This window comes from Aedes albopictus, chromosome 1 (assembly GCF_035046485.1).
Source record: "Aedes albopictus strain Foshan chromosome 1, AalbF5, whole genome shotgun sequence".
In the NCBI taxonomy this organism is placed as follows: domain Eukaryota; kingdom Metazoa; phylum Arthropoda; class Insecta; order Diptera; family Culicidae; genus Aedes; species Aedes albopictus.
Window position 1 is genome coordinate 284,605,981 of NC_085136.1, and position 126,191 is coordinate 284,732,171.

At 40.8% G+C, this 126,191-nt stretch overlaps 3 protein-coding genes and 1 long non-coding RNA gene across 14 annotated transcripts; 1 reads left to right on the forward strand and 3 right to left on the reverse strand.

Moving 5' to 3' along the window:
- Positions 1–2,651: 2,651 nt before the first annotated feature.
- LOC134287549 (uncharacterized) lies at positions 2,652–3,200 on the reverse strand. The gene is made up of 3 exons (XR_009997372.1): positions 2,950–3,200; positions 2,833–2,894; positions 2,652–2,779 (listed from the first exon to the last, which is right to left on the reverse strand). It is a non-coding gene; the product is annotated as an uncharacterized LOC134287549 (long non-coding RNA).
- A 13,833-nt stretch (positions 3,201–17,033) lies between these two features.
- LOC109403741 (uncharacterized) lies at positions 17,034–17,846 on the reverse strand. Of its 2 annotated transcripts, none has more exons than XM_019676611.3 (2): positions 17,695–17,846; positions 17,034–17,615 (listed from the first exon to the last, which is right to left on the reverse strand). In XM_019676611.3, the coding sequence occupies exon 2, from the start codon at positions 17,580–17,582 to the stop codon at positions 17,199–17,201; it is 384 nt and encodes a 127-aa protein (XP_019532156.2). In that variant the 5' UTR covers positions 17,583–17,615; positions 17,695–17,846; the 3' UTR covers positions 17,034–17,198. The 2 variants fall into 2 exon arrangements, with proteins under 2 accessions (XP_019532156.2, XP_019554960.3); XM_019699415.3 differs by having other exon boundaries at positions 17,698–17,840.
- Positions 17,847–27,705: 9,859 nt separating this feature from the next.
- LOC109417118 (Y+L amino acid transporter 2) lies at positions 27,706–91,331 on the forward strand. Of its 9 annotated transcripts, none has more exons than XM_029860160.2 (7): positions 27,706–27,915; positions 38,210–38,809; positions 47,163–47,358; positions 85,585–85,955; positions 89,982–90,306; positions 90,365–90,489; positions 90,563–91,331. In XM_029860160.2, the coding sequence occupies exons 2-7, from the start codon at positions 38,622–38,624 to the stop codon at positions 90,897–90,899; spliced, it is 1,542 nt and encodes a 513-aa protein (XP_029716020.1). In that variant the 5' UTR covers positions 27,706–27,915; positions 38,210–38,621; the 3' UTR covers positions 90,900–91,331. The 9 variants fall into 9 exon arrangements, with proteins under 9 accessions (XP_029716020.1, XP_029716026.1, XP_029716021.1 ...); XM_029860166.2 differs by having other exon boundaries at positions 38,228–38,809; XM_029860161.2 differs by having other exon boundaries at positions 27,706–27,908.
- A 20,302-nt stretch (positions 91,332–111,633) lies between these two features.
- Positions 111,634–114,923, reverse strand: LOC109417121 (nuclear pore complex protein Nup107). Of its 2 annotated transcripts, none has more exons than XM_019691245.3 (4): positions 114,767–114,923; positions 113,413–114,706; positions 112,599–113,199; positions 111,634–112,537 (listed from the first exon to the last, which is right to left on the reverse strand). In XM_019691245.3, exons 2-4 carry the CDS (start codon positions 114,640–114,642, stop codon positions 111,723–111,725), a joined length of 2,646 nt encoding a protein of 881 aa, XP_019546790.3. In that variant the 5' UTR covers positions 114,643–114,706; positions 114,767–114,923; the 3' UTR covers positions 111,634–111,722. The 2 variants fall into 2 exon arrangements, with proteins under 2 accessions (XP_019546790.3, XP_062702910.1); XM_062846926.1 differs by having other exon boundaries at positions 113,413–114,718; positions 114,767–114,920.
- Positions 114,924–126,191: the final 11,268 nt, after the last annotated feature.

Here is a 126,191-nt window from a genome sequence, read left to right on the forward strand (position 1 = left end):
CAGTAAATTTATCTGTTAGTTTAAAATCATCCTTCAGATATTTACTCAACAACAACTGCAAAGTTCGTCACTTCAAGTGCTGGCCAAATTTTTCAATTAAATTTGTGTTTAAAAAAAATCTCCTGCATTTTTGTACAGTTCGACACCTTACGGTGCTGGCCACACTGATTTGATCCTTAACTATGCGTCAGTATTTTGCCTAAGTTTGTGCGGTCCGTCACTGTTAGTGTCGGCACAATATTTTGTTTCAATATATCGATTTCATGGCAGGTATCAGGTATCAGAAGGCCGGCTCCAGAGGCACGTTATCCTCCATTTGGGACATTTGTGCCATCGCCATACATATGAGCCTATTTCATCATTTACCTGAGGGAGAATGGGACAAGGGATGGGAATTGGGAAAGGGAAAGGCGATGAAATAGGAAGGGGTGCCCTAGAAGAGGGAATGAACGCATAAGCGCAACGAGAGCTCATAGCTCATACCACAACGGGGTTAATCAGTGCCCTGAAAAGGACACTGTAAAACGCATAAGCGTAAAAAGAGCCTATAGCTCATTGGAGGTAGCTTGCGACGTCATGCGACTTTCAATATGACATAGAAAGGCACATCATCAAAAGCATCCTCAATATTCAAGAAATCACCCAAGCAAAAACTACGTTTGAGCGAGTGCTTCCTTGAAAACGTATACAACTTTGTGTAAAAGAGTCACTGTGGACATCCCAAATTGGGAGACATGTGAGTTCACATGAACAGGCATGTTAGCCATACGAACATCACAGATGTGATAATCGACAATGCGTTTCGAGCATTTCAGAAAGAACGACGTAACCAGATAAATCTGGAACTTATTCCTTCTTTTTACAACGCACGCACCCTTTCGGGATAAAACTACAGAGTAATTTCACGCCATGAAAATACCCAATAGAAAACTACAAGAGTTCAAAACATGTTTGAAAAACTCAAATCTTTCTGGAGAAAAATAGGACAAAGCCCCATTTGCTCCAGGAGATTTGAAGTAAGCAGAGCTTTTTATAGTGCCCACTAGATCGATTCTATAGCTACAATCCTCGGGGTAGAAGCCAAAGATTCGTAGCTATACAAAAGACTGGTTTATCCGAAGATATTTAGAACTTGAACAGGTCCGAGTTTCTTTCAGGAATACCTCTCAGGAAGCGAGTTATCCATAAAATGTGATCGCAACCAATTATTACAGGTTCCCTAGCTTGTTGAGCAGGAACACCTGAATACGCAAAGTTTGCGAAGGAACACTCCAAAGTGCAAAAAGGTCAAATGGAAAGTCCTCATCTGACACATGCCAATCAGTCAACTCATGACAAATTCTGCTCATGCAGAGTTGGGTTAGGTGCAATTCTATGTTAAGTTAACCATGAACTGTACTACCTAAGTATTCCATCAAAGGGAAGCATCTCAAATCAATGTTTGAGCTACTTCTGATGCCAAATATCAGCGAAAAGATGCTGAAAACAAGAGCTTGCTTGAAGGCATCCATAAGGAAAGGTTGAAACATACTGTTAACGTTATTCTAAAATATAGCAGAAAAAAAAATATTTTTTTGACCCCATACAATTTTTCAGAACTTTAGGTCCTTTGAGGAACCACTAGCTTTGAGATACAGGCTTTAAGTTTTGACACATCATTTTTTAGTTAAAACGATCATTTTCCAATAACGAACTTAAAACATTTTTAATTTTTGTAAAATGAAGGATGGCATATTAAATACACAACGGAGTAGAATGTGCAAAGTCAGTAATCACTAGGGTGCATACAAGTGTAAACTTGGTGTTCAAAAGGTGATGATGGCCATATAGAGCATTTTCAGAACAAATGGCGAAAAATATGACGCGATATTTATCCATTTAAATGAGATTTTGTGCTTGCGCTGAGTTTCGTGAATTATCCATTTTTGCATCAACCGAGGAGCAATGCAAGTTTTCCTAAGCCGAAATATCCTAAAAAACGAAAAAAAAGAAACCTCGCTTAAGTTTTGCCGTGTTTGTGTTTTCCACTATCATCAACACATAGCCATTTTCCCTCACCTAAAATAGAAGAATACAATATAATGGTGGCCAGGGGCCGTTTGGGACAGCAAAGGAATGTTGCAGGGATGTTTCAGGGTTTCCCAAGGGGCTTCAGTGATCTCAAAGGCGTTTCAAAGAGGTCCCAGGAGGTATCAAGGAGGTACCAGGAGATATCAGGAGATCTCAGGGACGTTTATGAGGGCTCAGGATCGACTTGGGGATTTCACAGGGTTTTAGGACCCTAGTAACACATTTGTTCTATATTAGTATATGTGACTATTATATGACCAAATTTGGTTATATAGGAGTAACATAAGCTTTTGTAGAACATGTAGAACATGTCTCACGGACGTGATAATTGAATTTTATTGGCTTTTCTCGGTGAACGTAATACTACTCAAAGAAGGAGGGAGTAACGAAAGTAATGAAAGAAACGGTGGATAGAATCGCAAGTGTGCGACGAGAGAAAATTAACAGAGGGCCATAATTGAACAACACAATCACAACGACGACCCCTTTGCCTAACGTCCTGGGTTTGAACGCCGTTGTGGTTATTCCCTGATGAAAATAAAACGAATTGAAAAGAATTTTTCGTTACTCGTGCAGATAGTATATTACATGAGTGTCTATCAAAATGTATACCTATAAAACACAGATGACTGTTGCGGGAACAAGTAGCTCTGTCCGACTTTTCTGAGCAGTTCACAAACTCAATTTTGTGGTGTGAGAAAGCTATAAACTGTAATTTATTATTGTTTAGATTTAGGTTTACATATGATTGAATTCACTTACAATTTTCGGTGTTGAGCTACTTTTTAGGTTGTTCCATATTCGTTTTGTGTTCGTTTTTGCTCCTGTGATAATAATTTAGGTTAGAACTAAGAATATCGATAATAATTAATTACTTACGATCTGTGATAGAAATCTGTGATAATAGTTATGTTTAGATTAAGCTAGTTTAAGTTCAAACATCATTTAAGCTCTAAGTTAAACTGTTAAATATCAATTATTTCGATTCTATTACATTCTTGAACTAGAAAAAACTGCATGTAATGTCACTAATGGATAACAGTGATGATTCTTTCTTCGTATCATCTTTCTCTTCTCACTAAACATTACTCTTTATCGCATTTGACGATACCTCGCAACTGAAGTGTCAAAATCGGTCGGTTAAGTGGCAGTGCTGGCAGCAACAGATGACCTTCAAGTAAAGTTAACCGTTCAAAAATCAAGTGCGTTTAAACGAATTTGTACCACTGTACCAGGGGGTTCCAGAAGATCTCATGAGCGCTTCATGGGATCTCAAGGGCGTCCCAGAGATTCTCAGAAGTGTTTTAGGGAGACTCTGAGGCAAACTCTGGGTTGCTTCATACTATTGAAACGCTCCCAAAATCTCCGTAATCTCTTTGAAACACATCTGAACGACCTTAAACTTCTGAGATCTCTCAAAAAGTACCCTAGAAACTCCTTGACATGCTTTTTAACACTACTGAACGCTCAATAGTCCCGATGAAATGCCTCTAAAACCCCTTGGATTACCTTGAAAGGTTCATGATACCCCCTGAACGAGCCTGAATACCCTTGAAGCGCTCTTGAAATACCTCGGAACGTCCCTGAAACCTCCATAATCCCATTGAAACGCCCTTGAAATCCACGTAGTCATTTTGAAATGCCTCTGAAAACTTTATAATGCTTTTAAAAATATACAGAAACCCCCTGAAATGCATCCGATTATCTTTTGAACCGACCCTGAAATGCTACCATGCCCCTAAAATCTCTCGGAAAGCCTTGAAAACGTTCCCAAATCCCCTGAAACGCTTAACAATGTCTCTGCTATGTTTTGGAACACCCCGGAAACCCCTTGTAATGCTCTTTAAAGGCACGTGGAACCTGAGACTCCCCCTGAATCACCCTTGAAGCTCTTTGAAACGTTCCCGAAATCCCCGTAATCCAATTGAAACGCCAACGAGATCTGTTCGAACGCCCTTAATTTCCCTGAAATGCCCCTGAAGCCTGTTCGAACTCACTTCAGAAGCAATACCTGATCTCGCGAACTTTAAACCCTTACTAAAGTTAATGCACAAAATTCCCGTTTAACCCTAACCCTTGTTAATTTATGCCCATGGCATAAAAAAGAGGTTCCAGTGTGTATATAAAAATTAATTTCTATATGTCTGAAAAATTTGCATGCGGGTGTTTTGGGGAGGGAGAAATTTGTCATGTGGAGGGTTTCGATGGCAAGGAATGGCTCTATCGAAGTGTGAGGCCCCTCCTCCTAAAAAGGGGTTCCCATTCAAATGAAACAAAATATTCTTCATAACTTAAGAACCAAACAAGCAAATGAAACTAAATTTGTCATGTGGTTTGAGGATTATTTCTAACGCAAGACCTCTCCTTCTGAAAAGGTAAGCTCCAATACAAATGAGAAGGAAAATTCTACATAACTTGTGAACCAATCGAGCAAATGGAACCAACATTGCCATGTGGAAGTTTTAAATGGCAAGGAATGTTTCAACGGTGGTGTTAGACCCCTTCGGCTTACGAAAAGAGGATTTTTGCAACTTTTGCCTAACTTGAGAACCAATCTAGCAGATGGAACTAAATTTGGGATGTGGAGGAAACATATCTAAAAAGGTTTGAAACCCCTTTCCCTTTTGGCGGCTTCCATCAAAATGTTCAAATTCAGTTCTGAATAACTTGAAAACAAATCAAGCCGTACGAACCAGGAGGCAAAAATGTGTGTACGATACCTTGCGGCCCGAGGGACAGATCCCAAATAATCAAAAGCTCAATTAAGAGGGTAGGAACTTTATTAGCTAAGCAGCTTGTTAGAGATTGGTCGTTAGCATTCTAAGCAGCTTCATGTTTGAGTAGTAACGGAACTTGAAAGTTCATAAAAGGTAGCTAGATAGCCTTCTAGGCAGCTCCTGACGAAACTTTTTCAAAATAGAAATAAACATAAAACCTAAATCATGCACAACTTGCTTTCATGGTAATATTATCGTCGCACCACCAAATCGAAGTCGTCGCTAGAAGCACATGCGAAGTTGCAGCTGCGAAGTAAATTTGAATCTATTTTTTCTGTTGCGCATCATTAAGCTAATTAAGAGCAACAATATGCACTAATCCAAATTGAGTTGCGACATTTCTAAGTAGGTTAAAAATCAATTTTCGCACGTTCGGTCACTTTGTATTTCGACCAAAAGCATAATATTAACAACAAACATTTCAAAACTCCTATGTAAACTTTAACCTGATCCTCCTGTGTAGGCTGCTGAATTCTATCGAGGACCCCTCCAGGTGTTTATTAGAGTATTCGGTAAATGCTTCAGAACTTTCCTCAACAGCTCCTTCTCGAATTCCAATGAGAATTCCTTCAAAAGTTCGTTCGGAAATTGCTATGAGAATCATCCAGTAATTTAGTTTAGGATTCCAATAGAAATTCATTCTGGATGTCCCCCAGAAGTTCATTATGAAATTTTCCGTAAGTTGGTTCAGAAACTCCTGGAATTTGGAAATTTCTTCGAAAGTTTTTAAAACCGTTTCTGCGGGAATCCATCTGAAAATATATTTAAAACCTTCTTCAAGGCTTCCTTCTACATTTGCTTCTATTATTCCTGCAGGAACCATCAAGGATATAGCCGGAAAATCCCCAAGGAATTCATTCGAAAAACTCTCTTAGAGTTCTAACGGAAATTCCTCCAGACAAGACATCCTGAACCGCTGAAACTCCATGGAATCACCTAAAATTCGCTTGGACGACCTGAAACGCCCCTAAAACCCCCTCGAAAGGTGCTGAAATCACTAGAAACCCCCTAAAATCCCCTGTACTATCCTATGACGTTAATGAAACCCTGAATTCCTCCTAAGACCCCTTGAGTTGCCCTGACACGCCTCTGTGATCCTCTCAGATACCCATGAGACCCTCTGATCTCCTCTAAAATCCCCTTTTAACCTTTCAGGACGCGCGCCATCAAGCAACCGAAACTACACCGCGCTCGCACTGCATACGGCGAGCGTAGATTTTTGGTAGTGTTGTATTTTTTACAACAGCGCGCGCTGAAGGGTTACATCCTCTTGAGAACACATAAAAATACCCTGAGACCACGTAAAACGCCCCTGAAACCCCAATGAAACCATCTGAAACTCCATGAGAGTAGCTTCTACCCTACCATATCCTGGGAAGTGCTCTTGCAAAAACCCTGCTAAAAACTCCTGCAAAAATTCTAGAAGGAATTCTGGTATGTACAAATCCCATAAACTACTCACAGAAATCCCAGTAAGAACGCCAAAAAAATCCCGGAAAGAACTCTGGGAACAAATCGAGAAAAACCCCTGGATGGAGTCTTAGGAGAAAATCCTGGATAGAAATTTGGGAAGAATCCTCAGAGGAATTACGAAAGAATTTATGCATCGATTTTAAAATATATCCATGAAAAAATCTGAAGAAAATAGTAATCACTAAAAGAGTTCTTGAGATCCCAAGTTTTCTCCAGATTTCACTAGAATCCATCGAATTAGTCAAAATTGTTACGGTACCACCCGTTTTTATACGAATTTGTTGATATTCCATTCTAATTCCCGTATTTCCTTAGTATTTTCATCGAAATCCCACCTTTACTACACCACCAGTGACAATATCTTATTCTTGTTACTCAAAACTTGTAGTAAACACTACTTTTAATCATACCGAAAACTTTGTTTGTAGTATGTTCGAAAATTGTAGTGTAAAACTCGTTTTTACTCATACGAACATGTTGCACAAGTAGTATTTACAACCAAAAATGTATAAAACTCAAGTTTACTACTTTTTATTCATACGACGTGTCACGTCGAAGGTGTGACGGAAATTGAATTGATATTGCGGCCGAAATAGAGTTGGAGTAGATGAAAATTGAATTTGAGGGACAATTATTGAATCTTATTATATCAACAGCATTTTTACATGATATGAAAGTTGATTTATGGAATAGTAATTTGGTATCAAATTGGTTATGAGGCATCAGGTGAGGTGCAAGATTAACCCTTATGTGGCCGACAGGGTACCCGGGTACCCAGCGTCCTTTTAAAAAGCACGGTGTTGAAAAAAGCAAAAAGTTTGTCGGACACATAACGGTTAAACTTGATCCTGATTGGATAATGCTTAGTATGACGGGAATAAGATAATAATCCTATCAAGGTAAGGTAGGTAGTTGCCTTATCAGCAACCTATTGTACTCACTACGATTCATCCGGAAACTTCAACGTCGGACTGTAATCATTAACTTCAAATCTTCCCGAAACCCATGATTCCTTCCGAAATTACTATACTTCTTCCGGGAACACCAGTTCACTACTAAAAATCATCGTGAACCTCCAGGGATCGGCAACAACACTTTTATCCTGATGTTTCCCCTCCCCCAAGACTATGCCGGAATTGTGAAACACTGTAAACTAATCTTCCAGTATTTTTGAAAATAAATTTATTTTTCATTTGTTTAAATTGTGGACTTGAACGTGGATCGTAAAAAAAAGCAGTAGATAAGACAAAGTTTACCCGGGACAGCTAGTTCTACTCGGTACGACAAAAAAATCGTAAAAATTTATGTAGGGAAACTTACGCATTTTCGGTAGTTTTGTTCTCTTCGTCATGTAGGGTTTTTTTTAACTTGTTGACCTCAGAGTTGGCCTCCAATCCTCCCCAACCAAGCTGAGTTATATAAAACAAATCAGGTAATTTGGCCCACAGAAATCCCCCATGACGAGGACAACAAACCTGCAGATTATACTCTTAATCACCCTATATGGCAATGGCATTTCCGACACCTATTAAAAATGTTATTCTTTCAAAAAATGGACACATGCCCATCGTTGCAAGTTTATCACATGACGGGAAATGATTGGAGTTATAACTCAATTTCTCGCTGAGACCGGCCCACTATTTACACCTTGTCTACAAAAATGTTTAACCCTTTGAAGCCGGAATTTTTCCAAGCGTTATTATGGAGTTTTTTTTACGTATTTCTGTAGTTTTGGTGCTCAATAGTATAAAAAAGGTAGAATATTATGCAGAATATTTTTTCCGGACATCCTAGGTCATCCAAACTGTTCTTGAGTTTAGATCCTAGAGTCTACGGATGTAACGGTAACTTCTTTCATTATACAAAGCTTCAATTTGTAATCTACCATGTCCAGTAAGTCTTCAGAAAGTTCAATAGAGAGTATCAGATCAGTCGGTTTAACCTAGGTCATCCAAACTGTTCTTGAGTTTATACCCGAAAGTCTACAGGTGTAACGGTAACTTCTTTCATTGTACAAAGCAACGATTGGTGATCTATCATGTCCAGTAAATCTTCTGGAAGTTCAATAGACAGCATCAGCTCAGTCGGGATATCCTAGATCATCCAAACTGTTCTTGAGTTTAGATCCTAAAGTCTACGGGTGTAACCGTAGCTTCTTTCATTGTACAAAGCTACGATTTGTAATCTATCATATCCAGTAAGTCTTCTGAAAGATCAATAGCGAGTATTACATCAGTCGGGATATCCTAGGTCATCCAAACTGTTCTTGAGTTTAGACCCTAGAGTCTACGGATGTAACGGTAACTTCTTTCATTATACAAAGCTTCAATTTGTAATCTATCATGTCCAGTAAGTATTCAGAAAGTTCAATAGAGAGTATAAGATCAGTCGGGTTATCCTAGGTCATCCAAACTGTTCTTGAGTTTATACCCGAAAGTCTACAGGTGTAACGGTAACTTCTTTCATTGTACAAAGCAACGATTGGTGATCTATCATGTCCAGTAAATCTTCTGGAAGTTCAATAGACAGCATCAGCTCAGTCGGGATATCCTAGATCATCCAAACTGTTCTAGAGTTTAGATCCTAAAGTCTACGGGTGTAACGGTAACTTCTGTCATTATACAAAACTGCGATTTGTGATCTATCATGTCCAGTAAGTCTTCTGAAAGTTCAATAGAGAGTATTACATCAGTCGGGATATCCTAGGTCATCCAAATTATTCTTCGGTTAGCATCATATTGTCTACGGGCGTAACGGTAGCTTCTTTCATTATACAAAGCTTTGGTTTGTAATCTATCATGTCCAGTAAGTCTTCTGGAAGTTCAATAGACAGTTGGAACATTTTCGAATATGATTTCTTAACTTGACTATTGCTTGAATTTCTCATCCAATATGCTGAATTGATAGTTAAAAACTAAAAATTTAAGGTAAGTCTGCTTGACATCGTTATAGTATCTTGACATGCCTTTTGAAATTCCAAGATGCAATATAGTTGATTGTGTTCCGTAATGTTTACAGTGAAAACACCTACTAATACGGTTGCATATCTTGAGAACTGAGCTGAAAGTTATTTGGACAACTTATAATATCCCAAAAGTAGTCAATTTTACCTGACAAAATGGTTCAGTGCACATTGTTGATTATTGAACGTTTTTCAACCCATTGTAAAATTAATTTACTATAATTGTAGACGTAAGCTCTGAACTCAAAATTATTGACCGAGCACCAAACCATGAACTTGTCCAAATTGGCTGATGTGGTGGAATTATCACAAAAATTATCATGAAGTAACCCTTGAGAGTTTAGAGGTTCATAGATCCTATTTGGTAGTACAACGTTACTATCTAAAACAGAATCACCGCGATTGATTATGAAACTTTACTCAGTATGTCGGATATAGCTGATGTTACGAGTGTAGACCTTAAGTTCTGAACTACAAGATAGTTTGACTGACCTGAAATGTTTCCATAGTGTCTCTAAATAACTTTTAAGATTTCAAGAGCTTCACAAATCTCAGCAGATTATGCTATGCTATTATTTATGGCGAAACCACAAAGTTATTTTTGTAGATTTGAAGGACTCCATTTAAGAACAGTTTGCCCGACCCTAAAGATTAATAATAAAAAGTAGCCTTCAGATTGGTCCAGTAACCACAGATAAATATGCAACGTTACTTAGTATTGCAGATATGGCTGTTGATACGAATGTAGACCTGTTCTGAAGTTCTGAACTCCAAGGTAGTTTGGCTGACCTGAAATATCCCTATAGTGTCTCTAAATGACATTTGAGATTTTAAGAGCTTCAGGTTCAGGTTTCAGCTACCGTGTAGTGTCGGTAGCAGTTCCTTCAACTGGCTAAGAATAACACTACGGACCGTCTGTTCCGGTGGTAAGAGTCCACTAACAGGTGACCCCTAATTCATGGTGTCAAGCGGCTTAATGCGTACCGTGCCTAGGAATGAATGGTTAGGGGGGTCTAATAAAAACCTAGCCGCTAACGGTGCCTGTGGAGTACCAGGGCACCCTCCACAGTATTTTTTGCCCTTACTGTGTTAAACGGAGCAATGACGCAGTGGACCTAATTTGTCTCCGGGATAATCGGCTACTTTTCTTAAGTCTCAATTCCGAGGCTTAACAAAAGTGGGTAAATGTATATTTTCATGACTGGAATCAAGTTTGTACAGGTAAACCTTCATCACGCAAAAGGTGCTTCTGCTGTGTTGAGTCGAAGGTTTAAAAAAGAAGGGCTGGAAGTGGCGCTAATTCAAGAGCCATGGTCCAATAAACGAAAGATTCTTGGTGTTCTGACACAAAATAGTAAACTATTTTATGATGAGCAACAAGATTCTCCCAGAACTGCTGTCCTAGTACGTAAAACGTTAAAATGTTATCCTATTACAGAGTTTATCAGAAAGGACATTGTTGCGGTCATGGTAGAGGTACCAACCACTAGGGGTAAAACTGAGATCGCTGTGGCTTCAGCTTACTTTCCTGGTGATGTTCCTGAGGTACCTCCTCCTGAGATCGCATCATTTGTTCAATTCTGTAAAGAAAACAACAAATCGTTCATCATTGGCTGTGACGCCAATGCGCATCACACGGTTTGGGGTAGTACGGATATTAACGGTCGAGGTGAGTCACTATTAGAGTATCTGTCTTCGAACAATATAGACATTTGTAATAATGGTGATAAACCTACTTTCTTAAATGCAATCAGACAAGAGGTCTTGGATCTAACACTGTGCAACGCTGCAATCTTTGACAAGATCACAAACTGGCACGTGTCAGATGAGATTTCTCTATCTGATCATAAACACATAATCTTCAATTGGAGCGGTGGAGATTATTCTAGAACTGCATTTAGAAATCCCAGGAAGACAAACTGGGATCAATATGTGGAATTGTTGAATTCGCATTCATTTACAATGGAGGAAACTATCGATTCAACCCAAAAGTTGGAATCATTTTCTCAAAGAGTAAATGAAAGTATCATCAATTCCTTTAACAGCAGTTGTCCCACCATACAATCGTCTTCTACTAGAGACGTGCCATGGTGGAACTTTAAACTGGATCGCCTAAGAAAATTTTCTCGTAAAATGTTCAATAGAGCGAAACAAACGGGAGATTGGACTCAGTATAGGAAAGCCCTGACTGAGTACAACAACGAAATTCGAAAATCTAAAAGAAAATCTTGGGTGCTGACATGTGAAAACATAAACAGTACTCCTGTAGTTGCTAGACTACAAAAAACGCTTGCAAAAGATCATGCAAATGAATTGGGAAATCTGAAGCGTGACGATGGAGCTTTTACCAAAACTCCTCGTGAAACTTTGGATTTAATGATGGAAACCCATTTTCCAGGTTCGGTTCTAAGTGTGGATTCCAATGATACTATATCTCTGGAAGGTGAAGGATGTCCTAGTATAAACTCAATGGAGTCAAATAGTACAGTAAACACCGCCTCAGATTTAGCTGATGAAATCTTCACGAAGGCCAGAGTGGAAAATGCGATAAGATCTTTTCAGCCTTTTAAATCTGCAGGAGTTGATGGGATATTTCCAGCACTGATTCAAAACGGAGAAACGGTGTTGGTTCCATCACTAATTGAGATGTTCAAGGCTAGTTTGAGATTGAATTTCGTTCCATCAAAATGGAGACTTGTAAAAGTTATCTTTATCCCGAAAAAGGGGAAACGAGATAAAACGCATCCGAAAGCATATAGACCAATTAGTCTTTCTTCAGTTTTGTTGAAGACTATGGAAAAGGTTTTGAAGGATTTTATCAATTCTTCTTACATAAAAGAGCATCCCCTGTCTGACTTCCAGTTTGCTTATCAATCTGGTAAGTCAACGGTTACGGCACTTCACTCGCTAGTAACAAAGGTGGAAAAAACGTTTTCAGCAAAAGAAATAGCTCTATGCGCCTTTTTAGATATAGAAGGAGCATTTGATAATGCCTCCTATTCATCTATGAAGCGTGCCATGGAGAATAAAAACTTCGACCAATGTATCATACATTGGATTCATACTGTGCTTGCAAAAAGAGAAATCACCTCTGAGCTGGGAAGTTCTTCTATAACAGTAAGGGCAACAAAGGGTTGCCCTCAAGGAGGAGTCCTCTCACCACTAATGTGGTCCTTAGTTGTAGACGATCTTCTGAAAAGCTTGAAGGAAAGAGGTTTCGAGTTTGTGGGCTTTGCAGACGATATAGTCATAATAGTGAGAGGAAAGTATGACGAAACTGTTTCGGAGAGAATGCAAAGGGCCCTAAACTATACACATTCATGGTGTATTAAGGAGGGCCTTAGCATCAACCCGTCAAAAGTCGTAATTGTCCCTTTCACTAGGAGAAGGAAGATCAACCTAAAAGCTTTTCGGCTTGGAGGGATACAAATTCATCCTAGTGATCGAGTCAAGTACTTAGGTTTGATTCTGGATGCCAAACTGAACTGGAATGCTCAAATTGAGTCCGTGATCGGTAAGGCAACAAGTGCGTTCTGGTTATGCTCCAAAACTATTGGCAGGAAGTGGGGCTTGAAACCAAAAATGATAATGTGGATTTATACTGCCATAATCCGCCCAAAAGTGACGTATGCTTCGTTTGTTTGGTGGCCAAAAACAAAAGAGGCTACCACGCAATCAAAGCTTGCGAAAATTCAACGTCTTGCGTCCATTGCTGTTACAGGAGCGATGCGTAGCACTCCATCAAAAGCTTTAGATGCGATTCTCAATCTGCTACCTTTGCACGAGTACGTGCAATTAGAAGCAGAAAAGGAATTGCTGAGACTTGAACGAGTTGAAAAGTTTATGCCAGGTGATCTTGTAGGTCACCTGAGCATTTCACAATACTTCCAAAATAGGCCAGTAATGAAAATGATTAAAGACTGGATGAAACCTGTGGAGAACCATGATGTTCCTTACAAGTTGCACGAAACAACTCGTGCAGATTGGGAAGTCGGAGGTCCCAATGTTCGTCAAGGATCAATCAAATTCTATACAGATGGCTCAAAAGTTGGAATAAAAACGGGAGCAGGAATCTACGGCCCTGGAATACAAACATCAGTGGCGATGGGACACTATCCTACGGTGTTTCAAGCAGAGATTCTTGCTATTTTGAAATGCGCAAATATCTGCCTTGAGAGAAAATACAGATATGCAAATATTTGTATTTTCTCAGATAGTCAAGCTGCACTAAAAGCATTGTGCGCTTACAAATGTACTTCAAAGCTTGTCTGGGAATGCATTCTTTCACTGCGCAGGCTGTGCCAAGGGAATTCAGTAAACTTATACTGGGTTCCAGGTCACTGTGGCATTGAAGGAAATGAAATGGCAGACGAGCTTGCTAAAAGTGGTTCCAATTTACAGTTTGCTGGCCCAGAACCATTCTGTGGTATATCAAACTGTACAATTAAAATGGATCTGAAACGCTGGGCTGAGCAGAGGGTGATATCCAATTGGATGGATGTCAAAAATTGCGATCAGTCAAAACGATTTATAACACCAAATGCTTATAAAACCAAAAAGCTCTTAGAGCTCACCAAGAGAGCTCTATGTACATACACTGGCCTAGTAACTGGACACTGTCCGAGCAGGTATCACTTGAAAAATATTGGCCAGATTCAGAGTGATATCTGTCGTTTCTGTAATACGGAACGTGAAACCTCGGAACATCTGCTTTGCAGTTGTGGTGCTTTATACATGCGCAGGCAAAGATTTCTAAATAGTGGTTGCTTGCAACCCAGTGAGATCTGGTCTGCAGAACCTGGGAAGGTCTTGGGGTTTATTAATTCCATTGCACCTGACTGGGAGACGACGCGTCGTGGCAGAAGCTGATTACTTGACACATGGTAATTAGCTGGCTAGGTGCGAATATCAAAACGGGACATGCCACAAAAGTTCAGCTTATTGGACGCAGTGGCTTAAATTCCCCAACAGGGGAGGAAAAAAAAAAAAAAAAAAAAAAAAAGAGCTTCAGGGATCCCAGCAAATTATGCAATACTATTATTTGTGGTGAAAACACATAAAGACATTCTTGTAGATTTCAAGAACTTCATTATAAAACAGTTTGGACGACCGTGAATACCCCAAAGGGTTATAATAAACAAGAAGACTACAGATTGTTCCAGTTACCACGGTTGATTATGCATAGTTACTCAGTTAAACAGCTATGGCTACTGTTACGTGTGTAGACCTGAAGTTCTGAACTCCAAGGTAGTTTGGCTGACCTGGAGTATCCCTATAGTGTCTTTAAATGACATTTGAACATGAATGAGATTTCAAGAGCTTCACGGATCCCAGCAGATTATGCAATACTAATATTTATATCGAAAACAGGTAGAGTTATTCTTGTAGATGTAAAGGACTTCATTATAGAACATTTTGGACGACCGTTAATATCCCAAACAGTTAAAATAAGCTAGTAGACTCCAGATTGCTTCAGTAACCGCGGTTAATTATGCAGCGTTACTCATTATAACAAATATGGCTACTGTCACAAGTGTAGACCTGAAGTTCTGAACTCCAAGGTAGTTTGGCTGACCTGGAATATCCCTATCGTGTCTCTTAATGACATTTGAACATGAATGAGATTTCCAGAATTTCACGGATCCCACCCGATTATACAATACTATTATTTATAGCGAAAACACATGGAATTATTCTTGTAGATTTGAAGGACTTCATTATATAACAAATTGGACTACCCTGAATGACCCAAAGGATTATAATGAGCCAGTAGACTTCAGACTGCTGCAGTAACCGCGGTTGATTATGCAGCGTTACTCAGTATAAAAAAGATATAAGAAAGATATGGCTATTGTTACGAGTGTAGACCTGAAGCTCTGAACTCCAAGATAGTTTGGCTGACCTGGGATATCCCCATAGTGTCTCAAAATGACATTGTAGATGTCAAGAGCTTCACGGATCACAGTAGGATATGCAATGCTATTATTTGTGGCGAAAATACATAAAATTATTCTTGTAGATTTGAAGGACATCACTCTAGGACAATTTGGAACACCTAGAACATCCCAGAATATAAATCATCTCTTGATATTCTTGACCAAGGGTTAATGAATACATATAAACGTAACCCATATCCAAGTTCAGCTTTTAGAACAACTGGTATGTCAATTATTTCGTTTTTCCAAATTTCATGGTGTTCAGGATGTTCTAGGTTGTAAATGAAGTCTCAAATACGAATATTCCTATTTTTCCTTAATAGAGGATGTTAGATATTACTAAGATTTGAATTTTACGCGCCACTGTGGCACAAGATAGATCGGTATATTGAGTGACCGCATCTGTTGTAGTCAATAGCTGCACGAGAGAAATAGCCGGCAAGGTTTAGAAGATGTGCTCTCGCAGCATCTCCAATAGGAGATAATGTAATATATACCGCATTTAGTTCACTACTGGACTGCGAACTGCGACTTTATAAGTGCGAAAACGTAAATAAAAGTGCGCGATTGCATCAAATCAGGTTGATGTCTTCGGCGCACTATTTCTTCAATCTATGGAGAACAAGTGCTCTGAAGACACCGAGTTGATTTGATGCAATCGCGCACTTTTATTAGCGTTTTCGCACTCGTGAAAACTAGTGCGATAGTCCAGTGGTGAACTAAATGCGCTATAGTTAGTTGAATTTCTACCATCGACGGTATCGGTAGCGATCGTTGGATCCTACGTCGGTCATGTGTTAATACAGTCCACTATAATTAAAATAAACCGTGTTTTCTACTAATTGAAATTAGTGCGTTAATAAAATTAATTCTCTTCGTGATCGTATCACAAGTAGTCGTCGCGTGTGTTATCCGAGTTCTTATTCGCGGGTGCTTTCGCTGAAGTGCGAACCGGGAGATTTCCCACAGAGGACTCAATTTGCAACAACTTTGCCGAAGACAGTATTCTGTTTTGCTGAATGGGTGAATTTATACAGCCGTTTCTATGTTGGGGTCATATATGATCCCTTCGGCTCGAAAGGGTTAAATGAGCCACCATTTGACCAAAATCGAGGAGTCTGCTAAAATTGTTGTGGCTCTATCTAAGGGGGGGTCCATCAATTTGAGTAACCAAACGCATTTTCATTACTTCTTAAGCGAGGACTTTCAGAAAATCGCTACTGTAGTAACTTATTCCAACCATGTCCACTGCAGCTACCTTAAGCATTTTTGAAGGCAAAGTGTAAATAGTAGGCCAGTCTCAGCGAGAGTTACCCTTATAACTAAATCTGTAAGTAAATTTTCAAAATTAAATCAGGCCAAACATTGCAAGGAGACAATCATAATACAAATAAACAGCTGAGATATTAACGAAAGAGAGGGAAACCAAAGAGAGACTATGCAGAATATGACCTTTAGACATGTTTGGCCTGAAATATTAGAACTAAGCTGAGACTGAGTTTTCCGAAGAAGAAGGGGGTCTAAATTTAGTTACTTAATGCTCGACCATATGCATAAACTTTTAACGACTGGCACCAACAAAGGCACATCCATTCCAATCTCATCTTCATGTAATGACGGATTAAATTATTAGCATAGAGATCGCTCTCGCGCTATCGTTATCACTTCCATGTTTACTATGAAACCAAACACAGAAACTTGTTTCACGTTGCGATTCCATTTGCACCTTTCCTGAAATAGGAAGTTCCATCATCACAAAGCAAAGCGAAGAGCATCTTCGTTCAAACAGCACACGCTGCAATAAAACAACTCGGATTACTGTTGTTCGTACTGTACAATTTATTTCGCCACTTGGCTGGCGTTTCTCCGATCGCAACAAAATGTTTTAGAGGGTGTATAGCATGGTATGACTCAAAAGAAGCACGGCCCTTAAACATACAAAAAACTTAACCGAGGATTTATTCGATACTGGCGCTGCTTTCACGCCTCAAAGTCCTGCTCTTGGTCTTCGCCGTCCGCCGCGTCGCCGTTGCCGCGGAACTGGCTGAGGTCGGTTTCGTTCAGCCGCTGCAGGAACGAGTTCAGCAGAAACTTGTTGATCTTGTCGTTCTGGGTGAATTCACGCACGGTTGGCAGGTCGACGGGCGCGGCGGAATCCTCCACATGTTCAATGCGATCGGCTGGAATCAGCTGACGATCGGGGTCACGTATTTCTTCTCCGTTAGATGCGCTCTGCTGATTTGGTTCTTGGTGCTGCTGCTGCTGTTGCTCTGATTGTCCATTATTGTTGGCGGAGGCATTTTCCTGGTGGGATGAAGACTGAGATTGTTCGTTCACTTGGCTTGTGGGTTCAACGGAAGGCATTTCGTCCAAATATGTTGGGCTGGGTTCCCGATCCTAGAGGGTAGTAGATCACACTAATTGATATCGATTCGAGTTCTAGCAATACTGAAGATGACGAATTCACTCAACACACTACTATTCGATATTCTCGTTCGCTCTCCGATATGGAATGTTGTTTTTGTTGTTCCGCTTCGGACTGCGTTTGCTTTGGTTTTGCGTCTCGATATTTTTGTCCAGCCGTTGTCGTAGGTGCGATGCGGTATGCTCACTGACTGGCTGAATAAGTGTGAGTACGGCAAACTCAGGCGCAAGCGCTCTGAGAAGCAACGAGGGACCACGCCAAGCATAGTTAGGGGCCATCCATTAAGTACGTCACGGTCCAAGGGGGGAGGGGGGGTTTGTGAAAGTGTGACAAGCAATGTATTAAGTATAGGAAAACCCCGTACGAAGGGGGGAGGGGGGGGTCGAAAATTCTCAATTTTAGCGTGACGTACTTAATGGATGCCCCCTTATGAATGAAGCTTCAAATGGGGTACGCAAGCGCTAATATTGTGTTTAGGGAAACAGTTTTATGTTTTATTTTGAACTTTGTAGGTTTTTTTTTTTAAATCTAATTCCCGTCCTTTTTTTTCCTACTCCGCTGTTCGGGCCATTAAGCTACTGCCACAATGGAAAAAATAGGTATAAAACGCGAATAAATTCAATATCTCTGCTCGGAGTGGATGGATTTGAATGAAATTTTGACACAAACTGCAAAAAACTCTACAGTTCCAGATAAGGAGGGGGTCATTCGCCGCACGATGCTGGAAATCAGTGTATCGGACCCGTTTTACCCCACTCTCTCTCTCTTTCACCTTTTGAAAAAATGCTGGAGTGCAAAATAAATGATTTATTTGATTCGTGTTTGTGTTAAAACTTCTGTAGTATCGAATGGAGCTGGTTTGGCTCACCGCATGGCCTTAAAAATTGAAATATCTTCAAATAACCCCGACGTCCCCTATTTCGTTAAAATTTCACATGCATCTCCGCCCGGAGTGGAATGCAATCGACAAGAGAAGGAGTAATCTTATGTCAAATTTCCGATACTATGGAAGTTTCTACACAAATACGAGTTAAATAAGTCATTTATTTTGCACGCTAGTAGGGAACAGATGAGGATTTTCTCAAAAAAGTGTGAAGTCATACCTTCTACATGACACTATGCTACAGAAGATGGTCAAAAATTATGTTATGGCCGTAGTTGTATATTCGAAAATTCGGTCAAATTCATCACAATCCAAATCAAATCCAGTGTTCAAAAAGCTATTGAGCAGCAGGCTTTTAAATTGAGATAGATGTAGCTTTAGAATAACGACCTCAATGTTTCAGCAATATTTTTGTCAATCAGATCAAAAAGCGCCATCACAGTGCAACGAAATGAACTTTCACTTTCAAGCACAGTGAATTCCAACTTTGAAGTGCCACAGAGCTTTTGTGAAGTGGGAATTGAAAGTCAGTTCAATCAGTGAATCTGGCGAAGTGAAAATGGAACGGTGATGAAGAACAATTCGGCTAGCTGCTGTAAAAGCGTAGATGGAGTAAAATTGAAACGTGAATTTTTGCGTACTATTCGATAACCCATTCGATAGACCCATTGATAGTCTACATGATTCTACTTCCATATAATCAGTCATTGTTAAACGTAAGTTGAAATATTTTTAATTATTGTCTATTTTCCATCTGATATGACGGGAATTAGCGAATATGTCTACCCTAAGAATTTTATGAAATTAGTCTTTAAAATGATGAGTAAAAATCATGGAATGACCGTCTGATTATCCTGCTCAACCACGCATTTGACACGCCTATATCAATAACATTTTGTGACAGTAGAGACATTAGGGTCCCATTTTCATTTGATCAACACATATTGAGGCCATTATAACAAAAGAGATGTTGAGAACTACCACTGGGCTGGGCTAAACAGAAAGCGATAGGGGAACCCGGCCAAAAATGCACTGATGGGATAATATGGTCCAACTTATAAATTCATTCCTGAATGTGATTTTTTCATTACTACAGGTAAATGGTGCCACAATATGTGGGCATAGAACATCTTTCCAGAAGCCAGGCAGGCAAACACTCGAAAAAACTTTTCCAATGAAAATTGACAACTTCCGGTTGTTCTTGCAAGCAATTAAAATTTTTTGGTATTTTTTATCAGCCACGTGAAGACGCATGGTTATTGATGCCCACGCTATCCATGTTAGCGGTCATTCAAATATGACGACCTTCGCTTAGGGGAGTGGGGGTCAGTAGAAGTGTTACATTCCATGTACTGAGTATACTAAACAGCGTAACAGAGCGAGGAAAGGGAATCTACAATGCCATAAAAATGATGGACGTCATTTTTGAACGTCGTTATTAAGGAACATCTTACTCCATGGCAGATGGCCTTTTTGCACCATGTCCGTTTTACGGACCAACTTTTAAAGTTGATAAAAATGCATTAGTTTCGTGAATATCACTGAAGTATCAAGCAAATATTGCATAGTTGCTGTTAACCACTTTGAATGCATAACGAATGAGGCTATTTATGATTAAAAACGGTAAAAATTTGAAAATGGGCATCTTACCCCACTTTACTCTACAGGATTGCAAGCGCAGAAGAGAAAGTGGACCCACCGCAGCAAGAAACAGCTGTGCAAAAAAGTGTGATAACATGGATCAGAACGATATGCGAATGTTTTCTACAACTGTTAATTGTGCGCGTCACGAGAGTGCCCGCCATGTGCAAAGACCGGTAAAGAAATCTTCTGACAGGCAAAACAATGTTGGCAGCCAGATGGCAGAATCACTTTAAAGATTTCTTGAACGGCAACAATGAACCCAGGAACAGGTCTAGCATTGTTGATGACGGGCATACTTGATGAGGTTAAGAATGCTCATAAAGAGCTGAAAACATCTAGGCTACTGAAAAAAAACGAGTTGCCAGTCGAGCTTCTCAAGTTCGGAAGCGAGCAAGTATCAATTAATCCACCAGGATCATTTAAAGATATTGAGGTATTTCTCCAAATAAGAATAACTTTCCTATGTTTCCTCAAGTGCGGCACGTAATTAACACACAGCAAAGCCGCGTGAAATTTGCCCATCACCACAAAGGTTGACCGCGCAGTGTTTCGTATCCAAGGAATCTGACAATATTACAAAATAAAGAATGGCTTCGATGACCCATAACAGGCCGGTGTTCGTGATCAGCGATCACGGGGGGGTTAGGTACGAAGCTCTCCCAATTTGGACAATATTCAACTTTTTTCAACTCAATACACTCGATTTTACTCAAAAATGCCTAAACTAAATGCAGGCTTCGTTGATATGTTCCGTATTTAATTAATGTTGAGAGGCTCTATAATTTTACCGATCGCTCCTCGGCAGCAGGTCAGCAGGTCATACCGTGAACATCAACAAGACTATATCAGGAAATCTACTACCTGAAAACCCTGATAAAGACTGTTCCAGAAATTATAAGCACAACTTTGCAGCCCAGCCATTTAGGAATGAATGCAAGAATCAACTTCATTTTCTCACATATCCTGCTCTACTATATTAACATCAAATACCAGCTATCAAAAGCTACATTTGAATTTTGGTTTAAAAGTTGCAGAGTATTCCTTAATGGTACCTCAAAAACGTTTTGCACAAATTGCACTATTTTTAACAATTTTACTTCTATGTAAAAATTTACACTAGAAAAAAAAATGAAAAAATACATTCGTGTCAATAAATACACATGTCTATCGGACAATCATTGGTTTTAGTTTCAAATATAGCCTTTTGTACCTAAAACTTCCACTCAAATTCAAAAATCGATCTTTCCAAAAACCAATTTTTACAGTAGCTAAAACAAGTAGAAAAATGTATACTAGAGCATGTGTAATACTACAATTGAATTTAATTATAAATAAAAGCAATTGCTAAGCTTCACCGTGCGTAAAATGAAATATTTTTATTGTTGTAGGAACATGTTTAAAAAATCCAAAATATGTGGACACATTCTTTAAAAAATGAAAAGGACTGAATTTTCAAGTTTTCTCAAAATTTTAAAGTGCCCGTAAGCACAGGCTAAATGTTGTTTTTCAAAAAACGTTAATCAAGTATCTCAAAAAACATGTTTTCAAAGTGATCCTGCGAAAAAAATGAAAATAAAAAATATTTTATAGTACATGAATTTAGCATAAGTACAAAGAAATGGTTTGCGCAAAGAGTTAAAAAGATGATCTTTTGTAATGAACATTATGGATATAAAAACACGTTTTAATTTATAAACTTGTTACATATATCAAAGAATATATTTTAATAAAAATATAAACGTAGTTGTTTGTAATGAAAATTTTTATTTTCTCGCTATGCGTAGGCGTGCTTATAATTTCTGGAACGGTCTATAAATCTGTAATTCTCAGGGAATTTTATTAAACGGGAAAAACCCGGAATATTCAGGGAAATTTTGCATCGATAAAAACTAAAAGTATATAAGTAGTGAATCTATCTACTTGTAGCTCTATGTACAAGTAAGAAATAAAGTCTAATGAGTTTTCTACATTGTTTATATGAATGAAAAATTGACGAATATATAGTGTTTACTTCTTTTGAACATGAGTCTAAACTGCATTCAAACATGAACTGTAAGAGGTAACTGTGTATACATTGAAATGGTGAACCACGATACGGCGCTGCGCTATGAAAAGGCGCACAATATCAAGCGGGCCTTTGTCTGGAAAGACAAACCGTTTAAAATCCCGGGATATGTGGACAGCGAGGCAGTGACTGTTCGTGTGCATGACCTGCTCCCTTCTGTCCCCAATACCACTGTCGCTGACTTCATGAAGCAGTACGGAGATGTTTTTTCTATGCAAACGGAACGATGGAAGAATTACTTCGTCGGCATACCGAACGGAATTCGAGTGTTATTGATGCTGATCAAACACCCGATCTCTTCATATCTCACAATAACCAACGAGGCCCATATAGCCGAGGCGGTAAACGCACGGGTATTCAGCATGACCATGCTGAGGGTGACGGGTTCGATTCCCGGTCGGTCCAGGATCTTTTCGTAAAGGAAATTTCCTTGACTTCCTTGGGCATAGAGTATCTTCGTGCCTGCCACACGATATACACATGCAAAATGGTCATTGGCAGAGGAAGCTCTCAGTTAAAAACTGTGGAAGTGCTCATAGAACACTAAGCTGAGAAGCAGGCTTTGTCCCAGTGAGAACGTTACGCCAAGAAGAGGAAGAGGAGAGGAACCAACGAGGTTTGCTATGTGGAGCACATGCACCAAAATTAGAACCTGCAGGCGGTGCTCCAGGCCGGTTCATCCCAAGCAGAGATGTTTGGAAGAGACTGCACCACAACCCGAAACAAGTGCAACAGCAGCAGCAGCAACAACTCAATCAACCAAGCAAATATTCTCCGACGCCGATTTCCCACCGAGGAGCAGTAGTCAATCGACCCCATCCTCCCCTGGAGTCTGCCGTTATACGCATAATTGTCCCATGTTATATGGGATTCCCATATAACATGGGACAATCGAGCGTAGAACGGCAGAGTAGGTGAAACGTTCATCGAAATATTGGCGAGAAGTAAGCGTGCGCTTACACAGCGTAACAAAAAATAACTTTTGGTCAGTCTCAAGAGTAAACTTATGTGTCTCTGACAGATTTTGGGCCGCTGAATCCGAATCCGGGTTCAGATTTGCTCCAACACGTCACAATTTTAAGCTATACCTCAATTTATAGGGCAAAATATGCGATTTTGAGCTTTTTTGACTGCAACTTATTAAACACAGAAATATTTTTTTATCAATCAAAAGGTTAATTGGTCAATTAACATCTAAATTAACGACTCATGCAAAATATTTCGTTTTAGCAAATCGAATTTGATAGTTTTAAGCGATTTATGTTAGGTACGATATTTCCCATACAAGTCATCCTCCAAAAGTTGTATGCAAGTTTTCATACTAACATAAAATGCTTAAATCTATCAAATTTGATTAGGTAAAACAAAATATTTTGCATGAGTCGTTAATTAAGATGTTAATTGACCAATTAACCTTTTGATTGCTCAAAAAAATATTTCTATGCTTAATGGCTTGCAGTCAAAAAAGCCTAAAATCGCATATTTTGCCCTATAAATTGAGGTATAGCTCAAAATTGTGACGTGTTGGGGCAAATCTGAGCCCGGATTCGGATTCAGTGGCCCAAAATCCTTCGGAGACACATAGGTTTGCACTTGAGACAAAAAAAATGTAGCGCTGTGTTATCGAACGAGAACAAAAAACAATTGTGACTGCAAACCAATCAGACCAAGTAGACCAACAGAGCACGAATGGAGACAACGACGACGACGAGGACGACAACGGACACGACAGCCCATCTTCACCATATGAGACCAACGACGGAACCATCAAACGGCGGCTGTCAACTAAGCGCGCAAAGGATAAGAAGAAGTTATGTGGTACTCAGGAATTACAAAGTGGCTGTGATTCTATTAGTTTATCTTTTAAAAATTAAAATGGTTTTATTGGCCTCGTAAAGCTTTCGGGCGTATTGGCCTTTCAAATAAAGAAATTGATAAAATGGAAAAAAAATTAACTGTAACAAATATTTGTTTCCTTAATGCTGAAGGCTCTCACTGGAAGCTTGTGGTTCTGTAAAGAATTCTTCCGGATGATTATTTATTCTAAAATCAAGTTAAATTAAGAAAAAAAGAGACAACCGTGCTAGAAGAAAAAGTGGAGGGTTCCTTGATCTAGCAGGTATTCGCGACGATTATGCACACTCCATGTGGGCGCAGATCAATCCAGAAGTTGGAATTCATTCAACTTTTATATTGCATTACATTAGAAACAGCTTGATGACGTAGTATATGGTTTGGGTCAAAAAATGACCCTAAGGAAAAGGAGGGTTAAAAGTTCCTGTACATCGGTTTTCCAGAAATTCCTTCCAGGATATGCGTGTGCGACTCCTACTCTATTCGGCAAACTTTTAGACAAAACGACAAGGCAAAAATAATCGAACATACATAATTTCTTGATTGCACGCTTCTGAGCTGAGAAAACATCAAGTGAGTGTAACTCTCTGCCAGTGAGTATTCCCATCCTTGCTCTGGAGTTTTCACAGGGATCCTAAAGAATTTCCTAGCATTGTTGCCAGAGTCCGTCGTGGATTTTTTTCCAGAGTTCCTCCTGCGATTTGTCTTGTCCACGGAAATTTTCTATGGGTTCCTTTCAGGATTCATCCCACAATCTTCACAAGAGATTCTCTTACGATGTATACCTCACAGATGTTGTCGTGGAATTTCTCTTTGAGTTTATCTCAGCATTCCTTTGGAAGACTATATCCGCAATTTCTCTCGGTGTTCCACTTGAGACTTCCCCAAAGAATTTTTAGAGATTCCTTCCAAATGTTCTGCAGGATTTTTTCCTGGAGTTCCTACAAGAACTCCTCCAAGGATTTCTGAAAGTGTTTTTCACAAATTTTGAAGAACTTTTGCAAGTAATTAACAAAAATTCTGAGAGAAATTGATGGAAGGCTATGCCGGAAAACCACTTACAAAAATGTACGATGAAACTTTTTTTAAATTTTGGATGGATCTTGAGAGGATAATCCAGCAAGAAACTTTGGAAGGTGCTCCTGGAGATATTCCCTGAAAAACTTCTGCAGAAATCCTGAGAGGAATTGTAATAAAAATACTCAGAACAAAAATCTTTGAATTCGCAGGAAGAACTTTGGGAAACACTGCAAAAAAAAATCCGAAGAAAGAATTGCGTTAGAAACCTAAGAAGGATATGGGATAGGGCCCATATAGCCGAGGCGGTAAACGCACGGGTATTCAGCATGACTATGCTGAGGGTGACGGATTCGATTCCCGGTCGGTCCAGGATCTTTTCGTAAAGGAAATTTCCTTGACTTCCTTGGGCATCGTGCCTGCCACACGATATACGCATGCAAAATGGTCATTGGCAGAGGAAGCTCTCAGTTAAAAACTGTGGAAGTGCTCATTGAACAGTAAGCTGAGAAGCAGGCTTTGTCCTAGTGAGGACGTTACGCCAAGAAGAGGAGAGGAGGACCTAAGAAGGAATCCTGGAAGTAATTCATAGAAGAATCGTGCATAAATTTCAAGATAAATTCAATTGGATTGATTTCCAATCAAATTTCTAAATATATCTCTGAAGAAAGTCCTAAACCTTGAAAGAGTTCTTAAGGAGTATTCAAAGAAACAGCCAAGATAATCGGTACCCCCCATTTTTGTTCTAAATTGTCGATATGCTATCGTAATTTCCAGTTTACCGTAGGTTTTTCATCGGAACCTCAGCATTATTAGTTACACTACCAGTACAGAGAACAGACAAGCGAGTTCAGTTTCAAAACTGAAAAAAGAATTTAAAAGTCATATTGTCTGTGGAAATACCAATAGCACCTCAGAATATGTTTTGTCTGATTTCTTTTGTAAGAAACTTTCGTTGGAAATGTCGAAGCAATTTCTTGCAATTGACCTTGAAGAACTTAATCTAGAAATATTCCGTAACCGGTTGTTGTTATATTTTCGTTTTGTAAAAAAAACTCTTCCTAGCTGATTTTGTGAAGTTTTTCTCGATTTTTTTACACCTTTTTATTTTTGTGATGCTAAATTTTGCGTATTTTCCCCTAAAATCTTTCTTAATTTTTGAGAATATTTCTATATAATTTCCGCAATGAATAAAAAAAATATAAAATTTGAGCTGATTTTTAGATTATGAACGTTTTAAATTTCCTCTTGGAAGAACCTGGAAAACTCGGGGAATTTTATTTTCTCTCATGTTTCTCCCTGTATGTGGAGAGGATCTGGTATGCTGGTTAAAGAACGTGACTATCACGCCGAGGAGCATTAAAAAAAATCCAGAATTTCATAAACTGTTCCATTTATAAAAATAGAAAACGATCAATGAAGATTGAAAATGATCCATAGAAAATGTGAATACGATCTATAAAATATAAAAAGTGGCCCGAATAGCAAAATTTATCCATAAAACTTTGGAAACGATGCATGGAATTTTAGAATTGGTCCATAAAATTTAAGAAATGATCCATGAAATTTTGGAAATGAAGCATAAAGCTACAGTGTACATTTTACGAAAAAGTCATCCATGGTATTGGACACACTATGGTCGATTGAATGAAATAAATCGTTTTTGCATAGTAATTCGCATACATAATTTGAAGGGCTTGTGCAGTCTCAATTTTCAACCAAATGAGCTCAAATTTTGGGAGAAGGCATAGAATTTGGTTACGAATCGAATAAGCGGTGTGGAGAAAAAACGATATTATGAACCACGCTAATGCCTAGGCACATCCTCGAAAATGTTTCTTCAAATGCCAGATTACTTTTATTGATGTTTGCAATTGGTTTTCGAATACCTAACTTTTAGTGCAACCAGCGTGAAGCCTGTTCATTTCATTGTAGTTTTTTAAACATTTCTGAAATAAACATTTGAAAACCTTCACCTAGATGGGCAAACTGTCAGGATTGTTATTTTAAATTTTGGAAAAAAAAAATCTTGCTCAAGATCTGCTAAAAATTGGACTTGAATTTTCACAAATTAAAAATCTAGAAATTTCTTAGAAACTCAATCAGAAATATAGTTGAAAATTACAATTAAAAATTCTACATTCTGGAGAAATGTGATAGCTTGTATGCAGTTCTTTAAAGGGTTCATTAAGGATCGCCAGTAAGTTGATGCTTATTTTTCTATCTTCATTCCTGTTGTACCTTATGGCTCATTCCATTTCGAACACCTCTAAACGGTTGCTGATTCACTTCATTGCTCACGGGAGCAACCGATGGAAAAATCTACGGCTCTCGCACGTGATTTTGTTGTACCGAGAAGCCATCTGCCTGTTCTGAAGACATTGCCTGTCGTCTTTACAGGCTACATTTCCATGCCAATCGCAACCCCTATCAGATGACAACAGTGGAACCATACTTCTGGAAGGCAATAAACACCAACAACAGGCATGACGCTTATAAGAGAGGGGAGGGAGACAAACAGAGCAGAGCTTCTAAAATGCGAGAAACCGAGAGAAATTGCTCAAAAATGTGCCTTTCTACACGCGAGAACAATAATTATTTCTTTGCGGTTGGTTTCCCTTCTCTCAATTACCGACCCAGTCGTAGATATACATCACCCCAGCCGTTTCAACGATTTCATGAATCAAAATACCGACTAGCCGCCGGATAGAAAGTCGAATCGACGCGTGGCGTGTTTTTCAGTGAATAAGATACTGCATTTAGGATAGTGGAATCGTCGTCGTAGTTCCGTACTAAGTGCACGTAATAAGTAAGTGTATAAGACGCAACATCGTCATCCGTGCCGGATCGATAAACACGCGACAGTCTGTGGACAATCGGTATCGTACTATCAGCCGGGTATCTGCAGTAGAATCTCCACCCAAAACAAGTGGTAGGATCGTACCCGTTCCAGATCAGTGTTTAGTCATTTTTCTAATTACTGCCGGTTTCCGGGATGTGAACTGTCCGCCACGGTGAATGGAGACGTCGGATGTCCATCCCGAAGGCATGGGTGTGCGATTTACCTGCGATCGAATGAATTTCCATTGAAAAATCGTTTGGCGAAGGCGAAAATGTGCAAAAGCAGCGCGTTTGATGTGTGTTTTACGGTAGTGCTTACGTTTACTCCGCGTTGAAGGTTCCAACTTGGATGTACAACCTACTCGTGCACATCGAATGAACTGTATGGCCGCGGCCGGCGCACGCGTGTGCTTGTGTTTGTATATTGTTAGTGGCAAAAGTGGCGAATGTTGTACGAAGATAATAACGTGAAGATAAAGAATCCACACTAGTCTGGTCTACAGAATTTTAGAACTAGTCAAATTGAAAATGATTTTAAGTGAGCACAGATAAAAATGAACGTGTAAACTTTTATCACAGACAAACTGACGTAACAACTAGAACAATTTTCGTGAAAATCCATCGTCCAGTTCACTTTACCACGCTCCTCTGGTTGTGATGGACACAACTTCTTCTTCTTCTTCTTTTTTCTCTTCTTTATGGCTCGACGTTCGCATTGGAACTTGGCCTGCCTCTCTTCAACTAAGTGTTCTTTGAGCACTTCCACAGTTATTATTAATTGAAGGGCTTTCTTTGCCTGCCATTGCATGAATTTGTACATTGTAAGGCAAGCACAATGATACACCACAGACAAACAGACGTAACACTTGCGAAATTTCCATCGACCACGCTTTTAACGATCATTTTAAATTTTCATAGTTGTGGCTTTCACAACCAGAGGCGCGCGCATCGTTTTTCTATGCGTTTGACGTTTCACACTAGGCCTTCTGTTGACAATATTGCACAACACAGTGATTCGTGCAACTGTTCCACCAGGTGATGGTAGTGTGAACTGGTCGATGGATTTCCATGAAAATAGTTCCAAGTGTTACGTCTGTTTGTCTGTGGATACACTATGCCCAGGGCGTCGAGAAAATTTTCCCGACCGGAACGGGAATCGAACCCGCTGTCTCCGGATTGGTGATCCATAGCCTTAACCACTGGGCTACCTGGAGACCCAACTATACTATAAACAAAACTATAAATATTAAAAATAGTTGTTAAAAGCGTGATGGATGGAATAGTTGCCAGTGTTACGTCTATTTGTCTGTGGACATGTTGCACATAATTGGAGCATAGGATTTCATAGAAGTTTTCATGATATGTCAAATAACCTCCAAAAAATCTGATGTAAACTTCCATTTTATGTCAAGTAATTCAGCCATGCTTGGTAATACACGAATCGTTACCACAACGGTGAGTACCTGCAAAGGACGGCCACCCTGAAGGCAAAAACTACCACAAAGAACAAAAGCAAACGAAAGTCAGTCTATGTCACCATTCGCAACTATCCATTTTTCAGACGAAACCCCTCGCGCCGGGTTCGCTAAAACCGAGTCTTTCGCACGATAATACAGCTATGGTGCAGTACGGCGAATATGGTTCGCGGTTTCATCTTTCGTGTGTTGAAGTGAGTCAGTCAGTGGAAGAAATAAGCTTGTCGTACCCTGAAGCCATATACCCTGTGCAAATGTGTCCAAGAGAAAGACCCTAGGTGCAAGGAGCCAGCGAGAATCGTCAACAATTTACTTCACCCCTCAGCATAGTAGCTTCTCCAAGTCGGCTGGACAATCAACTAGGCATAGTGAGAAGAGGAAAATCGAACTAAAGCTGTTGAAACTGGAGGAAGAGTGGGAATGACATCAACAGTACTTGAAGCAGAAGTACAGCCTGCTGCAAGAACTGGAGAGTGACACTTCATCCAAGTTCAGCCACCAAGATTCGATGGAAGAGAATGCGGCGAAGATAGAGCAGTAGATACAAAACACGGAGAATTGTGGAGATGATTACGGTCTAGTCGACGTATACCCGTACGAGTTTGTATTGGCTAACGTACAGGAAGCTCAATGGAGGCGTGAGTGAGATAAAAAATTTCAAGGCGAACAGAACTGCGACAGATTCCAGATCACACAACTGATGAACAAGCTGCAGGTTGCAGAGCGTCGAGCTCCTTCCATAGCGAATATGTCGGTGCAGAGTGGCACGAATCATCACGATAGCAGTTATCAACACTCGGGTCTACAAGTGGGACTAGGTGGTGTATGCTGATCGTGGACCAACGAATGCCCTAAGAAATGTAGAGCCGCGGCAAACTTCATCGAACAGGTTCCAGCAGTATACCGCCAGAACCTTCGGTCCTCAAGTTTTACCGTTAAACCTATGTGAAGTGACTCAGTTCTGAACCAACGGCACGCAGGGAAATAAGATTCCTTACTACTGTTGTAGATTTCGGAACTAACGCTGATGGAACAGAGTCTGTCGGACAAACTAGAAGTGCAAGGACCGCAAAACTCCCTGTTTCTACGATGAACCGGTGACACTAACAAGGACTGAGGCTCTGTCGCAGAATATAAACTTCCAGATCTCCAGCGTTTTTTTTTTAATTCCTGTTAGGGTTTGTCACTGCGACCAGTTTTTAGATCTATTGTGACATTACCCGTATCCTTAGTGTAGTGCATGTCGCATTGCTCAATTGCCATTGAGGGGCAATAAAGTATCGATTTTGATACAGTTTTTGTTTTGTTTTCTTAGAAAACAAAACAAGAGTACTGATATTGGCCATGCATCGGAAACCTAGCATCTCCCTTGTTTTACTGCTAAATTCTCCCCAGTAAGAAGTTTAGAACCCGGGTTTTAGCATTAGCAGCAATACCATTCCAATAATGGAACATATGTTCAGTAATAAGGATTCTAGTATGTTCCTTGCATACCAGCACTTACCTGTCTTTGAAGAGTTAGTACATACATGGATCCCTAACCCGATTTGATGTCCTTTGCATCAAGTTTAGCCTCGAACGGCGAGGTTTTTAACTATCTGCAAAGTAAAGTTGGTTAACTTAGTTTTATTCAGAGACCGTAAGCCACCACGATACCAGAGACAAGGACTAAATACTATGATTCCTTGAATTGCCAGAACGCATATTCCAAAATTGGAAACGTAGGACGACACTAGGTTTTGGTAGATTTTACTCCGTAACGAAACACGATAAGGTGATCTACCCACGTTACGGGCTCCGTTAACGATCGAGCATCTTTAAAACCCCCTCAATCATTCATCCATCAGCACGGGTCGCCTGACACCTTGGATTGGGATTCCCTGTTTGGTGGACTTTTACCCCCGGAACAGGGGGTCCGTAGTACTATTCTAAGCCGGCAGCTACACGGGCAATCCAGCGTTACGAGTCCCTTCAAGAAGTTCGGCTCGGCGAAATGTATACAGTTGAGAGTCTACAGCTCTGACCACACACGATGCTTATGGACGAGATGCAGGAGAAGTACCAGTATCTGAAGGGCCTACCTGTGGAATCCTATCAAGAAGTCAGCCCACGGCTTATCATCGAGCTGGGTCATGCAAGTCTGGGCAAAGTAATGTGAAATGCCGAACAAACCCATAGCAGAGGAAACTCGCCTTGGCTGGATCTTGCCCAGCAATGTCAATGCAAAACCAAATTGAATGAGAAGCTGCACGAAGCTATAAAGCCGATTTTTTCTCTGGAAAGTTTAGGATTCAGCAAGCCGAGAAAACTCCTGCTATCCAAAAATAATTGTAGAGAGAGCGAACTGCTGCAAACCCACACCAGGAGCAAACATTGAGGCTATGAATCAGGGCTTCTATTGCGGTGCGATAACATTCGGCTTCCAGACAGCAGGCCTATGGCACTAAATACGTCGAAAGAAACGTCTTGATCGTCGAATGCAGAGAGACGAAAACTTTGCACAAGTGCTTGATGCTAAGATAAAGGCCTATCCTGGAAAAGGGCTACATCAGGAAGCTTACTGTGAAAAAAACTGCAGACGCCTTGCCGAATCTGGTACCTACATACCTACCAATCTTTGCGGATGTGAACCCTAACAAACCAGGCAGAGTCAGCCACGAAGATCTATACACGGAGAGACGAAACTACCCAAAAGTGAGTTCTTTCCACCCAACTTCGGGGTTGCGTGCGTCAAGCCAATTTTGAGTTGATGGAATCGATGTTTTTGTTGGGTTGTTCCCGCTTGCTTCCATGTGAAAAAAATACCTAATTTTAAGTTTTTTCCACCCAACCGAAATTTTGACTAGGTTGTATTCACTCAAATTTGAGTACTGTGCTAGAAACTCAGTGTTGGCTTGACGCACGGAACTACAAAAGTTGGGTTGTGTCTCTCTTCACTCTCTGACAACAATAGAAAGAGCGCATGAAAAGGGAGATGAAAAAGAACTCAAAATTGAGTTTAAAAGTACCTAATTTTGAGTTTTTCAGTTTCTCCGTGAGAGTCTGCCTCAATTCGGTGTTTCTTAAGGGCACTGATCTGCTGGTATCTCTCTTGTCAGTCGTGGTTTTCTGGGGACATGAGAGAAAAGTACCACCAAGTGCTGATGCCAAAAAATTCGAGCAAGAGTTTCCGTTCACGCCATCGGCCATGATCACTAAGTCAACGACATGCTGATCAGTTTCGAAACAGTCATTCCAGTTAGCGGCGGAAGTTAAGATGATTCACGAATGCAGTGGCTGCGAAATGCGAAACTAGGTGTCCTGTCCAACCTGTGAGCGGTAGTTTCCGTGCTGGACGGAGAAGAAACCAACGATAAAAACCTGAGCATCGGAGAAGCAGGAACCGTTGATAAGATGCTCGGAATGTGGTAGGATACTACAGCAGACTGTTTTACGTACCGTAAACCGGGGTCAAATTGATCAGCGGGGTGAAATTGATCACTCGGGTACTACATTGTAATTGCATACTAGGAACTCTTAAGCGTCGTAATGATCTTAAACTTTTTACGTCATCTGATTCGTAGATGTCTAGAGATGAGTGTATCCTTTTATTTTTTTAGAAAAAAGTTAGTTTTGCCTTATTTTTTCAAGAGATTTGCGATGTATTTCTCATTTAGCTGAAATCATTGCTACTAAACAATCAATTGCTAATAGGACTTCCCGTGAATTCTCTGTTTTAACATTTTTGTGGAGCCATGGTAGAGATGTAATGCAGCTAATCAGAAAATGAAATAGTTATAAAAAGTTCATTTTATGAAGAAATAGTCATTTTTTGTGATAGAAATCACTTATTTTAAATGAAATTGTCTACCTTTAGGCGTTTAAGGGGAAATTTACAATTCACTAATTGTAAGATTTTAAACGAGTTATTCGGTTTTAGAAAAGCAAAATTAAGCGGTGAAGGAAATTTTCCTTTCCAACCGATGCTTAATTGTATACTGATCAATTTCGCCCCAAAGTGGCATTTATAATAATTTGATATTTGAAGTTATTTAACTTAAAGTTTAAATTTGTTGAACAAAGTTCTGTCACATGGTTCCATGGAGATCCACTGGGTACTGGTTTTACAGAAATTCTTTTGGCAATATTTGAACAGGCACTGATGTTATCCGTGAGTTGTTTTAAAGTGATCAATTTGACCCCGGATTACGGTACAAGCTATCTTCTCACCATGACGCTGATCTGTTATTTGGTCTTAGAAGACCAACGAAGCGTGAAGTTGATTCGAACCCTCATGATAGTTTTCGACCGTATTGAGCTGATCAATCACTTCCGATGTTTCTTCGAAGCCTTTTGCAGGAGATCTGGAGAGCACCAATCGATTAGGATGAGCAAATCCACGATTGTTACTTCGAGAAGTAGATCACGTGGCTGCAGTTTCTGCCTCGTGTAGCGAACTTTAAGATTCCTTGTTCCTACCAAACCGTCACGTCTACAGAAGAAGGCACAATTGTCCAAATACATACAATGTAGACGTAAGGGAGAACAGCTTCACGGCAACCGTCTATCTACGTTTCCACGAAGGAAATACAGTTGAGTGCAATCTCTCTGAGCTAAAACCCGATTGGCGCCGTTAAAGTTCCTCTCTCTACCCCGATCCAAACTTCAAACAGCGGATACCGGGACCACGCTGACAGACTCAATTCTGGAGTTTTTCTGGATTGAGGTTCAAAAGCGATTCTTTTAGACTGATTCCCGGGATGTCATGTTCTGGTTACACTCGGATGGCAAACACTATAGTTACAGTCAATACGTAGGTTTCCGAACCAGTGAGGTACCAGAAACCACGGACCTTCGAGACTGGCGGTCCTACTAAACACAGCTGACGATTAGGTATCAAGTATACCAGCTTTTTAAACCCTCTGACACGGAGCTGCGAGCATTGGGAGCATGCAGCGAACTAAACGTCAATTGCCAAAACCTTATGGTTCGCTTACTCGTGATGAGCTCATCAAGGCAGCATACCACCTGTACCAAGCAACCCATAGATGTTCGTATGAGGAGGAGATTGCAACAGTAGGATAGTGAGTATGGTACGGTAGACGGAAGCGTAGAGCGCAGGGTATACGGAAGAGTAGAGGCTAGAACAGACGGTAGGGTAGAGGGCTCAGGTAGAGAGTAGGATGGAAAGTTAGGGTAAAGGGTAGGGTAGGGGATTATAGTAGAGGCTGGGAAGATAGTAGGGTCAGAGTAGACGGTAGGATGAAGGATAGTGTAGAGGAGAGGATAAAATATTAGGTATTAGATTAGATTAGGTTGACAGTCAACAGTTGTTGAACATTTTTGAGAGAGAAAAAAAGTTGCCTATCCCAAACATTTTGGCCACCCCCTGTATATTTGCTCACATTATAAATAGCAACAAAAATGCCGTTTGGCAATTATTCCATGTTTTCCTTAGAAATTCCTATGGAAAAAGTCAAAACCACCATATTACCAAATCTTTAATTTTCCCCGATGAACAATATTCAAATTTTGGGATAAAATACCTTTCGAAGGACGGGTACAGATTTTCTGAACGTTCATTCATTTATTTAGTTAACATCAATTTCATGATAATACTGAATCAACAATTTGCCGCCATAATACTCGATTTGCAGCTGCAGCTCTCCAACGTCGGTCACGCCCAACACTCACCAGATCACGCTCCACCTGGTCCGCCCATCGTGCTCTCTGCGCTCCACGCCTTCTTGTACCAACCGGATGGTTAGCAAACACCAACTTTGCAGGGTTTTTGTCCGGCATTCTTGCAACATGCCCTGCCCATTGTATTCGTCCAGCTTTGGCCACTTTCAGGATGTTGGGTTCACCGTAGAGTGCAGCGAGCTCGTGGTTCATCCTTCTCCGCCACACACCGTTCTCCTGCACGCCGCCGAAAATCGTCCTTAGCACCCGTCGCTCGAAAACTCCGAGTGCTTGCAGGTCCTCCTCGAGCATCGTCCATGTCTCGTGTCCGTAGAGAACCACCGGTCTTATTAACGTCTTGTACATGGTACATTTGGTGCGGGGTGAATCTTTTTGACCGTAGTTTCTTCTGGAGCCCATAGTAGGCTCGACTTCCACTGATGATGCGCCTTCGTATTTCACAGCTCACGTTATTGTCCGCCATTAGCAAGGAACCGAGGTAGATGAATTCTTCGGCGATGTTGAATAGTAGGCAGGAAAGTCCATCACCTTGTCGTAGTCCCCGTTGAGATTCGAATGAACTGGATAGTTCACCCGAAATCCTTACGCTGTTCTGCACACCATCCATCGTTGCTCTTATCAGTCTGGTAAGCTTCCCGGGAAAGCTGTTCTCGTCCATGATTTTCCATAGCTCTGTGCGGTCGATACTGTCGTATGCCGCTTTGAAGTCGATGAACAGGTGGTGCGTTGGGACCTGGTATTCACGGCATTTCTGGAGGATTTGCCGTACGGTGAAGATCTGGTCCGTTGTCGACCGGCCGTCGATGAAACCGGCTTGGTAACTACCCACAAACTCATTTACTTTAGGTGAAAGACAACGGAAGATGATCTGGGAAAGCACTTTGTAGGAGGCATTCAAAATGGTGATCACTCGAAAGTTCTCACACATTAACTTGTCGCCTTTCTTGTGAATGGGACTGATTATCACTTCCTTCCACTCCTCCGGTAGCTGTTCGGTTTCCCAGATCTTGACTACTAACTGGTGCAGACAGGTGGTTAACTTTTCCGGGCCCATCTTGATGAGTTCTGCTGCGATACCGTCCTTACCAGCCGCTTTGTTGGTTTTGAGCTGGTGGATGGCATCCTTAACTTCCCTCAGCGTGGGAGTTGGTTCGTTCCCGTCCTCTGCTGCACCAACATAGTCATTTCCTCCGCTGCCTTAGTCCTCGGTGCCTACATTCTCTTCGCCATTCAGGTGCTCGTCGAAGTGCTGCTTCCACCTTTCGATCACCTCACGTTTGTCCGTCAGGATGCTCCCGTCCTTATCCCTGCAGATTTCGGCTTGCGGCACGTAGCCTTTGCGGGATGCGTTGAGCTTCTGGTAGAAATTACGTGTTTCTTGTGAACGGCACAGCAGTTCCATTTCCTCGCACTCCGCTTCTTCCAGGCGGCGCTTTTTCTCCCAGAAGAGACGGGTCTGCTGCTTCCGCTTTTGCCTGTATCGCTCCACATTCTGTCGGGTTCCATGCTGCAGCATTACCACCCGCGCTGCATCCTTCTCCTCCAGAACCGCTCTGCAGTCCTCGTCGAACCAATCGTTTCGTCGACTCCGTTCTACGTACCCGATAGTGCTCTCGGCTGCGTTGTTGATGGCTGCTTTGACTGTACTCCAGCAGTCCTCTAGAGGGGCCACATCGAGCACACCCTCGTCCGGCAACGCAGCCTCGAGATTCCACGCGTATGCGGTAGCGACATTCGGTTGCTTCAGTCGTTCTAGATCGTACCGAGACGGCCGCCGGTACTGTACATTGTTAACAACGGAGAGTTTTTGGCGCAGTTTAACCACAGACAAACAGACGTAACACCTGTCGGGTCGAGCCTAACTCCGACCCTGGTAGAGATAAGAATAAATATGTGGGATAGTTGGCTGCCCTGACATGTAAGATGACAGCTCGGGGATTTCCGGGGTCAGAAGAGTAGAGAATTACACGCGGGCAAGAGTAGTGCGTTCGAAGGCAGAATAAATACCTTTTTATATCGAAGTACGTGCGTAGTGAGTTAATGTTTTATTTCCGAAATACGACAACACCTTGAACGATTTTCATTGAAATCCATCGCCCAGTTCACACTACTATCACCTGGTGGAAAAGTTTCACGACTCACTGTGTTGTGCAATATCGTCAACAGAAGGCGCTAGTGTGAAACGTCAAACGTATAGAAAAACGATGCGCGCGCCTCTGGTTGTGAAAGCCACAACTATGAAAATTTGAAATGATCGTTCAAAGCGTGATCGATGGAAATTTCGCAAGTTTTACGTCTGTTTGTCTGTGGTTTAACCATCACCAGGTAGTGATCATAGTCAATATTAGCGCCACGTCGATAATGTCGGAGAAGTGCCGTCCATCAATCAGAACGTGGTCGATTTGCGAGTCCGTTTGTTGTGGTGATCTCCAGGTGTAACGATACGGGAGGCTGTGCTGGAAAAAGGTGCTACGAATGGCCATGTTCTTGGAATTTTCTGAACATTATTATTTGTGAATAACTTAAACAATCAAAACTCATGAGATGTTGCAAAATACACCTCAAACAACATAAGCCTCTCTTGCCACAACGACCACACTCCGCCACGAAAGGGGTAACAAGCGCCGTTTTTTGCGTCATCATTCTGTCTGTGCAATAAACGTGCCCACCAGAAACGTGGATAAACACATCCAAAGGGAGAAGACGCACTAGAGAACGACCCGGCGCGGTTTGAATTCTCTCGAAAGCTCACACATCAGACACAGAGACCAGAGAGAAAAAGTATTTGTAGATCTTCCACCAATTCACCCCTCGACAAGCGCGCATGAAAATGGGAAATATATATGAGAATTTCAGATCTCCATCATCTGCCCAACGTTCACGCTTGTTCTACAGCAAGCACGCTCCACGCAAGGCATCCAGCCGGTTGACGCGAAACCGTTTGTTCAGTGATAACTCGAGGTTTGCCGCGCTTGGTCGCATTTGCGCGTTCAGTGTGGGGAGTGGAATCCCGTGCTCGTAATAGGACGACTCCCTCTGGGGTGTTTTAAAAAACAGTCAGAAAATCGTTTTGTTGATGTAATACCTATATTTCTATATTTATAGTACTTATTTTCTGAACAGCTTATTTCTTGTGTATCCGGGTTTTAACGCAACGGACAGTTGACCGCGAATCGTTTGTGAGACAGCGTGAATGAATTTGGGGAAGCACATTCCTGTGTAAAGAAGAATCGCGGTGAGACGAGCAAGAACCGCAAGGAGCAGCACAACGTATTGTGGAAAGTGATAAAAGGAAGCGCGGAAAACGCAACAAGGCCGAAACGTGCCGGGAAATTCGTTTAGCTAATTGTGTGTATCTGTGCGTTTCTTTTTTTATGTGGGTGCGACAGCGCCGCCACCACCAACAGTGATTGTGCGGTGAAAAGTGGGAAGTCACATAATTTATACCGTGTGTCGTGATCCCAGCGATTTTCTCGGATCAGTACCCATATCCACGACACGACAGAAGGTGTGAACGATGACTAACGAAGCGGAAAATCAGCTGACGGAGAAGGACGTTGGTGGTGTGGGCGGTGGTGGGGGAGGAGGTGAGAAGGTCGTCCTGAAGCGCAAGATTACGCTGATCAATGGAATAACGATTATCGTCGGTACGATCATCGGATCGGGCATTTTTGTCTCACCTGCCGGAGTGTTCCTGTATACCAAGTAAGTGTTAAACTGGGGGATCGGGTTTCATGCGTGAAGGGTTCGGAGTGGGTTCTGAATGTTGTAGGGTGGTGCTCTCAGTGTGGTGGTTGATGAGCTCGTGTATGATTTATTACTCAATGTATGACAGGAAACAACTCAGTGTTTACCGTGGTCAGAGGTATTATTTACAACAAAATTTGACCATGAGAACAATAAGCTTTCGACGCACCATGTGTCAGTCATTTTTCTGTACCTTCCGTATTTTCTACATTTTCGCACGTGCTTTGGCCAGCCCTATTTGTTTTTTTTTTATTTACCGAGGGTATAATCTATTACACCGATGACCCGATTTTGTCAATCCTTGATAACATTTTAGGCTAATACTCTATGCCCAGGAACACGAGAAAGTTTTCTGGGCCGAAACGGGAATCGAACCCGCAGTCTCCGGATTGGCGATCCATAACCTTAACCGACCAATTATAGCGATACGACGTCGTAGGTTCAAATCCTACCAATACAAGTGGTACTTTTTTTCATAAATCCATCTCTTAATTTGTCAATTTGGGTCTCCAGTTAGCCTAGTGGTTAAGGCTATGGATCGCCAATCCGGAAACGGCGGGCTCGATTCCCGTTCCGGTCGGTAAACTTTTTTCGACTCCCTAGGCATAGTGTATCATTGTACTTGCCTCACAATATACAAATTCATGCAATGGCAGGCAAAGAAAGCCCTTCAATTAATAACTGTGGAAGTGTTCAAAGAACACTAAGTTGAAGTGAGGCAGGCCAAGTTCCAGTGGGGACGTAAAGTCATAAAGAAGAAGAAGGAGAAAGAAGAAGAACCTTAACCACTAGGCTAACTCTAGACCCAAATTGACAAATTAACCCTCGAGTAATCGTGCTGTTGTATGTTGTACAACACGTTGAAAAAAACTCGCTTGTTGTACTCCGCTTTAGTATGGTGCTGACGCACGCGCGAGTTACGGAAGGTTGAGAGATGGATTTATGAAAAAAGTACCACTTGTATTGGTAGGATTTGAACCTACGACGACGTATCGCTAGACTTGGCCGACTTTTGCATCTACTCACGATTTTAAGGACACAAATCTAATAAAATACAAAACCTCAATTAGCTCATTAGTCAAATACACGATAATAAAAACAGAAAAAAAAAATGGTCAGATGTTAGGTTTAAAAGCATCATAAATATGTAGATTTACGACAAATAAATGTAACGCGAGATTTGTTCGTTAGGCAGGCGAAATAATCAGAAATACATTTGCCAGCGTGAGCATAGGATTCCTTCAAGGATTGCTCATAAAATTCCTTCAAAGATACCTGTAAAAACCATATCAGGGATTACTGAAGAAGTTCCGTTAGACATCTCTTCAGGAGTTGCTTCGGATATTCTTCCAGGAGAATTCAAAGAAAGGAGTTCAGTGGTTAATCCAGAACAACGTTTAGGAATTCCTATAAGAGGTCATCAGAGATAAGTTCAGGAGTTCTTTTAAGGATTCCTTGTTGAGTCCCTTAAGGAATTCCTACAGAAGTCCTTCGGGAATTGGTACAGGAGTTACTTGAAAGATTCCTCCAGGAGTTGCTTCGGGAATTCCTGTAAAGCCATTATAAAGCCAAAAATATAATTATCTTGGTTTTACGGTGATTCTCAAAAGCTCTTGAAAGCAAATAAGGATTGAAATTGTTGCTTGGGCAAGAATCCCTTCTGAACTTCCTTCGGGGATTCCTCTGGAGATTTCTTCGAGATGCCTCATGGAGATATTTCAGAGATTATTTCAGAAGTACTTTTAGGGATTTTTCTAGGAGTTTTTTTTGGGTATTTCTACACAAGTTCCTCCATGGATTAATCCAGGAGTTCCTTTGAGGATTTCTGCAGTATAGAAAATCTTTCAGGGATTGCTTCAGAAGTTCCTTCATCCACAATCACTCCAGAAGTTAATTCAGGGATCTTCCCAGTAGTTCTTGGAGGGGATGCCTCCACTTCCTTCATGAAATAGTTTTGTGTAAGTTTCGGTATACTACGAATGAGCATGGGACGCACATTCTCGGAAACTATCCTAGCTTTACAATCTGAATGGGCTGTTGAGCAGGAGATCCTTTTCTGTCCATTTTTGCATAGTTGACGTAACCACCAAATGGGTGAGGAATGGATAGGTCCTTTGAACAAAATTTCTTGGGTTTAATACAAGCATTGCACAATGGTCCGTGGGCTCCGTCCGTCTTATAAAAATTGGCTTATTTTTGACACTCAATATCTCAGAATGGCGCAAATCGATTTCAAATCTTGTCTTGTCTTGTCTTCAAGTCTTGTTCGAAGGATCTTATTTTCATCTTTCAATGGTGACAAAAACGAAAAAGGTGTTTTTCGCTTAAAGTGTTTAAATTAGTTTTGAAAATATGGAATTTTTCATACTAAAATGGCTCTAAGTACGAAAATAATAAAGATTCGAATTTGTCGTGTTCGACTAAAATGTGTAATATTAAAAGTATAAAAAGTGTTCAGAACAAAGTATTCCGAAAAAATCAACCAATCAAAATATATTGGAAGAAAACCGTTTCTTCTAAGAGATTTCAGTCCTGGCCGAATTTCCTGGGAAGAAATAACTGTAGTGTCCTACCAATAATTATACGGAAGTAAAAATCAAAATGCTTGAAAATATTAATTCTTTCCATAATTAACCGTTTTGACGTTCTAGATCTATTCCAGGGGGTTTCAGGGACATTCCTGGGAATGTCATGGGCGTTCATTAGTGTTTTATGGGCGTTCCCGCAGTGTTCCCAGGGGAATTTAAGGTTTTCCAGATGGTTTTATGGGTGTTTCACGGGCGTTCCAGAAGTGTTCAAGGGATTTCAAGGGCGTTCGATGGGGCATCAGAGAGGTTCTAGGGGCATTCTTGGGTGTTTCATGGGGTTCATAAGAGTTTCAGAGGACTTTGGGAGTGTTCCATGGTAGTTTCAGAAGCGTTCCGAGGTTTTTCAACGAGTTTCAGGGTCGTTCCAGGGAGTTTTAGAGCTGCTTCAGGGATTTCATGGATGTTTCTAGGGTGTTCCAGCGGGTTTCAGTGGCATTCCAGGGAGTTTTAGGAGTGTTCTTGATAGGTTTCAGGGTCGTTCCATGGGTTTGCAGGGAAGTTTCAGGGTGTATCCTAGGTTTGAGAGGGCTTAAGGAACGCTTCAAGAAACGTTCCAAGGGTTCTAAAGGGATTTCAGGGGCGTTCCAAAGAGTTTGAGGGGTATTCCAGGGGATTCAGGGGGTCCCATGGGCGTTCCAGCGATGTTCGAGGATGTTTTAGAGACATTCCATGGGGTTTGCGGGGTGGTTTCAGGGCGTTTTCAAGAAGTTTCAAGAGCGTTCCAGGGACTTTCAGAGGGTTTCAGAGGCGTTTCAGAGGAATATTCAGAGGAGTTACAAGGGGTTTCATGGAGTCTCATGGGCGTTCCAGGGTTGTTACAGGGGGTTTCAAGGATGTTACAAGGTGTTCCAGCCGGTTTCAACACTTCAGATGTGTTCTAGGGGTTTTTATGGAGTTTCAGGGTCCAAAAAATGTGGATATGTTGTTGTGTCCAAAATATGTTAGTTTTCCTATTGTTTGAAAGCGTTGACAAATGATGAAAAGAATAGTAATTTTTTATTTTTACCCAGAAAGTTTTACATAAATTTGATTTAAATGGAAAACCTCTGAGAAAAAACTTTTATATGTAGGGGAGACTGAGGAGACTTGATCCCTGGAGAGACTTGATCCCTCCATGTGTTCTCGGAATCAAAACTAGTTTTCTTCTAGTTTTCAAAACTACTTTTGGGCACAAGACAATGTTCCAGCTACAAGTGATTTTGATTGTGCATTGCATTATTTTTCAATGACTGGTGGTTTGTTTTCAGTCCTTCAGAAATCGTTTAGGCTATTTCGACTTTGTGAAAATTGAACCAAATCGTGTGAATTTTTAAATAAAACACTATCAAGCGTATTTATCCAAATAAGGCTTTTATATAAACATTTTAATTAATGCAGCTTAGTATATACAACAGTGACATGGGGAGACTTGAAAGAAGAGAAAATGAATAGGAAGCTTCTGGAGTTATTTTCCCTTAAAACTAACCATGTGCTCAAAGGGATATCAATTGAGACCCATTTTATAAAAATACCGTGATTTTGGGTGAAACTTTTTGAATATGTACTTTTCGATATGGTTAAATTCAATGCTTTAAAACAAGTATGTCCATGGTTTTCATCAGTCGACGAGGTTGAAAATTCTACTGCAAATCATTTTATTACAAAAAATATCATTTGAAATGAAAAATCAAAATAAGTCAGTGAAATGTTGTTGTAAGTGCTGAAAATATGTTTTCCACCTAAATCAACCACCCCGGAATGCGAAAAGCTGTGCAAAACTTTTACAAGTTTACTAAATTTTTAAATATTAAAGTTTAAAGTTATATGAATTTTCAGAAAACGCCTAAAATTATGCAATTTCCATAATAAATATGTGGAAGGGAAAAGTACAATTTTATGCATAAATTTCAATATTTATAGGATTTTTGATGGCGAAATCGGATTTAGCGAATACACGGCAACTTGAAACATTCATTCGAATATTCATTACATGTGCGATACAGCTGCGGTATCAAAAGTTTGAAAGTGTCTTTGAAGTTCGTCTAACACGCAGTTTCGGAAAAGTATTGATTTTTATACATAAATATGTGACTAATTCGCTGTAAAACATGTAAACTCATCATTCAATAACTCTTGAACCAGATGATGGACATTTTTACCAATTGTTTTAAGTTTAAAGCGTTATTTTTAACAAATAAAAATGGCCCTCACATCGATCAATTTCACCCGAAATCACGGTACATCATAAGATATGCCTCCATAAAAACACAGTTTTGAAAATTTTAACATTAATTTAAAGTCCTTTTGTTGTGTTTGAGCTTGCAAAAGATGTTTACCTGCCATTCTGTACGAAAAACGGAACTAGTTTTGTGTTTTTCTTAAAATTACACGCAAATTAAGAAATAGGGATCAAGTCTGACCAGCCTCCCCAACTGTTTTCTTAGTTCAGAAACGTGCTACCATAAAAACGGTATATGGACGACTTTTACCTTGTGATTTTGTCTAAAAATTTGCCGAATAGAGTGGTGTCACACACATACTGAAGCTGCGAGGGAGCTGTGAAGGCGTCTCTCAACGAGGTGAATGTAAATTGCACACCTCGTGGAGAGTCGCTTTCATAGCTCTGTCTATGGCATGCGTGTGCGACCCCTACTTTATTCGGCAAACTTTTAGATAAAATCACAAAGCTAAAATCATCCATATGTCGTTTCGGGATTGCACGCTTCTGAGCTGAGAACAGTAAGTGAGTGTAAGTCTTTGCAAGTGAGTGTTCTCATCCCTGGTTCCAGCGAGTTTCAGGGGCGTTTCAGGAAGTTTTAGAAGCGTTCCAGGAGGTTTTGTTGGAGCTAGTCCATCATGTCCACGCAGGCAATAGCAAGGCTAGCTCCGTCAGTGACCGTTTCTTAATCACAAAGAAAAAAGAATGCAATACGCGGTAGTCATCTTCCATCTAACTAGATAACTGCCGACTGATACCCCAATCAGCAACTACCACACTCTTTAGTCATTCCAGGTTATATACAATTTACAATAATCTTATCACAAAGCATACCTCTTCCAACAAGCATACCGAAACTGCCAATGCACACGTACCTGAAGGTTCGCTACCTATATTTCAACAGGTTTCAGGAGCGTTCCAGAGGTGTTCCATGGGATTTCAGGAGCGTTCCAGGGGTTTTAGCGGGTTTCAGGGGGTTTCATGGACGTTCACAGTGTTTTCAGGGGCGTCCCAGGGAGTTTCAGGGGTCCTAGGGGAGTCCCATGGGATATATCGCTGATATCACCTGAGACCCTGAATTGCATTTAAACCCCTCGATAATCCGTGAAATTTTGAAAGGCATCGTACACAAATTACGTAACGCTATAGGGGGAGGGGGGGAGTCCAGCTTAGCGTTACGATCCATGCAAAATATTTTTGGTTTTCATACAAAAAGCGTTACAAGGGGGAGGGGGGGGAGTCTGAAATTGTCGACTTTAGTGTTACGTAATTTGTGTACCATGCCAAACCCCATGAAAATCTTTGAAACTCTTCTGGAACATACCTGCAACCCTCTTCGAAGCCCCTATGCAACTACCGGGATCGGGACCCCCGAGAACTCCTCCGAAACCCTTCCGAGACTCCCATGAAGCTTGAAAACGAAAATCTTATAAATTTGTGACGGATGCCTTAAAATTTCGGCTACCAGAGCAAACCCGTTCAACATTTAGGGAACTTGGTCATAAACCTCGTAGATTTATTGAAGGAATTCTGATAGATCTTGTCAAATTATGAATGTATTCAAATCCTTTCGGATGACGGACCAATGGTATGGCCAGAAGGGGCCATCAAAGAAGCAAATTTGACCATATGCAACATTATCTAAACATTTCAAACTTCATGAATATGTTAATTTAATATTTATTGTAGTAGAAATAGGCAAAATAAACATTATTATATGATTTCGAGTTAAATTAAATTTGCCTTAGGTCTTGCCAGGGTGAAAATTGGATGATACACAAGTTTGTAAGTCTTGTCGGGAGTGGCATTCGATCCCAGGTCGTCGGCGTAATAGTCAGGTGCTTTAACCATCACACACACTAAGATCAACTCGGTATTTTTCCCATCTTTTTACTGAGTTCTCAACAGCAGATTTAACTCGGTACGCTCGTTTATTTCTTTTGCGGATATTCTGTAAATGAGTTACCGAGCCCAGATAATAAACTGTCAAAATTTACTGATGCACGGTAAATATCGTTACTGGTATACGATAAATACGATAACCGAGTGTACCGAGATAAATCTGCTGTTGAAAACTCAGTAAAAAGATGGAAAAAATGCTGAACTCGGTGAAAAACTTACTGAGCTGGAACATCTGAATCTCAGTGTGCACCAGGTGTCATTACTTAATTTCAGACAGAAATGCACTCATTTCAACATTCATTGCCGGCAGTTAGAAAACCGGAAATATTTTAAATTAATTCCACAGTTTCAAATTCAAAGTAATCTGAAAACATTACCACCCTAGGCGTCCACATCTTAAATCAGGCTTTTAAAATTCGTGCAACCTGTCTTCACGCTGTTCTTCATTCCCATAAATCGTCCGCTACACAACAAATGGCATTCTTCCGATTTTGTGCGGCCACTAATGTTGTTGGTATGGCATACAGCAGATTGCAGAAGAAGAACAACCGAAAAACCCAAAAAAAATATGGTTAAGCCTACCATGGTTGTCCAATTCGTTATCCATCGTTTCCATCTCTCCTTTCGTACTTTCGTGCTTCCTGGTGTCTGCCACAGCAATAAGACCTCCGTCCGTGTATTACCGACCGCAGCGACGCGCCGCATTTGGGGCCACATTTCCTAACTGGTCAAACCAGTTCATTTTGGAAGGAAAATTCTGGATGGGAATTAGCGTGAAATGCGCCGTTGGAGTATTGGGCCAAGTTCTTCGCCCCTGTTTGAATTTTTGAAAGAGTCTTTAAAATTTGTCAATGACTGACACTCATCATTCAAATTAAAGATTGGCGAATGTATCAACGCGTAAGACCCGTATGATATAGGGCCCATATAGTAGAAGTGATAAGCACGCGGGTAATCAGCGAGACCATATTGAGGGTGACGGTTTCAAATCTCGTACCTGCCATACGATACACACATGCAAAATTGTCATTGACAGATGAAGTTCTCAGTTAATAATTGTGAATGAGCTCATAGAGCAATAACCTAAGATGTAAGCTTTTTTATCTGTATTAACGAGATTTTTAGCCCTGGGCTAGTTCATCTCGGGACCCACGCTTAACTTCCCTTCCGAAGAAAGAACTCGCATTTTGCGAGTATGTCGGGAGTGGGATTCGATCCCAGGTCCTCGGCGTGATAGTCAAGTGTTCTTCTAACCATCACACCAGATCCGCTCCCTCAAGATGTAAGCTTGGTCCCAGCTGGGACGTACTACAAGTAGAAGAAAAAGAAGAAGACCAGTAGGACAATGAATGTAACTTGGTCCATTTGGAACTATTGTGGCTATTTCTGTGATATTTCAAACCAAAATTTTAGTCTTCTAACAGAAGACGCATTTTATTCAGTCGCCCCCTTCCATCAAATGGGCGAGAGAGCAAGAATCAGAGCAGCATTCCCGCAACCGCCAATCCAAGCCAAACCAATCTCATCAGAACAACCATTCTCCCAGTTGCTAAAAGTTTTAATTGCATTCACTTCCCACGCATTTCATCTCTTTCTTTCTTTCCCCCCACAATTCCATTTCCAGATCGGTCGGCTCATCGCTCGTCATCTGGTGTCTTAGCGGTATCCTGTCGACGCTGGGAGCCCTGTGCTACGCCGAGCTCGGCACCTGTATCACCCGTTCCGGAGGCGACTATGCCTATCTACTTGTTGCGTTCGGGCCACTTGTTGGCTTCCTCCGGCTGTGGATGGCCCTGCTCATCATACGGCCCACCACTCAGGTTTGTATTGTGTGTGTTATGTGTACCCAACATCTCTTATCTAGGGTAGAAGTTTCAGTTTTGGCCAGCCCGGAGTTTTGGCCATAGTGCGGTATTAAGCATGCTACGATCTAAATCGGCATAAATTTATTTTTTATTAGTAGATTCTAATGTAATATGATGATTAAAGCTGTGAAAACCATACATTTTGATTGAAAACTAGAAGAAAAAAATATTTTTCTTAAAAAATCAGCTCCTATATGTCTATTTTGGCCAGGGTGCTTCTAATTTGGCCACTCCCATAAGAAATACACGTGATTGGCCAAAATAGAAACTAAAGTTGAGAATATGGCCAAAACTGCGGCAATGCTTCTATTTTGACCAGTGCCACTTTTAATACAAAAATCAAGTATTAGCTTGATTTTGCATTTTTCTTATAATGTATAGATATAAACCTTTCATTTGACGCATTGGTTGTTTCCGTAGGATTATTGGTAATTTTTTATAAAAATGATTTCTCTTGGACTGGCCAAAACCGGTACCCGCACCCTACTACAGTTATATAGAGCGCAGTGCGTAAGCTGCGGAACAAATCCCCTGGAAAATATTTATTCAATCAAGTGCCGACTTCAATCTCCAAGTCCGATATAAATGCACAGGAATACATCCTTTCATTCGGATGGGAAACTCCATCATTGAACGTACGTTGGGGCTTCGTTGGGTGGAATCCGAAATGCGGGTCGAATTTGTTTGATACATTGCACCCATGGGTCTTCTTCAGAGGCGTTCTGAGGGGCTTGGAAAAAAGAACAAAAGGAAATATCGCAAAATATTGTGAATTCATCATTACGATTTGCTCAGTTAAATTCAAACCAATTTTCACTAAACCTACAAAATACTGTTTGTTGATTAAACAAAACGATTGTTGTTTCAACATGATTTTATTGTTGAAGCGTTGACACTTTTCAGTTGACAGGTTCGTGTATGCCACTGTTTACATCTGCCGAACAAAGGCGCAAACTGTCATTTTCATAGGAGAACTGTCAAAAGTCCCCAAAATTAGCTGTTTTAAACGTCTTCCGATTAAGCCTATTTTCCACCCGTGGTTGCTACTCCAGTTTTGCCAGATCAGCTACACTCACACAAGGAGCCAATGAAATTACAGCTTGAGACTAACAGACATCTTCAGTGTGTAAGTGTTGGTAATCCTCTATTTTCAGGCGAGAATGGCGTCTTCTACGTCACATTGCAGGACAATATGAAGGAGGGTAGGAAGTAATGAAACATTTTCCTCACAGCAGACCGTACATATCACTAAATTTATTTCAGAGTGTCTTTTTTAATGGCTGTGTGGCAGACTGTTCACGTTGGTGCTTGGATGCCAGGTGTGAGGTGATAGATTATGTGCTGATTGCTCTGAAAATGATGCGGCACAGTTCGCTCCTTGCATACTTGTAGGCATGAAATAAACACATAAATTATAGGTTGAAAATGAAGTGTCGTTCGTTGGTATGTAGATAACGCTGAATCTGAAATTAGGGCATTGAATACAATATTTGACTGATAAAACACTAAAGTGAATGATGAGTTGGTGCTAACTGTGCTCAGACAGATACACACGTGGACAATATAAGTAAATATGTATCACCAAAAAAACACATTCTACAAATTCCCCTAAAACCAATAAAGCAATCCAAACAATTGATCCTAGCATTGAAGATCGGCTTGATATCAGTTTTCTCAGAATAAGGGGCCAAAACCGTATCCGTGCGAAACACTAACGACGATGATGATAAGGATAATGGAGAGAACGAGAAAACTCTTCGTGATTGCACTCACCCACCTCCTTTATGGATCTAACCATCGGTAGATCCTTCCATCTATCTAGCTGCTACAGGGATGGCAAAAATGTTTGGGATAGGCAACTTTTTTTTTCTCTCACAAAAAACTTCAACAAGCTATAACTTTTCATAGAGCGCATCAAAAAATCTCAAATTTTGACTGTTTGTCAACCTATTATGTATGCATCATTGGTACAAATTTCGGCTCGATTGATTGATATTTCGCGAAGTTAGAACCGTTCGGGTAAAACACTATTTTTCAGACAACTCATTTTTGAGCTGTCATATCTCGGAAACCAGTGAACCGAATTGAATGAAATTTTGAACGTACACTAACAATATATAAATGCTTCACAAACTATTAAAACATAGGTAGTTTTTAAACGTTGGAAAAAGTTATCATAGATTGACTTTTTTTGGATTTTTCTCGAAAAAATGTAATTTTTTTACATCAATGTCAATAAATATTAGTGTTGATATCCAAAGATTTTCCACTTCTGTTCTCAAGTTATCTCTAATCAGATATATTAGAGCCTATTTAGAATGAAGGAAGAACACATTTAGTAATTTTTGTGTGGTATTGTAAATTTGACTTATTTTCCTCTATATGGGTAAAAACTTTAATCCGGTATAACTTAATTCGCCGTGAGAAAATATTACATTTTATAACGTCGTATTGAGTATCAATATATTGTTGATAAACGTTAAAAAATTCATTCAATTCGGTTCACTGGTTTCCGAGATATGACAGTTCAAAAATTAGTTGTCTGAAAAATAGTGTTTTACCCTAACGGTTCTAACTTCGCGAAATATTAATCAATCGAGCCGAAATTTGTACCAATGATGCACATATAATAGGTTAACAAACAGTCAAAATTTGAGATTTTTTGATGCACTCTATGAAAAGTTACAGCATGTTGATTTTTTTTGTGGAAAAAAAAGTTGCCTATCCCAAACATTTTGGCCATCCCCTGTATATCGACTACCTACCAACCTACTACTCACTCATGGCATATGCGCAGTATCAATTTATGTTCCACTCCGCTACAGACATTCTTGTGAATCTTTCCGCACGGAATCCTATCTGTTTGCATAGTTGGAACGACTGGAACAGTGCTGGACAAAGCTTGTAGTATTCAATGAAACTGTTTGTTCCAAACATTAGTAATCCTACGTTTCCGAATTCATCCAATTCGAAAACAATGTGATTGCTTTCGTTACAAGACATGCAGTGCCCCAATCCCTTCGTTTTGATTTAGTAAAAATTCTCGAAGTTTTCTATACGTATTGCCCGCTACTGTACAGATAGATAGGTAGTGTGTATAAAGGATAAAAACTCCTTAGCACACAGGCAAAACTTCCAACTTGTTGCTGCCGGTTGATTACAACTGATGGCAATGGGGATAGTGGTGGTGTGGGGCGGACACCTTATATTGCGATATACGACAGTTGATCCTCGAGGGGAATCAGTCGCAAATTGCGTAGTTGAATTTATCAAATCTGCCTTTTTTTTTGTTATGTGTTTTCATAATTCCTCTCTAGACCCCTTTGCCATCATGTACTTTGTATTTGACACATTAATCAGATTCGCCTGGGTTCATTCTTTAGTCGGATGTACGTTTCCGCCATCGTCTCTAATTTGCGAGGTATAATAAAAAGACACGGACAACGTCTTCAGCTTTCGGCTGTACAGACTGTTTTAAACTTAACATTAGACAACGGACAACGGAGCATGCACCAGTGGAAACGGGGAAGAAACTATTCTCACGAAAAGTTTCAACGCCCGAAGCGGGAATCGAACCCTCACCCCATAAGCATGGTGCGATTATAAGCTTGGTGACCCTAACCGCACGGCTACGAGGCTCCACAAATATCAATATCATCAGCGAAATCAAGCAGCTGAACGGACTTAGTGAAAATCGTTGCACTCGTTTTTATCTCTCCTTATTACACCTGCACAGCTAGTTTCAATTACCGACTTCAGTAAATTTTTACTGGGGTTTTGAACTGCTGATCACCCAGTAGTTTTTTCGTTACCGAACGAACCCAGTAAATTGGAAAATCGTGCAGTTGTCAAAATATACCGAAAAAGTCAGTACATTTTGTGAGAAACTTTTACTGGCCTTTTCAGTAAATTTCTTGTTTATGTTGTTTTACCGAATTCCCCGGTTTCCTTAAAGGTTCGACCCAGCTCCCCGATCTTCCAAGTTCATACAATGCCATTTTGGATTGATCTTCATTGCGCTTTTTCTTTTATCACTAAGTAGAATGGAAAATCAGCGACGGATGGATAGGATGGATAGATAGACATTTAAATACGGGATTGAACCATCAAAGGTTCAATGTTTTTCGGTGAGAATTTGTCACCAAGCGACACTGTTCGCAGCGACATGAAGCTTAACGAATGCATCTGAAAAACCTCATAAGAGAAGCCTAACAATCAGTTTCACGAGACCATGGTTCCATACGGAATTGATGCCGTTCGCTGATTTTCCATTACTTACCTAGACGACGAAAATAAAGCGTTTCGGTCCAAATTTCCTGATATAACTGCGATTCCTATTTTTCTTGAGTCAAACTTTGCTGCTGCCGCTGCTCAAAGCGATGAACAAGTGATGTGTAGGCACGTTGTATTCACGGCGTTTCTGCAACACCTGGCGGATGGCGCACATCTGGCCCGTTGTAGCGCGTTCACCCATGAATCTAGCCTGATATTGTCCCACGAACTCTCTTGCAATCGGTGATTGACAGCGGCATAAAAATTGAGAGAGTATCATGTAGGCAGTGCTTAGTAGTGTGATTGCGTGATAGTTTCCGCAATTCAACTTGTCGCCCTTTTTGTAGATGGGACACACGATACCTTCCATCCATTCCTCTGATAATACTTTCTTCTCCCAAATCTTGGTAATGACCCAGTGTAGTGCTCTCACCAGTGCTTCTCCATCGTATTTTAGAAGCTCGCTTGGTAGTTGATCTGCTCCAGCGGCTTTGTTGTTTTTCAACCGGCCAACCTTCTCCTCAATCTCTTGGAGGTCAGGAACCAGAAGTCTTTCGTCCTGTGCACATACTCCTAAATCTGTTACCACGCCACCTTCGGTACTTGCAACGTCGCCATTGAGGTGCTCATTGTAATGCTGCCACTGCATCTCGACCACCTCACGCTTGCTCGTGAGAATATTCCCGTAATTATCTCGGCACATGTCGGCTTGTGGCACACAGCCTCTGCGCGAGCGGTTCAGCTTCTCGTAGAACTTTCGTGTGTCCTTAGCGCGGTACAGCTCTTCCATCGCTTCGCGATTTCGTTCTTCCTCCTGGCGCTTCTTCATCCGGAAGACTGCCTGTTCCGCGCCTGTCTGTAACGTGCCTCCACAGACAAACAGACGTAACACCTTGAACGATTTTCATGGAAATCCATCGCCCAGTTCACACTACCATCACCTGGTGGAGAAGTTGCACGAAACACTGTGTGTTGTGTCATATCGTCAACAGAAGGCGCTAGTGTGAAATGTCAAACACATAGAAAAACGATGCGCGCGCCTCTGGTTGTGAAAGTCTCAACTATGAAAATTTAAAATGATCGTTAAAAGCGTAGTCGATGGAAATTTCGCAAGTGTTACGTCTGTTTGTCTGTGGTGCCTCGTTCGCTCTCGTACGGTGTTGCAGCATTCTCGCCCATGCTGCATTCTTCTCGTTTTTCAACTGTTCACATTCGCCGTCGTACCAGTCGTTTCTGTGATTCGGAGTCGCGAAGCCTAGTGCTGTAGCCGAGGTACTACCTATGGCGGATCGGATATCCTTCCAGCCATCTTCAAGTGTAGCTGTGCCAAGCTGCTCTTCCGTTGGTAGTAGGGCCACTGCTAACTGCTGCGCGTAGTTTTGAGCCACTTCTACGTTACAAAGTTGCTCGATGTTGAGCCGCGGCGTTCGACTTCGACGCGTGGTGATAACTGTCGAAATTTTTGAGCGCATGCATACAGCGACTAAGTAGTGATCCGAATCTATATTCGCACTGCAGTATGTGCGGACATTGGTTATATCCGAGAAGAATTTACCGTCGATTAGAACGTGGCCGATTTGGTTTTTTGTTTGATGGTCGGGTGATCTCCAGGTGGCTTTGTGGATATCTTTGCGGGGGAAGAAGGTGCTTCGGACTACCATACCACGGGAGGCTGCAAAGTTTACGCATCGCTGGCCGTTATCATTCGATACGGCGTGCAGGCTGTTTCGCCCGATCACCGGTCTGTACATTTCCTCCCTTCCTACCTGCGCGTTCATGTCGCCGACAACGATTTTCACGTCACGCGGCGAGCAACCATCGTATGTTTGCTCTAACTGCGCGTAAAACGCTTCTTTCTCGTCATCAGGTCTCCCTTCGTGTGGGCAGTGGACGTTGATGATGTTGCAGTTGAAGAAACGGCCCTTAACTCTCAACATGCACATCCTTGCGTTGATCGGCTGCCACCCGATCACACGTTGTCGCATCTTGCCCAACACTATAAATTGTGTTCCCAGTTCATTGGTGGTGCCACAGCTTTGGTAGAAAGTAGCCGCTCGATGCCCGCTTTTCCACACCTTCTGTCCAGTCCAACAAAGTTCCTGCAACTCCACGATGTCGCAGTTGCGGGGATGTTGTTCGCCGTGTCACATTCTGCGAAACCAAGTGACTTGCAATTCCATGTTCCAAGTTTTCAATCGTAGTCCTTATTTCATCGCGTGGATCTTTGCCAATTGTATCGAGTCGTATTTTCTATGTTATTTGCAATGGGGATTTTTACGGGTGGCTAATTGGGCCTACGCCAACACTCCTGTCTCGCCGGAGGGCCATCGTGCCAGTTCTGCTTAACGTCCGAACCAACACTGGGACGACCACACTGATGGGGCTACCACCTTGGATCTATCTGGGCGTGATGCAGCGTTTCATACTCAGCCGCTGCATGCCAGAACAGACGCTGTTTGAACCGCACCTCCTTAGTGGACAGACGCTCGGGTCGTACCTTCTCAATCTAGCTGTAGTCAGAAGGACAACAGTGCCCAGGCTACACTACCAGCTAAGCACACAACTCTTAGCTGGCGGTCTTTATCATCGCTTGACCCGTGGAAGCATGAGGTAGGAACTTGTGAGGACCAGAGCTATGTTGGACTCTCTTCTTATCGACTCACCGTTTTGCAGCCCACGGTAAAACCCAAATATCAAAGGTGGTATAATGCTCCATCAAGTAACCTGATGATAACGGGAGCTTTTTGAGGAGCTTGCCTTTGGTAACACTGTCTTACCGCGTTTGAAGCGTATTTAGGCAAGTCTATCGCACTAATTTCGACGAGTGCGAAAACGAGAATAAAAGTGCGTGACTGCATCAAATCAACTCGGTGTCTTCAGAGCACATATTGAACAGTACTGTCGTTTTTCTCGAAGTTGAACACGTGGCCCTCTTCGATGGTGTGTACCGCCAAACCCGATTTTATATTTCGGTTCCTTCAGTCGTTGCGTTGTTCCGCCATTGGAGCGCACGAACACCCGGAGGTCAGGATGATCGCGGAGGTATTTCTCATAAAAAAGCAAGGCGAGCAGCAAACAGTGAAACTCCAACGAGAATGCGGCAATTTTAACTCCACGGACAACGGACTATTGGCTCGACTACGTGAGGAACCACGAACATGAACGCAGACACGAACGGCGCAAAACACGAACATTACCGATAACGAAACGAACGAAGTGCATGCTGAGTAGGATGTTCCCCTGGTAGTAAGATAAAATTAGTTAATAGTGACAGACCAAGCTGTAAGCACAGAGAACAGACATTTAAGCTCGAACAAAAATACGTCGAAATCGTGTGTAAAGGATTTAAGCGTACCTGAACGCCACCAACGGAGACTGCCCCACTTATAAAGTCGATTTGACCCCACGATGGCAGTGTTCATCGTTAAAATACACTAGCCCACAAAGCGATACGAGCGCCAAACGGCCAAATACGGCGAGCACTGGAAACATATATGACAACACAACAATGTAAGTGATGGGACGCTAGCGCCGCGCAACGGGAGCATTACCACATACTCCGATATGACCGTTACAAAGTTTTACACAAGGCAGAAAGCAAAGATAGACGTCTGTTCTCTGTGCTGTAAGGTCGCATTCAGCATGTTGTAAGTGTCACCCTTTTTTATAAGAATTTGACGAAAATTGTAATTGTCCAATAAATGTTTTGTAGGCGTCTGAGAAAGGCTGAAGAATAGTAGGCCGAAACGCGTAATTTATACGTTTTTTAATACAACGTTTTAATACAACGCTGTTTTAATACAACCTGTCACCGAGAAAAGCCAATGCAACCCAATTATTATATATTGCACGGTGATTACTCAAGTTTATTATAAGTACTATTTAAGTTATTATCGCACATATGTACGACGGAGGGACAATTTCCATCGTGGAACAATTTGCATCCTATATGATGTTATTTTTGTGAACATATTGCGATGTCTCTGGTAAAGTCATATAAGAATGCAATTCAACTTTGAAAAGGTATGATTACATCGTAGTAGACGATATTCTGATGTTTTATTGCGATGTACAGCTATGTTCATAAAAAAGAGCAGTTATAGCCAATTCCCGTGCAAAATTATCAACTTTGACAAGCTGTAACTTTGTTCTTCTAGGACCGATTGAGCTGAAAATTTGACAGCGAACTACAAAAATGGTCAATTTTATTATCAAAGAAAATGAAATAAAAAACTATAAAAAAATTCGCTCGCTATTCGAGCATCATCCATTCAGGATATGTTAAAAATAATAATAAAAATGTTTGATAAACAAAAAAAATCAAATAAATACTACAATTATTTTGAGCAATTTCACATAGTGTTTAACTTTTTTGCAAGTGCTCCGAAAAAAATAAAAAAAAATCCTGTAATAAAATTAATCATATTTGTGGGTCGCTGTCAAATTTTCAGCTCAAAGTTGGCTATTTTGTATGAAAATCGACCTCCATTGCACAGTTGTAATTTGCTTATTTGCAAAATCGTGCGAGCGAATTCGCAGAGTGTCAATTACTGCGGCGTACTACGATGATTACTTCGCTTGATACTTTGCTTGTTATGTTAGTTTAACTCGCATTGGTATACGAATGAAATCGCATAAAAGTAAAAATAAACTCGTTAAAAGGTTCATGAAAAAGTCGTATAAGCTAAGATCCTTTATTTTGACATAATGCGATTTGATATGTGATATCAATGAAAGAGGTGCTGTTGGGCTGTGGATGCAGTGCCAAAAAGCTACAAGAAAGTGAACTGCCATCATTACGGTTACAAAGCAAGTTACAAAGTTATCATGTGTTTCGTTAGCCCGATAATCAGCAATGGGCGGCGCATGCCAGAGACGGGTAGCGGAAACTGCTAGAAATTAGATCAGATCGCCTGCCAAAAACGTACAGCGCAGGTAAACTATAGGGCATTTCAACAAACGCTGAGGTGAGTTAGAATGTCACACGCAGAATAATGAGGCTTGTTTAAAGCAATAAAACACATGGTTGAATTTCAAACTGAGCATTTGCTTATTCCTGTTATATCTGGAGTTTTCGGTTATTTGGAGCTATAGAAAATACGTCGTGTTTGAATCACAGTCTAAAGACAACTCATTTTATTTATTCTTTGGTATGTGCGTTCTAGTATTCATGCTGGCACCCGAAGGTGACAGCATGTGTCGGAGTTCATACAGATTTTCGATGGTGTAGTCTTTAACACCGTAACAACTCCTTTCCCCTTGAGTTTTAGCATTACATTATTCCGAAAAGTAAAAACATAATTTATATATTTGTCTAATCAGATCATAATTAAAGCATTTCGAATTGAATCGTAATTTACATTCAGAAAGTGAATTTATCACCTACATGCAGATGACTTATAACATTTGCTTTTTAATTATTGCGCGTGATTAGTATATACATTGCTTTCAACTATTTCTTTCCCGAAAATGAAAATATAATGTTGCAAAAATAAATTAACAAATACAGTTTAAAAAAAATAAAATTCAAAGCAACTATTGTGAAATGCAGAGAAATATATAAAGGTATGCACGGGAACCTAATCACTTTAGTCGAAAAATAAACTACACAAAACAATTCACTGGAACTCAAAAGAAACACAGTATTTTTGTTCAACAAATCATACAAAAACAACAAAATTGACTATCGTTGTAATCATCTTCTACCGCGACGAAGTTGAACAGCACTAATCTCCCAAGGTTGAACATTGAATCATCGATCAACGTTACTGCGATGAAACAGCCATGAGAAGATCCGCACAAACAGCTGCAAGTGTATCTCATTCAGCATTCACGTTTCTCTTCGACGGGTGCCGAGAAAGGTTGGTTGTTGGTTGCGCTCCAATAGTAGCTGATCGCGAGCCCAATACTGCTCTTCTCACTATTTTTCTAACGAAGCCGTTGATATGCGCCCTTTGCTCATGGTGAACAAAGTGAATAAAAGCACTGTGATGAAAAGGCCATCCGCCGCCATAGCAAAAACGCAGCATACAAAATAACCTGTAGATTCTATGGTATAGTTACACAAAAATTAAATTTCTCTATAGGGTTTTAAATGCAACAATTGCGGAAAACTTGTATATGCTCGACAAAAAAACTGGTCAAAAAATCAAAATAGAACCTTCTATCCAGGGAAGAAAAAAAATGCTAGCGCAATCTCCTGGACGGCAAAAAACAAAAGGTCAAAAAATACGAGCTTCACTGCACAACGGTCATCTATGGCGGGCAATAAAAAACAACCAAACACGACAAAAACTGCAATGTCCACTAGGCCTTATGCACGCAAATACATAAAAAACACAAAATTTCGCAGACGAGTGAAAACAAATTTTAGAATACTAAAAAAATTATTGTACTTCATCCTCGAGCCACTGTTATATCTGGAGTTTTCGGTTATTTGGAGCTATAGAAAATACGTCGTGTTTGAATCACAGTCTAAAGACAACTCATTTTATTTATTCTTTGGTATGTGCGTTCTAGTATTCATGCTGGCACCCGAAGGTGACAGCATGTGTCGGAGTTCATACAGATTTTCGATGGTGTAGTCTTTAACACCGTAACAATTCCAAAGTTATATTTCTTTGTTCTTACTTATAGTTTATCGATCAAAACAACCAATTACCATCATTCCATATAACGTTAAAAACTTCATTTGTTTCAACCAAATGGGGACCACAAACATGGCCCGTAAGCACTCGCACATCTTTAAAATTCCTACCGCAACATCGCCACAACGAAGAAGGTGTAGCAAATCCATCACCCCAACTTCCAAGTGCAGTTTTGGCCGTGATGGATAACACGCAGGTACACAAGACAGCATCCACAAAAGTTTGATCGGTTTCGCCTTTTTGACTTTTTTTTAACTGTTATCCTTTCCATCCGCTTGCCGAGTGTCTAAAAATAGATTTCCGAGCTGCCACTGGAGCTGCCGTCACCAACACAATAACATTCCGGCTTTGGTAGTGGCAAAAGTGTAGTTATTTAAAACAATTCGTTATTTTATGTTGAAACTACCAAATCTCTTTTTGTTCTAACAAACTGTGAAAAATTTCGTCAAATGAAAATTTTTGTATTCTCAAACAATGGAATAGTTCAGTTTAAGCTAGCAATCAGTTTGTCGCTATAGTAAACTGAAAAATCGGTTGATTTGAACTAGTATTTAATTGTGCTTACAATTTATTTTTCTGCATGCATGATAATTTATCAGTCTGTTTGATAAGCAGTGTTTGGTGTTAAGTGTGAAGTGTTGCTCGATAATCCGAATGCGTCATAAGTTCGATACTTGATAACTTGCTTTCTTTTCTTCGAATATTATTAAGTCGCATTAAATACTATACTACGTCGCAATAGTGTACACCGTGCATCGTATAAGCTATCGCTTCAAGTTATATAACGATATTGTTGATCCGTCAACACACGTGTAATGCTTTCACTTTTGTACATTGACTGCATCGAATGCGATGTAACTTTACCCCTACGAATTAAAAATGTGTATAACATGGACATAACCCAGCCAACACACGATCGGATATGATGTTGAATAGGATGCTAAAAAGTGGAGGCGATATGCGTACTCTTTACACGCGGTTAAATGGAAGCATGTACGCATATGGCCTCCACTTTAGCATCCTATTCTACATCATATACGACTTCGTGTAAGCTGGGAGACTTCATTATATGTACCAATTGGTTGTCTGGGGATCTATCGATGCTCTTTGAACCATTGTCTTGCGATTCCCTAATAAATTGGCTTGAAAATTATAGAAAAAAATACTACAGACCTTATCATTATCATGCCAAAGTTCTTCAAAAAATGCTCAAATATCTTGCATGGAATTTGTCCAAAGATCTCTGTAGAAACCCTGTAAGAATCTTGGAAAAACTTTTATTGAAAATTACACTATTATTCATTCAAAAGACAACACAGGACTTTGTCAAGGTTCTCACTAGAAATCTGTCAATAAACTACCACTGCGTTGATTGGTATTTCACTATTATTCTGCTCACGATTTTCCCTAATATTCCAAAGGGTCCCGAACATCTTCCTGCTAAGCTGCAAAAAAATGCAAATCAGTGTGGAAAAAAATGATTGAAAATCAACAGCATTTCAAACAAATTTCGAAACAAAAAAAAGGATCAAAATTTCAGATTTTTTAGTTTCTAGCCAGAAGCAATCGGAGATGAAATTCAGATCTGAACAGAACAAATGTAGATTTTTAGTTGGACCGTATTCCTATTTCCTACATCATCCCTAGACAAGTCCTCAATCACACCTGTTGCGCGTCTTATTCTATTTGTTCTCACTGAGCTGAACTGGGGTATTCTTCTGCCAGGTTCCACACGAGGACAAGCAATCATCTGATTTGTGATTTTTCTAGTACGTACCTACCAAGATTGAATTGCATGCACCTTTTGACCCATTCTCTGGCACTTCTTTTCAACCCACCCACACATTTTCCTCGCGATTGCAGCCACATTGTAGCACTATCTACTGGAAACTGGAAGGAAAACCCGTGTTAGCTGAAAGCAGCAGTTCCATCTGATGATTCTCATCATTCAACGCAGGCAGGCACATGCGAAGACACATGTGGGTGGTGGCGACTCTTACGACCATCATATCGAGTGAAGGAAGATAGTGTCATACACAAGAGTTTCCGTTCATTAACTACATACATTTACTTGGAAAGATATTCAGAAAGTTAATGTGATTGCATTTTCCCGACAATTGCAATCATTTTCATGGAAATGAAGTGAATTATCGTTACCCACTGTATAAGTAATACATATGTGATTAACATGTGTAGCAAGTTTCCTAACACAAATCAAACCTTCTCACAAAACTGATTCAATCTGCAAATTTCCACCCTTTCAACAAACTTGTTGAATTCAATGGGAAACACCGGATGCAAGTAGGTGTTAATCAAATACCGCTTTCCATACTTGGGTTTTGATAAAATGAACCTTTTTGTTAAACCTTCTTTTATCTGGTGCGAATTTTCCACCCGTCGCGTCGCATCGAATGGTCCTAATCCATCTTCTTTCTTTATCGTTGGATTTTTGTTTGCATGTATTTTTTTTCTTACTGAACTTTCGTGCGTAGGATGGAGGCTTGCCAAGTCGATGTGGTGAAACTTTTATCGAAGAACAGCAGAATATGTTCTGTTTCACAAATTGTAGCCTAGTTTTAGAACAGTTTTGCGTTTTCCTTCGGAAATCTGTCTTGAAGCAGATTGTGTTTCAATTCATTATTAAATTCTTCCTAGGAACCGTTATGGCATGAATTTGCGTACCAAGCAACTTCCACCACCATCCTAGATTCATGCAATAAATCTGAATAAAGGCATAATATTGAATTTCATGTTCGTTTCACCTTGCGAACCGAGAATGCAATTATGCGAGCCGGCAAAGTAACGAACGGTAGAGAATCCACTTTAATTTCCTTTAAATTCTCATAAGCAGCTATCCGGAGCGTATCGCTTGCAGCAATATTTCCGCTTCTACTGTGTTTGGAGATCGAAGCGCATAGGTTCCTTCCTCTGAATAATGAGATTTATCTTCAGTTTGATTTTTCTGGGCCATTTAACCGCCTTCGTAAAAGGGATGGAAATTTGACGTCCAGCAACTTAAATGTCCTGGCATGTCCTTTTCCCCGGTTATACCATCAAAACATAATTATCATCGTCGTCGTTACAGTCGCCGTCAGAATTAATTAAAGCGTTTTTGCCGGGTTAGCTTTTACCCTTGATGAGCTTCCACGCAAATGCGGTGGTTGTGCTGGGCTAGTAGCTTTGCGCTCCCAACATCCCTGCCTGTGAACAACGAGTGCTCCAAAAGATGAAGGATTTGGGGTTTGTAAATAGACAGTTTTGAACTAATGCAATAAATTACAAGAGAATTACAAAATAGCAGCCTCTTCCAGGAGGCTTTCCTTCTCCCGAAAGAGGTGAGTCTGCCGTTTCCGCATCTGTTAGTAGCGTTCCGCGTTCTGCCGTGTTCCTTGCTGCAGCATTACCGCCTACGCAGCTTTCTTCTCCTCCACTGTCGCTCTGCAATCCTCGTCGAACCTCCGTTACATTGGTCTCTCGTTTCTACATTCTCCACGCCATTCTGTTGCTTAATGAAGTACTGCTTCCACCCTTTCAATCACTTCACGTTCGTTTGTCAAGAGCCTGTCATATTTATCCCTGCAGATTTCAGCTCGTGGTACGAAACCGTTGTGGAATGCGTTGAACTTCTGGTTGAACCACTGTTCCCTGTAGTCCGCCTCTTCCAGCAGGCCTTCCTTCTCCCGAAAAAGGCGGGTTTGCCGTTTCCGCTTATGTTTGTAACGTTCCACGTTCTGTCGTGTTCCTTGCTGCAGCATTACAGCCTGCGCAACGTTCTTCTCCTCCACTGTCGCTCTGCAATCCTCGTCGAACTATTCGTTCCGTCGATTCCGTTCTACGTACCCAATGATGCTATCGGCTGCGTCGTTGAAGGCTGCTTTAACTGTTCTCCGGCAGTCCTCTAGAGGGAGGGACCTTATCAAGTTCTCCTTCGTCTGGCAATGCTACATGGAGAATCTGCGCGTATGCAGTGGCGACATCCGATTGTTTTAGTCACTCTAGGCTGTACCGTGGTTGGTTCTTTCAGCAGCTGATGCAGCTCGTGGTTCATTCGTCTTCTCCAAGTCGCGTCTTCCATCTGCACTCCGCCGCAACACCTTCCGTTCGAAAACTCCAAGAGCGCGTTGTACCTCTGCACGTAGGGTCCATGTTTCGTGCCCATAGAGGACGACCGGTCTAATCAGCGTTTTGTAGATAGTTAACTTCGTGTTACGGCGAACTGTACACAGCCCAAGTACACGAAATTCGCCTCGATTTCATCACCGTTGATATAAATTCGAGGTGGCGGGCGTGGTGATTCCTCCCTGGAGCCCTTTGCCATCATGTACTTTGTCTTCGACACATTAACGACTAATCCGATTCGTCTGGCTTCACTTTTTAGTCGGATGTACGTTTTCGCCATCGTCTCAAATTTACGAGCAATAATATCAATATCATTAGTGAAACCAAGCAGCTGAACGGACTTCGTGATAATAGTTCCACTCGTGTTTATCCCCGCCCTCCTAATTACACCCTCTTCTAAAGCAATGTTGAACAGCAACCACGAAAGACCATCACCTTGCCGTAACCCTCTGCGAGGTTCGAAGGGATTCGAGAGTGTCCCTGACACTCAAACTACGCACATCACTCGATCCATTGTAGCCTTGATCAATCGTATCAGATTATCCGGGAATCCGTATTCGTGCATAATCTGCCATAGCTGTTCTCGATCGATTGTATCATACGCCAATTTAAAATCGATGAACAAGTGATGTGTGGGCACGTTGTATTCACGGCATTTCTGCAACACCTGGCGGATGGCGAACATCCGGTCCGTTGTAGCGCGTTCACCCATGAATCCAGCCTTATATTGCCCCACGAACTCTCTTGCAATCGGTGATAGACGGCGGCATAAAATTTGAGAGAGTACCTTGTAGGCAGCGCTCAGTAGTATGATCGCGCGATAGTTCCCGCAATCCAACTTGTCGCTCTTTTTGAAGATGGGACACACGATACCTTCCATCCATTCCTCCGGTAATACTTCCTCCTCCCAAATCTAATGACCCAGTGTAGTGCTCTCACCAGTGCTTCTCCACCGTATTTACTTGCTCGCTTGGTAGTTGATCTGCTCCAGCGGCTTTGTTGTTTTTCAACCGGCTAACGTCCTCTTCAATCTCTTAGAGGTTCTGGAAATCTTTCGTCCTGCGCACGTACTCCTAGATCAGTTATTACGCCACCTTCTTTGCTTGCAACGTCACCATTGAGGTGCTCATCGTAATGTTGCCGCCACCTCTCGACCACCTCATGCTCGCTCGTGAAAATATTCCCGTGATTATCTCGGAACATGTCGGCTTGTGGCACAAAGCCTCTGCGCGGTTCAGCTAACAGAAAAACCTAAGTTAGTAATTAATGCAATGCCAATAGATCGCTTAGCTGAAAATTGTCTACCTATATTCTTGTCAAACTGTAAAGCATCCAAAAAAAGAGATGATTCAATAGAAGCCTTTAATTTTCCAAATGGATTCGATATCTACCATAACATAGCTTCGATAAGTACCAACTGCACAACACTTCGATAAAAAAAACCTTTTATCAACAATGTCATCATCAATCTGATGCAACCACGGGGGTCGATTGGCACATGCTGTGCTTTTATCTGTCCACTTTCTCTGAAAGCACAACTACAACACACTTTAGCGCCTCATTGACATCAATAAAGTCATCAATTTGTGTCCCACACTCCCGTACTGGAGGCTGAAGCAGCAAATAAATTACCCATCAATGACAATTATTCGATTTTCATTCACCGACAAACGATTTCTTGCCGTCATTCATCATCAAACCCCACCGTAGTCCGTAAAGCCTTCGGATAGTAACAATCCGGTGTAGAAGCGCCACCTTGCCGTGGCCACAGAAGTCCTATCAGGTTACATCCCGAAAGGGATCGCTTTCATGGCACGTGACCACTAGACCGATGCAAATTTTGAAATTTTCGCTCCCCTATGCTTAAACGATCACAATTTGGGTTATGATTATCCTGCCAAAATTTGAGATTTTTTGGATCAAATTTGATTGAGCACACGCCATATGAAGTTTGCATGGAAATTACTATGGAAAATGGAATCTTTTATTTGCACAAGCCGAAATATCTTTTCATGATATCTTAAAAATAAAACCGATATGGATTCACATAGCCTAAACATAAATCTATCAAAGTGCCGAAGATACATGACACGTAAAACCTATAGAAAAATTGTTATTCATTTAAATTTTAATTCAAATCTTTAGTAATGATGTTTTACTTTTCGTCTTGGGAACACTGCGTGGGGTAAATTATGCCTAGTAGGCAAGGAAAATTATGCAACGCAGTGTGTCAAAATAAAAACACAATTCGCTGCAGCTAGAGCGGCACCAAGAATGTTAACTGCTAATAATCATCCGTTCTACTGCCACTTCCTCAAGTTGTGTTTCCGCGGACCGAGGAAGGAGTCTAACAACTTCCGTATTCTCTGGACTGACGACTGTAGGGTCAAAAAACAACATTGCATTGGGTTGTCAATAATCCATTACATTCGGTGCCATGCACGGCAACCACCACCATGTACCTTGTACCGACTTTTTGAGCCCTCTAAGCAGAATACCCTCTTCGAATGAGTGAAATCAGTTTTGTACACTCGTTCGGGTACCACCACAGACTTAAATTTTATCCTACTAGATTTCAATATGACATTGGAAAGACATTTCTAGGAATAAATGAGCAATTTTCTGGGAAAATTTAATGATTGTATTTATTTGTCTAGCCATAAAATGTTATGAAAGTGTCCTTTGAATTTATGTATCGGCTCGTATGTAGTTCGGATAGTCTGTGACAGGGAACGTTATCCCCTGAAGTTCAATTGTTGAAATGACGGCCGTTCACTTCCAGATTAAGATTCAGATTGAGTTGTCAAGCGTTAACTGTAAGATGAGCCAATATCGTATTCCCGAGTACCTGGAAGTGGAGGAGTATTCTTATCATCAATTTGCGACTGTTTGTCTCCATCCTAAGCTGCATCCTGTTACTCCTCGACCAATTTACCATCACGAAAAAAAAAACAAGAGTAGCAGTACTCGCTGTTGCTGCACGCCATCGCATTCCCATTTTGACATTTTGCTTTGTAAAATTTTCATTTGGCCTACTAGGAAGAATTTTGCTCTCGCAGTGTTCCCAAAAGTTAAAGTAAAAGAGCATTGATAAAGATTTAAAATCAAATTTTATTGAATAACAATTTTTCTATGGGTTTTACGTTTCATGCATCTTCAGAACTTTGATAAATAACTGTTTAAGCTATTTGAATCCATATCGGTTTTATTTTTAAGACATCATGGATAGATACTTCAGCCCGTGCAAATGAAAGATTAGCTTTTCCATAGTCATTTCCATGAAAACTTTAAATGGCGTGTGCTCAATCAAATTTGAGCCAAAAAATCTCAAATTTTGGCAGGATGATCAGAACCCTAATTGTGATCGTTTAAGCATAGGGGAGCGAAAATTTCAAAATTTGCATCGGTCTAGTGACCACTCATCAAACCGCATCATCGAGCCACCAACCAACTTGGATGAGGACGTATGGCGAATAAGAGAAATACCTGTGCGTGTACGTACTAGCCTGGTACACGGTTTATATGGGAAAATATAAAAAATGGAAAAAACTGCAACTCCTGTATACTTTTTGAGTTCCATTTTAGTCCCATATCAACAGTTACTCTGCAAAATTTCAGATCGATCGAAGTAACTATATTTTAGCGCCCGTCATTCTTAGTTTTTCATACGATTTACTATGGGCAAAATTTACTTCTTCAAAGAATAATCGCTTGAGGTCACCCATTGATCCCTAAAAATAAGTCGTTGAATGCTTTCTGTAGATAACTTCACGAGGAATCAGACCTCCTAAGACCACAAAGCGATGCGACGTTCGTGGAAAAAGTTATTAAGCCTTACCCGATCGATAAAATGACGAGATTTTATTATTTATTGTTATTCCTTACATGTTAAACAGTAGGCCTGTCCAGCTTTTCAAAAATGTTCTCTGATTCTCAAGTCCACCCCCATATTTTGATTGGCATCCTAAAAGAAGTAACTGGTAAAAATTTCAGCCAAATCCATTGAAATTAAGAGGTGCATCAAATCAATTTTGTGTTTTTCGACTATTTTTGAACTTCAAAAAATCATAACTACTCTAAAACATGTCAAAACTTAATTCTTCTGGCAGAAATTGAAAGCTATACTTGTCTGCTACAACTTCTCCGAACAACGTGTGCCAATAAAATTGAAGGAAATATGTGTAATTATCACATTTGTAATCAGAAAAACCTTAAAAAGTTGATTTTTTGATAGATTTCGTTCTGAAACACCCTAATATACTTAATAAGTTGGACTTTTCAAAACGGCATCATATTCTCCAATGTTTTTTGGTTATTTGCTTCTTTGACACCAATGCTGTAGGAGTTGAGCAAAAATTACTAAAATTCGTGAAAGTCAAATGTGGCCTAAAAACTAGCTTTTTGGAGGCAATCACGTTGTGGCGCGAAATTGTACTGAACGTAGTAGCTTTGCTTCCTAGTAGTTTGCCTTGGCTACCCCCTACCACGGGTGATAACAAACAAGCGCGATGACAGGTGTTGGCTATCATATCAGTGCTGACGCGATGCCACTTTTTGCGCGCCAAAGCGTGATTGCACCCGAAAAGCTAGTTTTTAGGCCACATTTGGTTTTCACGAATTTTAGTAATTTTTGCTCAACTCCTACAGCTTTGGTGCCAAAGAAGCAAATAACCAAAAAACATTGGAAAATATGATGCCGTTTTGAAAAATCTAACTTATTACGTATATTAGGGTATTTCAGAACAAAATCTATCAAAAAATCAATTTTTTAAGGTTTTTCTGATTACAAATGTGATAATTACACATGTTTCCTTCAATTTTATTGGCACACGTTGTTCGGAGAAGTTGTAGTAAACAAGTATAGCTTTCAATTTCTGCCGGAAGAATTGAGTTTTGACATGTTTTAGTGTAGTTATGATTTTTTGAAGTTCAAAAATAGTCGAAAAACACAAAATTGATTTGATGCACCTCTTAATTTTAATGGATTTGGCTGAAATTTTGACCAGTTACTTCTTTTAGGATGCCAATCAAAATATGGGGGTGGACTTGAGAATCAGAGAACATTTTTGAAAAGCTGGACAGGCCTATTAAACAGCAAGCCATTCGGTTTTCAGTCAATAACTTTTTCCACATGCCTTAGATCGCTTTGCGGTCTTCAGAGGGTTTATTCCTCGTAAAATTTCTAACAGAAATCATTCATCGATATATTTTTAGGAGTTAAGGGGCAACCTGTGGCGATTTTTCTTTGAAAAAGTGATTTTCCCCATAGTAAATCGTATGAAAACTTTAAACGACTGACGCTGGAATATAGTTTCTCCGATCGAGCTGAAATTTTGCACAGTTGATATGGGGCCGAAATGGAACTCAAAAAGTGTACAGGAGTGAAGTGTCTTTTTGTGTCCCACGCTAGTACGTACCTACATCATTAGTCTGAGCTTCCTCCGGACACCTGGAGCCGTAATGAAATTTGATACCTTCTCTCTTTGGAATGGAGCGGCATGAGCGGTATCTACAGATTGTCGCCTGTCTGCTTCAATTAGTGTGAATGTCAATCTAGTGATTTTAATCCGATTGATGTTCACATCTTGGGTTAAGTGTCATGCAGTTCCCAGCGGAATGTTTCTATCCATCGATTTTTCAATTCTTCGGTAGTTTTGCTGGAAATACTATTATTTTAGCAAATAGTGGCTTTTCATTTCTGGTGTAAGGGCTGCAAAATTGTGAATCTAAAACCTGGAAGAAGCGTTCAACAAAGCTCTAGTCCTCCTCACAAGTTCTTACTTCATGCTTCCGCGGGTCAATCGATGGCAAAAGCCATCAGCTAAGAATTGTGTTTTTTTTTTTCAAGGATAGGGTAGTGTGGGCTGAGGCCGTCTTCTACAACACCCCCACTACCCACTAAACACATTCCTATTGTCGCCAAACCCTACGTCTCTCCGGAACCACCAAGAAGGTATTGCTTCAGAGAGAGGCTAGTGCACATCGCACCCTCAAGGTTAGCTGCGTAGCCTAGCAGCAATGAACATCGATGACTCGCTCTGGAGAGTCCATCACGGTAACATGCTGGTGCTTAGCCAGTTTCCCGAGTGGTCCTCGCCCCTCCCTTTGTCCTCGGAAGGCGGGCAGGGTCAACCCCGCCCGCACCCAACTGCTTTGCAGACATCAAGAACTGATGCCCACGTGCAACCCGATCTGACCTGATGAAGGCAAGGGTATCACTACCCTTCAGGCCCTATCAGCTGCACCAGAAGGTTGCTGACAGCAGGGTCTCCACCTGTCCCGACCCTTGCCGGGGACCCCTTTCCAACCGCGGGCTCGGATCCAACCCAGTAGACCGACGCCACGACAGCACCGCTACCGGGACTTTTAGACACGAACACGTTTAATGGTTCCAGTGAGCTATTTGCTCTTTGAAGGAAGCATGACACTAGACAACGGACTAGCATGCAACGCCCAGTGGCACAGCCGAAAACTTTTCCTGACAGCTGCGGCGGGAATCGAACCCGCGCTCCTTAGCACGATGCGGGACTTCCTCTCCGCGGCCACTTAATCGCTGTAAGGGTCGATCTCGACCGCAGGGCACCGGTATGACCTACGAAGCCGACTCCGAACCCCTGGACCACCTCTTCTACTGCATCTGGACTAGCTATTCTCCGAGTCCACGCGCCACCTCCTCTGTAGCTCCCAGACGATATGGGTGATAGCCGTTGAAACGGCGTTCCAGCCAAACTCATCCCTACACGTCCTCTGGACCAAGTTGTCCGGGTTTGTGTCCTCCCCGCATGTGGCAAGCATGCGGTCACGCATTGTGCGAAAACGCGGGCACACGAACAAAACGTGTTCCGCCGTTTCCTCTAAACCATTGCACACTGGGCATTCGGGAGAATCCGCATGCCCGAAACGGTGTAGATACTGACGGAAGCAACCATGACCTGTAAGGACCTGTGTCAGGTGGAATGTAACTTCCCCATGGCGCCTATTAATCCAACTATCTACCCTCGGTATCAACCTAGGGGTCCACCTTCCTTTGGTGGAACTGTCCCACGCGCGCTGCCATTTGACCATAGAGGCCATCCTGGCAGTCCTGCGTATGCCTCTTGTGCCGCGCATTTCGAAGCACTCCATGTCCTCACTGATAAGAATGCTGATAGGCACCATACCAGTAATGACGCAGAGAGCGTCGTGTGACACGGTACGGTACGCGCTCGCAACCCTCAGGCACATAAGCCTGTAAGTACTTTCCAGCTTCCGTCGGTAGCATTTAGTACTTAGCGCGGTGCCCCACGCCGGGCCTCCATACCTAAGTATGCACGTAGCAACACTAGCCAGAAGCTTGCGCTTACTGGCGTACACGCATAGCTATTGGACATCATCCGGGACAGTGCCGCAATAGCTACCGGAGGCTATTTTACAGGCATAATCGACGTGGCTACCGAAGTTAAGCTTATCGTCGATCATCACGCCCAAGTGTTTGACGGAGCGCTTTGACAGGATAGTGCACTCTCCTACACTGATCTCCGTCTGCTGCTCCGACTTCCGGTTGTTAACAACCGTCACCTCTGTCTTGTGGTGAGCCAGCTCCAGTTTCCTGGATCGCATCCACGCCTCCACAACCTTGATCGAGTGGTCGGTAGTCAACCTCACCTCCTCGATCGTTTCACCGTAGACTTCGAGCGTAATGTCGCGGAGTAATGTATGCAGATGTATCACAGAGAACAGACGAACATGCTCGAACAAAATATCATAAAAATCTTGTGTAAAGAAAAAAAACAAGCGCAGTAGTGACATCAACGGCGACTTTCCCACTTAAAAACACGTTTTGACACCATGATGGCGTTAACTAAAGAAATATTTCACTAGTTGACCTTTAAATTTTACTACTCAGAGTCTGAGGTATATTTGCTCAAACAACAATAAGTATTTTGTAATTACACAAACCTAACAACAAAATTTGAGCAACTTATTGTCAACTAGTTTCACTATTTTTAATAAGAGATGAGTTGAACAATAATACAATTATTGTTTTCCAAGGAAAACCAACGCGTTTTCTTGGTAGTACTATAATAGGGTGCGAACTTGGTGACACTAGCGCCAAAAGCTAAAACAACGGCAAATTTGTACCCCCTTTCGAAATGTGGCAGCGCCGCGTAATGGTCACATTACCAGTTATTTCAAAACAACCGTTGCAATACTTTACACAACCGCACTTCACGAGCTTGGACGTCTGTTCTCTGTGCTTCCATGTCCTCCTCGATCATAATCCAGGTCTCGTGTCCGTGGAGAGACCGGTAGTTCAGCGTGTTTTACATGGTACATTTGGAGCGACGCGACGGTGTACCTTTTTCGACCGCAGGTTCTTGTAGAGCACATGGTAGACCCGATGCTTCCACTTTGTATTTCACGGCTATTATCTGCCGTCCATAAGGATCCGTCTATAGTAATACTGCTGTCTTGCCGTTCGCGGTTTACACTGTCCATCGGTTTGATCAGTCTTAGGAGCTTACCTTACCTTACTTACCATACCGATCAGACTAAGGCCTGGGTGGCCTCTGCTGTACATGTAGTAGCCGTCTCCATTCCACTCGGTCCATGGCTGTGTATCTCCAGTTCCGCACTCTGCGTAGGGTATGTAAATCGTCCTCCACTTGGTCGACCCACCTAGCTCGCTGCGCACCACTTCTTCTTGTACCGGTCGGATGACTCCCGAGAGTCATTTTAGTCGGATTGCTATCCGACATCCTGATGACGTGACCCGTCCACCGTAGCCTCCCGATTTTCGCGGTGTGGACGATGGTTGGTTCTCTCAGCAGCTGATGGAGCTCGTGGTTCATTCGCCTACTCCAAGTCCCGTCTTCCATCTGCACTCCGCCGTAGATGGTACGCAACGCCTTCCGTTCGAAAACTCCAAGGGTGCGCTGGTCCTCTGCAGATTGTATCGAGTCGTAGTTCCTCCTATGTTATTCGAATTTTGAATTTTTCTCTTTAACGTCCCAACCAACACTGGGATGACCACGCTGTTGGGGCTACCACCTTGGATCTAGCTGGGCGTGATGCAGCGTTTCTTACTCTGCCGCTGGATGCCAGAACAGACACTGTTTGAGCTGCACCTCCTTGGTGAACAGACGCTCGGGTCGTACCTAACTCCTCAATCTAGCTGAAGTCAGAAGGACAAAAGTGCCCAGGCGGTCTTTGTCATCGCTTGACCCGTGGAAGCATGAGGTAGGAACTTGTGAGGACCAGAGCTATGTTGAACGCTCTCCTTATCGACTCACCGTTTTGCAGCCCATTTTCCATAGCTCTATGCGGTTGATATTCTAAATTTAGTTGAAAATCGGAGTTTTCGACTAGCGAAGTTGGGACCTGGTATTCACAGCACTTTTGGAGGATTTGCCGCACTTTGAAAATCTGGTCCGTTGTCGAGTGGCCGTCGACAAAGACCGGGAGAGACTAAAAGAACTATTAGAATGCTTACAAATCGCCACAAGAATTGCTAGTGAAAGCTTTGGAAAAAAAATCTTTGGGAATCGATACATGGGTTTCTGGAAGAATTCCTAGAGAAACTACAGAAATTTAACAAGGAAAACGTAACGGAATTTCAAACTGACTTTCTGAACAAAATCTTGAGGGGACTCCAGTAAGAAAATCTTTAAAATTTTCTACATTGGAATTTTACCAGCGGCTATAATGCAACAATTCCTCCTTGGGATTTCTTAACTCGTGAAGTACTACTGTAGAGGAAGATTTCTATCAATGGAGTGTTGAAAAATTTCAGTATCAGGTTTTATCGTTTTGTTCCGAAAGGTCGGAAAGGTCCCATTAGGTCCAGATTTTCGTATGTTGTGGACACTGCGTGAAATCAACGCAGATCAGCAAAAGTTAGAAGCAGCATCGCACTCACTGCGTCCAGATGACCAAAAGTTGAATTATTCATACTATAATGTAAATCATGCCATAAATCGACCGGCCGTCTAAAACTTGTTGTTCGCACAGCTTGTTGGCCAGTCCGAATCGTAAATGAGTTCTATAGTATATGATAATAAGTAACAACAATGCTACTCTACATATTAGCTTTACTTCGGAGCAGCGTGTAATGACGGCAATAAAAACTCTGTACACACAGAGGCGAGCTGTAAATGTACCTTCTGTTGAATCTCCGCACCGGAAGCTGGTGGGTGTGTCACCCAAACCGCCCGCTACTATAGTACATACCTTTAACAAACCATCACGAACGAACCTGAGGCATAATGCAGTGACGCATATAAAAATAGACCATAAGCTAGTACTAGGTACTTATTGTAAAACGAAAGCAAGTAGGTACCTCTAGTTAGACAAACGGAAAAGATTCTTCCGTTGATTGAAATTCGCAATTCATAGTCGATTGTCATTAGTTCTCAATAAGGCCCACGGGTGCTTTCTTGCTTGGCTGACTTTCTCCCAGGGAGGCAACTGTTCTACAGCAATAGTAAAGACAGAGTATACAAATAGAAATTACCCTACATAGGCATCCACCATCAGTTTTATTTGCTACGTTTTCCACAACGGCGCTTCTATTCTGGTGCGGCAGCCACCCACGTGTAGTTCAGTCAGAGTCCAGACTACCTACTTGTTGCTCTAGCAGCGCGATTGTTTACTGAACGTGCGAGGCGTAGTGGAGATTGATTGATTGCTTACCACGGGAAAAGAGAAGCGTCTGATAGCGTTGCAGTTGCTATACACATAGCACTGGTTTGTTTTTTCTCGATATGGCTTTAATATAGACAATGCGAAAATTTAATAGAGGTATAATTGTTTGTACCTACTGATCGACTGTGGAAAAAATCATGAACTGCAAGCAGAAAACTAGAATCAGTACCTTAAATTTTTTAAATCTTCCGCGGATTTTTTTTTGGAATCACTTATTTCTATGAACTTGTACTGTACTGTTATGGAAGCAGAAGGTGTGGTAGATCGATCCCGAGCAAATAATACCACTGTGTATATTAACCTTTTCCGTTTCTTAGACCAAGCCCACTCGTGGGCTTCATACTACACACGCAACAGCACGTCGTTAACGATTTTTAATTTCGTTATCCACCCATTTTCGCACCGGTCGTTCGTTTCCATGTGAGTAAAATAATGATCGGTCGCCTTTGCGCACCGGTAGTCTCTATTCTATCCGTACCATCGGTTTTTGGCACTTCTGTAAATCATCGCAATATTTTGTGTATTTCTATGGTGTTATTGCAAATCTTATTCAGTATAATAATCTGTGCTCATATTTTGAAAGAAGGGGTTTTGGATAAGACTGAAAACAGTTAGTAAAAATTGAACTCAACTAAATAATTCCCTTGGAGATTTGTACCAGTTTTGGTGCGTTTGAAGATATTATTTTCTCAATAATGTATGATTGTTTTTTTTTTTTATCTTTATTAACGAGACTTTCAGCCCGAGGCTGGTTCGTCTCCGATGTATGATTGTATTTAATCTCAAAATTCAAGCAATCTTTTTTTAAATTATGTGTTTGTTGCTTACTGTATGACTTGTAGGTTGAATTTTTATCTAAAATAATATCCATCTCTTCGATATCCATGTTCTCGCAAAAAATTTATCTGAATTTGAGATTTTGAGCATCTTTTTAATAATTAGGTTTATTGAATAATTACATCTCTTGCATTTCCAACAGTCTGCGATAAGTTTGCGCAACCTTTTTTCATTAACGTGTATTTTAACTTCAGCTTATTATATACTCAGTCACAACCTTTTAGTTACAAAGCATCAATCGGAAATCTTAATATATACTGCGATCCTTTGGATGCTGGTATATGAATACTTTGTTGGAAGCAGATTCTATGCGCTTGAAGTAGACTGCGTATTTGTCAAAGTACATAATGAGCCCACTCTCTTTTTGGCACTTCATACAACCAGTGCTGGGAATGGTAACAGTAGTTTGCTTGAATTTGATGAATGTATCGCTGGCTCTTCATATGCGGGAGTATTCTTTTTAAATCAATATAGTAGGCGATCTAAAAAAAAGCTGCAGTAGCTGTTTCGACGCGGGAGCTCCAAATGAGTTTCATTGAAATTCATTTGTCGTAGGTACTGGCGTTCTTCATTAGGACCATCGTCATCGACCGAAGCACAGTATTTTCCGATAACACGCTCCCGAAAGCCCGTATGTTCCTTGCAGCATCGTTACACCCATGGTTACACTTTTCAAGCATCGGTTCTTCCTTGGTCCTCGTAAGCGTCATCCGTGATTCAGCAGGAGGAAACCTCGGAGCAGACTATCTCGTTCCATTATTGAAGTGATCGTGAACGCCGCCGCACCGCACCATACCGATGTGAAAGTGTGAAACCACGCAAATCAACTTCCGGTTCCCTAAGCTCCCAAGAATCAAGTATATTATATGCATGATGATGGTGCACTGGTGGAGTCAGTTTTTGGTTATAAAGACGCCGTTCCAGTTGACATGTCGGCCCCTGAATGCCAGGCAGCGTAAAAACCCCACGCCAATCAGCGGGCCGTTTATCAGAAAAAGTACCACCATCAAAATAATAAATAAAATTTGAACTATAACTGGATGTCCTCTTGTTTCAATACAATCTTTATAAAATAGTTAGCTTTGTTCTCAATTGCTTGAGAAGTCGAGAAGGTCCGCCCCGTATGTCCGTCCGATTCTGTCAGCAATAATTCTCGCCATTAATTTATAGATTCTCCAATATTCTCATCCTCGAGAGCCCTACCGATTCATCCAGTGAAGGGCTACCCAACTTTTTATCCAAATCACCCTAAAGCCTGGAGACAACTTGACCCGTCTAAAGAATCCCGTCAGAACAGAGACATAGCGATCTACTGTAGCAAACTACCGTAGCAACATAGGGTTTCTAATGAAATTCAACAAACTAGACTACCGTAGCGGACGGTTTTGCATTCATAGCCATGGGTAGCTGTGATTTGAATAGTTTTGACTCCGCCGAATGAACTTCGTGATTTTTCCCAGCACTGCATACAACAATTGATGTATTTTAGCATCCAACACCTTGCTTTTTCTATAACGAGGAACCTACAATATGGCAGTCCTGCACACCGCCTATTTCAATTGATGAAACTTGGCAGCTAAACTACATTTTTTTTAGATTTTCATCGGTATGATTAAAGTTTGTTTTTACAAAAAAAATTACTGAAGTGTTTCTATGATATCTGAATTGAGTTAGGTACAGTCAAAGCATCTTTGAAAAATCGTAACTAATCTTATCTAATCTTATACATACGCAGCCAGTACAGAATCACCCTGGAGAGCAATCGTGTTACTTTTCTTGTCAATATTGATGCTTGCAGCATATCATAGATATGACACATGCATCAAAGCGGCCAGGTCTACTGCGTTGTATTTACGCGCAAAGATGATTCTTCGAAATACTTGGAGTACAGAATATTTTCTTTCGGAAAGGTACTTCTCGAATTTACAGGGGAGGAAGGATGCGTGGACATATTGTACCAAACGATCCAGATAACATGTTGATGAATATGTTTTAAATATATGAAAATGTGGATAAAAGAGCTGTGAATAAATGTGTAATATTGGAAAGATCTCCCCAATTGTTGGGTTGTTTTTATAGATCTAATGTCGAACCTCCTATTCTGTATGATCGGTGTTATTCGCATGGGGTCTTCGCAGATTTTTTTTTCTGCTTTGCCTTATTGTTTCTACAAGGGTGAAGTTACCCATTTCGCACACTTTCTTCCTAATGTCTCGTTTATTTAATTTATATTTTTAAATTTATATTTAACCCTCGAGCAGTCGCGTCTTTTACTACCTGCAGCGACGCTGCGCTCACGCTGTGTACCACAAGCGTGCATTTTTCATGGTGCGTGTACTAAGTACACGGCGCGACCGCTCCCGGGTTAATAAACCACCCACTGACGACCACCATTTTCAAAAACAGCAATCAAACCAAAACTCCTTTGCCTTTTTCGAAATATTCACGACAAAACGAAAGGCGAGGCACAGCTCTTTCAAAGCGGGGGATCTCAGCCCGGAAAGTGAAGAAAGAAAACCTTGTGGTCACTTATTACCGTCAAATGGTATCTTTTCGGGTTAGAAAATACGCACATCTTCTCACCGGAATCTGCGACGGATGACGATAATTTTGGAACTTGTCGGAACGAACTTCGCGAGTTATTTATTTGGACATTTTTCTAAATGTGCGAAACCAAACTTTACTTGCTGCGTAGCAACCCCGGCTCAAACATGTACGTGTTAAAATAGCAAAACTCACTGAATCACTATACATTTCTTCAAATATTAGTTTCGAAACGATCGGCCGAATCAAACACTAAAGGTGTGATTATGAACAATCGTAACTATTTTTATAAGAAAATCAATACATTTTCGTTATGCATGATCCTAAAATTGGCGAAGAAGAAAAAGCTTTATTCATAACATACTTAAGCAAAGCTTGTCAATTTAAACCTATTATTTTTCTGCGTTTGTATTGTCACTCTATCACAATTGTATGTCAGACAATTTGTTGTGTTATTCGTGTAACGATCTATGATATTAATTGGTGGAAAATTTTAAATATTTGATGCAAACTAAAATAAATTCCTACCTATACAAAACAAGAAAATCATTCTCTAGAAACTATATACCTGGCAACAAATCCATACTCATGTTATTTCGTCTCCTCTTTACGCTACCCAGAGAGCTAAACGCGAGAGAGCGCACGAGCCTACGGATAGAGACCGTACTTTGCGTGTCTCTATATTCTAAGCCCTGCTACGAACCGTACGTAAACTTTTCGCTTTCGAGCCCTACTTAGCAGCGACCGGTGCGGTTCGCTTCTTTGTTCGGGGCTCTACTTAACGTTAAAACGCTTGATTGAGCCCATGAGTGGGCTTGGTCTTACCCCGCCCAAATTTCCCGGTAGGAAGGAACAACAAAATCACTGCAAGTGAGTTGAGTATACAACCCACTGAACACACACCCGAAGACAATCACGCCAAGGCTTTGTTGCCAAATCTATCAATCACCGCGTGTGGATACCGCATGTATCGGAGGACGGTGGTCTTGCGAAGTTTCAGAGGGCTTTCAAGGGAGTTTACGGGTGGGTTTCAGAGGCATTTCAAGACGTTCCCAGCAGAGCTTCACGGGAGTTTCAGGGGGTTTATAGATGTTTCAGAGGGATTTCACAGCCTTACAATGCGTTTTAGGGCGTTCCAGGAGGATTCTGAGGAGTTTAGGGGGCTTTACAGGATCCCAGGTGAGCTTTCCGGGATTTCGATACGTTCCAAAGCATTTCAGAAGGTTTCATAGCGGTTTTGGGGTGCTCCACGAGCTCTCAAGTGAACTTGGCGGGACTTCAAGGGTGTTTTACAGGCGTTTTAAGGCACTGCAATGCGTTTTAGGGCATTCCAGGAGGTTTCTCAGAGGCTCTCAGATGAACTTCACTGGGATTCAGAGGCGTCTCAAGGCATTGTTCGCATTTCAATGCGTTTGGCATTCGTCTCAGGAATAGTTGAAGCATACTCCACGACCATCACCTTGCTTTCCGGATGCGGCTGCCTTACAGTTGTCATATTTGCTTCATCTTGCTTCTCTAAACTAGCTTTCACCTCATCTAACAAAACGAGACAATTTCTTTGAAAATGACCTTCACGCCCACAGTAGTAGTACTTCCGAACAAAATTCTTCCGGCTTTCACCTTCCACTGCAGATTTCGTGGCTTTTTCAGGAGCGCTCTTCTCAAATTGCTCTTCACTTCTTCTTCGCCAGTCATCCAAAAGTTTCCCTTTAACTTAGTCCAATTTGAGATCGTCTTCCGGGCGGCCTTCCAAAGCGATCACAAGTGGGTTGTACGATTTCGGAATTCTGGACAGTAGAATCATAGACTAATTTCAAGACCTTGATGTACCAAAGAAAACGATCAAATTTTCGGTGACCAGTCCGGTACCCAATAAATATTCATAACCGTGTATTTTTTCCGTGTAAATTGCCTTTTGTGTAAATTTTATTTAGCGTGTTATACTGATCTGACAGCTCTGACAGTGAGGGACTAAACATAAATTACGTAAAGTGAGTACCGAGGATTGTTCACAATCTGCGAACTTGACTGCGGAAAAAATTGCGACCATGACGCCGCTGGTAGAATCGCTACAACCAGATGTTCCTTGAGAGACTCGCCCATTCTAGCCAGGCGATGGACCAACTCCGAGGCCTCCGTCAGATGGTCCGACATGCTATCGCCTTCCTTCAACCGCATCGAATAAAGTCGCCGTAGAACAAGGATCTTGTTCGAGAGCGATCCCCGCTCATGGTAGCTTCTGAGCTTCTCCCACATATCCCTCACCGTTGCAGCTTCCATAATGTAGACTAACTAACTGTCCTCAAGCGCCAAACCAGTCATCGCTCGTGCCTTCTCATCTTTTCTATTCCAGGCTGTTGTCACGTCTTCTGGATTAGGCTTGGGATCCTTGACTAGCGCCCACAGATCTTCCCGCATCAGCAGTAACTCCATTCGGAACCTCCATGTCGACCAATTGACATCATTCAACCGATCGAGTACTACTTTTGCTTCTGCCATTTCTTGATTTTTGGGCTCACAAAATTACAATTTTGGACCACTGTGCAGCGTTCGTCTATAAATACAAGCTCACTTAACTGTCTGATGTCGCAGAACAGTTTCGCTTCCACACAACACTTGGCGCAAATAATGCGATAGCCGCTCCTCCTCGATCAAATTCACTGTCGACTTTCACACGTCCGTAACTTAAATCGGTACCGAAATCCGTACACAAGTCCTTCCGGCAACCAAACATTCTTCTCCCGAAACACAATTACTGTCTGCTACTCTTTCAGTCTTGTCGTATTCGAACAGAGCAGAGTTCCTGGATGAATCCTTGTAGCAGTTTTTTAAAATAATCCCAGGAGAGCTTAATTTCTGATAGAATTTCTGTAGCAGTAATTTCTGGATGTGTGGGTGGAGCGGATCTGGTGTGATGGTTAGAACACTTGACTATCACGCCGAGGACCTGGGATCGAATCCCACTCCCGACAAACTCGCAAAATGTGAGTTCTTTCTTCGGAAGGGAAGTAAAGCGTGGGTCCCGAGATGAACTAGCCTAGGGCTAAAAATCTCGTTAATACAGATAAAAAATAAAAAATCTGGATGAATAATAAAAGGAATCCTTGGATATATTCTTAAAGGATTTTTACATAATGTTCCTGGATTAATTTTTGAATAATTTCTGACAGAATTCCTGGGAGAAGTTCCTACAGAAATATTTCAAATAAATACAGATGGAATTATTGGGGCAACTCCTAGCGGAATTGTTGAAGAAAGAACGGAGAAATCTCTGAAGGAGTAGCTGCTGAAATACTTATAAAGATCTATGCAGAAATTCCTATGGAATTTTTTGGAAATATTCCTGAATGAATCGTCAAAAAAGCATTGCACCAATTACTAGAGGAACCTCTAAAGATATCCAAAAAGAAATTCCCGTGGGAATGTCTGGTGAAATTCCTAGAGAAAATCTTGAAGGAATCTTTAGAGGGATCTGTTGTATTCGAAATCTACTACTATTATTAACAAAAACAAAATTCTAATTCTACGTCGACCGTTGTTTGTAACACACGTCATATAACTGAAGGGAAATTTTTATCGAACCGTTCGCTTCTTTTTCTTCCATTGAGTTCATTACAGTATCTGTCATCAATACACACTCAACGTAAACTACGTGAAGGTGATTCGATTTTACTCATTACTATTCGCCTCGTATTCACTACAAGTGTGCTACAAGTCTCAACTGCAGCAATATCATCCACGGTATAAACGATTCATTTAACTCGAATCGTTTTTCAACGCAACTCGTTAAAAATGTCTCTTCGAACAGACACTTTTCAAGAACACTTTCTTCGCGATACCTGGGCCCATAACCTGTTGGGAATCTCAGCGCAGCGGACAAGAACAACCGACCGGACAATTAATTATCACCCCGGGATTAGTGACTTGTTGAAAATAACTACACGGATTTCGGTTACGTCGACGTCTATTTACAATCATGGTCAAGTATGGACTAAATAATAATACAAAACAAACAATCGTGTCAGCTGTTACGCTTCGTCATTTAACTTCTACACATACATATACACGACATCTGTCATCAATTTTACAATGGGCTAATACGTTTAATTAATGTATAACCTTTCCAGGGGGCTGTCACTACTCTACTCCAACAAGATGCAGATATTAGAAAAGATAATTACGCTGGCTGTATCTTTCCCGCAAGGCCAATCCGAACATTCCAGAACCTAATGGAATTCCTCCAAAATTTCTTCCGAAAAATGTCCTTCCTGGATTCATTTCGAGATTCGTTCATCCAAAACTTCTTCAGGAGTTCTTTCTTGAATTTCCTCTCCTAAGAATTATTGTCCAAAAGTTCCTGCTGAGATTAATCCAGGAGCTCCTTTTGGGATTCCTCCAGCAGTTCCGGAATACTTTCAGGAATTCCTCCGGAGATTCCTTCAGGAATTCTTCCTGGGTTCTAAAAAAAACTTATCCTAGAAGCCCCCAGGTGTACTCCTGGAGGAATTCCAGAAGGAGTTCCCAGAGGAATCTCGAAAGGAGTCCCGAAAGAAATTTCCGAAGGAATCCCAGAAGAAGTTCCCGGAGGAATATTGGACAAAGTTTCTGGTGGAAGGTTGGTACGAATTCCTGAAGAAATCTCAGAAAGAGCTTCTCTGGAGGAATTTCGGAAGGTGCTTCTGGAAGAATCTCAGAAAAAAAAACTTCTCTGGAGGAAATCCAGAAGGAACTTCTGGAGAAAACACGTGGGAAATCCCGGGTTGAATTTTTGCAGCGATTCCAGAAAGAACTCCTGGTATAATATCGAAAGAAAATCCTGGAGGAATCCTAAAAGAAACTATAGGAGGAACTCCTGGAGGAATACTAGAAAGAGTTCCTGGAGGAATCCCTGAAAGATTTTCAGGATGAAGGAACTCTATGAGGAATCACAGAAGGAACTCCTGAAGGAACCACAGAAGGTATTCAGGTATCCTCAAAAGAACTCCTGAAGGTATCCCAGATGGAATGATGAATCTGGATGAATCTCAGCAGGAACTTTTGGACAATTCTTAGAATGACTTCTAGAAGAAATTCCAGAAAGCTTCTGGAACAGTTTTGGATGGAATTCCTTGAAGAATTCCTGATGGAATTTCTGAATGAATGAGTGGATTTCGGAAGATTAGATCGTTGTGTGGGGTATGAATAATGATTAGTTACATGCCCCTTGGGTGTCCTTCCCCTAGCAAGTGTTGGAGCTCTTGCGGAGCAAGTCGCGAGATCCAGTATCATGCCAAGTGATTCTACTGTAGTTTGCTAAAATAGCTGGAAACTGATTGATCCACTGTGTTACGCAATATTCACACGTTAGAAGACACGCCAGTTTATTGTTGGCAGATCGTTATGGCTCTCGATGAGAGCCTTTATTCGATCATCTCTATATTTGGAACTGAGAAGAAGGAATATCCGAATAGACTCTGGACGTTGAAATTATCTTCATCCATTGCGACTAGCTCGGCATTTTCCTAGGAGAATAAAGTTTTTATTATGGTCCTAACCCAGTCCGCAGTCTCCTAATTCTTGCAAATTGGGACCATATAGCCAGACCTCGGCTTCAGCATCTCAGTACTTAACTTTGCTGCTCGACTCTAAACAACAATGCTTCCTGAAAACAACGAGCTGAGTCGTTGTAATATGGGTTGTGAAAAAGTCTTTCGGTGAGATTCCGACGTTTTTATCATAGACAGTTGTCTGTGTTTTTACGATAGGCCGCTTCACTGTGGCTTTGGTATTAACGAGATTTTTAGCCCTTGGCTAGTTTATCTCGGGACCCACGCTTTACTTCCCTTCCGAAGGAAGAACTCACATTTTGCGAGTTTGTCGGGAGTGAGATTCGATCCCAGGTCCTCGGCGTGAATGCCACGTGTTTCAACCATCATACCAGTTCTACTCCGGTTAGTTCGGTGCCACTCAGGCTTGTCTATCCAGCACGCTCCCTGGAATCCATGTGAATTTTAATCCTTGGTTCAATCCGTTTCTGTCTGTAGTTATCCTCAACTGATGTTGATTTTCCAGATCCTTTCTGGTGCGTTTTGAGGAAGCAGGCATCTTTCCCTTCTATTCGTAAATCCTGAGCTTGTTGAAGTTCCTTTAACTTTAACTTTTTCTGTGGTCTCATTGTGAGGTTATTTTGTTTGGATGTTTGGGGATTTTACTTTTTGGTAAAAAAGAAACAATCTAGTTAGATTGCAAGTACAAGTCTCTGTAGAGATTGTAGATACATACAAGTCTCTGTAGAATTCCCTAGCTAAACTCTCTGTTCCTATATCTAGACTTTGTTACTCACAATCTCCATCTATATACATAAGTAACCCGATTTTGTCAGCCCCTTTCCGGAACACATTTTTCGCTCCCCTCGAAAATTGAAACAGATATTCATACTTTTTATCCCTCTATGTTCTGCCTGTCAGCAGTAGTTTGATGATGATCTTAAATGAATTGGTCAATATTTGACTGTTAGATAATGAGAGCAAAAAGTTCGTCACAAAATAGGGCTGACAAAATCGGGTCCGTACTGTACTTAATACAGTCCTTTTCGAACTTCTAGGCAGAATCAAGGGTGCCTAATGAATGAAAATGACTGAAAAAGTGATAAACGTTTCAGCTAGGTACTTTAGGTACCCTCAACAACACTCCGAACTAAGGTGGCCCACACTTACAGTATGCGGCAGGAAAAAATGCGAAAGTGTTTTTCAACTTCAAACCTCGTTTTCGTCTATTTGACGTTAACCAATCTATGCTTCAACGTTCCATGATCTCTAATAGGCTAGTTTTCTGTAAAGTTTATTAAACATTTTCCCATTTTGGTCACTAACCTTTACAGGGCGGCGCCTGAAGCTGAAGACAATCAGAATTTTCAAACCGCAGAAAAGTACACAGGTCGCTAAATTTCGTATCTGATAAAACAAAATTTATAATTTTCTCTACAATATCATCAAATATATGTACTTATTTCATATAGTATGTGAAACTACATGGCTCTGGATCAGTGTGGTCTGGTTGTTCATCGAATTTAAGCTAATTTTGTTACTGTTATAGTCATTTTGTTTAATGACCATTGGGCGCGCAGTTTATTGATACCCACTTATTAGGCTTACATTATCACATGTTAAACATCAAATATGTTCATTTTTATTTTTCAGTGCTAGAATATAGACATTGACTGATACACTGTCATGAAAAAATAGTCATATATATCCCATATTTAGCGTGTAATAGTGCCTTGAACTTTTCGCATTTTTTCCTGCCGCACCCTGTATATGAAAAACAAAAATTTCGAAAAATGCCAAGTCCTACCTCCTAAATCAGTTGTTTTGGACTCCCAGAAGCTACGTTCAAAATTTGAGCAAAATCGGTTGAGCCTAAGGGGGCGCTCAAAACGCTTGAAGTTTGTATGGGAAAACTTGGTCAAATGTATGCAGAAATTTTAAATTTTCGAAATTTGCCGCTAGGTGGCGCTGTAAGTGTTCAATAATCAAACCCATTGGTATTATTGTAGGTGACTATATGCCAAACAACTTTGTCGAAGACCGCAAAGTGATCCAACGTCTGTGAAAAAAGTTATACCCTAGGTAAGGTGAGGTGAAACATTATTGATATTTTTCCAGTACATGTATTTAAAGGAAAAATATCAATAATGAAATCTCAATTCTTTGCCTCACTTTGCCTAAGGTATAACTTTTTTCACAGACGTTGGATCACTTTGCGGTCTTCGACAAAGTTGTTTGGTATACAGTCACCTACAAAAATGCCAAAGGGTTTGATTATTGAACGCTTACAGCGCCACCTAGCGGCAAAATTCGAAAACTTAAAATTTCTGCATACATTTGGCCAAGTTTTCCCATACAAACTTCAAGCGTTTTGAGCGCCCCCTTAGGCTCAACCGATTTTGCTAAAATTTTGAACGTAGCTTCTGGGAGTCCAAAACAACTGATTCAGGAGATAAGACTTGGCATTTTTCGAAATTTTTGTTTTTCATATAAGTGTGGGCCACCCTACTCCAAACCTACAATCTCGCCAGAGAATGTAACAGGCACCGCCGGTCACCAGTCCCGAATGAATTTGTTATTGAAATTCGATTCAATTGAAGCTTATTATATTATGCATGCAATAACGAGAAATAAAACAAATTAACAAACCGCCAACCACATGCCTTCCGGACAGGTTTAATAGGCGTTGATGGAGACTGACTCGGTACTACAACACTACATGGTGCGCTCAGTCAGTAACAACCCGCACATTCTACCGGCGCGGCAGCAACAAGTAGGTGTCACACGTATGGAAAAGTAAACAAATTATTATTCTAGCGAGATCGATGATAGCTACCATGACCCCTTGGTGCATATGGTGTGCATTCCAGGAGCTTTTTGTCAGACCACATCTGTCCACATTCACTTCCATAGATGCGTAAACATGGATGCATTTGCGGCTATCATGCAGCCATAAATGATAGGATGGATCAACATGTTCGTATATTTTTACACTGATCTACTGTTGTTCTCTACGGGTCCGAACAAAATCAGCCAAATTTAAAAGATCTCAGTTTTTTTAGAACATAGTACAAACAATTAATGAATAAAGGAACATAAAAAATAGTGTATTGTTAAATTTTCTGATTAATAAATACGCTGGAAGATAAAACATTTACATTTACATCAGTATTTCCAGGAAACAGTTCAGAAACTGAACAATGTGAAAATTAAATCAAACTGGAATAAAGGAAGTCTTTTTCCACTAGCTTGCTTACATTTCCCGTACAGCTTTGCGTATTTCTACAACCATAACCTACTCTAATAGGGACGCAATTATACCTGTGTAGCCCACGCTATCACACATAATCTAGGAAGCATTTCCAAATTGAAATTCCTCTTCGCAACGAGCAAACAATGTCCAATCAAAAACAATTTATTAATTAACGTAACGCTCGGTTTTTAGCTAGACGCGCGAAACGAACCCTTGATTGACCTTGTTAATTATCGCGAACCTTCCTCCATTAAGCACCCAACTCATCTATTTCTTCTACCCTACAAACGTATCGTTTCAGGCCATCGTGGCGCTAACCTTCGCCCAGTACGCCGTAAAGCCGTTCTTCCCGGAGTGTGACGCGCCGGATAACTCGGTCCGGTTGCTGGCAGCCGTGTGCCTATGCTTCCTAACGGCCATCAATTGCATCTCAACGAAATGGGCCATGAAGATCCAGAATGTGTTCACGATGGCCAAACTGACGGCCCTGGTGTCCATCATTGTGGCCGGCGTGTGGTACATGGCGACGGAGAAAAGCGACAACTTTGAGAACGCGTGGGAGGGCGACTATGCCCTTTCCAGCTTGGCCTATGCTTCGTATTCGGGGCTGTTCGCGTTCGGCGGGTGGAACTATTTGAACTTCGTGACCGAGGAGCTGGAGAATCCGTACAAGTGAGTTGAGAGGGTGAGAGACAAGAAAATTGTCGCTAATACTTATCAGATGTATATTTTACTTTGTCCTGGTTGATTTTCACCAAAAGGTCATCCTACCTAATTCATGAACATTTGAAGTTGTTTAGCAATTTCTCCGTTGAGTGACTTTTGTGACTTGCATGTGGCATAAAACCTCTGCACATCGTTCCGATCCATGCTTTCCTGCGTTTCAGCTTGCTGCCTTTTTGCTGCATTTGTTTGGGTTTATGTGCGTAACACACGTAGCGCCGACATTGTGTCCAACCATCATCTTCGGATATTCTGGAAGGTGGCAGCGTAGAAGATCAGTGCAGTGGAGCGCCATGTAGAACACCTTCATGAGTTTCGCACTCAGAGAGAGAAAAAAGTGGATTACAGATGACATCTGGAGGAAGAAAAAAGAGCGAAGGGACGCCAAAATCACGATAAAGCGAGCGAAAACAAGAGGAGCCAAAGCCGTAACCCTTCAGCGCTATTCGATTCTCGAGAAGGTTGTTTTTGTTGTTGGTCTGCACCCATGGTGGTGCAGAGAGCCGAATTGTAAGATATCCATCCATCCTTGGCGATTGCAGGCCATCGCCTGGACCTGTGGCCAGGCCAAGTTTCTGTCGACCTCTTTTATATCTTTATTGAGGCTGCGCCACCATGAACCTCTGGGTCTGCCTCTGCTGCGATGTCCTGCTGGGTTCCAATCTAACGCATGTTTGCAGATTTCGTTCCCGCCCCTGCGTAGAGTAGCCGACCTACCTCCACCTTCGCTTCCGAATTTCTGTCGCTATCGGCTTTTGATGACATCAATCTGTTAAGTGTTCTCCGCTGATACACACCAAGTTTCACTGGTGTACCGCAGCACAAATTTCACGTTTCTAATAGCGTCCACCGTCGATCGACCCTTCCGGAGACCTTCTGGAGAGCCCAGTCATCTGATTTCTCGGCATAGACTATCAGCCTCGACAGAATGATCCACTCCAACAGTTTCCCGGCGGTGTCCAGACGGTGGATAAGTCTGTATGCCGACGGGTTGCCACCCAAGTAACCAAAAGTTCAGATAAAAGGGTACTTTATAAGCTAAGCAGCTTGTTCGAGTTTGCTCATTAGCCTTCTAAGCAGCTTCTTTTTTAAGTAATTTTGGAACTTGAAAGTTCACATAAGCACGCTGGATAGCCTTCTAAGCAGCTTCTGACAGAACTTTGACAAAATTCATGCAGAAACAAAATTGTGTTTTCAGAATCACAACCCTGTTGGTGGGTTTGTGATTCATGTCTGGAAAATTGCTTACATACATACCGGAAAATGCTTCTGATAATTATATTTACACACATGTCGCTGCTATGTAGATTTGAACTGGATCCTCCTGCGTGATAGCCTGCCGACTTACCGCTGCGCTGCTGAAGATACTTGACAAAGTCAAGTTAACTTCACTACTGTACAAATGTGCAAAACTAGCTGCCGACAGAAAATCGATTCAAGTCAGACTTTACCTCCTGTTCACTTAATCGCAACTGTAGTACTGTGGTAGAGCGTAGGGTTCTTACGCAGCGACTATCGGTTCGAATCCGATGGGCGGCAATGTTTTTTTTTGCTCAAGCCTAGTATTCATTGATTTGATAAATTCATATTTGTCTTTTATTCGTGTATGCTTAAACAGTTGTTTTCTGTAAAAGAAATAAATCTAATTTTTATTGAAACACAATTCTACTGAACTGAACTTCTATGAACTTGAAAGTTCCGACAAAGTTCCGAGTAGCATCTTAAGCAGCTTCAAAGTTCCGAAAAGTTCAGATAAAGTTCCGAATGGAACTTCCAGGCTGCTTAAGAGGCTAACAATGAGCCTTGCAGGAACTTGTGATCGAAGTTCCAGCAAGGCTCATCGTTAGCCCCTTAAGCAGCCAGAAAGTTCCATTTGGAACTTTATCTGAACTTCGCGGAACTTGAAAGTGCATTTTGTCATGGGAAGCGGAACTTTTGGTTGCTTGGGCAGGTGACTTGCCGTGCTTGGGCAGTAGAACCAATATTTGCCTTTTCCACCTCTCCGGAAATTCGCCTTTGTCTAGGCATATCCGCATAGTCATTCGGTACATGTCAGGGCTAGCCTTGATGGCCGTCTTAATGGCTACTGTCGGAACACAATCTGAATATGGTACCTTGTCCATCTAGAGGACTTCGCTATCGCGATGAGTTCCTCATTTGTCACCGGGGTAACTTGGCTTTGGACGGATGGGCCATAGGGAACGGGAGCCCATGGTCGTATGTCGTGGCGCAGGACAACGTTGCCACGATCTTCTACAGCAACCTGGGGGAGCGTACCCTGTATGCATCACCATAGGGGGATTTGTTGCAGCCTGGCAGAGATAGTTCGTCCACTTATGCGCCTTAATTTCTTTGTTCAGTGCCAGTTGAGCCACCCTATTGGACTCACTTCGTTTCGTTCTACGCTTATCGGTGCGAGCTCTTTGCATCATCCTCCTAGTTCTTTGTTAGGATGCGTGGAGAACTGCGATTTCTAGGCACCACCAGTACAATGACCGGGCGCCTATTCCTGGGTAGAGATCGTCTTTGCATTGTGGCGTCGTTGGCCCTTCAGTCAGAGTCAGGGTTTAAACCCGGACTCCAAAAGGTCACATTGATGATGGACTCTGCGTAAATCTGTGGGTATTTTCGTTGTCTGTGTTCGCGAAATCTACGTTCAGCCTTGCCATAGATTCTATCCCAGCCTTTTTTCGTTAGACCATCGGCTGTCCCGTTTGACCGCCCAAGCCACAAGGCTCAATCACACAAGTGCGCTGGATAGCGAATTTATCGTGAACGAGGAATGGTCCTTTGGAGGGTAAGTCTTGTCATAGCGACAGCAGTAGTACACCCCGTTGATCTTCGCTTTTACCGAAATCCTCGTACGACGTGGAAGTTATCTACTGGAAACCAACCATAGAATTTGTTCTTGTCATATACTGATCGGGCACACTGACCTGCAACTTCGCACTGACCTTCCCGACTGCAACCGCCTTGTTAACCTCATACTGGTAGCTCAACAGCGATTACAAATATATTCTCATTCTCAGTACAGTTTTTTACCAGTTTCATACCTAGCTTCACTGAGCTATGTGACGCACTTCAAGACTTCTCCTCATCACACTGAGCTCCGAAGCTTCTCAAACTCTACGTGGTCTCCTCCTGGATTCCAAGTTGTTGCCTGCCGAGCTGTGGTCTTGGATTCCAAGTTGTTGTCTGCCGAGGTTGCTTGAAGGAACCAGCTCCTTCGCTACCGAGCTGCTTCCGCTGCTAAGTCCTCTTGGCGCCTTTCCTTTTTTCGACACCCAGCACCTTCTGCCATCCCGCTCCTACATCAGCCGATCAGCGAGCACCACCTCGACCACTGGTTCTCAGCGCAGATCCCTCATGATACTAGATCGTTAACGAATGTTGTTGGTCCCCTCGCCGCATCTGGATACCTAAAAGAATATTGACGCTCAGTCGCATCATCTGTTGGCACCTCATCGGATATCGGCTTCCTCATCGTATCTTGGATTTTACCGCACCTTGGTCTCCTCGCTTCCAGAACCACAACCAGGACGTCTCTAGGCCCATAACCTGTTGAAACGACTAACAGGGAGACTTTCGTTCCAACCCGCAAGCACTCTGACTGATATCTCTACTAGCTCAGTGCCTCTTCTTTATTCAATCAAGGTACACATATATTTACAATTCATTTTTATTATAACCTACCAGTTTCATACTTAGCTCTAGCGAGCTGTGTGATACCTCAAAAAGGACCCTACTCTCCGACCCTTCGTCGCTTTCTCTACTTACTGCTTACGATCTATTTTGTGTTAGTTTTAGAATTAGTGTCTGTCGGGCCACCCTTAAAGCCGCTATCCCTCTCTGCCAATGGAGAAGTAGTGGTTTTCTGAGGACACCTGAGAATTGGCTCAGTCCTTCGATCACCTGGGCTCCCACCTACAGAACCTCACATACATAACTTGAATAACACCTCAATTCTTATTCCAGGAATCTACCCCGCGCAATCTGGATCGCCATGCCCCTGGTAACCGGCATCTATGTGCTGGTCAACCTGGCCTACTTCGCTGTCGTTCCACGGCATGATATGCTTGCTTCGATTGCCGTGGCTGTGAACTTTGGAAACCGCGTGTTTGGCCCACTGGCTTGGTTGATTCCGGTATTCGTCGCTATGAGCTGCTTTGGTGGAGTCAACGGTATCCTGTTCACCTCGGCTCGATTGTTCTCGACAGGAGCGCAGGAAGGCCACCTACCGGCATGGTTCTCGCTGGTACATGTGAACCGACAGACCCCGATACCGGCCTTGATCTTTACGGTGAGATTATTACTTGAGTGCCAGAAAACGATAGGTTAATCAATTCGAAACTTTTCAGTGCGTAACTTCGATCCTCATGCTAATGACGCCCAACGTGGTAGCCCTGATCAACTACTTCAGTCAGATTTTATGGCTTTCGGTGGCAGCCTGTATAGCTGGTCTACTGTGGCTACGTGTGACCAAGTAAGTTCGGTTTAAGTTCAACGATTACTGTTGGATAACCAATAATGCCGAAATGTCTCCTACTTATCCCCAGACCCAACATGCCTCGGCCGATCCGGGTGAACCTAGCGCTTCCGATCATCTTCCTAACGTGCTGCCTGGTGCTGGTCCTGCTGCCCTCATTCACCGAACCGATGAATCTAATAATCGGCATGGCCATCACACTGTCCGGAGTGCCCGTGTACTACGTGTGCGTCGTATGGAACAAGAACAAAAACCGCTCGCGGAACGTGATCATGCTTTGGATCGAACGTGGATGTCAGATCCTGTTCAACGCTGCGTTCGTCGACTGTCACCACGATCGGAAGAACGACCGGGAAATGTCCGACATGCAGACCAGTATTGTTGACGAGAGAAATGTCTCCGAGTGAGGCGTCGGGCATTCAAACCCAAACGGTTATCAAAAAGATTTCACTGTCTCAGAATGACATTTTACAAAGAAGCGCAAAGCTGCGCGATTGCATTTATGGGGCGTCGTTGGACACAAGGTGACCAACAACCGACACTATTGATTAGTGCTTAGTGATTTTTTTTAGGTTTCATCATTTTAAGGTATTTAGCTTAGGCGTTTTGTCTAAACAAGAGGATTTATTTTGCTACTCGGCGTGCAGCTGCTGCAAAAAGGAAAACAAAATAGTTGTGGAAATCTTTATCGATAGATCAATATTGATGTCCCAAGATCTGAAGAAGAACATGAACAAAAATATACACAAGCTAACAGTCGCAAAAGGCTGACAAAACTTTATAGTTGTACAATACATTTATAAATATATATGTGTACTTAATAAAAGTATTAAACAGTATTTCGTTGATTTGTTGAGTATGCATTCACAGGCCCAAAGATATTAGATAGTTCGCGATGCAAACGGGCTGCAGAGGATTCGATGACCACTCTGACTAGTCTGACTTCTTGAATTCTACAACCGACTCGATTTCATCACCGTCGATAGAAATTCTGGGTGGCGCGCGCGGTAGTTCCTCCCTAGAGTTCTTTGCCATCATGTACACATTATTGACTAATCCGTTTCGCCTGGCTTCACTCTTTAGTCGGATGTACGTTTCCGCCATCGTCTCAAATTTTCGAGCTATAATATCAATATCATCAGCGAAATCAAGCAGCTGAACGGAAAATTGTTCCACTTGTGTTTGTCCCCGCTCTCCTTATTACACCTTCTAAGGCGATGTTTAACAGCAAGCACGAAAGACCATCACCTTGCCATAACCCTCTGCGAGATTCGAAGAGCCTCGAGAATATCCCTGATACTCGAACTACGCACATCACTTGATCCATCGACGCCTTGATCAATCGTATCAGTTTATTCGCGAATCCATATTCGTGCATAATCTGCCATAGCCGGTCTCGATCGATTGTATCATACGCCGATTTGAAATCGATGAACAAGTGATGTGTGGGCACGTTGTATTCGCGGCATTTCTGCAACACTTGGCGGATGGCGAACATCTGGTCCGTTGTAGCGCGTTCACCCATAAATCCAGCCTGATATTGCCCCACGAACTTTCTTGCAATCGGTGATAGACGGCGGCATAAAATTTGAGAGAGTATCTTGTAGGCAGCGCTCAGTAGTGTGATCGCGGGATAGATCTCGCAATCCAACTTAACGCCCTTTTTTAGATGGAACACACGTTACCTCCCATCCATTCCTCCGGTAATACTTCCTCCTCCCAAATCTTGGTAATGACCTAGTGTAGTGCTCTCACCAGTGCTTCTCCACCGTATTTTAGTGACTCGCTTGGTAGTTGATCTGCACCAGCGGCTTTGTTGTTTTTCAATCGGCCAACCTCCTCCTCAATCTCTTGGAAGTTAGGGGCTGGAATTCTTTCGTCCTGTGCACGTACTCCTAGATCTGTTACCACGCCACCTTCGGTGTTTGCAACGTCGCCTTTGAAGTGCTCATCGTAATTCTGCCGCCACCTCTCGACCACCTCACGCTCGCTCGTGAGAAGATTCCCGTGATTGTCTCGGCACATGTCGGCTTGTGGCACAAAGCCTCTGCGTGAGCGATTCAGCTTCTCCTAGAACTTTCGTGTGTCCTTAGTGCGGTACAGCTCTTCCATCGCTTCGCGATCTCGTTCATTCTGTTGGCGCTTCTTCCTCCGGAAGACTGAGTTCTGCCTGTTCCACGCCTGTCTATAACGTGCCTCATTCGCCATCGTACGGTTTTTTCGTATTTCAACTGTTCACATTTGCCGTCTTAGGGTAGGGCGGGGCAAGATGAGCACCCTAAGGATCTCGTTAAGTTTATTGAAAGTTAACGCAATTTTTCAAAGTACGTCTCAATTGTTCTTTTCTATATCATGTTTTCTATCACCCATAAACATGGGAGGGTTCAAAATTCACAATAAGGATGATTTGTTTGACTAAACAAAAAAGATGTTTTACGGTCAGTTCGAACATGCTACGGGGGAAGACGAGCACCCCTACGGGGCAAGAAGAGCACTTCATTAAAATCCCAATATTTTAACAATAAATTGGCCATACAGTGATTGATATAGTGAACCTTGTTTATAGCTATAGTATCACGTTCTAAAATTATCATTTTTTCGATTATTGAAAAAAATGCGGTTTTATAAAACTTTATACAAAATGACCCGAAAAACAATAAACGATTATTAAGTTGCTTTTTTTAAGGAATTTACGCAACCAAATAGTCGTAGAGGTTACGGAAACCTATGTTCGGCACTATTGAGTGGATTCCAATAATTTCAAAATATTTTCTATATTCCCCTCAGGGGTGCTCATCTTGCCCCACTATATATAGTAGTATATAGGTAAATAACTAAAATTGAATAAATTTTAATGTTTGTTTTTAGAAAATATTTTCTAATATAAATTAAAATGCTTTGCAGTAAGCTAGTAATGTTGGCTGATAACAAGAATTATGGTAAAAATTTGATTCTGACATAAAAACCTTATTTTATTCTGATGATTTCTTATAAGAAAATTCTAAAAATCTATGCTATTGACTAATTTGACGATATTTTTTAATTCGTTCATTATGAAGTACCTTATATCAGGTTTACAAACAGGATAAACATTATTCTAACGGATTATGAACTTGTTTGGGCAAAATTCATCATAAAAGTAGTAAAACAGAGGCGTGCTCATCTTGCCCCGGGTGGCCATCTTGCCCCGTCCTACCCTACCAGTCGTTTCTGTGATTCGGCGTCGCGAAGCCTAGTGCTACAGCCGAGATACTACGATCGAAAGTTTTGAGCGCATGCATACAGCGTAAGGTAAGGTAAATAGTCATCCGAATTTATATTCGCACTGCGGTATGTGCGGACATTGGTTATATCCGAGAAGAACTTACCGTCGATCAGAATGTTGTCGATTTGGTTCTCTGTTTGATGGTCCGGTGATCTCCAGGTGGCTTTGTGGATATCTTTGCGGAGGACACGGGAGGCTGCAAAGTTTACGCATCGCTGGTCGTTTATCATTCGATACGGCGGGCAGGCTGTTTTGCTCGATTACCGGTCTGTACATTTCCTCCTTTTCTACCTACGCTTTATGTCGTCGACAACGATTTTCACATCAAGCGGCGATCAACTATCGTATGTTTGCTTTAACTGCGCTTTAGAACGCTTTTTTCTCGCCATCAGATCTCGCTTCGTGTGGGCAGTGCACGTTGATGATGCTGTAGTTGAAGAAACGGCCCTTAACTCTCAACATGCACATCCTTGCGTTGATCGGCTGCCATCCGATCACACGTTGTCGCATCTTGCCCAACACTATAAATTATGTTCCCAGTTCATTGGTGGTTCCACAGCTTTGGTAGAAGGTAGCCGCTCGATGCCCGCTTTTCCACACTTTCTGCCCAGTCCAACAAAGTTCCTGCAACGCCACGATGTCGAAGTTGTGGGGATTTAGTTCGTCGTTGATTATCCTGTCACGTCACATCCTGCGAAACCTATAGGTGCAATGTGCATGTGCAATAGTGACTTGCAATTCCACGTTCTAAGTTTCCAATCGTAGTCCTTATTTCGTCGCGTGGCGTGGGTCTTTGCCGATTGTATCGAGTCGTATTTTCTCCTATGTTATTCGCTGAGAGAGAGGAGACAGCTCACTGACAGCCACGATGTTTACATGTCTTCTTCTAACTTCTTTTTACAACTTTTAGCGCCGCACAATGGTTTGAAAAAATATTATTGGTCAAAAATGAATTGCATATTGAGTTCGTTGCGACAGAGCAAGGAAAATACATGGATTCGTTGCGCTGGTCGTGGGAAACTGATCATTATTATTTTATCTTTTTTAAATAGGGAATCGCGCTACTTGGGCGGTGGCTTCTATATTCGTCTGTTTTCTACTATAACTCAGTCAAATTTGAACCAATTGACACAACTTTTGGAATGTGGTGAGATAGGTATGGTATCTACCCGTGTACAACATTTCAAGTCAATTGGTTCAAAATTGACTGAGTTATAGTGGAAAACAGACGAATATAGAAGCCACCGCCCAAGTGGCGCGATACCCTACAACAAACAGAGCAAAATTTTGATAAGATCTTTTGGATATTTGGCCACTCCACACCATCAATGTGCGATTTTCAGCTCGGTTCGCGGTGACAGTTTGTGACAGGTCCTCCTTGACATTAAGTAGCACGCAATCGAAGCCAGCTGTCTCCTCTCTCTCAGGTTATTCGCAATGGGGATTTTTACGGGTGGCTTATTGGGCCTACGCCAACACTCCTGTATCGCCGGAGGGCCATCGAGCCAGTTCAGTTTAACGTCCCAACCAGCACTGGGACGACCACGGTGATGGGGCTACCACCTTGGATTTAGCTGGGCGTGGTGCAGCGTTTCATACTCAGCCGCTCGATGACAGAACAGACACTGTTTGAGCCGCACCTCCTTGGTGAACAAACTCTCGACTCGTACCTCTTCAATCTAGCTGAATTCAGAAGGACAACAGTGCCCAGGCTGCACTACCAGCTAAGCACACAACTCTTTGCTGGCGGTCTTTGTCATCGCTTGACCCGTCGAAGCATGAGGTAGGAACTTGTGAGGTCCAGAGCTATGTTGGACGCTCTCCTTATTGACTCACCGTTTTGCAGCTGGTGGATATCTCGTCTGAATTGACAGAGCGCTGCCCTCTGATTTGAGCCAGAAGACTAGACGAATTCACGGGTGTTGGATCTAGCCTAAGATCCCGACTGTTTCGATTGCCCGCGCGAAGTTTCCAGCATGGAGTAAGAAATTCCTTTCTTCGCCAGAATCGCAACTTCTCCTCGGTGGCTTCCGGCGAGTCGCGATCCGCTCTAACAAAAGAATAGTTTTCATGGTACAATGAGTTGTTGTACTGCAGCCATGTTTCCGTGATTACAGCGATGTCTATTGGTCCAACAAATCCACAACGCCGCTTCGGGAAGGTTTCCACATGTAGAAGTCCTTCACAACCGAAAGTTCTGCTTTCCAGATGTTGGATGATGTAGTGACCGGCGGAGCCATCCCCGTTTTCAACGAAACGGATTTGCGCAGGACGAATGCCCAAAACCGATAAGAACCCGAATAAAAATTTACATTAGCCTGACGTTAAATTTCGATGTTTACATCAACATCAAGGTTTGATGTACTTCTGATGTTGAACATTAGAAAACATTACGATTCAGATGTGTTTATGCAAGGTAACATAATGTATACATCAGGAAATCAAACGTTTTTCTGATGTCAAGCAAATAATCCGAAACATCAAAATCTGACGTTTTCAAATGTTTTTTGATGTGCAAAAAACATAAAACTCTAACGATTTTCTTTTGTATGTTGATGTAAAATAACAATAGATTTGGACGTTTTCAGATGTTTCATGATGTGCAAAAACATTAGATTCAAACGTTTTGTTATGTATGTAGATGTAAAAAACATTAGAATTATACGTTATATTGATGCAAATTGAGACATCGGATTTAGATGTTTTCAGATGTTTTATGGTGTGCAAATACATTAGATTCAAACGTATTTCTGATGTATGTTGATGTAAAAAACATCAGATTCAGACGTTTCCTGATGTATGTTGACGTCAATTCTGACATTTGTTTTAGACGTTTTTAGATGTTTTATAATGTGTAAATACATTAGATTCAAACGTATTTCTGATGTATGTTGATGTAAAAAACATCAGATTCAGACGTTTCCTGATGTATGTTGACGTCAATTCTGACATTTGTTTTAGTCGTTTTTAGATGTTTTATGATGTGTAAATACATTAGATTCAAACGTATTTCTGATGTATGTTGATGTAAAAAACATCAGATTCAGACGTTTCCTGATGTATGTTGACGTAAATTCAGACATTAATTTAAAATGTTTTTAAATGTTTTATGATGTGCAAATAGATTAGATTCAAACGTATTTCTGATGTATGTTGATGAAAAAACATTAGATTCAGACGTTTTCTTACGTTCTTTGATGTACATAACCATTTGATACCAAGATGGATATTCATATTTGCAAAAAACAAACGTGTTCTAATGTTCTAGATTACATACCACAGTTATATGTATTGCGATTGATAGATATTGATAGATTGAAGTCATATTCTTAAATACTCGTTTTCCTTTCGATTGTCCGTCTCTAGGTCCGTCTAGAATGTCTTAGTAATGCATACATTTTGATCATAGCAGTAGCTCCCGTGCCCCATCAGTCAGTTAACTGACCTCAGCTTACCTAACATCATATGTGGCAACTCTTTAAGCGACATATTGGAACTAGTGCCGAGAACGCGAAGAGTCGTTAGACCACTGATGTAGGCGCCAAATCATGGGTGACGAATTTTACGGCGTGCTTGATCAAATTTGTAGCATTTTACACAATCTATTGGACAACAAAAGAAATTCGAATAGTTAATAACAACTTCTCATCAATACACCTATTTCTACACCTCTAACTACATAGCACCTTACCTTACTTCCGACATGATAGATTGAAGTTATATTCTTAAATACTCGTTTTCCTTTCGATAGTCCGTCTAGAATGACTTAGTAATGCATACATTTTGATCATTGCAATAGCTCCCGTGCCCCATCAGTCAGTTAACTGACCTCAGCTTACCTAACATCATATGTGGCAACTCTTTAAGCGACATATTGGAACTAGTGCCGAGAACGCGAAGAGTCGTTAGACCACTGATGTAGGCGCCAAATCATGGGTGACGAATTTTACGGCGTGCTTGATCAAATTTGTAGCATTTTACACAATCTATTGGACAACAAAAGAAATTCGAATAGTTAATAACAACTTCTCATCAATACACCTATTTCTACACCTCTAACTACATAGCACCTTACCTTACTTCCGACATGATAGATTGAAGTTATATTCTTAAATACTCGTTTTCCTTTCGGTAGTCCGTCTAGAATGACTTAGTAATGCATACATTTTGATCATTGCAATAGCTCCCGTGCCCCATCAGTCAGTTAACTGACCTCAGCTTACCTAACATCATATGTGGCAACTCTTTAAGCGACATATTGGAACTAGTGCCGAGAACGCGAAGAGTCGTTAGACCACTGATGTAGGCGCCAAATCATGGGTGACGAATTTTACGGCGTGCTTGATCAAATTTGTAGCATTTTACACAATCTATTGGACAACAAAAGAAATTCGAATAGTTAATAACAACTTCTCATCAATACACCTATTTCTACACCTCTAACTACATAGCACCTTACCTTACTTCCGACATGATAGATTGAAGTTATATTCTTAAATACTCGTTTTCCTTTCGATAGTCCGTCTAGAATGACTTAGTAATGCATACATTTTGATCATTGCAATAGCTCCCGTGCCCCATCAGTCAGTTAACTGACCTCAGCTTACCTAACATCATATGTGGCAACTCTTTAAGCGACATATTGGAACTAGTGCCGAGAACGCGAAGAGTCGTTAGACCACTGATGTAGGCGCCAAATCATGGGTGACGAATTTTATGGCGTGCTTGATCAAATTTGTAGCATTTTACACAATCTATTGGACAACAAAAGAAATTCGAATAGTTAATAACTACTTCTCATCAATACACCTATTGTCTACACCTCTAACTACATAGCACCTTACCTTACTTCCGACATGATAGATTGAAGTTATATTCTTAAATACTCGTTTTCCTTTCGATAGTCCGTCTAGAATGACTTAGTAATGCATACATTTTGATCATTGCAATAGCTCCCGTGCCCCATCAGTCAGTTAACTGACCTCAGCTTACCTAACATCATATGTGGCAACTCTTTAAGCGACATATTGGAACTAGTGCCGAGAACGCGAAGAGTCGTTAGACCACTGATGTAGGCGCCAAATCATGGGTGACGAATTTTACGGCGTGCTTGATCAAATTTGTAGCATTTTACACAATCTATTGGACAACAAAAGAAATTCGAATAGTTAATAATAACTTCTCATCAATACAATGGTTAGTTTTGGACACCTATGAAAGATGTACATATATGCTTATAGCTTTACGATCGCTCAGGCCAAGGTGTCTCGGGAATTTGGGTATTGTTAGTGGGAAGGTAGACTCCAAAGGATACGTTTGGTGAACGTTGAGGCGCACAAAATATTATTTGGTTGTGTTGAAACAGCTGCCTGCATAATTCATCTGATCTGTTTCTTCATATTGACCGCTGCAGAACTGGGTGGCCGAAAATCTGGAAAGGAAAACTGTATCAACATATTTCATTGAATAAGCTATTCGTGATACGCTTGCAATGGTTATACACCTTACCATAGTTCCTGTATTATATAATAAACCTACCTGAATCCTCCCGAAAGAATATGTTCATTATCAGCAAACACTAAACACACCAACAGACATACCGAAAAAAAATCACTATATCAAATCTTGATTCTGGATTGTTCCTACAGGAGCCTGACTACATTTGTTAGGAAAATAGCATGATCAAATTTTAATGTGGTAGTCCTTGCGCCGTAACGCACTATTCCAAGGTGATATACTCACCTTAAGGGTTCCGAAGAAAAAAAAAACCTAAATACATACAAACTTTAAATTAATTTTATAAAGACGCGGACACCGTCTTCAGCCAAAGGCTGCACAGACTGAATGAAAATTAACACTAGACAAGGGACACACGGAGCATGTACCAGTGGATACGGAGAAGAAACTATTCTCAAGAAAATTCCCGGAGCGGGAATCGAACCCTCACCCCACAGCATGGTGCGATTAGAAGCTTGGTGACCCTAACCGCACGGCTACGAGGCTCCACATTTGTTGTTTGTCTGTATTAACGAGATTTTTAACCCTAGGCTAGTTCATCTCGGGAATGCCTGGAATGCCTGGAGGAATCCCTGAAAAATTCTAGAAGGTATTGGTAGAGAAAATCCTGGAAGAATTTCTAAAGGAATCCCTGACGGATTTCCTGAATAAATTCCTGGACTCCTGGAAGAACTCCTGGGGGAATTCGTGGAAGAGTCTCTGAAGCAATTCCTGGAGAAATAGCTGGAGGAATTTTTGAAGGAATCGCTGAAAGAATTCTTAGAGGAACATCTGCAAGAATTCCTGGAAGAATGTCTGGATAAATGCCTGAAAGAATGCCCAGGAGAATTCCTGGTGGAATTCTCGGAGGAATCCCCGAAATATTTCCTGAAAAAATCTTTGGAGGAATTCCTGGGGGAATTCCAAAAGAAATTCCTGATGAATTCCTGTAGTAATCTCTGGAAAAATCCATGGAGGAATGCTTTGAAGAATTCCAGGATAAATTCTTGTAGAAATTCCTAGGGGAATTCCTGGTGGAATTTTTGGAGGAATACCTGAAGTAATTTCTGGACGAATCTCAGGCGAAATTAGCAGCTCCTGAAGAAATTCCTGCAGGCGTTTTTGAAGAAAGCCCAAGAGGAATTCCGGAATCAATTCCAAGGGGAATTCCTATAGGAGTCCCAAAACAGTTCCTGGAGGAAGAACACGATTTATTCCTAGGGGAGTTCCTGAAAAAATCCAGGAGGAATTTCTGAAGGAAACCTATGTATAAAGATTTTTTTTAAGTATCGTTTTATTTGTGAATTTTAACTTACGCTAATTCTTCACACATATGTATAGGGCCTAGGGGAATCCTTGATGGAATTTTTAAAATAATCAATGAAGTTATGCCTGATAGAATCACTGCAAGAATTCCAGAGTAAATCCCTTGAGGTATTGCTGAAGAAATTCCTGGAGGAAAATCTTGAGGAATTAAGTTTTTAAATTTTGAAAAAATATTTATTTTTTGATTTTATACAAAAGATCACCTTTTTCTGAGTCACTATGATTTTATTCAGATTTTTAGAACTTTATTTCGATACCTAAAATCAATTTCTAAGACATTATTCGAAATCACCTTTTGACAGCTGGGCAACTGTTTGACAGCTCCGCCCAGTAGAAAATGCAACGAGGGGTGATCAGACAAACCACTCTCATACAAACTTAATTTTTAAATAGTTTCCCGGGCACCAAAATTCAAGAAAATTTGGATTTCGGCTCAGTTTGGCATGTAGATTCAGAATATGGAATTATCTCAACACAGCTAAAGAAGCCAATTCCTGAAGAAACCTGATGAGGAATTCCGGAAGCAATCTCATAAGGAATTTCTTAGGAAATCCCAGGAAAGCTTTCTTAACAAATTCCTAGAAGAATTTCTGTAGAAATACCTAGAAAGTATCTCAAGTAATGCTGAAATTTCCATTTCATGTGTATGGGAGCCCCCCTTTCCAAGGAACCACCACCACCACCACCACCATAGAAACATTTCTCACCTTCTAAAACTTACACTTGTCAAATTTGGTTCCATTTAGTTGATTGTTTTTCGATTTATGCAGAAATTTCCAGTTCATTTATATGGGAGCCCCCCTTTCCAAAAGGGGGAAGGGTCTTACGGCGCGTAAAAATATTCCTTACTTTTTGAACTCACAGCATGCCAACTTTGATTCCATTTGCTTGATTTTTTTCTCAAGTAATGCTGAAATTTCCGTTTCATGTGTATGGGAGAATCAATTTTGGAGGTGAACCAGCCTCGAGCTGAAATTCTGCCTACTAATAAAGCCAAAAATAGTAATAACCCGGATTACACCACAGTAGAGTCATCCGGAGGGTGCCTGATCGTTTTTTTCTTTCAAATTATACCTATTTGCCTGCTCCCTACTTCACTAAATGAACAAACGCTGACTATTTTTCACGATAATACGATCGTGACCACACCTGAGGTAGAACCGAGGTAGAACCACACCATGCACTTACCTGACCGAATCCCTGGAGGTAAACGAAGTGCTTCCGTACTGCACAGTCCTGCCTGAATCCCGCAATCAGCTTCACTGCCTGGTGCCGCTTGAAAATGGCAGCAAACTGCGGCGGGACGGGATTTCCCTGGAAATAAAAATAAAATACTTAGCTTGGTCCGGTAATCTATCTGGCACATCGGGTTTACTATCGCCCGGCAAGCGGTCCTGGTGCAAACGACCGGATCGCATATAGTCGGGAGCAAGCCAAAGACAGTAAAGAAAAATTTCCCCGTCGAATTTACCATCACACTTCAAATAATCTGCTCCGTTATTCACTCGCGCACGCGGCCGGTCCATCCAGCGTAGTTTCACCGGTTCCTCGCGGCACTATTAAACACTTTTTCACCCACGAAACGCGATATTTTTCGATTTTTCCGACGCGAAAACACTGCTTTTCATTTTGTTTTTCAAAATAATAATAACATGGTGGTTGAAGGTGCACGGAGAATTAGAGTCACATATTTTCAGCAAAATTCCATGGCACTCAAAAATGAGTAACATTCGCACATAAATTCTAAAATAAATAGCTCGTTCGCTCACATTTTTGTGGAATTTTTGTTTTTTCGGTATACTAAACATTATTGCCATGCCTAAATTATTGCAAAATACAGGCTTATGTTGATGCACGAGCTGATTTTAAATTTGTGTTTTACATAAAGTCCAACGGAATTTGGTCGATTTTGTGTAGGTATCATGCATTCCTGTGTTATGAATTTTACACGTGTGGGGAAAGTTATCTTTCGTTGCACAAATGCACGTGTGTCAAACAAGTGACTTTTGAGCGGCGTCGTGGCTATGGAAACATGTTCATTTTCTGTAAACACGGCACCGCTCAAACGTCAAATTAGTGAGCTCAGCTGAATCCTTTCTGATGATTGAGGCATCAACGTGATGTATGATTCTAATGTAAAATTCTTCCATCTGTCGTTAGATGTATGCTGATGTTTCAAGTGCGGAACACTTGACATCAAAATGATGTTTGATTCTAATGTTGCATTACATTTATCTGTCGTTAGATGTAGTCTGATGTTTTAAGCGAGCAACAGTTGACAACAATATGACATTTAATTCTAATGTAACATTACAATCATCTGTCGTTAGATGTTTTCTGATGTTTCAAGTGAGCAACACTCGACATCAATATGATGTTTGATTCTAATGTTACATTACATTTATCTGTCGTTAGATGTAGTCTGATGTTTTAAGCGAGCAACAGTTGACAACAATATGACATTTAATTCTAATGTAACATTACAATCATCTGTCGTTAGATGTTTTCTGATGTTTCAAGTGAGCAACACTCGACATCAATATGATGTTTGATTCTAATGTTACATTACATTTGTCTGTCGTTAGATGTAGTCTGATGTTTCAAGTGAGCAACAGTTGAAATCGATATGACATTTGATTTTGATGTAACATTTGAATATTTTGTCTTTGGATGTTATATGATGTCAAATTCAACATCACATTGAAGTTTGACTTCAATGTTACATGTAAATCTTATGTATTACTGTGTACTTAGATGTTACATTGAAGTCTGAGTACATTAGGAGAACAACGATATACATTAAATGTTAAGGTTTTATAGATGTATGCTAATGTTTTCTACATTACAATTTCTATTCGGGAAATTACCAGGGACATCGGAATCACAGCTCTCCGGCGAAGGGATGGGTAGGCCTTCCATATCGGTCACACATCCAAATGAGGGGCTTCAGAATGGACGATGCATCACGGGGAGGGGAAATCGGTCCAAGCAGTTGGTCAAGGAAAGATCTTGAGAAGAACGGCAGCAATGGGAACTTCAGACAATGTACGTCAGCAGAAAATGAAAAGACGTCTTTTGGTTCTGAAATATCTTACAAGACTGTCTATTTGTCATATAAATGTCGCCGCCTACTCTAAATCGCTCTTTTTACCCGCATAGGAATTTTAACAATTACAAACTAGTCGTCGCATTCTCTACATTGCTTTCCTCCTCTACCTTTTATATATAATATTGACAAAGTATTAAAATATAACATAATTTTATTATTTTGAAAGAAGTCTTGATTTTGGCCAACAATGGTGTTATACAGCATCTCCGAGTCTTGTAGTTCTTTTTCATAGTATTAAATTCATAACTGTCCACCAATCAGTTTCAACAATGAACTACCATGTTTACTAGCATGTTTCAAAAAAAAAAATCTGAAATAAAAAAACATTATAACAAGTTCAATCATTAAAAATTTCCATTTATCGATACAAAATGAAGAGTTACTACTTATCACTGGATACTTGCAAATTCTTCACATCTATTGGCTTTCCACGAACTCGAGGGAAATGGAATAAGATGAATATGATGCTAATACTATTACATTATTATGATTGTAACCTCATTAGATAAATTCAAATACCAACTGCTTGTTTCTATAATGGAACTATTGATAAACATTAAAAACACGATTGATTTACTAGCATTTTTGTTGAGGTCGAAAATTAACCAATTTGCAATATCTTTTATTCAAGCATTTTTGGAGTCGTTCGAAGCCGTGGGAAGGAAAGGATTAAGAAATATCGTCGGATTATCACTGTTTCTGCTTCAGCTATCGTTCATTTTTCATTCATTTTTTCTGTTTTATTTTTCGATCTCGTTCTTGTTTCGCTCCTTCTTAAAACAGTCCAATGCACCTAGTGCCTATTTGCTGGAACTTAGAATAAAGGATGAATTATTTAACGTATTATTTTTCGCAAGATACATAACAGGAGTGTTATTTAACATCTTTTAAGTTTCACTTTTTTATGGTCTGGTGAATTTTAATTTCCTTTTCAATAACATTATTTGAACAACATTTCAATTCGGTTAAAAATTTGCAGGCTTCAGGCAATCAAACTTTGAATTTTATGAAAAAAAAAAATATGTGCGTTTCACCTAATACTTCCAAACTTGGACTATAATAAAAATCCTTGTTTCCAATAAAGCTTTTTTGGATTAATGATTTATAGGGTCACCTTATTCAAAATATCTCGCCAAACTTTTTAATTAACAGATTTAAAATTTACTTTTTTAGAATGAATTGTTTGAACTTGAAGTATCTTTTTGAGTTTCAATTTCCATAAAGCATCATTTAATTATTGATTCTGATTCCTCTTTCCTCATCTCAAGGCTATTTGTTTAATAAAATACGTAATTTCTGGATGAAGTTTCCATGTGTCACATGGGCATGTTACATTTTATACAAAAACAACTGATTAAGATCATCTGCATTGAGTTTTTTTTAGGTACATTCAACTTTACCATGATATTTGCAATTTATTCAGTTGATTTTTATATACTATTAAATCAATTACCATTTTGTTTGAAATTCCCTACCTTTAGCTTGACTATAACATTTGATTAAAAAAAAGCTAAAGATGCCAGCAAAAAATTAATTATCCAAACATGAAGATGCTAATTGAATTAAGAAAAGTTTAGGAACATTAAAACGTCTGGGGCATTATTGTTGACAAGTATCAAATGTCGCGTTTTAATTTAAATTCAAAAGTTAATAAAAAATATCAGTTTCAAAGTTGAGTTGTTCAAAATCGAAATACCTGATTATCAAAATATGGATTGCAGTATCTATAAATACTTACCAAATAGAAACTAATATACTTTCTATAAACGTAACCCAATCATCAAATTTTGCCTTGGACGTATTTGATTGTAATCTATGTTTGAAATGCTTACCTTATCAGATAACAGTTGTAAAATACAGATCTTAAATGATTGACAGATTACGAGCCACTTAAAGTAACTCAAAATTCTGATCGTGAATTTTCCATACCATGCCACATATGTTTTACATTTATGAATGTATGTCAATCAAAAATCATCAGTTTTTCTAGAGTACGAAGTCTACAATTAAGAAATGTAGTCATGAATACGATAGCCACAGTTACACAAAGGGAACGTTCAAAATTTACGTCCAACATTTGGGGAAGGTGGGGGGGTCTAGAAAGTGTGACAGTACGTGTATTGGGTATAGGAAAATTGCGTGACAGAGGGGGGAGGGGGGTCTAGAAATCCCGAAAAACGATGGACGTAATATTTGAATCTTCCCAAAGCTGTTCAAAACCTGTCATGCAACCCTAGAGTATAATAACTATAACTCGTTGTTGAATGCACCAGAGTTCAATAGTCACAGCTACTCAAAACTTTTCAAAACATGTGTCATGTACTCTCCAGAGTACGATAGCCATAGCTGCTCTAGGCTATTCTAAAACTCATTCATGTACCTTCCAAGTTACTAAAGTAATTGCCACGCAACGCGGTTCAAAACTGGTAAAACTGTATGTGTCTGCAAGAGGAAGAAATCCACAGCTATACAAAATTGTTCAAAAACTCTGCCATGTACCTCCCAGAGTACCCACAGTTACTCCAGGTTATTCATAAATTCAGTCATGTATTTGTCATGGTACGAATACTTCATCCATTCAAAGCTCTTCAAAAACTCTTTCATGTACTGCCAACAGTACGACATCCACAGCTATTGAATGCTGTTGAAAAACTCTTGCCATATACCTCTCAGAATGCGATAACCATAGCCACTCAAAGCAGTTTAAAACATCTGCCATGTACCTCCCAGAGTACGATAGCCACAGCCACTCGAAGCTGTTAGAAAACTCTGCCATGTACCTCCCAGAGTACGATAGCCACAGCCACTCAAAGCTGTTAGAAAACTCTGCCATGTACCTCCCAGAGTACGATAGCCACTCCCACTCAAAGCTATTTAAAACATCTGCCATGTACCTCCCAGAGAACGATAGCCACAGCCACTCGAAGCTGTTAGAAAACTCTGCCATGTACCTCCCAGAGTACGATAGCCACAGCCACTCAAAGCTGTTAGAAAACTCTGCTATGTACCTCCCAGAGTACGATAGCCACAGCCACTCGAAGCTGTTAGAAAACTCTGCCATGTACCTCCCAGAGTACGATAGCCACAGCCACTCGAAGCTGTTAGAAAACTCTGCCATGTACCTCCCAGAGTACGATAGCCACAGCCACTCAAAGCTGTTAGAAAACTCTGCTATGTACCTCCCAGAGTACGATAGCCACAGCCACTCGAAGCTGTTAGAAAACTCTGCCATGTACCTCCCAGAGTACGATAGCCACAGCCACTCAAAGCTGTTAGAAAACTCTGCTATGTACCTCCCAGAGTACGATAGCCACAGCCACTCGAAGCTGTTAGAAAACTCTGCCATGTACCTCCCAGAGTACGATAGCCACAGCCACTCGAAGCTGTTAGAAAACTCTGCTATGTACCTCCCAGAGTATGAAAATCGCAGCCACTCAAAGCTGTTTAAAACATTTGCCATGTACCTCCCAGAGTACGATAGCCACAGCCACTCGAAGCTGTTAGAAAACTCTGCCATGTACCTCCCAGAGTACGATAGCCACAGCCACTCAAAGCTGTTAGAAAACTCTGCTATATACCTCCCAGAGTACGAAAGTCGCAACCACTCAAAGCAGTTTAAAACATCTGCCATGTAACTCCCAGAGTACAATACCCAATACAACTTAAAGCAGTTTCAAAACTCTGCCATCTACCTTCCAGTGTACAGCCACAGTCACTCAAAGTTGATCAAAACATTTGCCATATATCTCTTAAAGAACAAGAGCCACTGTTCAAAACATCTGCCATGTACCTCTCAGAGTAAGATATATAAAGCTGATCAGAACATTTGCCATCTATCTCCCAGAGTACAATAGCTACTGCCACTCAAAGCTGCTTTAAAACTCTGCCATGTACCTCCCAGGGTAGCCACAGCCACTCCAGGCTATTCAAAAAATCAATCATGTACCTTCCAGGGCACTAGTGCTATTACCACTGAAAACTTGTTCAAAAACTCAAACCTATTTGAAAACAGTTCCATGTAGTTCCTAGGGTACAATAGCCATAACCAGTGACCTGTTGCGGAAAAAATGCAATGCACTTCTCATGCAGCTTTCATAGTAACCTGAAGCAAGTATATCTGATAACACTAGTTTACAAAATAAAACGAAAGCCGTGGTTGTTGAAAGAAGCCAAAGTTTTTAAAGCACAATTTAGTGCTGATTTCGAATCCGTGCTTCAAAAATTTCAAGTAGAACATTTTTTGAGTTTAGCTCAATATCGAGTTTTACAATTTTCTAAAACATGGAATTTACTAAAATTCAAGTATCTTGCATTTGCTTCAACTTATTTTAAATCTTTTTTCATAAATTAAAAGCTGAATATAATACCTTTCGACCTTCTAAATACAGGTTTCGCGTCAGATTGATGAAATTTAAGATATTGGCTAGTTTAAGGTACAATCTCCTTAAATTTCAGCAAAATTTCCAAAAATATATGAAGAAATATATATTTTTTCAATAAGAATCAAACGATTTAAAAATTATTTCTCAACGTTCATACGTAGTCGAGTTACAGTAAAAAAGCAGCTCAATCAGAGCATTGATTACGGAGAATGAGATGAATGAAGTGAGCGACTTTGCTTAAAAATAGAACAAAAATCCTCAACCTTGTATAAAAAGTCGGAAAAATTTCCGCTCTACTTCCCGTTTTTGAACTTAGGCATGATTCTACACAAAAAAATGATCAACAGCTTAGCGAGTTCAAAAATGATGTGATAGTGTAATCAGTCAAATATAATCATAGGGGGAGCAAAATGTTTCACAATTATTCCATGTTCATTCAAAGGAATTGTAACTATAAGCTATCCATGTTTCTACTTCTGTCTATCTCCACTCTATGCCCATGGTTACTATAAGCTGCCTGATACAATCGTCACGTAAGTCTCATTTGAAGGGAGTAGTTATGTTAGGCAACTGAATAACCCTAATATTCATGCATATAGCATTGATTTGTTATCCTGAATTTTGATTTTATAATCAAAAATTACACAAATATTATCCAAACACTAAATAAAAAACATCAACACTTTGTTGTTACATATATTGAATAGGTATATAGCTAAAGCTTATTGATAGTTTTAGTCACAACCTGCAGGCAATTATAAATTGAGTTTTCCTAAAATTTAACTTTGTTATCGACCTTTCATTGTTTTCTTTTCATTTAGTAGTAGTAATCATTCAAAGGGTAAAATTAATGCTTCTTTGCTCGATAGTGAATTGCTGAGCTGCATATTAAAATCTGCATCCAGCTCGTGAATATACCCGTATATATTTATAAAATAAATATTTCTAATATAAAACCAAACGTTTACTAATTCTGAATCGCACAATTTAGGACTTCCCCATCGGTTTTCAAAATTTCAATTATTCTCTGAACAAAATGTTAATACAAAACAAACACGCACACAATGTTGACCACTGATCACCAATTTATCGTTTTTTTTGGGACTTATTTTAATTCAATCTTCTGTTAAACAAAATATATTTGAGTAAAACAATAAGGAACTACAGCCAAATATTAACATTTTTTTTTTTTTTTTTTTTTTTTTTTTGCTAGGTTTCTAGCTGCACTCTGAATAGAGTTGAAACCTCTACACTAGACCTGAAGATAGAAAAGAGTACGTAATCTTTCAGAAGCAGTTTGCCAGCCGTACGCGGAAAATGATATCCATTAAGACACTGTTGCAACTGACTCAGAAAGATACGGTAGAAGATTGGAAAGTTTTCAGTTGGTCAGTCAGTCAGGATTTGCCTATGTAGTGTTATGGTCACACGGTTTGTGTTTGTCTCCTTGTTTGATTTTGTGGTATGGTTAAATATGTTTTTCTTCTCGTTAAGTCAGTTGTCGTATGTTGTTTTTTTTCATCGAATCAATCAAACCCTGTATGTTAAAATATAGTCGATCCTGTGTCAAATTGTTTTCTTGATTTCGCTAATCGTTCTCTACTTGTGTTCTTCTCTTGTGCCCTTAAATTGTCATCGGTCCAAAATCCACAGAAACATGTAACTGAACTTCTGAACATCTAAGAGATAATCAAAAATACGCCAAGTTGGTCAGTTGATTGGAATAAAATTTTAAAATAATAAAGATTTCATGTCAACTTTCATCCTGCTACAAATACTATTAAAAATATTCAAATTCGTTCAATTGTCCTATCGGTCCTACCTAGATGAACCATGTCATTTTTTCAAGCGTAGCCTAGAAATGTCAACCTAGTCATACACAAGTAACGTTGTTCAGTTAATATAAAGCAGTCAGTTTTTGTCCGAAATGTCACGTCGAACGCATTGACGTCAACAATGCGTTTAAGTGTTCGCACGTTAGCTTCGAATCTATCAGCACAATTAAGTGCTGCGAATCTCCTTCCCACTATTGATTCTTCGGTCGATTTTTATTGCTTTATTTAAAGAAAATATGACCAACTAACATTGTAAAAATTCGAAAAAGCGACTATGACATTAATAAATTACTATGTAATAAAAATCAACCGAGAAACGTGGGAATTAGAGCCCAAACAACATTTTGAAGTCAGATGGCTGTAAAAGGTTCCAAAACCTGTCACAAATCCTATAATATTTTTATTAGGATTTGTAACGATCATCAAAACCTTCTCAAATCTAACCGACTTGGAACTATTGCTTGGGAATAGACTCTACTGAGCCCCGGCGGTTCCTCCTGTTTATCGAGCATGTCTGATGCATATGATCAGCCATACTCCATCTGCAGCAGCCGGTTCGTGATGAACCGTTGGAGGCGCATTAAAGTGTTAAAAAGGTGATATGTTTCACTAAAGAACACTACATTACAATAATCAAAATGAAACTCCTTCACTTTAATACCGTCAACCCCTGCGAACTTGGCCAGGGAACTACAGTCAAATATTAACATTAAGGTTCAATAATATATTGAAATGATACTTCTAGAAATGCACTTAAAACTTGCTTTCTGAATCAATCAGTATTTTTGAAATTGTACATAGATTTGTTTTGTTCATAATTGGAAACATTTAAGGACAAAACATGGATACTACGAAACTCGTGTAGCCTTTATCAAGAATGGATACTGCAAGTATGAATGAAAAATGTAAGCTTTCGTGGATGAAAGTTTGATCAAAAACACTTCCATCTTTTTTCAAAGTTCTGGTTATTTAGAATAACGAAACACTACCTAATCAATGGTGTCTAGGTTACCCCGTACTTTTGTTAGGAAAAAATAACAGTCAACTTTTCGAAACACTTCAGTCACGGATAATTTTACACATATTTTTGAATTCTATGTACTTACATTTGCTCGGTATTTCGTAATTCCATTTCTTCCTGGAGACACGAAACTTACCCCCTGGGAGCTTGCTTTTGCGCCATTGTAGTGACCGGCGGAGCCATCCCCGTTTTCAACGAAACGGATTTGCGCAGGACGAATGCCCAAAACCGATAAGAAATTACCAGGGACATCGGAATCACAGCTCTCCGGCGAAGGGATGGGTAGGCCTTCCATATCGGTCACACATCCAAATGAGGGGCTTCAGAATGGACGATGCATCACGGGGAGGGGAAATCGGTCCAAGCAGTTGGTCAAGGAAAGATCTTGAGAAGAACGGCAGCAATGGGAACTTCAGACAATGTACGTCAGCAGAAAATGAAAAGACGTCTTTTGGTTCTGAAATATCTTACAAGACTGTCTATTTGTCATATAAATGTCGCCGCCTACTCTAAATCGCTCTTTTTACCCGCATAGGAATTTTAACAATTACAAACTAGTCGTCGCATTCTCTACAGATGAGTTCGTCTTTGTCGGATTCTTGCTAACGGCTATCTAACAACAACGGTAAATGTAAATACACTGATTCCAACCACTTTTTCGCGGTTTGCGTAGTACAGGAATTTCTCATAAATGGAACGTGGTTAAATCTAGTTTGGAAGTATTTATTTTAAACACAAACGACTTACATTAAGAAAACGACCTACTTACCATACTGCTGTCTGATACCAACAAACCCTACTTTTTCTTGCCTTCATCCCCTACAAACGGATCCAGTTTCTTGTTCATCAGCGCCAGCGAAGACTCGGCAATTTTTGTCATAACTTCCGCCAACTTGTACTTCGAGTAAACGCTGTAAAGCTGCCGCTGCTCGGAACTGATGACGTCCGCTAGCTGCAAACTTTCGCTAAACCGCCCAGAAAGGGTGAAGATCTGGTGCAGCAGAAGCACCACGTCGGGAATGCACAGCTTTCGCAGACTCTCCATCTGCACCGCTCGATTGAGCCAGTCTTCCTCGTCCTGACCATCTTCTTTACCGTCGAAATCCGGATCGATGAGCCACCCTTTTTCGGGAAAGAGCAAGATGTTGTACAGCAGGTCCCGAGTGACCGTGGTTTGCTCCTGAAGCTGCGCGTTCCAGCGCTCCACATCCATCCGGTAGGTTTGCTCGCGATGTTCCGAAGCCACCCGCTCCGTGAAGTTGTTGGACTTGACCAGCTGTGGTGCCTTCGGCTTCATGTTATAGTAATACTCGACCCAATCGTTGTAACCGTCGATCGCCGCCAGGTACGTCTGATGACAAAGATACTCCTTGATGCTGGCTTCTTCCTTCCGTGGGAGGTCATCTTTCGAGCCGTAGTTGTTGATTATCTGCTGAATGGTGTCCACTGGAACCATGGCAAACGCTTTCCGAGCTGCTTCTACGTTACGTTTTGCTAGGAAAGCACGAACCAAACCGTTCGCCTGCCAGAGAAGCTCACCTCGCTGATCTGGGTAGAAGATGAGCCATTCTAGGGAGGAAATTTTAGCCTGATCCAGAGGTGTGATGTCTCCTGAAAGATGATTGAAGGTCAGTATTATTCTGAATTTGGAAAAAAAGATGTAGTAACTTACCTTCCTGCGGTTTGACATCGGATGCGTCCTCGCGGTTTCGAATCTTCTCCACTGTGTAAACCGTAATGGCCGGAACGTCCAGCCCAAAGTTGTACGCCTCTTCCAGGACCCTTTTCCTTGCCTGGGTTTCGGTGACCGTTTCCAGGAAGCTCGAATACATCAACAGTTGTAAATCCGCGGGCAGAGCAGCCGTGTAGAAAGCAACCAGCTGTGCGTCACCGTGTTTGATCAAACATTCCACGTACCGTTTGATGACCTTATCGCCGATGTCTTCCTGACATTGTTTGCCAATCTGACGAATAAACAGTACCAGATGCGTCAGGAAACGAAGCATCTGCGCCGTCAGCGGGAATGAACTATCCGAAAGCCAGCCGTCAATCTGACGCATCAGTTCCGGAATGTCGTCCAGGATGAGATACTTCTGGATGACGCGATCTACGTCCCGGGCGGATGTTTTGATGCGGATATTTTTGTGCGCCTCCAGCTCCTCAAAGATTTGCTCCAGGGACATCTTGCTGTTCCAGTACTTCTCCGGCATCGGAAGGTAACTTTTGACGCAGTGCGATCGAATCTCGCTCTCGACGCGAATGTCGATTTGTGTCTGCAATTAGACAAAGTTTTGTTTAGTTAACGCGTGATAATTTAAGCCTCAATTTGAAGTTCTAATGGATCATCCAATGATATATTTAGGCAGTCTTAGATGGATTATTAAGAAAATACCAGAGATAATCAAAGGAAAAAAATCAGGGCAACTCCATTGAAAAGTGCATGGGAAACAGTTTGGAATAATTCAAGATGAATTCAATAATGTTACCTTCAAGTATGCCCACAGCACATCCGTCCAATTATGTTCGCCTAAAATGCCCAACAGCGCATCCAGGTTGCCACAGAACGATCCAATGGTGGCCCGAGTGTATTCGTCCACCGCTCGGCTCTCGGCCATCTTCCAGGCGAACTTCTTCCACAAATCGCGTCGCGGATTACCTTCGATGGCTTGCTTCACGCCCACCGTCAAAGCCCTTCCGGATGTGGCAGCCGCCGGTTCATAATTCGGATCGTGATGCAATCTCCATCCCTCCAGAATGGCGGCCTTCCACGGTTGGCCACAGTGCTCGCACAAATTCTGCGCTTCCTCGATCCTTCCGAACCGGACCTCTTGGAAGATTTGCCGCGAAAGACGGGCCTGGTCCTCAACGTCCAAATCGTGCAGAGGACGACGCTCCCGGACCGGTGCATCCGGATCTAAACTCTTCACAATCTCCCTGGTGCTTCCGAAAGCGGTCAATCCAACGTTTTGCAACTGATGAAGCGTGTTCTCCCAAGCAATGGTCCGATCCGTGAAATGTCCAATCTGCATCCGATTCTGCTCCAGTGCGGTTTGTTCCAGCCAATCCACTATCAGCTGGTATTCCCTCAGATTGGCATTCGCTGCATACAAGTGCTCCACGATGGCTTTCTCGCTGTTCACCAGAGGCAAGTCATCCATCTCGGCATCTTCCTTCTGCACCACCAGCCGATCTTTGTACAACGCAAACAGCAACTTCCAGGTGTCTCGCTCAACATTCAACCATGCTTCGTCGGCCAAAACCTTCCTCTCCTTTCCAAACGCAGCTGCATTCTGCGTCATCATTTTGTCGATTCCATTCAAAACCTCATCCAGCGTCTCGATCAAATCCTCCACCGTTTCAAAAACCTCCGCTTCGCTGTTTCGTCTTTGCAGCACTTTCAAAAACTGCCCGAACAACGCATCGGTCCGGTGCCGCACATTCAACCCCGTCGTACTAATCTGGCTTCCGGCCAAACTCAGCCGGCTTGCCGAAATGTCATTCTCCCGGTTGTCGAACAAAAAGCTGCGAATCTCCTGCGGGCCCACCGTCAACGAAACATCAAACTCAGTGTTGGCCGTGTCATCTGGCCCAGTGCCGAGCAGCAGCGATTGGTGGGGACTTCTCAGCTCACCACGATCCTTGGCGCGCAGGAGGCCCCGTTTGGACTTAACAACGGATTCGTCTAGGAGCAGAAGCGAGCGTTCGAGTTGGCTCATCTTGCGCTGCGGATTCGGTTGTTTTATTTCAAAACCAGTTTTACGAAAGCGGCAATAACATAACCTAAAATTGAAACTAATGAAACTACGCGTTTCCGTAGAAATAATAGTACACTTTACTCACCATTCAGATAAGAGTGCTAATTTTCATAACTTTCGTGCAAAATCTGTTAATTAAACGAGAAAAATACCGAATTTTTACACAAAATCACCAGCTAATTCTGCGAATGAACCGAACGAATGCGTTTGTGTTTGACTTTGTATTTTGACATTTTCAGCGGGGGAAATGAGTTATACTGCATGGTAGACTGGCCAAGTTAATTGAGAGCCCTTATTGTGCTCGAAATTGAGAGACGTGCTCGAATTATCCTTCACTCAGCGAAAAAAAACTAGCGAAATTTATCGAAATACCTTATGAAAATTTGCTATAAATAAAACTTATGGATTGTTACATCCCGGATAAAAACTAACCATAGGGTGTATGGTGAAAACCATTCCTGCACCATACAGTGTACCAGCTACAATAAAGTGTATTGTAATAAAATGGTTCGCTATACCACAGACAAACAGACGTAACTCTCTGATGATTCCCATCGTACACCGATTTAACGGTCTTTTTCAAAATTTGATAGTTGGCCAACTGCCCAACCGTGGCGCTCGCATAGTTTTTGTTCGAGTTTGACGTTTGCTCACTACCGCCACCTAGTTGGTGGTCGGCCAAACATTGTCCCTTTAGCATTGGGCGAATATGTTTCCGTGACTATGATTTAAATCGAAAAAGGTTCGAAGAGTTACGTCTGTTTGTCTGTGGCTATCCAGTAATTCACGAGCGCTAATGGCCGCCATAATCATGCTCACTTTCTGGTAGGGATAAGCCGATCTGGCGTTTGGCTTGTGTCGTTTGGCAGCTGGTCGATAAGATCGAAAATAAAACTTATCGACCAGCTGCCAAACGACACAAGCTAAACGTCAGATCGGCTTATCCCTACCAGAAAGTGAGCATGATTGTGGGGGCCATTAGCGCTCGTAAATTGCTGGATACTATACATTTACATTGGATTTTTATGTAACAATATATTATACTGTATTTCTTACGTTTGAACCATTCACTTTTCCGAAACATTATTTTTCCGTGAATTTTTAATTATTTCTGGTGTTCGATTTAAATAGATCGTATGTTTGCTGTGATTCCTATGCAGATTCGACCTATTCAAATCGAACACCAGATTTATTCAGTTTAAGATTTTTTCCGTGCTTTGTTTTGTTGATGTTTGTGACTTTTTTGATGCAAAGGAAAGGAAAGAAAAAAAAGTGAATAAGTTGAAACATCAATTTAACCTTTTGGAATCGATTTTTTCGCCGCTGTTGACACAACCTCGCTGGTGTCGAACACGTTTGTTATGCTCGGTGTCATCGCCGGGGTCATATATGACCCCTCCGGCTCCAAAGGGTTAATGCCAATAACATCTTTAAATCAGTGGTAAACCAGATGTCCTAAGAACTGCAGGTCCAAGCAGGGGTCCAAGAGATATGGCGGGCTCAAGGGCGGGCTAGGTGTGTAGAGTGCGATGAGAGAAATACTAATGCAATGTAGGCCAACCCGGAAAGATGCAGGTAAGATTACCGTAAATCAGTAGGGTAGGTAATCAAAATTTGAACCAAATTGCGGCTTTCTGAAGCAGTGCAAAATTTAAGTGATTTTTTCTCCCACATGGAAATAATTTACTACGGCAAAATCGTATGTACATAAAAGTCACGGGTATAAGCTTTGTGTTAAATGGTAAAAAGTTTGTATTTGCACCGAATTTCATTGAAATACAGGTCGGACTCGATTATCCGGGGGTTCAATTAACCGGGGGCCCGATTATCCGGGGCTCGATTATCCGGGGAAAAGTTTGTTTTTGCTTTGTTTACAAATTTTTAGATAACAATATGTCAACAAATGTGATAAACATCAAATATAACACCTGTAAGTAGGATTTAGCCTATTTTAAAATTGTTTTTATTTTTTCACATTTTTCAGCTAAAATTCCATTTTTAAAAAACATGGTTGCAATAATACTAGACGTTGAGTTTAGGCACTACAACGTTATGTGTGTTAGCTTCTATGTTTAACGAACAGTTTTTGATTGAAGAACATCAAAAATAAAAGAAAAGAAGCATGGCTCGATTATCCGGGTGATTCGATTATCCGGGGTGAAATATTTTTGGAGTCACCCGGATAATCGAGTCCGACCTGTATTTGATTTTTCATCAGCAATGATTTTAATCTTAATTTGAACCATCGTAATCATAATTTGAACCAATTTTAATCTTAATTTGAACTACTGGCGGCAGCAGCTCGAGCAACTCACAAAACAGCCGATTCCATGCTAAACAATGAAAAATCACATGAATCTGCTAATTCTCATACCTATTTTTCATTAGGCAGTGGAATCTCAACTCAGAATGTTCGAAATTCTTTAGAAATTTGGAAACTAAATTTGGATTTTTTCATCCCCCAAGAGTAAACAAAGCAACCACTAGCGCAATCTACAGGCCAACACTAGAAGCTCATCCCCGTTTACTAGTTCAAATTTAGATTACAAATGGTTCAACTTAATACTTATGACACACATGTGATACAAGAATCACTGTACAATTGCGCTTGAAATGAGTGCCATACTGAAAATTCTCTCAGTTCAAGTCAGTCTTGTTAGAATTTTCTTGACACTGCGTACCGTTGTACAGGAATCATACTCGTATCACATGTCTGTCCGGGGTATAAGATAACATTCTCCAAGTAAGAATCACTTAAATTTGATAATTCTATGACAAATAATGCGAAATATTATTCGGTTGGTCAATTCTACGATAAATAAGCTTACATTTGACGTGTTCACATATTGCTTGTGATACAATGCATGAGCTGTACGAGTGCACCGAAAATGTGCTTTCTCTTGGGGGAAATGGGTGATTTTTCAATTGCCTGTTTTCCATGACAAAAACGCTTTTTTTAATGCTTTTAAAGTCCATATTATCAGGTTATATTACGGAAAGCTGTTTAACATCTTTTTCGGAACAATATTATCGTCGCACCACCAAATCGAAGTCGTCGCTAGAAGCACATGCGAAGTTGCAACTGCGAAGTAAATTTGAATCTATTTTTTTCTGTTGCGCATCATTAAGCTAATTAAGAGCAACAATATGCACTAATCCAAATTGAGTTGCGACATTTCTAAGTAGGTTAAAAATCAAATTTCGCACGTTCGGTCACTTTGTATTTCGACCAAAAGCATAATATTTGCCTAAAAAGTACGTCGTTTCAATGAATTTTGAAATGGTTCAAATTAAGATTAAAATTTGACTAGTTCAAAGATTGATTTCTTACCCTAGATGAGTTCAACACTTCAACACCTGAGTGTCGCGGACTGACTCAATATGCTCTCTCAGCGGGAGCCAAACATTGGGAGCCAAACATTGAAGATATAGGTTATGTTAAACCTTGTTGTACCTGTGTGCTTGATTGAAGAGTATTGTTATCTAGGTGCTGCGGATATAATCAAAACTGTTGTCACGATATCTCCATTTGCCGCTATCAATCCGTTGGAAAGCGAGGAGAAGAATAAATATTGTTTTGAGCCCATTTTAGCTAATTTTGTAACAACTATCCTTCCAAATTTCCATCGCGAATGGAAAATAATAAACTTTGAACACGACAACAAAATTGGAATAATGGTGGATTGATCATGTTTACCATTTCCGAACAGCGTCGCGACGGCATGTTTGAAATGACTTTCAATATAGGTTCATCTGCGGGTTCGCTTTTTAACCTAACTTATATTTGAATCGAACTTGACAGTTATCTCATGAGTTGTTATGTATTTCAAACTTTAGTCAAACTGGTGCCTCAATATTGCAATAACGGTTAAGCACGCTGTAATGATACTTATGTACCTCGTAACCCACTTCATGCAACTACATTAGTGATCTAATAACACTTAGCGCGCTCGGCATAGTTCCATCGTGCCGCTCAAATTGTTGCCACAAATAATGCTTAGTTTGCGAAACCCGGTTATCTGGCTGGTGGGGAATGGGAGCCTAAGCTTCAACTGTTAATGCAATCAGAGACTACTCAGACTTAGACGTGGGCGATCCTATATATGAAGGGTTATCCAAAACGCTCTGGGAATTCCCAAAGCGCATTCTAATAAATCTAATAAGCCTAAGATGCCATTAACAGGAGGAAAATGGCAAGATAATATAACAATATATGGTTTATGTAATGTAAAACAATTCAACATAACAAAAGAGAACCATTCCAAAACCATTTGATTAAATGTATAACCAGTAGTGAAATTACAATTAAAAACAATTTATTTACGGTACATTTTATTGTTTGAAACCATTCATGTACCATACAATGTACGGTATATTTAAACCCACGTATCAGTATTTTGAACAATTCATTAACAATAAAATGTATGGTTTTGCAAAAAATATATATGGAGAAAAATATTTTTTTATATTGTTACGATACTTAACAACCTGTATAATATATTGTAAAAATCTTATTTACAATTCACGGTATGGTATCCAACATTACATCTTATTGTTTTTGTATTTTTATTTTTACAGTGGTGTCTATTGTAAAAATATGGTTCTAAATAGTACTGTTACAATATAACGTTCGGTTTTTCTACTGTATTTTTTATTCGGGATTTGTAACCAAACAAAATACAATTCTAGGATGACTGATGGACCAAGAACAATAATGAAACCTCGTCATCCTGGGTTCGGACTTCGTTATCCATATGCCTTTCGTGACGAACCAGCACAATCGTGCTGTTTTTCGGCATTGGTTTTACACATTTTTTTAAATTGTTTTTTCCTCAAAATATGTGATGTAAATATTTTTTATGATCGAGTTATTACTCTAACTTGTATTTCTGAGCCTCAGCTTTGATTGGAATTGTTTATTAAAAACGCCACGATAAGTTAAACAAAAAGTAAACAATCACCCTAGATTTAAAAGGATTTAAAAAATGCAATCATTCAGAATTGTTTAAGGATCATTGTGTACGTTGACACAGTCAAACACTAATTTATCACAAACTTGGTGGGCATGTTCCCCCCAAATGGGAAACATATCCCACCGCTGTCACCACATGTACGTTGACACAGTCAAACACTAATTTATCACAAACTTGGTGGGCATGTTCCCCCCAAATGGGAAACATATCCCACCGCTGTCACCAAATGCACGTGTTGACCCGAGTGGTCAAGGCGAATTTGTCATCCGACTAAAAAGACGACTAAAACCTTCCCTGTTAAAACTACAACTCATCATTTTATTCAAATTTTAAACCTTATATATAATTACAATTTTTTTTGGTTATTTTTTTCTCCCCCCACTTAACTTAACTTAAGCGCCTAGCGTCACATTCTCCGCTCTCGCTCTCTTTACTAAAGTACCAACATTCTAGTACTTCGAAAAGCGCGAGAGAGAAAGCTCGCGTCTCTTACTTAGTATCTAATTGGAAGCGGCTAGAATGCTTCCTTATATGAGTCACATGTTTTATTATGTTATACTCCGGTAGTTATGCATTCTTTTTGGCTTACCGTATGCCAACTAGAACAGGTAGAGACCTGCTGAAGCAAACTAGGTCACCCGCTGACCAACTACCGCGTATGATTTGTTTATTTCGCTTTCGCGCATGTCACATATGATGATGCAATAATTTAAATGTACCGTATGTAGGTAGCTACCATCCTAGCTTGAGTCTTGCTCATGATGATGCAAATGATCAGTTAATGAAAGCAAATAACTAATTGATTAATTAATCATTCATTATTCATTAGTTATTTGCTTTCATTAACTGATCATTTGCATCATCATGAGCAAGACTCAAGCTAGGATGGTAGCTACCTACATACGGTACATTTAAATTATTGCATCATCATATGTGACATGCGCGAAAGCGAAATAAACAAATCATACGCGGTAGTTGGTCAGCGGGTGACCTAGTTTGCTTCAGCAGGTCTCTACCTGTTCTAGTTGGCATACGGTAAGCCAAAAAGAATGCATAACTACCGGAGTATAACATAATAAAACATGTGACTCATATAAGGAAGCATTCTAGCCGCTTCCAATTAGATACTAAGTAAGAGACGCGAGCTTTCTCTCTCGCGCTTTTCGAAGTACTAGAATGTTGGTACTTTAGTAAAGAGAGCGAGAGCGGAGAATGTGACGCTAGGCGCTTAAGTTAAGTTAAGTGGGGGGAGAAAAAAATAACCAAAAAAAATTGTAATTATATATAAGGTTTAAAATTTGAATAAAATGATGAGTTGTAGTTTTAACAGGGAAGGTTTTAGTCGTCTTTTTAGTCGGATGACAAATTCGCCTTGACCACTCGGGTCAACACGTGCAATTGAACATATCATAATGATACGTTGAATAATGTTTGAATAATTTTTATTATTCGGATGAAAAAAAAATTCCTGCGAAAAAATACTGTTTTCGACTGTTTGTTCACTATACTCGGTATTTAATAGTTAAATTAGGACATCATCATGTTATTATTCATTGTTATCTTATTAACAATGCCGATGATTGGCATTTTTATGTTTGTCACTTTTCTTCCACTACGATTGCGTGCATGTACCATAACTTTCCCGACCGCGAGCGGAGTTTCGAAACCCCTTGGAAGTTTCAGTTTCTAGTCATTTCGGGAATCAATACCACTTACAGAGTAGTTTAAAGAGCCGAGGTCTTAAATAGAATAAAATATAGAAAAAGTATACGTTGCTCTGCTGGTACCAATAACGAAACTCGCACACAAAATAACTGTAGCACTGGCTGTTTCAGGCTCAAGTTGTGAAGACTTATAACTATGCTGCGATTACTGGTTCCGGCGAGCAGTTGCATCCAGCTAATCATTGTAGCTCACTATATAACTTACCTTCCGATGCGATCAATTCTGGTAAAACATAATCTAAACAGATTCATTCCTCTTGTCCGGCCGTCCGGCCACCCACGTCAAGTCTACAAACTCAGCAGGATTTTATCTTTTAGAACCTGTACCACTTTAACGCACTCGCGACCACCAATTCAATTTGGTCTACTACGGAGACACCGAGGCACCGCGCGACGAGCAAGCATCAATAACACGGTTCGATTCCAGATCCAGCAAACTAAAAACACCGCAAATATAAACAATTATTCATATAATGATACAAAAACTTGACAGTGCCCGGTAAGTGCTCGCAGGAGTGTGTATTTTTTTCTGGTCGATAAAGCAGCTTTGCTGAAATATTTCAATATTGTTTTTATTATTCACTGTATCGTAAAAAATATGATAAAGTGATTATAAAATGAATAATATCGGTAAAATTTTGTTCGAGAAAATTGGCATTTTTGAATGGTAACGATACTTAACAACCCATTCGGTCTATCATAAAATCCCTTTGAATGATAACTGCTATCATGGATATGATTCATTATATCATTGATTTATAATCCGGATTATGATAATACGAATGATAGGAAAATGATATTCTGTATAATTGCTGTATGATACCGTTTTATTCGGGTGTTCATTTCTGAGAAAAAGTGGTGCTTTGTTGAAAAGAACAAGATTTCTGTGTGGTCGAAGTGGGACCAGCACAATTGTGCTGTTCCGTCCCCAAGGCGGTCCAAGTTCCGTAGGTAATTTCCTATTCTTAGGCGTTTTATAGTATAGAAGATTGATTTAAATTATTAAATCACTACAAAATGTTAGTGTTGGCGCAACACACGAACGGCGTGGTCTAGGCGCCCTCAGTAGCAGCAGCAGCGCAGCGGCACATTCAATTAGGATAGTTTTGCTTGCCCTTTATTTTACTGCTAGCAGCAAGCAGCCCAGCGGCTATTGTAACATTCGCACTGGGCTGCGTGGTGCTAGCCCGTCAGCGCATCGCACATTGTGGCGATGCGCATTCAAAGATTATCCGTACTATCACTGCCGCTTATAAAAGCGGCAGCGTGATGATTGTAATGTTAGTTGTAAGCAAAGAACCACCACAGAGCAGGAGCGCTGCCTCTCTGTGGTGCTAATAAACGTGAGTCAAAGTAGTTCGTCTTCGTCTTGTCCCCGGGGCATAAAATTACACAACGTGGGGCCTTTTCAACCGCTGGACGAAACAGTTAGTTTGTAAAAACTTAGACGTATCACAGACAAGCAGACGTAAGTCTTAAAGGAAATTAATCAAAAACTTTTGCCCCGTGTCTTTTTCATGAGCACACTGCCACCTGTTGGTATAACCGCGCGAGACACTGTCGGCCATGATGGATTTTATTTTGACGTTTGTCCCGAGGTTTGTCCAACACGCACACTACTACACAAATCGCCTGTAATGTTTCTTTGCATAATTCAGCAACGTGTACACTGGCAAACGTCAAAGCGATTGAACACTAGCGCCCCTGGTGGAAGGATCGCGGAAATCAAATGAAATTGAAATTGGTCGTTAAATGCATGTGCGAAGCCGTTTTGAAGAGTGTTACGTCTGTTTGTCTGTGGACGTATTATTTCAACTCAAGGAACACGATATCAGCTTGTACGAGTTTTTTAAGGAACTTTGAATACTTAGGTGAAAAATATTACTCCATATTATCGAAATCATGAATTAGATTGGAACAGGGATTTGCTGTTTTTAATATCTTCTTTTTATTCACTTCTATGATTTGAATACCCTGTCAAGCTGATCTCGTGTTCCTAGATTTAAAATTATAGTCTAAATTTCTACAAACTAACTGCAGTGATTTAATTATTACAATAAATCGAGTGTACTAAAAACGCCTAAGAGTAGGCAATTTTTAGCAATTACTAAGAGAACATCGACCGGCTTGAGGACGGACCAGCACAATTGTGCTGGTCCTAATTTGACCCCAAAAAGTGCATGGGTGGATAAAGTAGCCGAAGTAAAGAAAGTTTTATTCTTGAGGACGTTAAGTTTATAAGAGAAAATTTGAGATAATCATTCGTTTATGGTCCGTCACGGAAGGGATATGGATGACTGGGCACAAATTAATGTTATCTGTTGCATGTATGTGTTTTGAGCAATTGTAATGTTCCATTTTGTTTTTCGTATCGAAGTTCCCAGACGTGGGGCCCGATACGGAAAATAAAATGTACAGTGACCCCACACCGATGAATCACCTTAATTTTGTACACTATTTATGAATCACCTTGTTGATCAAATGAGTGATCCATAAACTGTGGTCATTTTTGCCGATTCATAAACTGTGGGGTCACTGTACATTCATAAGGTTCCAATGTATTTGTTACAGGATGCCATAAGAGAATACCTTATGAAAATTGATCGTGCTTGCTATGACTAATTTCATAAGATAGACTTATGAAAAGAACAAAAATATCTTAACATGATGCAGACTAGATTCGATCCATGAACGTCGGGATCACCGAGCCCGTGTTTTATCCACACGGCTACCGACGCTTGAGAATACAATGTTGCTAAACATAAATAAAAGCCAAGCTGTGAGACGATTTTACGTCATAGAGTGACCTTATGAAATTCATCCGAATCATTATGAATAATTTAAAGGCCGTTTCATAAGTTGGGCCTTACCGAAATCTTAAGGTTATTTGGCTGAGTGTTATACAGGGTACGCTGCAGGGGGACGACACAAGTTTTCTCATCTCTAAAAAGTCGAAATAGCCACGTAAAAGACGACAAAGTTTGAAATTGGTGCCAGATCACACTTTAGCACCTGTGGAGCGGACCTAGTGTGGTGGTTAGAACACTTGACTATCACGCGCAGGACCTGAGATCAAATCCCACTCCCGACGTACACTCAGCGAAAAAAAACTAGCGAAATTCATCGAAATACCTTATGAAAATTTGCTATAACTAAAACTTATGGATGCCATAAGAGAATACCTTATGAAAATTGATCGTGCTTGCTATGACTAATTTCATAAGATAGACTTATGAAAAGAACAAAAATATCTTAAAATGATGCAGACTGGATTAGATCCATGAACGTCGGGATCACCGAGCCCGTGTTTTATCCACACGGCTACCGACGCTTGAGAATACAATGTTACTAAACATAAATAAAAGCCAAGCTGTGAGACGATTTTACGTCCACCTTATGAAATTCATACGAATCATTATGAAAGGCCGTTTCATAAGTTGGGCCTTATCGAAATGTTAAGGTTATTTGGCTGAGTGTGTGAGGAATTCTGAACAACACTTTGAACACAGATTTTCTCGAGGATTTTCTCTTGTTAGAGCTTTCTTGCCCCTAGGAATTGTCCTGTATTTTTGTGGGGAAAAAATTGTGTCAGTATTCGTGTGTTGAAATATCCTCGGAAATATCCCTTAGCTCTACACTCTGAAATAAAAGTATACACGGAATTACTATTATTTATGCATTTTGTATCCGCATCTCTCTCACTCTCTTTCTGTTTTCATGCTATCTGGTGCTTTGCCTGGTTTGACGAAACACTTCTCTTCAACCCAGGCTAAACGGCAGATAGCATGAAAACAGAGAGTGAGAGAGATGCGGCTACAAAATGCATAAATAATAGTAATTCCTTGTACCTATACCTTTATTTCTGAGTGTACACGGGGAAACGAAATAACTCAAAATTGAGATAAAAAGTACTTAAAAACAAGTACTCCACCAATACTACTGAATTGGGTATATTTTTGTTCCGGCGTTTGGATACTTATAACTTAATATTGGAGTATATCGAAAATACTTCGCTTTGAGTAAATTCGGAGACTTGATTATTTGTTTTGTTTTTGTTTTTTGCTTTTGGATACTAAAGAGAGTGTTGTAGTAATACTCGATTTTGGATGAAAATTTTATTCTGCGCCATATTTGTTTCATGTTAGACTTTCGGTGGTCGTCTTTTTGGTTATTTCGGTAAGTTCATACATAATTATAATGTTTTATATGCATTATAACACTTTTTTATTATCCTTTTCAGCAAGCGATTTTTACCTCAAATGTACAGAACGAAGAACGCTTTCTATCCGGCCCATTCCTGAATTTTCGCTTCGAAGTAGAGAATCTACTTGGAAAAACGATTCTAATCTAATTACATACTTATAATAAAAGGTAAGTTCAATACTGCATGAATTAACTAACGCAATACTGACGAATTTATCATCACAAAAAGAAAATTCATATGGCCCCGTTCCCTCCCGCTGATGGAAGATGATTTTCAAACGTGACCGAAGCCGTAACCAGGATCCGGATGGCGTATCTCTCAGGCGGAATAAATATTATTTGTGCGTTGTGTTAATTTATTATAAGTGCGTTGTGTTAATTTTATCGAATACAAGGGGTTGGTCACTCGGCACATTGTGCCCGGCACACATGCCGGCACATCTCGGCACACATGCCGGCACAATCCGGCACACATGGGCACAACATAGAAATCCAACTTTGCGGTATGGAATCAAACTGTCATTATACTTACGATTGCAAAAAATCCCTTCATACAGATTCTAGACAAGTGTTCTGGGTGGAATTTTGTCGGTAAACACCGACTAGACCA

Bases quoted from the DNA above. Each gene is read 5' to 3' on its own strand.
- LOC109403741 (XM_019676611.3), bottom strand. From the start codon at position 17,582: ATGCCTTCCGTTGAACCCACAAGCCAAGTGAACGAACAATCTCAGTCT.
- LOC109417118 (XM_029860160.2), top strand. From the start codon at position 38,622: ATGACTAACGAAGCGGAAAATCAGCTGACGGAGAAGGACGTTGGTGGT. The intron at 85,956-89,981 runs GTGAGTTGAGAG...TTCTTATTCCAG, and splicing joins GAGCTGGAGAATCCGTACAA to GAATCTACCCCGCGCAATCT. The intron at 90,307-90,364 runs GTGAGATTATTA...GAAACTTTTCAG, and splicing joins TACCGGCCTTGATCTTTACG to TGCGTAACTTCGATCCTCAT.
- LOC109417121 (XM_019691245.3), bottom strand. From the start codon at position 114,642: ATGAGCCAACTCGAACGCTCGCTTCTGCTCCTAGACGAATCCGTTGTT. The intron at 113,200-113,412 runs GTAACATTATTG...GTCTAATTGCAG, and splicing joins TGCTGTGGGCATACTTGAAG to ACACAAATCGACATTCGCGT. The intron at 112,538-112,598 runs GTAAGTTACTAC...ATCATCTTTCAG, and splicing joins CGATGTCAAACCGCAGGAAG to GAGACATCACACCTCTGGAT.